At 39.5% G+C, this 101,560-nt stretch overlaps 4 protein-coding genes across 7 annotated transcripts; 3 read left to right on the top strand and 1 right to left on the bottom strand.

Moving 5' to 3' along the window:
- The first annotated feature begins 716 nt into the window (after positions 1–716).
- Positions 717–13,382, top strand: rpgra (retinitis pigmentosa GTPase regulator a). Its single transcript, XM_088083352.1, has 13 exons — positions 717–816; positions 1,101–1,226; positions 1,326–1,418; positions 2,241–2,303; positions 2,402–2,560; positions 2,675–2,824; positions 2,914–3,072; positions 3,852–4,007; positions 4,332–4,456; positions 4,659–4,865; positions 5,762–6,284; positions 6,412–6,497; positions 8,969–13,382. Exons 1-13 carry the CDS (start codon positions 786–788, stop codon positions 12,974–12,976), a joined length of 5,886 nt encoding a protein of 1,961 aa, XP_087939478.1. The 5' UTR covers positions 717–785; the 3' UTR covers positions 12,977–13,382.
- A 3,408-nt stretch (positions 13,383–16,790) lies between these two features.
- Positions 16,791–42,529, top strand: srpx (sushi-repeat containing protein X-linked). The gene is made up of 10 exons (XM_042495265.2): positions 16,791–16,943; positions 27,312–27,368; positions 30,513–30,701; positions 31,516–31,692; positions 34,430–34,556; positions 34,698–34,819; positions 35,412–35,591; positions 37,163–37,296; positions 40,135–40,256; positions 41,847–42,529. The coding sequence occupies exons 1-10, from the start codon at positions 16,883–16,885 to the stop codon at positions 42,028–42,030; spliced, it is 1,353 nt and encodes a 450-aa protein (XP_042351199.1). The 5' UTR covers positions 16,791–16,882; the 3' UTR covers positions 42,031–42,529.
- Positions 42,530–44,127: 1,598 nt separating this feature from the next.
- Positions 44,128–95,865, bottom strand: sytl5 (synaptotagmin-like 5). 4 transcript variants are annotated; one of them, XM_088083355.1, is made up of 18 exons: positions 95,708–95,865; positions 70,853–71,204; positions 70,545–70,760; positions 68,655–68,767; positions 68,432–68,549; positions 66,884–67,027; positions 65,681–65,789; positions 65,460–65,589; positions 63,071–63,171; positions 61,851–61,946; positions 56,675–56,740; positions 53,999–54,177; positions 53,141–53,243; positions 52,888–53,049; positions 52,695–52,803; positions 50,550–50,688; positions 48,936–49,144; positions 44,128–46,642 (listed from the first exon to the last, which is right to left on the bottom strand). In XM_088083355.1, the coding sequence occupies exons 2-18, from the start codon at positions 70,969–70,971 to the stop codon at positions 46,500–46,502; spliced, it is 2,256 nt and encodes a 751-aa protein (XP_087939481.1). In that variant the 5' UTR covers positions 70,972–71,204; positions 95,708–95,865; the 3' UTR covers positions 44,128–46,499. The 4 variants fall into 4 exon arrangements, with proteins under 4 accessions (XP_087939481.1, XP_087939483.1, XP_087939482.1 ...); XM_088083357.1 differs by having other exon boundaries at positions 65,687–65,789; XM_088083356.1 differs by lacking the exon at positions 95,708–95,865 and adding an exon at positions 73,506–73,525.
- A 1,995-nt stretch (positions 95,866–97,860) lies between these two features.
- dynlt3 (dynein light chain Tctex-type 3) lies at positions 97,861–101,303 on the top strand. Its single transcript, XM_042494958.2, has 5 exons — positions 97,861–98,016; positions 99,310–99,351; positions 99,457–99,580; positions 99,705–99,782; positions 100,191–101,303. Exons 1-5 carry the CDS (start codon positions 97,990–97,992, stop codon positions 100,265–100,267), a joined length of 348 nt encoding a protein of 115 aa, XP_042350892.1. The 5' UTR covers positions 97,861–97,989; the 3' UTR covers positions 100,268–101,303.
- The last annotated feature ends 257 nt before the right edge of the window (positions 101,304–101,560 follow it).

Genomic DNA, 101,560 nt, shown 5'->3' with positions numbered 1-101,560 from the left:
AAGATAAAATGTCGATGTTTAACGTTTCAGGTAAAGAGTTGCACCTTAAAAATATATTTACTTACTGTCGCAGATGTCAGCTGTCTATCCGGCATGATGAAATGCGTGTCCGGGGAGAAACTAGCGTTTTAATGTGACATTTCCACAAACTGCCCTAACACTCAGGCACGGTAGTAGGCTTCGTGACTGGTACACATGCTGAATATGAAGATAAAAAATAATAATAAAAATATTATTATTATTATGGGTCGTAATATTTAATTATTTGCGGATGAAAGACAGACCATTTCAGTAAAAAATCTTATTTAGGAGCCCACAAAATTTCTTTGCCATCTGTTTTGGTCTCGCCCTCACTCTTTTATTTTTTTCTTTTTGGCAAGATATCTTTTTTCCCCCCAGTGGCCTAATAGTGAATTTTGAATTTTCCCTTTCTTATGAAAATGTGTTGTTTGGCTTCTTTTTTTCCCCCTTATATTTCTATAACTTGCAAAATCTCATATTCATGAATCTAAACCCAGTGATAAACCTTCCTTTTTATGTTTGAGAATTAACTCAAACAATACATCACATCAATTTTGTATTCTAAAAATAGGAAAGCCACTTAATCATTGAATCTGTGTACTGATTGTATATATATATATATATATATATATATATATATATATATATATATATATATAGCTCGAGTGGCTTGCTCTTGCCCCTCCCTTACGTCTCCTTGACCGGTCAATCAGCACCGAGCCACACGGTGCAGGTGAGGAGGTGTGAGGGGAGCAGCAGGAGAGATGACCGGACAGGACGATGTGGACATACCTGGTGAGAGTACTTTCTGCACATGACATTAACCCCGCACATTTATCAGTATGGATAATATACTTATACCTGCCCATACTGACGGTTTCCAGACACTGTCTGTGTGGTTGACCTGTTGCTATTTCTGTCAGGCTGCTACTTAAATGGCTTGAGATGTGACAGCAGGTTGGGATTTAGCCGGTGTTAAGTTAGAGAAGAGTAAGTTAGTGTTGCCTTAAAGTGCTGTATAGTGTTTGATTTTCCTATTAAAGGCTGTGTTAAAACATGATTCACACATTTGTCCTCAGAAACAGGAGCCATCTTCACATTTGGAAAGAGTGGTTTTGCTAATAATGTGCCTAGTAAATTCTGGTTGAAGAATGACCAGCCAGTACACCTGTCCTGTGGGGGAGAGCACACTGCTGTCATCACAGGTGCAGACAATCTGCGCACATTTTAATAATCAATAATTAATGTAATAAATGTGTTCAAAGATATATGTTTGTATAATTGAATTAATTCTATCCCTACAGAAAATGGCAGGCTGCTCATGTTTGGTAGTAACACTTGGGGCCAATTAGGGCATGGATTTAAACCTACAGCTCGCAAGCCTGCCTCCGTGAAAGGTAAGTTATTTAACACCAACACTAAAAATAATAATTACTTTCTTTATTGATTAATACGCCAAGTATTGACTTGATTAATCATTTAATTATGTGGTCTATAAAGTGTCAGAAAACAGGGAAAAAGCTCAAGCTGGCATCTTCAGATCACGTTTTTCCCAGTGGTGGAAACACAGTACATTTACAAAAGTAATTTTGAGTTACCTCACTTAAGTATTTCAGTTTTCTGCCATTTTCTACTTTTACTCCACAACATTTCAGAGCCAGATATTCCATCCTTAACTCCCGTACATTTATCTAAAAACTTTACTTTGCAGATTCAGATTAATGATTATACAGACAACATAACCCCCAAAAAGGTCCATTGTTAGCAGTTAAAATTAGCTCTACCTTACCAGCTGCAACATTTAAGTGACGTACTCGTCAGTAGTGAAATAAACTTGTTCTGAAATGGGCCATTATAGAACATAATAGAACTTTTACATTTTGCACTTAAATTTAAACCTCATACTTATAGATTTGTACTTTTACATCAGTAAAAAAAAATATTGCAGGACTTTTACTAATAACAGATTATTTCCACACTGTGATATTGCTGATTTTACTTAAATAAAAGAGAATACTTCTTCAGCCCATGGTTTTAACTCAAAATATATACAGCTTTCCAGAGAATAAGTAAATATAGTAGTAGACTATCAAAATAGTTTCTGATGTATCAATCATATCTGTGTCTCAGTTCTAATTTAAATATAAACTGAGGAGGATTGTGTTTTTTGGTATTTTATTATCATCTGTGGTAGCTATAATGGTGTACTTTCCTTTCAGCCTTAAAGTCTGAGAAGGTGAAGCTTGTGGCTTGTGGGAGAGATCACACCATCGTCTGCACATGTAAGATGATGAACAAATTTTAATCAGAACATCATCTAACACAGAACATTTGTGCCCCAAACTGGTTTTATTTAATTTAAGGTTTTGTGTATTTTAAGCGCGGGGTAGTGTGTATGTTGCTGGCAGTAACCAGGTGGGACAGCTCGGTTTGGGTCACTGTGACAACACCACATCCTTTCACCTGCTGCATCCTTTCTGTGACCATGCACCAATCAAAATGCTCTCTGCAGGATGCAACACTTCAGCTGCCTTAACAGGTTCAAACAATGACAAGAAATGTTGTAATTTGTGTCTCCTTGATCATTATCCATTGATTTAATTGATTAAATCAATGTGTGATGTTTGATTTTCAAACCCCTGTTTATTGGCAGAGGATGGGAGGCTGTTCATGTGGGGAGACAACGCCGTGGGTCAGATCGGTTTAGGGGATGAGGGTTTTGCAGCAGAGCCCAGAGAGGTGGATGTTGGAGAAGTCGTGATTTGGGTCTCCTGTGGATACAACCACTCAGCATTTGTCACAGGTACGACACAGTCTGACGAAACACAGCACCAGAGACCGTTTGAGTGTCCATTTGACTTTAGATACCAGTGTTACGTCGACTCTTTTTAGCGGATGGAGATCTCTACACGTTTGGTGAGAGTGCGAATGGAAGGCTTGGTCTCCAGGTGGAGCAGCTGACCAATCACAGAGTCCCACAGCGGGTGCAAGGGATTCTGGGTCGTGTCAGTCAGGTGTGCTGTGGAGGGGAGCACACTGTGGCACTCACAGGTAGGTAAAAAGTGCAGACGCATTTCTTTGTACACCTTTTTTTGTTTTACACACTTGACTGTTTATGTTTTACACTTAGTAAAAACGTACTTCCTATAGCCTGTTAGTCAGTGGTAGAAGTATTCTGGTCATTTACTTACAAAAAAGTATCAATACTGCTCTATGAAAATATATTAAAAATAAAAAGTCCTGCATTTGAAGTTTTTCTCAAATAAAAGTACAATACCAGCAAGATATAATTAGAGTGGAGCACCTTATTTGCTTTAATTTATCATTACGAAGTCAATGATTGTTACACAATGTAATAAATATAGATTAATGAGACCATCTGTGCTTAGGTTCCCAAAAAGCCACGATTTCAATTTGCAATTGTGTCTGCCACTGGGTACGAAATCTTGGGAAAATTAAAGCTTAATTAAATTGTGTAAGGTCAAAGGCTATTTTCAGCCGATTAAATAGCTGTTTGCATGTCTGATGATAAGGTTTAGGCACAAAACTACATGGTTAGGTTTGGAAAACAATGTCATGGTAGGTCAGTTAAAACAACTATTTCTGATTAAAATATGATAATGTTGACCTTTGAATTTGTACGTGTCTACACTAAATAATAATAAAAAATGATTGAGTAAAATGAGGATTGGAACGTTTACACTATAGAAACTACAAAATAATTCAAGCAATTAAATGAATGTATTGGAGTACGAATCACAATATTTACCTCTACTTACTTTCCTAATACTCTTGTTATTTGTTTTATTGTGTCCGTTTTGTTGTGCCAGAGGAGAACGTGTACACGTTTGGCAGAGGTCAGTACGGTCAGCTGGGCCACGGGACATTTCTGTTTGAAGTTGATTTGCCAAAACCACTGGAGCACTTTTGTAACAGCAGCATCAAACACATCGCCTGTGGAGAGAACCACACCGCTGTGATCACAAGTAAGCAACCTCTGCAGCTCGCTTGGGTTATTATGGTGTTTAAAAAAAAATGCACCACCTGTGAACCTTTGTGTGTATTTCTGATTGTCTAAATTAATAATAATAATAATAAACTTTATTAGTATAGCATCTTTCATACAAGAATGCAGCCCAACCTGCTTTACAAGAAAGAAATTACATGCACCAAGTTCTTCACATCAAAAGACATAATAAAACCAGCATGTGAAAAATAAAATTAGATCATCATCAAATGTAATTAAATGTGTGGTAAATAAACACAGCATCTTATACTTTATTTAATGCATCTGTCATCCTTCTCTAAAGACAGCGGGCTTCTCTACATATTTGGTGATGGTCGTCATGGGAAACTGGGTTTGAGAGAGGAGAACTTCATTAACCAGTTCAGCCCGACTCCCTGCTCACGTTTTCTCAAGTACAGTGTTGAATTAGTAAGTAAATGTGATGAAAGCGCTCTGGATGGTGGTCAGTAAATCCCCAAAGTGGATTAAAATTCTCTGTAAATGCATACTACTTCGTATCTGGTATATCTTGCATGTCTGTCCTAAATGAATATACAAAGTGGGTGAAAGGAAACACACACTAATAAACTATATTGGGTCCTTGTGTTTGTGTGTGTTTTCTTTTGTTTAGGTGTCCTGCGGTGGAAACCACATGCTGGTGCTGGCTGCACCCAGACCACCAGAGAGCCAAGAAGAGGTGCCAGAGAAGGATGTCACAATCAAAGAGAACTTTCTGGAGCCAAGCTACACAGAAATCCTCCTGCTGGACACTTTGATTGATCCCAGTCCAACAGTCCCACTCTCGGCCCTCTCTGCACGAGCCCGCCACAGAGAAAAAGTGAGAACCTACACCTTGGCACTTATTTCCCAGACTAAACCAGGTTCTTACAAGATCTCTGAAACTAAAAGTCTTTCATTGCAACCATTAGCAGCTGCACACATGGGCGTTACACACTTATAAACAGTAAGTGGGATTGTTGCGATACTGGATTGTCTCTCTTCAAAGCCAGACTCCATTGACAAAAACAGATATTTTACCTCGCTGAACATATTTGTTTTGTGTTATTGTATGACTTTGGTGAATGCGAAATAACCCTTTAAAACACCAATAGTTCTGATGTTTTTAAACTTGGACCAGTATGACTTCAACTCATCAAGAATTTTGTGCTCTTGGATTCTTCATTCACAGTGGAAGCATTTGAGAAAAAAGTTTTCTTTACTAGTTCAACATATTATGGGTTGAGTAATTGATATACAAAAGGTAATTTTGTGGGGTGAAGTATTCCTTTAACAAACTAAATAATCTTTAATTGTTAAATCCATGTATTCTCTCTGTGCTGCTTATTTGGATTCAGCTTGCTTTAATTTAATTATTTTTAATATTGGGAATTACCGTTACTTACCACTGAAAAAAGTGATATAATAATAAGTAATTGTAGGCCATATTGTCCTGACATACTTTGACCATAAGAATCATGAAATAGGTATTAATTTGCATTCTACATGGTATTAAAAGCTCCTAAAAATGGTTTAATTCAACCCGAAGAACCTTTCACAAAGTCTGATGTCTTAGCTTTAGATAATTGTAATCACTATTTATCTCCAGTAGGGAGCAGTGTTACACCAAGTTGTAGCTCTACTGCAGTGCCGCTGACTGACTTGTTGGGGGAGCTGCATCGATGTGGTTCAAACCCTTTCAAACATATTTGCTGTTTTTCCTCTCTTGTCTTTCAGAGAAGTGCTGTGGAGCTGTTCGGGGAGATGTTTCACAACCTCCCACGCCTGAATTCTGACTTCCTCAACACCTCCTGGCAAACATCCAGAAATATCCCAACCCCTAAAACGCTTTCAAAGGACTTCACCACCTCTTCATCATCCCCGAAACCACAATCAGAAGTAACACTAAGCCCTCCACTCTCCCCCAGATCTCCAGCATTATCCTCTAAGCCATCGAGCCCACGATCTCAGTCATCAAACACCTTTCAGTATAAATCCTCCACCGCTGCTTCCTCTAGGACTCGATCCAAAGAGCTGCCTTCTCCTTTACTCTCACCAAAGTCTATAACTAATCGTAACACCCCAGTATCTCCTAAAAAGACTGCAAAAAAGAAACTGCACAGAGTGACATCTGCTAAAAAGGCCTTAAATGGAGAATCTCCGCTACCACCTAAAGAGCCCTGCAGCCCCACCAGACCCTCTAGTCATATTTCCAGCAAACATGTCAGTGAGGAAGAGCATCCTGCCTCGCCACAAACAGGTATTTTCAGCCTAAGATTTCAGCTAATGCCTAGCTCAGCTTTATCTTTCAAATCCATGAGAGCAAAACTATAGAAACTCTAGAGTACAGCTGTATAATTAACTCAATCATGGTCTGTTTTTTTCAGAGGGAGAAACCATTCAGGGACAAGTTGTTTTAGAAGATGTGGAGGACAATATCTCTGAGAAAGGAGTCGACTTTTTGCCAAATATGGTGAGAGACGTGTGGTTTGACCCCGATAGAGTAGATACAGTTACTATAATGTCCACAGAGTCATTAACACAGAGTCAGTTCAGTTTTGTTTTCCTCTTTAGGCTGCTTGGTTGTGGTCTAGATTATGTGCACTCCAGGGCAGGAAGCAGCAATGTTGCAAACTCACTGACTTTTCCAGGAAATGTGCATAGCTCAGCATACGTGTGTGTGTCTGTGTGTGTCTGTGGAGACGTTTTCCATTTGGCGTGACACTGAGGTTGAAGTATGAAATTGAACTAAGTGTTTGGCCTCTTAATTTTTCACATTTATTTGCTTTTTTCCCCAAGAATGTGTGTAATGAATCTCCTCATAGCAGATTCAGAGATAAGGATGGCTTTTGCCAAAACACATGTTTGTACTCCAGCCTCAGACCCACAAACACACACTCAGATATACACACACACACACACACACACACACACACACACACAGCTCTGGAAAAGTTGGCAGGAATCTCACCACATCTCATCAGTGTTTCCAGAGCCAATGATGAATCAAGCTGTGAAGGAGTCTCCTGCGTCGTTGTGTGTCATAGTGCAACATGTGGTGTACAGTAACCCCTTCCTGTCCTCGCTGTGAAGTTAACACTCTATGGTATGCATCATGATGCCAGTTGGTTAAAAAAAGTTGTTTTATTCTGTTTTGTTTTTTTTGTCCTAAAAGAGATAAAGTAAACATTATTTAAAGACATTTTCAAAAAAGGTATTTTTTGAGGCACTTTTGGTTGCATTACCTTAAAGCAACACTGTACCATGATGGTAAGGAATAAATAAAAGGAGGTAATGTTAAAATCTTAATAAAATTATACACAATGCCGGGGCGTCCGGTGGCTCAGTGGATAAAGCAAGCGCCCCATAAATGAAGGCAGTGTCCTGATGAACAGTTGATCACATGCTTTTCACAGCAAACAGATTAGAGTGATGAGTTGCATTATCTACCGTGTTTAAAATGTTGATTGTAGCAGGTTAGTTTCCATCAGTCTGACAACACCAGCGATGATGATCCGAAAAATATTTAATGGTAACAACAAAAAATCTAAACAAACAAAGCAGTTGATAACTGTGTGTATGCGTCTTCCTGAGCTTACTTACTAATGATACACCTGTGACCTGCGACAGTCATCCAAAGTCACTGAGTCAGGCTTCAAAATAAGAGCAAGGAAAATATCTCCTCTCACCTAACCATGTACATAAACTAAGGCATAGGATTAAAAGCATATTGGGCTCAGTAACCAGATATTAATATAAACAAAAATGACTCGTATAACATGTACTTTGTGCTTACATGAGCTTTACTGTGGGGCAGAGGTGAGTATCTGAAAGGTGCACCACAGTTATTGAACCTGCATTTGAAGTTCTGCTGTGTGACGGTGATTAAATGTCTGTTTTCATGTCACACCCCACTGGCCCCCAGTTAACCACCACCTGTTTATCTCCACTGTAGATGGAGAAATAAGCATTCCTCTCATCTTTTCTCAGTCGTCACCATGGTTTCCTTTACCTCCCACCCACATCTGTATTTAAACTTTACAGACTGGCTGACTAATCAGTCATTACATTCTCGATGTGTCCACCATACACATGCTGCAAAGAAAACCCATTAAGATATTTTCTTAATGGGACAAAAATATATCAAAAATATTTCTATTTGATGATGATAGTGATTTTATTTATATAGCACCTTCAAAAATACAGATTACAAAGTGATTTGGCAAACAATGCAAAGCAGGGGCAAGATAACCCAAAGGCAATGTAACAATAGAAGTCATACAATAAAGCCAATCTAAGGCCAGACAGAAATTACGGCAGAATTAAAGAGAAATCAGACTCAGGAACATACTTGAAAGAAGACAATAGATAGCGAGAAACTTTATTGGTAAACATACCAATAAAAGTAAAAAAAAAAAAGAGAGAAAGAGAAATAAATTAAAATGCAATGTAGCTTCGGGCCAAACCCAGACAATCTTTAATGGTGATCAGTAAAATCTTAAAATCAGTTCTAAAATGCAAACTGATGGAGAGAAGCCAGGATTGAGATGGTGTGATGTTGTCTGTTGAAACCAGATGATGACAGCCAAAATATACTTTATAGTGGCAATATGTTTTTTTTTGTGTGTATTGTTAAATGATTTCTTCGCATAAAAAAAAACTGAAACATCTTCAAATAAGTCCTGATTCTGCTGCAAGCGTTAGTGTGTTACTGAACACCAAAGTACTTCCTCAAACTAGACCTGACAAGTTTTTTGGCAGTAAATCACATGAAACATCAAACGCCAAAACTACACACGCGGCCCTGTTGATTGCAGTTCTGCTGCTGGTCTGCTGGTACAAATCTACTTTTTTATAACACAGCATTATCTGGCATATGGCCTTTTCTGCCAGTTTTATGTTTACATCCCACTAAATCCCTGTTTTCTCTGTGATTTATTATAGGAAAAGAAGAAAGGCCGAGCTCTTAGGAGAACTACAAAAGAGGCAGAGTTGTTTCAGTTCAATGAGAAGGCAGAACATCATTCATTCAAGGCTTCACCCACAGAGCTCCTGGAAGGCTCCTTAAAGAAAGATGTGTCTCCACCAAAGAAGAAAAACACATCCAAAAAAGTCACATCTAAAGGCAAAGAGAACATCATCAAGCAGGATAATAAAATCAAAACTCATGACAAAGAACAAGCTCAAAATAAATCACCAAAACTATCACCGTCGAGCCCAAAAACTCCTCAGTCTGTCCGTAAGACACTGACTGAAGCACAACAAAGACTGACTGAAGTGAAAGGAAAAGTGAGGAAAAATAAAAATGCGAAAGAAAGTAATATAGATCAAAAGGATATGAAAGCCAGCACTTTTGAGAAAAACTTGACGCCAAAAAAATCACCCACTTTGGAAAGGACATCTCCTATTATTACTGTCACTCAAGGAAATGAAACGCCCAGCATATCTGTCCAAAGTGGGAGTTTGTCATCCGTAGAAAAAGATTCAGAAATCCAAAGTGAAGCCGCTGACGTCGAAGAGATGCAACAAGAGACACAGAGAGTCCAACAGACTCCAAAAAGAGAATTACAGAAGGTTGAATCTGTGCTGAAAAAAGGTCACAGTAAAGCACTGTCTGTGAAATCACCACCAGCGAAAACAGAAAGCACACCTGCTCAGGCTGATACAAAGAAATCGCCAAGTGTGAAATCTACACCTGTGAAAGTTCAAGAGGTCAAATCAACACCAGTCAAAAATAAACTGGCAAAAAGTACTCCAGTTAAAAGTAAAAGCAAAGGAAAAGTTGTGGAAAATGAGTTAAAAGCAACTCAAAAAATGAAAGGTAGAAGTACAGGTAAGCAGAAGATACCTGAAGGTGACAGCGCTAAAGTTAAGGACAAAAACAAGGCAAAAACGAAACCAGAGACAGAAGAAGGAGATCAAATCGGAGTTAAAGGAGAAACTGAAGATAACAGAAGGGCCAAACCAAGGAGTAAGCAGACTGAAGCTTCCAGCTCGCTGTCATCACAGCAGGATGCACCCACCGAAGCGCCGTGCACCCCCGTTTCCTCTCAAAGCACTCAGAGAACAGAGGTGGTTTCAGTCAGCCAAGCCAAATCCCCACAAGCTGCCAAACCTGTTGATAAGGATCTGCTTGTTTCTGGAACACACATCGAGGATCCTAAGAGCCCCTCTGAAGAAAAGCCAAAGTGGGGGGAAATCCTCAGCACCGCAGCTACTCTGCTGCCTGCTGTCGGGGTAGCAGGTGCAGCCATGGGGGTCCTCAGTGAGGCTGTGACAAGCGTAGGTGGTTTCCAGTCTGATGGTGACACCGTTACCTCGACGTCATCCAAAGCATCCAGTCGAGGGAGGCAGTTCACAAAGCAGAGCGCGGTTATGCAACCTTCCTTTTCTTCAACTTTGTCACAGGAGACGTCAAATACTCCAGAAGAAAGTACAAAGAAAGAGGTCGAGAAGAGTCACGTTGAAGAAGAGGAAAGTGATGAAACCACTCAGTCACAACAGGTGATGAAGAATAGTGACGGGAGTGAAGAGTTTTTCCACACAGAGGGGAAGAACAGCAGCACAGACGTGGAAACTTCTCAGCATGAAGAAGATGAGAAAATCTGCAAGGATCACAAAGATGAAGAAGAAACACATACTGAAGATGAGGAAAAGAAGGAGGATGAAGAAGAGGAGAGTGGAAGTGCTGTGGAGGACAAAGAAGAAGAAGAGGAGGGAAGTGAAAGCAGCGAGGAGGAAAAGGAGAGTGTTTCTGGAGAGGGTGAGGAAGAGCAAGATAATGAAACAGCAGAGGAGGATGGTGAAGAGGAAACAGGCTCCAGCAGCGAGGAAGAGGATGAAGGGAGCGAGAAGAGTGATATCACAGAGGCTGAAGAGGAGGAGGAGGAAGCAAGCAGTGAGGAAGGAGATGGAGGAGGGAGTGGGTCTGAGGTAAGTGAGACGAAAGAGGAGGAGGGAAGCGAAGAGGAAGAGAATAAAGAGGGAGAAAGTGAGGTGAGTGAGGATGAAAGTGGTGAAGAGTCGGAGAGAAGCAAGAGCGAAGAGTCAGAGGAGGAGGAGGGAGAGAAAAATGATTCTGATGAAGATGACGATGAAGAAGAAAATGAGGTTGATGCAGAAGAAGAGGGCGACACTGAGGAACAGAAAGATTCCTCCTCAAGTGAGGATGAGGAGAAAGACTCCGAACAGGAAGAGAGTGAAGTGGAGGAAGATGAGAAACAAGATGAGAAGACTGATGAAAGTGAGGAGGAGGAAGAGGAAGACAGTGAGGCCAAAGATGAGGAAGATCAGGATGAAAAGAGCAATAAAGAAAATGAGGAGGATGAGGATGAGGAGGAAGAGTCTTTAGAAGAGGGGGAAGCTGAGGATGAGACTGCAGAGGAAGAAGAGGAAGAAAGTAAGGAGGTTACAGAGGACGAAGAAGAAGGTGAGGAGGAGGAAGAAGAAAGTAAGGAGGTTACAGAGGACGAAGAAGAAGAGGATGACGAGAAAGAAGATCAGAATAAGGAGGAGGCTACACAGGAGGAAGAAGAAGGTGAGGAGGAGGAAGAAGAAAGTAAAGAGGTTACAGAGGATGAAGAAGAAGAGGATGAGGAGAATGAAGATCAGGACAAGGAGGAGGCTACACAGGAGGAAGAAGAAGGTGAGGAGGAGGAAGAAGAAAGTAAGGAGGTCACAGAGGATGAAGAAGAAGAGGATGAGGAGAAAGAAGATCAGGATAAGGAGGAGGCTACACAGGAGGAAGAAGAAGGTGAGGAGGAGGAAGAAGAAAGTAAGGAGGTCACAGAGGATGAAGAAGAAGAGGATGAGGAGAAAGAAGATCAGGATAAGGAGGAGGCTACAGAGGAGGAAGAAGAAGGTGAGGAAGAGGAAGAAGAAAATAAGGAGGTTACAGAGGAGGAAGAAGAAGAGGATGAGGAGAAGGAAGATCAGGATAAGGAGGGGGCTACAGAGGAGGAAGAAGAAGGTGAGGAAGAGGAAGAAGAAAGTAAGGAGGTTACAGAGGAGGAAGAAGAGGGTGAGGAGGAGGAAGAGGAAAGTGAGAAAGAGGTTACGGATGAGAAAGAAGAGGGCGAGGAGGGGGAAGAAGAAAGTAAGGAGGTTACAGAGGAGGAAGAGGATGACGAGAAAGAAGACGAGGATAAGGAGGACGAAGACGGAGAGGATGAGGAAGAAGAGATTAAGAAAGAGGTTACAGATGAGGAAGAGGAGGAGGAGGAAGAGGATAAGGAGGTGGTAAGAGAGGAGGAGGAAGAAGGAGGTGAGGAAGAGGTGTCAGAGGAGGAAGGAGAAGAGGAGAGTGAAGGTGAGGAGGAGGAGAAAATTAACAGAAAAGAGAAACTTAATGGGGCTAACAAGAAGGTGATGGTAGAGAAGGATGAAGATGAAGATGATGATGATGATGAGGAGTTGGAGGAGGGGGAGGAAGAGGAAGAGGAGGAAGAGGGAGATGAGGAAGAGGAGAATGAAACAAAGATTAAACCAAAAACAGAGACAAGACAACGTAATCAGAGAGAAGAAACAAATAAGGAACGAAGTGAAGGTAAGAAAGGTGGTGAGGAGGAGGAAGATGAAGACGAGGATGAGGAAGAAGACGAGGAAGAAGAGGAGGAGAGTGAGGAAAAAGGAAAGGCTGCAAATGTCAAATATATGGAGAAATATGCGAAAGGGGAAGTAGAAAAGAAAATTAAAAAAGTGGAGGAAGAGGAGGGAGATGAGGAGGAAGATGAGGAGGAAGAGGAAGAGGAGGAGGAGGAGGAGGAGGAGAAAAAAGTTGTATCATCAAAAACAAAAAACATACAGAAGTTGCCTGCTGACAGGAAAGACAAACAGAAAGAAACGCCCAAACCAGCGCCGAGGACGAAGCCGAGCGCTGCAGGAGAAAAGAAACAAGAAGACCCCCAACAGTTCTGGAACGATGTTCTGCCGCAGTACCTCGACCTGCAGTGACGATCATTTCTAATTCAATCAAACAGAGTTTCACTAAAAAGACTCAGACTCAGCTCCATAATACAGAACAGTAAGACATGCTCACTGTGAGTCACACTAAACTAAAGTGTCTGCTGTCTGTATTTTGTTGTTATTGTCAACAAAATCCCATTAAAAGACCAAAACCAGCAATGCGTCAGTCTATGTCTCAGTACTTTCCGGCATTATTTGCAGATTCAAGCCCATTCATTTCTACTGAAGACAATTATTTTGAAATATGTGTCACAAATAGTTTCATTTTGCACAAACTTGACTCCAGCTACTCACTGGCTCATTAGTGTGTTTTTAAGAGCACTTCACTGATATTGCAACATTGTCCAACTGATTTTTTTTTTTTTTAAAAAAGGATCATAACTGATTCAGCAGAAGCAGACATATTATCTGTTTTATTCCACACACTCTTTTAACCCCCCAAAAAACAAACAAACTGATGTCTACGTCACCCACAATGCAACTCAATCACCGACTGTTCACTTCAAGATTTGGGTGTGTTACCAGCATATACCAGTTTTCCATTTGTGCATTTCATTTATTATTTTTAAGTAAAAGTAAAAGTACAAAGATACCTATCAAAAACAAAAGAAAATAGGCAAAACAGACCAAAGACAAAGTGATTCAATTGGGAAAAGACAATATACTTTTTTAGACTTAAATTGTGAAAGAGACATCTCTAAATCAATGGATACATTTTTCCCTCAAAATTACTTGTTTGACTATTAAAATCTCATCAATTTGGTCCAATAACGTTTAAAATGTCTAGAATATCTGCACAATTAAATCATTTTGTTCAAGGTAGCGGAGCACTTAACAGCAAATTAGCCACGCAGCTTATTTAAGTCTGGAGTGCACATGCTCAATGGGCCCAGCAATGCAGAAGATGCAGGTAATCCCACTTTTTGGCTTCATTAGCCACTAAGAAACTTTCAAAGGAAAGAACAGGGTCCCCACATCAACCCCTGTCTACACTTCTATATTCATCCAGGCTGAGAATCTGGGACACGGTCGTGGTGGCAACTTCTCGATCACAAGGTAGCCACGCCCTAAAGCATTTCCTGCTATTTACTCAAATTGGGACCATAATTTAGGAAATCAAACACCGTGCTGTATTGAAGAAAACTTGAAACTAGCAATTGAGACCATAAACTTATTCGAAAAAAATTTAATTAGGTAATAAATCAAGTAAGAAGTATAGCCATTTTCTTATAGACTAGACAATCAGACTTTTTAGACTTTTTGCAATCAGTGGAGTCGGCCCCTGCTGACCATTAGAAAAAATGCCTGTGTAAGGTACGTCCTCATTGGCCTTATTTTCTAGAAACAGAGGCAACATCCACTTCTTTACTAGTCTTTCACCCCAACCAAAGCTGACTCAGGCTCAGATTTGCAGTAGTGTTTACTGTGCTCTTTGTCCTTTGCCATGCTTTTTCTAAGTCTGTAGATATTGTTGCTTTTTTATGTCAAACTCTCATCACTAAATTGTTCATTTGGTTTTCATGCTCTCATAAATGTATTAATGTTTGTATTACTGAGGGAGTGCCTTGTTTCGGCCCACATACTAGTACATTTTTGTCTGTGGTTAAGATGATTATATGCCTTTGAAACCTCAAAATGAACCGCAGCAGTCAAATGTTCAGATTGTACATTCTGCACCAAAATCAAACCCCGCTGATCTTCACTCCCTTTATGCCGACAGAATCCCTGCTGTAATTACATACTGTACAACTGCACTGTGTTTGAGGAGAAATCAATGCTTTGAAATGCTGAAATCTCTAAAGAAAATCAAAAATATTCTTACAGAGAATAGCGGTTAAGTGTAAGTCTGTAAACAACAGTTAAACACAACAAAAACAAACCTAGAGACGATCAAAAAATCTAAAATCATGGGCTGTAACTCCACATCAAAGAGTCAGTCCAATCCTGCAGAGCCAGGTGTGCAAAGAAGGAGTCAACTAACTTTTTCTTCAGACACTTTTCAGCTGAACCCACATTACATTCATAATTACAGCTCAGGTCAGGAGATCCTCCTCCACCACACGCCTCCCCTTCCTGTTTCCCGTCAACACAAAGAGCACTTCACCACCTTCATGCGTGGACTCGCCCCCCCTCGCACTCTACAAAACCAAACCTCGTACAAATTAAGCACTGATCAGTCTTTCAGCAGCTCTGTACTTTCACCCAACCCTCCTGCTGAGTGTGTTTCTGTATGAAACAGAATAATGATCAGTTATAGACAACTGCCAGGCAAATGTCATGATTACAACATGGTTAGCAGGGAAAATTTCATCAGAAAAAGCGTCGCTAGGAAACAACGTGGACCTGACTTCCTATAAAATGTTCACATCATTAGCAAATGCAGTAAATGTCTGCTAGTGTATGAAAATGAAAAATCTTTCCACTCTGTTACTGCTGCTTTTATGGATTTATGTCTGTATGTGTGAGAGGAGTGGAGATCCCTACTGTATATACCATCACAGTAACTGTGAAGGCCTGCAGGATGCTCCGTATACTGTATCTTTTCATGTTTTTATGTACTATGGGACTTAAAATGTTCTGGAGAAATGTCAAAAATTTGGTCCAACTACTGAAGCACAAGGACTTGCGGCAACAAACTTAAGCCGGGGTTGTAACTTTATCAGACTGAATTATACTGGTGAAGACACATCTGGCGTCAATTCATTAGAACTCAAATAAAGTTTGTTTGCTAAAATCTGTGTGCATCAGTATACTTTGATGTGAAATGTCTGATTTTAGCTGATTTTTTTTTTTAATCCATTTTTCCTCAGTCAAACTCGCTCTCAAAAAAGTAAAGTGGATTGTGAAAATATTTTGATTATAAATCGAACATTCAACAAAGGCAAAATCCTAAACCATTTTCTGTTGTTATACTCACATTGTTTTAGCTGCATTTCTCTTTATGACAAAAACCAACATGCCACATGGTTTTCCTTGGAAGTTCTGGCACCAGTGATAGTTTTTTTCAAAGTTGACATGTTTTTAGGATGATTACGGAGATTTTATATTTGCAGTTTCCAGTTTGTGCAATTTGAGGGTTAATGGACACCAGCCCAGAGAGAGTTTTAGCAAATATGACAAAAAGTTTTGTTTTTGTTTTTTTTTTTTTTTCACAATACAATAATAATAACTTTATTTATATAGCACCTTTAAAAACAGAGTTTACAAAATGCTTTGACAAATAAAGCAAAGCAGAAACGGGATACATAACAGCGATACAACAACAGAGAGCCAAACAGTCGAACTGAACACAAGCGAGAAGAAACTAAAGTAGTTAGGATAAAATTAAAACCAGCAGACAAATAATGCAAGATGCAGGACGCATAATGTCAATATGAATTGATAAAATGAAATGGGGCAAAAACAATAAAAGAAATAAAACCACAAATAAAAGGAAATAAAAGAGATAATTGAATAAAGAAGGTAAAATAGATTTTAAAAAAATAAGTAAAAATCAATAAAAACACAAAATAAAAAGGAAAAAAATGACCTTCTGTAGCTTTAAGTAGCCTAAATGACACTTTTTCCACCACACCACAGTAGGAGCACCTCAAAATTGTACTTATGCAACTAACTGGTATCTGAACTTGACCACTGCAGAGTATAAAAGGAGTTTTGTAAGAATAATTAGGTCGACTTGAATTAGCGGAGTGTCTTGTGGTGATAATCAGGTCCATGTCACAGTTTACCCACAGGAGTTGGCACAGTCTCGTGTATGTGGTGGCCGGCCTGACTGTATTTGGAGAATCCTCCCTTGTTTCTGGAGCAAGAGGCGGGCCTTTGGAAAGCAGGAATGCGCTGGAAGTTTTCCTGTGAGCTCTCCTCTTCACATGTTGAAGAGTCCCGCGTCTCGATATGGACATGTGGCCGCTGGTGCTCCTGTTCGTCCAGCTCTGCCTCTGCTCCGGGTATGAAGGTAAGGAGCCGACAAAGACCCTCATTCACCTCCCGGATATTATTAACCCCTCAGAGCCCAGAAGGATGCAATAATCGAATAGATTATTTGTAGATTAGTGGTGGAAAGTACTGGATGTCACTGATTTGAGGCTGGGTTTAGATGTAATCTTTGTGTCGGGAGAATGATTTATACTGTAATTTTGCGCGTGCATTTGAGGCTCGTGATCCTCAGCGCTGGTTTTCGGTGAACCGCGGTGTGTTTACGTGGAGGAGGGGGTGGACAGCGGGGGGAGTGCAGTGTGCATCTGGGGGACGTTTCTGCACAGAGCTCAGTCTGTGGGGCTAATGAAAGCCCTGCAACTGGAGTGGAAGTGCACCGAGTTTACTTTTTCAGCTTTCTGTTTAATGCCTCTCCAAGAGCGACCTATTCATCAACTCTCTGAGTTTAACTCCTGCAGGACTTTCCCATCTCGAGAGTATTTAACTGTTAACTTTCTGTCCTGATGTTGAGTAAACATGACTCTTTCTCTCTCTCACACACACACACACACACACTTTAGGAGAGCTGCAATGACTAGTCAATAATTGATTACCAGAAAAATAACTATTCTGCTAATCAATACATCATCATTTCCTCAAGAAAACCTCTCAAGTGTTGTCTGGTTGTAGCCTCTCAAATGTGAGAATTTCCTGTTTTTGCTTTTTTTTTTTTTCATATTATTGTAAATTAGGTATCTTCTCAGCTGGTCAGCAATTTTGAGAGGCATTGATATTTGGTAAAATTTAGGTTGTGAAGTCAGGTGACCTAATTTCAATGTCAGGACAAAACATCTAATGACAATGTCAGTTTGTCATATAATGCTCACAACCAATGATTTTACTATTTTGTTGGTTTTCGGTTATGTTGTAAAGTAACCAAAACACTGTTTGCCCAATGAAGATCATGTTACCGAAATGTTGCAATAAAAATAATTATTTTTGCAGGTTAGACAGTATGCGGGAGTTTGTCTGCAAATAACTCAAATCCAACCTCTTCCAAATATCTCATGCTAACATCATCTTGATGTAGAATAATGACATTTAGTTATAAAGTACAGAGAAAAAAAACATCCGCAGAACAGCATAATGTTAACGTCCACACAACATGAAATTCTAATGCTGTTAATAGATTTAAAATATTGTAAACCTGAAACAAAACTTTAGGTAAATGACGCTATGACATCATATGACGTCCAGTGTTAGCTGGGTTTTGGGTGTTGGATAAAACAAGGCATTTGATGACTTCACCGAAATGTGATGGACATTTTTCTATATTTTCTCAACTTTTCTATACAAAATGATTTGATTGGTCAAAAATGAGTGTTGTAGCCCTTCATTGACATAAATCATAACATAAGAAAACAAACAGACTCTCCAGATAGTCGGAGCCAGACAAGAGGACAGCCTGTAGGAGCTGAAATGACTTCAAAGCTCAAGTCTGGATGGAGTATCGTGTGTGTGTGTGTGTGTGTGTGTGTGTGTGTGTGTGTGTGTGTGTGTGTGTGTGTGTGTGTGTGTGTGTGGCTGTGTGCCTGTAGATGGTTTCAGAGTGGATCACCGCTGTATGATCATACAGGCTGAAACATGAACAGAAGCTGCAGAGCAGATTTATCCTGACAGACTAAAAACTGCCTGTCGAACTGACAGAGAGGACTTGAGGTCTGTGCTTGTGTGTTTATGAGGAGTTTATTTTACAGGGGTGTGCTTGTGTTTGTGTTTGTTCCGGTGGTCAGTTAGCCAGTTGAGTTGTTTGATGTGCATGCCTCAAAACTGGGTGTCAGTGTGCCAGAATGAATACTTTCTTACCCTTTGGGCTCTTTTTGTAACAATGGAAATCTTTAAGCTTGGCATGCATTCTGTTACAGTGAAACCCCTCTACTCTACAACAAGTATTTGTGAAAGCTTCGTCACATTTTCCATGATGATTGTCGTGCTGATGTGAGTCTGGGGGAAGATACGTCCTCCACACACAGGGAGTAACTTAGGAAAAAGCCAGCTTGCAACATCAGTGGAGAACAGTCACTCTAACCCTTTGAATCCTGTAGCAACATCACTTTTCTTGTGCTGCTTTCAGAAGCCTTTCAAAAGTATTTCAACCTTTAAACTTGATTTCTTTCAAAAACATGTGGAGATGGCAATGAGTAACAAAAGAAGAAATGACCCTAAAATTAGCAAGAAATAAGTAAAAAGTACAAGAAAATTACCTAAAAATTTGCTAATAAGTAAATATATTTTTTAAAAGGAAGGATTTTGAAAAGGAAATGATTTGAAAAAAGTGCAGCAACATAAGTTTAAATATATAATATGTATTTTTAAATAGAAATATGTAATGATGATAATTAGCAATAAATACAGTTTCACCCTAGCTTTTTTCCCTTGACATTTTGTCCTACTTTTTAAAAAATAATTTTCTAAATCTACTAATTTCTTGCAATTTGTGAAACATTTCTTGCATTTTGCTTTTTCTCCATGTTTTTGACAGAAATCACATCAATTTGCTCATGTTTCAAAGAGCTAATATGTGTTCAGTTGTGTCTCTCCCAGCAACAACAGCAAGGTAAGTCTTGAATAGTCAAAAAGGAAAACTTAGGAAAACGAATCAGGAACTGACTGATAATTAACGAATAGCTACACAATAGTTACTGTTCTACAGTGCACACAACTACACTGAACAAAGAAGAAAAGCTGCAGCTCACTCTAAAATGACCTGAGCAGCTCTTCTTAATTGAATGCATCTGGCTGCAGCTCTCTGCCCATTAAAGTGGCAATCCCAAAGATTTCAGTCCTGCTTGATTTGGCGACACCTGCAGTTACTGCCTGGATTTAATAAATACGGTTTTATATTAGAGGTCACAGAGTTCTGGGGGCAGCAGATCAAACTATTCTTGTTAAAATAAAGAGGTCAGGCAGTAATTGGCCTTTTCCCATCATTCTGTGAGCAACTTTGATCTGTTTTTACTTTGCACACAGCATGAGTATGTGGACAGCAGCGCACACAGAAAGGGGTTAGTTACCTTGCTAAATTAGAGGTCTGCAGCTCTTCATCTAACAGCTCACTGTGGGTGCTGCTGACTGTTTCATTTCTCCCTGCAATATTTCAAACTGTTACCAAATGCTAAAAATGTCCGTTGCATTTCCTATGACTATCTTATTTTTTTTTAAAAAAAAGCCAACTTAGTTAATGTGAAGCTACAGCAAAAGTTTGGTTTGCATTAGTAGTCACTTAATACAGCATTTTTCCGCAAATGTTGCCATTGACATCCAGCTCATAACACTGCAAATTTATAAATAAATATTGCAATACTTTAACCAGTAAGGCATAAGCTCGAATCACCATTGTTTTACCTTATTCGGTTATAGTGATTTAAAATACATGTATTTTAAATAAGAAATCTTCCAGCAGGTGACACAGAACAGACTTAAATTATTTACATTCCCTTAAGCCATTGTTAGTACAAAAATATTTAGCAGTGCAGCTCTGAGAGCAGACAGGTAAATACAATATTAATAAAGCAGCACGCAATGATGAGTTTCTAACTGTGAATCTGAACATTGAAGACTTTCTGAATGAATCATCCCCAATTAACTCTGCTGCTAACAGCTATGATTCAGTTTAGTGTCTCTCAGGTGATGTAACGCTTCATCTGACTGAGCCTTCACTGGAAATACATCAACAATTAAAGAAACAAGCCAGAGACAGCTGAGAGATTTTACACAAAATACATCTACAAATTCATTTTTACTCTCCAGCAGTTGTCTCCAGTATTGGAAAGCTACACCAGTATTTACTCTAGTTATGCTTCTTCTTACAATCGGTTCTTTTCTTTGCTACGTAACGTTGCTCGTTTCCGGGAGCTGCTTGTGATGGAGATAACAGTTGTTTTCTGGGAGCTTCTGCCATCGCTGTTTCTTACACACTAACTAATTCACTGAGACTATAACTTGTACGCTGTATCCATGTCACTGCCAGAATTTCTCAGTTGAAATTTCCGACTTCCGACCTCCAAGCGCTCCAGGTGCACAAACACCAAACTTTAAGGTAAAACATGACAGACAGTGATGAACTGGTGTTCTGTGGCTAGTCTATCGACAAGTGCACCAGCTGCGGGGCCGCCTCTTTATATTTTAATAGTATATTGATATTTAATACTAATATTATAAATAAATACTAACATTAGAAGAATAAATACTAATATTTTGTACATGCAGAAGAGGTTTTACTACATGATAGTAGATTTATCATTTTAATTAAATACATGCAAATATACTCTATCATACTGATATTTAAAATGTGTGCCTCCGTGGCCTCCATGCATGCGGCCATTGTTGTGTGACGTCAGACCGCTGAAGTCTGACTACATGGATTTGCCCCGAGTTCACAAGTTCTAGTAAGAGGTCAGAATATTTTGACTTCAAGCACGCGCTCTAGCCAACTCCACTTCTTCATCCTTTCCTGCAGCACATTAGAGGCTACAGTGACTCACTATCGCCTCTCAGGCCAGGATGTATTATAACAGAAGGGACGGCTCGTCCGTGGCTGCTTAGCAGTGGATATTTCTGCAATACAGTATATAGGCATCTTGGTCAAACATGTTACTTCTTCACACTCTGTTGATAGGGGTAGATCATTTTTTGAAACTAATAGTATGTTCAAATCTTACATATTGCACCTTTAAACATAAGTTACGATTTAAACAGTCACACAAGATGCCAGCAGGTATAAACATGATACATATATTGTGAGCTTTGGGTTCATTCATGTAACTACTTGGCAATTGTTGTATCTTCCTGAAAAGAGTTGATGCAGATAAAAACAGCAGCAGCAGTTTGTTCCTCAGGGTCAGAAACTGCTGATGTGATTAAGAAACCAGCAGCAGACGTGTTGGTATACGGTTTAAATAGGACAGAAATCATTAGCACTCTGAAAGGAATTATATAACGCTGTAATTGTGGTGTGTTGTAACGGAGCGATAAAGAAATGACATCCCATTTTACTTTTCTGCTCTCCTCAGCTCTGTTAGCCTGTAGCTATACTTCAACACTTTCAGGGAATGAGCTCCGTATAATGACAGTTTGTATTACAGGCCTGCAGAGAAAACCTAATTGGAATATCGGGCTCTGTAATTTAAAGCTCATTCACTCCCAGAGGTTTGTCAGAAAGACGAGTTTCTACACTTCCTGCATTATTAACATTTTGACATCTCTCTCGTTAAGAGCTCGTTTGAAGCAGATGAGAATACGATGCTGGCTGCTGATCCCGACTCAGCGTGTTGTCAGGTTTGTTTTGAACGCTGAGGAGTCTCAGATCACATTTTCTTTTCTTGGGTTTGTTTGAATCTGGGATGCCTTTATGAACAAAGTCAAGCCAAGCCCAGCCAATCTAATCAATATGCAGAGCTGCTGTGCAGTTTGCATACCCAGTCTATCCGGGTGTCACTCCCAGTCCATCAAAATATGCTACTTGGGCAGTGTCCCGGGTGTCACTAGAATAACACAGGGGCACCCTTTGGCATCTGTATGGGACGCACCAGCCTTTTCATAAACTTCAATGTAAACCTTCAAATATTACACCTCTTCTTACAGGATGTGATGGACACAAGAAAAAAATCTGATTAATCAGTGTTTTCCAATTAAGATGTTGTTACGTGCTCAGTGCGTCAGTGAACAGACGAAGCAGTCAGGTGACTTTTTAGACACAGGAGGCTGGTGTTTAAAACCAACAAACAACAGTTGTGATGTTTTTGCCGCTTCAAGCCCTTAAAGTTTTTTCAGCGAAACACCACTGCCTTTTCTAGTCGCTTTTGTGCCTGCAAAGCTGTTTTTTTTAAGCGACATCCACACAGTTTTCCTGGCCATAACCAAGTAGGTATGTTGCCTAAACTGCTTTTATACTGCAAGAGTGGTGACTGCTTTGACAACTGTCTGCCTGCAAGAGCGTTCATCCAAAAAGCAAAACGTTTTAAAAGCGGCTGCTACAGATTAAGTCCAGGGCTGCGATGACAGACAGGACTCTGTAGCTACTCTGTAGCTGCATATTGTAGCAAGACAAAAGAAATCACAGAAATGACCAAAGATTTCTACATATTAGGACAATTTAAGAGTCATCTGAAGTTTGGTGCAAATGTTATATTTTTTTTTCTGGTTGTCCTCGTAAGTTGCTGGCGTAACTCGGGGTATTCATACACCAATATTATCAGCCCCTCCATCTTGTCAATTTCCGCCTCTGGGATGCGTGCTATTTGATCAGCCCAAACCAGGCAGCTACCGCCCAAAGTTTAACATGGTGAACTCAACATAACCACTTCATACCCCTACTGCCATGTTCAAAACGCCTTTCCCTCTCCCGCCTTCACCTTTTTGAAATGACTGGAGACAGCAAATTACCACACAGTGGTTTGAAAGCCCCATATCGTCAACCAAAATCTTTTCCTAAGTATAAAAGAGTGTGTTGTTGTTGGCTAAACCTAACCAACGACACACGGCTGGCCCCGGCATCATTACAGTAACACTGGGGCTTCGGCCCAAATGGCAAAATATGACCACTGGAGATGAGATCACATTGTTCGTTCCAATCTGCACCAAACATTGGCAAGAAAGTTAACATCAGCAGCTATAATCAGACAAAGACATTAAGGATATATCAAGGAAAAGAGGAACATAACTTGACTCTCAGAACCATAGATTTTATAAATAATGGACATATCTTCTGTGATGTCACCAAGTGGTCGGCAGACCGCCTTTTTTAAGCCTCAACTTCAGCATTTCAGCCGTCACCATCTTGTTTTTTTTAGAGGCAGAAGTGACCAAATTTGAAAGAGGGGATAAAGCTTTGGAGGAATGAGGGGTGGATCTGACTCACAGACACCCTGTCACTCAAGTGGCCCTGCCCTTAAATATGCAAAACTTTAAGCATTATTAAATTAAAATGGATGAGTTGTCATGAATGTTTGTAACAGCTATAGAGACCAAAATCATTTTTTTGTTCCATGTCTAAGCATGTACATATGTCTCTTTATGCAGAAAAGTTAGGCATTTTAACACAGGGGTCTATTACTCTGTTTTGGAGGCAGCCTCAAGTGACCATTCAAGGAACTGCAGTTTTCGGCATGTCTGCATTGGTTTCACTTCTCAGCCTTGATGCTTGCTGCTTGCCGAGAGAATTCACTAAAAAATACTTTTATTTCCGGGTTTGTGTAATGCCGCCTGCAACAACATGCATGATAGAGTGTCTGTCTCTCGCCCCTGCAGGCTCGTATCATAGAACTTTCCACAGAGATGATTTAACACTAACAAAAGGCTTGCGTTTGTTTAATCAAGCACATTATCTGCTTCAGGAGGTTTACAGAGTTCACACTGCTCTGAGTGTCCTCATATGTCTTCTGTCCTCCTGGTTACTGTGGAGAGGGAAGATGTCCAAGGGAAAACCATTCAAGACGACTAACAATAAACGATGACAAAGTTCAGTCTTAAGCGCCGTCTTGCATGATATTGTTTACATATTTCTTGCTCAGTACTTCAAACAACTGAATATTTCTATGGACAACTAGCCTGGGAAACCCAAGAAATAGGTGTATTTTTTTTAAAAGAAATAATAAATGTATTTAAGAAATCATTGAAAGTTTGAAACATTTGGTGTTCTTTTTTTAAAAAAAATGTATTTCTGTTTGTAAATTGATATCCACTGGAGGCTTATGTGTCACTGTTATGCTCGGTTGTTTCATTTAAAGATATTTCTTATGAAATGTGGGTATTTTTTACTTTCCCTGTTAGAGAAATAATAATTAAATGCTGCTGTGCTTGCGGTATGAACACCATTTAGTATGGATTTTATATCTACTCTGATCTATTTCATATGTGATCTAACCAAAAACACCAAGCTGCCGTGAAGTGTGGCCTGTGGTCGGCTGTCATGCAATGGCTGTGGAAAGCTGCAGTTGCCACTCGAAGCTGCAGCAGTTTGATTTTGCTGTGTAGTACGACGTAAAAAGTACAAAGTAGATTTATTGTCATTTTTCTTAAATGTGGTTGAAGCAAGAAATGAAATTGAAGTTGGCCAAACTAAAAATTGGCGATAGATAAACTTTTTTAAAAAGTTTTTTTTTCAGAATTGAAAACAATAAGACGCCACAGTGATACAGAGGTAAGTCACAGGGGAGAGAGGATAGTTTAACTTCTAGCAGAAAATTGTGACAAAGGAATACCCGCAGCCAATCAAGTCCTGTGTTAACCCATGTTAGCAAAGAATTTTTCCCCACCTGAAACACATGATCACGCCTTTTGGCCACAAAGACTGGGCTGCTTTGGTGTCAACCATGGTTACAGCTAATTATTTTTTTAATAATACAGCATTCTTTGACCAGCTGCTCAAGCAATACAAGAGGAGGACAACTGTTTGTAGTGCAGCCAAACAAGCTCATATTGTTTTAAAAAAGAAGTCAGTCAAGCTCACTATGGCTGCTACTTTTACTCCCTCAAAAACAAAAAAATAATGATCGGTTGACAAAAAAATGCAGGAAATGGCCATCATCTTGTTTTGCATTTAATTTTCAAGCATGGTCGCAGAGCTAACCACAGTGATAAATGCGTAAATTGCATTTCCTGGGGCTGATTCATAATAAAAGCCATGCTGTGTTTCACCAGTTAAATGCTTTTCATGTGAAGCAGAAGCAGCAGGAAATATTCACTTTGCATTCGCAGTAATTCAATATAGTTCTGACAAAGTGTAAAGAGAGTGATGAGCAAACACTAGGATGAGTGCTGCAGGGAAGATTTTTTTTTGCAGGCCAACGGCGAAGAAAGTGCCGCCCTGGTTTCCTCGTCAAAAATCCCACTGGATTTTGGAATACTGCAAAAAATAAGCTCTGTGGTAAACAATAAGTTTATGATACTTTGATACATTTTGTTTAGCAAGATAACTTCACAAATTAACACTGCTTTTATGATTTTTGAAGCGCAAATGCAATTGCACGAAGTAGAAGTTAACGTTGGCCTACAGAACAAGCAATGGCGGACTCTACCACAGAATACATTACATGGCTACTGCAGAAAAAGGCCCATAAATGGAATAATTTAATGAAAATCTCAAAGATTACAACTTTAAAAAATAGTTCCATGAGGTGTATATAAGTAAGTGATAGTTTGTGGTAGCTCTCATGCGCCGTGGTGTAAATTCTTGTATCTCTCACTGATGTTTTTTCTGGTGCATGTAAATCTAACTTCACTTTGACGGACACACACGCACACATGCACACACACACTCACACACACACACACACACGCATGTGCACGCACACATACCTGTAATTCGTTTTAAATGCCTTTCTCTTCCTCCCATCTTTGCTTCATTAAGAAGCAGACACTGAAGTTTTCCCATTAGACAGCTAAATCTGACTCACCCAGTCTGTGGGTTTGCTCTGTACAATCCATGCTGTGTGATCTGACTGCTAAAACCTCAGAGCGTATTGTGTGTGTGTGTGTGTGTGTTGGATGACTTGCGGCATTTGGGTTCAGACAGCTTTTATTAAACTGACAGAAGAGCCATGATGAGGAATGGAGGGAACAGGAGATGTGCTCAAGGTATCAGGTTCAATGACCAACATATGGCTGATATATGGAGCTGGAGGAGGCTTGAACACTCCTCCCTTGTGGATCCTGAACAGAGAACACATTCACACCGGGGTTCATAACATCCCGGGGCCAAGGTTAAACATCCCTTTCCCCTACTTTAACCCCTTCCTCACCCATTTCCTTTTTTCTTGCTCTCTTTACTGCTTTCTGATCCCATCCTTTCGTACTCTTTCCCTTAAATAATCCTCCTTGCTCATCATAATTCCCCTCACATTTCTCTTTTAGCAGCATCACTCAGCTGTGTCCTCCACCAGCTCTGCAGCCACCACTGAGAAATATTTCAGTTACTCTTGAATGCTGCTGTTTCATGGTTGAAATGCATTTTTCTTTGTCTGAGTGATCTGTTCACTGTTTAAAGTTGACTTAAAATGGTAAGTATGATCTGTAGGAGCTGTTTTGGAACAAAAAGTTTCAAAATAGTTTCACACCCTCATTTCTGCCAAACGCAACAGGGGGCCACAGCAAAAAAAGAAAAAAAGGATTGAGCAGAATCCCAAACCAGCTGGAAAAAGAATATCTTTTGTGATTTATTCCTTTTGCATGTGTTTATCCAAAAGATCCCCCCTAGAGTTTGGTTGAGATGGGAAGTTAAGCAATATTTCTAAGCCTGTTCTTGGCGCTCAAGGTCAGCCTAGGACAATGCTTTCAAACATTGCCTAACAGCTTGGATGCAGCTCTTTTCGTCGTATTAGTTGCTTTTCTTCTTTTCTTTCATCCCCAGGGTCAGGACAGTACGCCTACGGAGATGATGAGGACTGGTATTCTCGTAGATATAAAGGTGACTACATGCTCAGTTCAACTCATACATACAGTACATGCATCCCAAAATGTGACTCACATTTCATTTAAGGGAGTGTTTGCCTTAATTGTTTTGCAGATCAAGTTAAGTTCTTCTGGTCTCGTGCCATTTTAAAGTGAAACAGCATGTGAGCATTTTGAGAGTGATTCAGACTATATGAGTGGGGGTATCGTTGCAAGAAGGATATTAATGAAATACTTTGATTTGATTGTTCAAAAGTGGCCGTGGCAATACAATGACCATTGACCAAACATTGACTTTTGCCCGCCATGATTATGCATTCATGACGTCAAGTCAGCAACTGGTGTTATAAAACAACGTTGTCATCAAAGTCAGATGCATCCACGGAAATGTGCAACTATTAGTAAATGATAGCTACTAGGAACAAAATAACAAAATATATTATATTTTACCTTCAACTGTAGACACTGTTTCCATGCTTTCCACTATTTTCTGCTGCCTTGAAATGTCATGCAAACCTCACAACTAGGGTATCATTGAAATTGCCCAATTTCCTACTAGTAGTTACGACTTTGGAGGGCTGTTCATGTGCCTGTAACACATAAATACGGTAAATACGATATTTCCAAGGAGCACATAAAGGCAGTATAAGGCCCTCTCCATATTAGGAACTTTCACATTAGTATTATTCCCTAAACACGTAAACTTGCGTCGTCATCTACCAGACATTTTTGTTGTGCTACAGTGTAGACAAGGGCACCACAGACGGACACTGCTGCCCCAGGGACCGTCATCAGCGAGGGCTGGTGTAGCAGCGAGGCAAAGCTTTGCGTCTGGACAGAGGAGGAGCTACTGCTGTCAGACGTGGAGCTCTCTGCTTCTTGTCAGAACTCCTACTGCTGGTCGACATCAGCAGCGGCGCCAGATTGCGGTCTGTCAGCGGCTGTGTGCGCTGCCGTCTGATAAATAGGCATTAGTATTAAATTGAGACGGTTTCGTGACTGCTACTTCTTGTAGTCGCGTTAAATAGCTGTCTGTGTTTTGGTACAGTTGGTGTTCACACCTGATGTGTACTGTACCAGAGTACACAAACACAAAACCACCTCTTCAAGTTTATCACATGGATCGGTATACTGTGTGCCAGTGCGGTACGCAGTGTTTACACTAATTAAACAAACTGGACTTTGGGGTCATGTGTAGTGGGATCTAGCCCCGGGTCACTAATGTGTAAGCCCCCTTAAAAGGCATCCTAAACAGAGCTGCCACCCACTCTCCTCCCGACAAAGAGGTTTCTTAGCGGCAGGGAGCGAGGCGGAGGGCCTGCGGCGTGTGCTGTGCTGGCCCTCATACCTTGCGTGCATGATTTCGCCAAAGTAAAACAAAATATAACTGGACAATTAACACAGTGACACAAGATTAGAACTAGAAAAATGTATTTTTTTATTTCACTGTGTCTTAAAAGAGGCACAATTCAGCCACAGTTAGCGCAGCCAGTTTTGTGATCTGTTACGTCAAAGTAGCTTCCAGCTTTAAATTCGGGGTCAGTTAGACACGGAACATTATCGTCCCGGCCAAACCAAACTCTCCCCTTGTGTAAAAGCTCAAATATTATTTTCTCTTACTCAGTGGTTGTGGAGACTTTGCCAACACACACACACACACACACACACACACACACACACACACACACACACACACACACACACACACACACACACACACACACACACACACACACACACACACACACAGAGAGAGAGAGAGAGGCAGTGAGCGTGGCTTGCTGTGTAATGAATACTCATTTTTATTCCAACTGGAAATTAGCCTAAACTGTATTCTCTCCAAGTGTGTCCATGTGTGTGTGTGTGTTGGTCCTCTGAGTGTTTGTCCTGAGCCAGCAGGAAATAAACTGCAGATTTTGATTTCTCTGGATTTGAGTGAGAACCTTGTGGCCCCTAAAACTTGGCATTAAACAAGGAATTTTTACACAAGCGTTGTAGAGATGAGCAGAGGTGTCTGCCATGGGAGGAGAAAAGCTGAGAGCAACTGCAATTGTCTCATACATCTTAATTAGGTGAGAATACTGGTTAGCTTAGCTTAGTTTAGCATAAAGACTGAAAATAGGAGAAAGAGCTGGCCAGGCTCTGTCCAAAGGTAACAAAAAATGACCTACCAGCACCTCTAAAATTCATCAAGCGAAGTCTACTTAGTATTTAATATATTGTGTTTCTTTAATCCAGAAAGCTAGACTTATTTCAAGACTGGAAAGATTGCCTTTTCATAAAACTGAGCTGCGTATGTGGTAAAAAGATGCAAATACTTTTAAAGTTGGTTGGAAAAGGGCTGCGGCATTTGCTTTTGCTCAAGAGGTACAAAACCTACAACTACCAGAATGCAATGCGCAGCTCTGGACCAATAATGGCTCCCAGTGTTTGATGAAAATTTGGGAGTTGCTCACCCGAAATGGTGGTAAAAATGATCTCTAAGTACAATTAATCAGTGCACTAAAATATGTTTCTGAAAACATTTCAAACAACAAAAACCAAATACAAAAGAAAACAACAACACCTGTCATCTTTTACTTATATGTTGCACATTTCTTGCCAAGTCACTCAGTGTGTTTTTTCCCATGTTTTTGAAAGAAATCAAACCAATTTTCTGAGCTTTCAGAGGTTTACATGCTTGTGAATGGCATTTGACAGCTGATGTCAATCCTGGTGTTAAAGGGTTAAATCAGTAAGTGTGATAAGTATCAATGAAAAGCTTCACTCCCAATACAGACCTTTATCTGTGCTGAAATGTTCTCACTTGATCACACACACACACACACACACACACTCTTAAACTTAAGTGCTCTCTACACATCATTATCTGTCTTTTCCTCAAGTGAGACTATCTTCTCTGCCTCATGAGACACTGTTGGATTATGGGAAGTCGCAGATAAGGTAATAAGAAATCCTCCGTATCTGTCTGAGCTCAGATGATGGGTGGGTTTTCACATTTTCACTCTTATAAAAGGAGCTCTTTCTAGGCTTTATAGTCTTCAGGTAAGTGCCTATTATTAAATACTGATGCTCTCCCACTCCAAGGCCGAACCATAAAGAACACAGAATTGCCTCGATGCAGCAAAGGAAAGGTCAGCTGTCTTTCCTCCATTTTTAGGGACACCGTGGTGTGCGCCCATTAAGCTGAAACATGGGGACGTGAGCTGTCGTACGCCGAGAGGAGAGCACTACAGGAACGTGATGGGGACTCGCTGTAAAATCCGCTGCAAGCAGGGATACGAGTCGCAGAGCTCAGAGGTGGTGTGTATGGCCAGCAAGCACTGGTCCTCCAACTATGCCTGCAGAGGTAAACCACACACACACACACACACACACACACACACGCTCTCATGCACAAGTTTGCCTCATGGGGATTCCTGATGATAATTCTTACATTTTTGAGCAAGTTCATTCTTGGTCCTGTAAACAGCAGATCCAGGTGCTAACTTTCTCTACAGCTTGGATCTACATCACAGGACGGGAGCTTGTTGTATGGGCATGGATATTCTTCGTCCAAACTGTACATTTTTAATTGACTTAAAATAGGCGCCAACAGATTAACAGCCTGGCAGATTATTGGTTCTGTTCGTGTAAATCAACCTGACTTTTGTCAATTTGTGGCAGAAATCACAGGGGTTCCTGGACCACTAATGACTGTTCACTTTCAGCACGGTCACATCTACAGGGACCCTCTTGTAGCTGGATTAAAGCTATTGTTTCAGGAAAGCTGAAGTTGGTGTTCATAAGCATGTTTTAATGCAGTTTGCGGCTAATGACATAAATGTGACATTATACTCTTTTTGTACTGTCCTTCAGTCTTTGGGGAAGTAAAAAAAAGCATAAATTATTAGAAAGCAGCTCAGGTTAAGGGGTTCCCATAGTCAGTTTAGTGTTGGCCAATTACAAGTGCAATTAAAAACAATGAGTCATGCCCTATTTTCAAATAAGATGATGAGTGGTTGTTTTATGAGTTTCAATAAAAGACCAAGATGGACCAGCATATTGTCTTATTCAGTAAAGGCATCAGCTTAAATTCATTGCATGTACCTGAACCAAATAAAAGTTAATCATCTTTGAATCAAAGAAGGTTTTGAATCAACACTGAGCTCTTTCTCTGACAGAGATCCGTTGTCCCAAACTGGACATGCCCATTAACGGCGGCTACAAGTGTTCGGACGGCTCCTACTTCAACTCTCGCTGTGAGTTCTTCTGCTCGCCTGGATTCAGTCTGAAGGGTCAGAAGACAGCGACCTGCCAGCACAGCAAGTCTTGGAGCGCTACAGTCCCCACCTGTGTCGGTAAGACGGAGTGTGTGTGTTGTTATTTTGTGCATAATTTCATGTCCCGCAGAGGGCTGGAGCTCGCAGACTACTGCGCTGCAAATCACATGTAGCAGGTAATTACTTGCTTAAGGCAAAATGTCAGCAGCAGATTACAGAGTATTCATCATAATGTAAGGTTGTATGATGGAAAAAAACAAGCCTTTAGACATGTACATGTACACAGACACACAAACAGTGATTTGTTTCGCATCACCAAATGATGAATATTTTTCTTGCTTTTTAAGCTGCAGCCTAAAAATGACTCACGAAAAGCTGAACTATGAGACCTGCACCTACTGGAGCTGATCATATATTTGCTGAATACTCTTTCGACCTTGTTAACAGTCACAGGGTTTGTGTTGTGTGCAGACACATTCAGATCTCAGTGCAGCACAGACAGCATCACCTCACCAATGCTGTTTGTGACGAGACACTGAGTCTCCTGCATGAGATGATTCTTTGTTGTTGTTGACAGTTGAAACAACCTTGGTCAGTTCATGTCTAGCTGTCACACAGTGTCTCTAATCATTAAGACTTTTATTGAACGATGAAAAGTCCAGGTATTTTTGTAAGTAATGGTGCCACAGAAATGCAGGATAAGCATGTTGAAGTGAATGCATGGGGCTGCATTTAGAGATATATGGCATCTAAAAAGTTTTGTGCACTCAGTCGAGTGCAGATGTCCGCCATGCAGCCGTCGGAGCTAATCATGGCCACTCAGACAACTCCTATAATCTCAGCAGATGCGGCACAGTATGTTACAGCCCAGAAGCAAATAAAAATACACGTCTATTTTTGATGGAGACACGTCACATTGCACAGAGCAGATCAACTTTTCCTGCAAACTCTCACTTTTTGTGAAATATAGATAACACTCTGTTATGTGAATACATTTCTTTTTTATGACTGAAGCACAGTCAGAAATCTTGGATCCTTGTCATTCATAACTGGACTTTAACTGCATTCATTTTGTCTGTTGGATACAGCACAACAAAACAGGAAATAAGAACCAAAACACAACTAAAACTGACAAAAACATTTAACAAGGCTACAAAGGCTGTTTTCTTAATTATGGTAGAAATACAAAAAAAAAGGAAAAATGACCAAAATAGAAAAACCAAGCGGCAACATCCGAGGCTTAAAATGAAGCCGATGTGGAAGTGCCAGAAACGTGTTCCATTAAAGGTAACTGGAGGCTGAGTAAATCCCCATAGACCTCCAGGTTAAAATGTCCAACTTTACAGCAGAAATAAACATTTACAGCCCGGTACAAGAAGCGGTTTTAGTCTTTATAGTTAATTTCAATATTAATGACAACTGTGCAGGGGTGTATACTTTTTATAACTTACCATTTACATTTTAACAAGGTTGAAAGTTATGCATATTTAAGGGCTGGGACACTTGAGTGACAGGCTGTCTGTGAGGCGTCACTACAGTCTGTGAGTCAGATCCAGCCCTCGCTCCTCCACAGCACCAGCCTCTTGCCCAAATATGGTCACTTCTGACAGGGCAATGGCCAAAATGCCAAACTCGAGGCTCCAAAACAGAATTCTATAAACTAATGGGGGACTTCATGGCAGCTGCGTCCATAATTTTTAGTCTGTGAGCAAAACCTGCAAGTCTGCACACTCCTGGTGTCGTATGACACCAGTTGCGCCTGGTGGAATTCATTCAATCAATCAAATATTATTTATATAGCAACTTTCAAACAAATCAAATGCAATTTAAAGTGCTTTAAAGTTTAATAGCAGAAACAAAAACAAGATCATCATAAGAAATAAGCAAAAGCGGATCTTAAAAACTAGAATGTAAAAAACACAAAATTGTGATACTAAGACCTTATATAAAAGTCAGACTAAAAAGATTAAAAATTTAAGATTATCAATATTTTCAGGAGTATCTGAGGGGCCTTCCTGGTTCATAAACTCAAAGCATCTTTGAGATTTAGTCTGGTGCAAGGCTGTGCAGTTCCTTATAAATTACTAACAGAATTTGAAAATTTATGCAAAAACTAACAGGCAGCCAGTTTAAAGTTATTACAAGAGGAGCAATGTGTGCTCTCCTTCTGGTCATAGCCAGAAGTTATGCTGCAGAATTCTGAATTAGTTGCAGCTGATTGATTGTGTTATTTGGCAGACCAGAAAGGAGTGGCATTGTCCCTCTTGGCTCCCTTACAGATGGCAGTGAAAAATAACAAAAATGGGGATTTATTCATCTTGTTATGTGCCTAACTTCAGTGGATCATAACTAATCGACTATGGAATTAAATCAGCAGATGCTCCATTTCAAAATAAGACCAAACTTTTCTATAGATGTCACTTTTTGAGCCACGACAAAGGACAAAACGTAACTTGTAAAAGACGATAAGGCTTGTTGTTTTTAGCCATGAAAATTTTCGGACAACCTGCTGCCCCTGAGGCTGGTTAATAGAAGTGAGGAGTCAGCGGTGAATGACCATTAATAAAAGCCAATAAAACATGTTTCTTAACAATTGTGAATCACCACAACAAAGGGAGGTCACTGAGTCATAAGTGCACATGAAATACTGGGCTGCTTGGTCAAGTAGACACTGACACAAACACACAGAAAATACAAGAATGGTGTGTTCATCCGCTCCCACGTAAACTGCGGCTGTTAGCATGTCAGATTAACTGTCCCAGCATAACATTAAATGTGGCCTTTTTTTAAGTTTTCTTTTTTTCTTTCTCTCTAGATATTGATCCTCCAAAAATCAAGTGTCCCAATCTGAAGGATAAGTGGGCAGAGCCAGGGAAACTGACAGCGAGGGTGACCTGGGACACACCGGAGGGTGTAGACACTGCAGATGGCATCCTCACAGAGTCAGTCTCATCTCTGTCACACTTTTAAGCTTTTTATCCCGTTATGCTTCGGTGCACTCAGTCAGTTTTAACCCTGCTGGTTATTGCAGTCTGTACGAGGAGATCACAGTCAAAGATTAAAACAGAGCCTCTCTTTTTCAGTGTTGAACTGAAAGGGAAAGCTTCAAAATCAGACTTCCCCGAGGGGCTCCATAAGATGTCCTACACTGTGTATGACCGAGCAGGGAACAAAGGATCCTGTCGCTTCACTGTCAGAGTGCGAGGTGAGTTTATAAAAGCTTTTTTGTGATCTGTGTGTGAAGCTGGATCTGTAGCACTTACTTTTATGGGTTATTGCAAAGAGTGAGGGGAGTGTACTCTGTGATTTGGGACTAGTAATAGGAAAGTAGAGACTGTGTTGAATTTTTATACTTCTAATTCTATCCAGTGGTGGAAGAACAGCTCAGATCTTTTACTAAAGTAAAAGTAGAAATACGTACCTCACTGCAGAGATACACTCTTACAAGTAATGCATTTAAAATATATTAAGTATAAGTGCAAAAGTATTAGCATCAAAATATACTTAAAGCTGCACTGTGGGAGTTGTACATATACGTAGATGAACATCTGTAACATTTAAGCTCTTGCCAAACGAGTTCACACAATACTGATAAAGACTGTCACTGCAAAGGAACACACTGTGTGCCGGAGTTTTGTCGGGTTTCTGTGGTGACTTGACTGCACACTGCATTTCTGTCTACCATGTCTTGAAAAAAAAAATGAATTTTTCTAACCAGAATCTCTCCATTTCTTAGACTTTATAGACGCAAACACACTTTGAAGACTAATGGTCCTCTGTGTTTTATTTCCGCTCAGTGCGCCGCTGCAGCCAACTCTTTCCTCCAGACAACGGTTACATGAAGTGCGACAGTGACAAAGACAACTACGGTGCCACATGTGAGTTCAAGTGCACCGGCGGCTACGAGCTTCAGGGCAGCGCTGCCAGAGTGTGTCAGTATGGACTCACCTGGTCGGGCACAGACACCACCTGCACAGGTACGTACTGCATGCAGACAAACATACACAAACCTTCATGTTTCTGTTTCTTTTTGTGGCACGTGGTTAGTTAATGTATCGTTAGGTTTAGGCACAAAAAACACACAGCTAGGATTAGGAAAACATGTTCCTGAAAAAATATCAGTTCAAAGCATCGCTGGATTCATCCCAAACTCTCATTTAAAAAACAACTTTACAAACACAGCTGCAAAAGTCCAGACCTCTTATTCTATCTCCGTTTTCGTCACTACAAACGCGATAAAAAAAATGAAAAAAAAGCCCACCAACATTCTTTGGTCTTGAACAGTGACCTGCCGCTTGGTAGACGTATTGCCAAGTTGTCACGCCATCGACCAACCCCTTCACCTGCTGATGAGAAACTATATACATGTAATCTGAACTATGTGACTGCAAATGTTACATATCTGTGGTTTGCAGAAACAATGTCAATATTTTATTGTGGCGACTGTGCTACAGGACTGCAGCCTTTGGATTAATAAAGTTTATTACAGCTAAGTTGAAACTTTTCCTCTTTTTCATGTTATTTTTCAGTCAACTTTCTGATAGGGATGCACAATATTGGATTTTTTGCTAATATCCAATATGCCATTATATAACAACTCTCTTGGCCGATAAGCAATAGATAATCGATACATCAACATACTTTTTTTCCCCACCTAATTTTTATTGATAATAAGTCTCTTCTGTAGCAGCATACTCTTGTCATAATGACCCACCAGCAGATGGAGACATGAAATACAATGCTTTTCAGTGTGTGTAATATTCATGTATTGTGCTTAGTAAGAAAAATACTTCAGCTTATGGTTGATTTTTGTACATGTTCAATTGTACAATTTGACATATTGGCATGAAATCAGCATGTTAGTCGATTCTATATTTCACTTCAAAGCCAATAGCAGCCGATACTGTTGACGTGCAAATGTTATCATGCATCCCCTCTCTCTGACACTCCCTGGTAAATGTAACATTGTGGAGACATTTTTCTTACTACAGGATTATTTTAGGACAAGTATTCAGCCACAGAGCATGATGGAAATGCTCTGAGTAAACGGAGAAGTAGCTTGACATGGAGAATAATAACTGAGCTACCTTTGCGTTTAATTGGTGTCAGTCACTCTGGCAACACTTTCAATGTCCCTTAAGGCTCTCATGTATTTTTAATGTGTGCTGACTTGTTATAAACACAACAGTCATCCTGTGTAAAGATTTTCTACCTGTGCTAATCTGGTTCCATGTGAGAAGCTCAGTAGAGCAGGAAATGGGCCCCTGTGCCATCCATCGACTAGAAAAATCAATAGTGGACGCCCTTCTATTGAATGTCTGTATCTGTGAGACATGAAAAAGTAGCGGATGGGAGAGACTGCTGCAACAAACCATCAGTAATTTATACTCAATGTTTCAGGCTCAGTTCACTGTTGAATTCACTTCAATGGTGCACTGCATCTTCTCCGCCTGAGAGAATGAAATAACGCAGCATCTCGCTGCACTTCTCTTGTTCTGTGTGTCATATCTTATCATATCACTTAATTGTACATTCAATGTCATCACAGCCATGAACATAAACGTGGGAGTGCGCACGGCTGCTGCGCTGCTGGACCAGTTCTATGAGAAACGACGGCTCCTCATTATCTCGGCTCCAACGGCTGCCAATCATAATTACCGCTTCCAGATGACTAACTTACAGGTGAGGCACGACTCACAGGGAGGACAGGAGCTGTGTGGGGGGAGACAGAGACGGAGGGGAGACGCGATGGAAGTCAACGCTGCAGTGAATCTGGTTTCGACTGCTTGCAGACAGGTCCAAAAGTGTGTTGGGTTTTCAGGCATCTTTAGCCCCCAAAAATTCTCACTTTGAGCATTTATTGTCACTAAAGCAAGGATACCCAACTTGATCATACATGTTTATAGGATTTTAGGACGTTTCTAGGATGTAAGAAGTATTTAGGATGACTTCAGGACATTTTTTAGGATTTAAAGACGTTTTTCGGATTTTAGGATGTTTCTAGGACTTTGGGACGTTTCTAGAATTTTAGGACGTTTCTTTGATTTTAGGACATTTTGAGGATTTAGGCCATTTGTCAGATTTTAGGACATTTCAGGGATTTTAGGACATTTCTAGAATTTTGGGACATTGGGGTCTTAGCCAGGACCTCTGTCAGAGGGTGCGGGGGACTCCCCACTGGCACTTTTCTTGATAAACAAGCTCTGTTTTGATGCTGTTGTTTGGATAAAAACATGCAAGACTTCAATATGAGTCTAAAGAAAAACTCACATTACCCACCAACATCTCTCACTGCCCCCCCATTCAAAGCAATCTCGAAGCTGGCCTGGAGAGAAATACAGAAATATGGGGACTGGAGGGGTTGTCCAGAAAATGTCAAGGAGATGAATAAATGATACTGACAGAAGCTTTGATAAGGTTTATTCTGGGGCTGCATGTTTCCACAGCTCTTCACAAACCATTAAGTCAGAGCTGTCTCTAAACGCCTGTCCTTTCAGAGTTATGGGTTATCAGCTGAGAGAGGACACCGTTAAAAGTTCGTGAACAACCTGAGTGATCCTGCAATCTGTCAGGTTGTGAGCTGTTTGTGCAGTTCAGATCTGGTAGGATTTGTTGCCATTTGATAATACTAGTAAAAGTAACACAAAAACAAGGATGAAAATAGAATACACAGAATGCATGAGATGGGAAATAAAACCTATTTAGATAATATTAATAAAAGTAAAGCTAAAAATAGTGTATAAAATGCATAAAATTAAGGAAAGTACAACATCAGAAGCTGCAGTGTATAGGCAAAATTCAAAGCTGTTAAGTCAGAGTATCACTTAAGTATCAGGACAGATGCACACTTTAAACTCAACAGCAGCAACAGGTGCATTCGCTGCCAGAGGACGGACGGCGCAGAATTGCGCGGCGCAAATACAATAACACTGAGTAAAGACGCACGCGTAAATACGCACAAACCAACACAACAGCATGACCTGCAGCGCTGCGTAAAGGCGCAGAAATAGGCACAAATAAACAACTGAACAGCATGACCAGTATCACTGCGTGAAGTGCCACAGTTAAACAGCGGCGTGGCCCAAACCATTGCGTTAAGGCACATAGATGCGCAGCAAAAACCACCACAACAGCTTTGTTTAGGTCCTGCACTAGTCCAACCAGCTGACCAGGACAAACAAACACACACACACAACACAGAGAACAACAACAGCAGTGAGCAGCAAACACGAGATAAACATGAAAACAGTCCACTCACCCTCACAGTCAGTGCTGCTCAGCTCCTTGTTGATGCAAAAAAAAACAACAAAAAAACAAAACTGAAGATGCCGTTTTCCGTGGAGTGAAATGTCCTCAACACAGACCTTTCACTCATCCTTGCATTTCAAGTCCTTTTCGAGTTAGATTAGCTTTGCACGGATAAAGCTACTCCTTTGTTGATCGTTTTTCCGAAGCTGAAAATGAGCTAGCAGCTGCAGCTTCTGGGCTAGCTGCTGCAGGTACAGGTTGTTAGCGGCTGCAGCTCTCACGTGATATTTTCTTGGTTTAAAACCATTTTCGTATATCCAGTTTTAATGTAAAATAAAAAAACTGCCACTGATGAGTGTTTTTAGTTCACATGGCTGCTTCCGTATCTACCTGTTTGAAAAGGTGCGCGTCAGCTGGGCGGGCAAAGACGTCACATGGGCGGACCCGATCCGGTCTGGCCTTTGTAAAGGCTGGGCCTGCTCCGGCTCTAGACTGCTTTGAATGGGGGGGGCAGAAAGAGATGCTGGTTGGTAAAATGGGTTATTGTTTAGGACTGTGTGCAGAGCTGACTTACTTTTTTAACCAAAGCTATATGAGTATCTTTTTTAGGGTCTGGGGACGTTTTCGCTACAACTGCCTTCAGCTGAAGGTTCCCGGGTGGATCCTCCCCTGAGATTTTTTTTTTTTAATAAACAAACTCAATTTTGTGCTTTTTAATGCATACAATTTACAGCCCACAGTCAAAAGGTCTATCTCTGTTGGGATCTTTTCAGACACTTGGAATAATAATCTGAGCCTGCCAGTGGCAAAAACAAGCACTTTAAGTGGACATAAATGTGTGTGGCAAGCATGGCCAGAATACTGAATGCAGCCTGTTTTGCTGCTGCTCTTTGTTAATACTGGACCGGTTTAAAAAATGTTGTCCCCAGTAGTCAGTTGGAAACAAAAATTTGGGAAAATATGGTCCAGGCTGAAAAATATTGGGGTTTCGCTGTTGTGCAGAGAAACTTCTCCTTCAATGAATGCAAAAGCCTTCTGCTGTGAAACTCAGTGAAGGTCAAACAATAAAGTAAAGTGGAGCAAGGCTTTATTAATCATCAGGATAATCGTTAGTTTCAGCCTTGGTGTCTACCAACTTGAGTTTCGACAGTTTTATATCCTCTGTGAAATAAACTCTGTTCACTTTTCTTTCTCCTGCATAGAAATCAATAACAAAGTGATAAAAGAGAAACGCCTGTAGATCAGTTTGTGTCTCTGTGTGTTTTCTCTCAGCACGCTCAGTGTGGACTGGACCTGAGGCACGTCACAGTAATTGAGCTGGTTGGGACTTACCCTGCACAGATTGGCCGAATTCGGCACAGGCTGCTCCCTCCAGCACTGTCCCTGCAGCTCAGGTAAGCACACTCACGCACACACACACACACACACAGACATGCACACACACACACACACACTCAGGCAGAATGTCGTTGGCTCGCTATAGCTGCTTACAAGTTGTGGAAAAAGTACTGACAGTCTTACAGTAAGTAAAGTATGTATTATCAGCAAAATCTACTTGAAGGAAAAGTTTAAAGCGCCAAAAAAAAAAAATAATTTGAAAAACGTATCAGCAATGCCTCGCTCCAGAAATTGAAACACTCTACTGAACTACATCCACCAAAAATATATCACCGTGCTGAAAGAAGCTTGGAGAGGCTCGTGCTTATGACAGTGTAAGACGTAAAAATGAATGAAATTCTCCTCTGCTGAGCTGCAATGTTAGTTAGCTCATTGGTGTTAGCTGTGCTAGCAGTAGATGCATTCAATCATTCATTTCTCAACATTGCACTCTAGTGAAATGTGATCCAATCAGCTCCTTTGACTTGTGCTCTGTAATTTAGTCCTTTTTTTGCAGATTCTTACATTAATGGCTACTGCTTTATAATTGTCCATGTTTTTGGGTGGTTCTGGTAATCCAGGGTTTCTGGTAGTGGAGTGATTTAACTGTCCACACATCCTGATGCCAACAAGACCACTACACGGTCGCTGCGTCTGAACACATGCAGGGACTCCGCTCTGCAGCTGCCTCTAAGCGGCGTATGGCAGTGATCCATTGCAGGACCGGGAGTGTCCACTGTCACACAAACACTTACTCTCCATAAAGCACACGCCTTCTCTCGCCAAAGTCCTCTGCTCTGTCAGACTGACATTTAGACAAAGAGCCTCCTGGTTGCATTGTGCTCTCCAGGATTTAGAAGAGTTTCAGGGAATCGAAGGATATTACAGTTCCTGGCGTCCTGCTGGAAAATGATGCAGCAAGGAGGTTGTCCAGTTTGTTTTTTCCAACGCCTGTACAACGACCAGCAGGGTGCTAGTTCAGCCGGTGTCCATCTTTTTCTTGTTTTTACTGATATGTACAATTGGAAACTTTGTCCTGACTAGCTTTCAGATAGCTAGCTAGAGGAGGAGGAGAGTTTATAGACTGGTTAGATGATTTCCTCAACCTGACGAGTCCGTCCAAGTTTTCCTGTGAAAGGGTTTTTCTGGGGGGGAGTTTTTCCTTAGTCGATGTAACGGTATAAAGACAGAGGGATGTTGAATGCACTAAAGCCGTCTGAGGCATATTGTTATTTGTGATAACTGGCTTTATGAATAAAATTGACTTGACATGAGTGACTCTTAGCCACATGCAAACACCAAAAGCCCCACCAACAGTTGCAAATAATACATAAGAGCAAAAATTTAGCATAAATTTAACACAAATTTAGCAGAGCTGACAGATAAGAAATTGGAAATCCTTCTGTCCGGTGCATTCAGACAAATGTAGTGGAGTAAAATGTATAATAGTTGTTTTTGAGATGTAGTGGAGTAGAAGTATAAAGTAGCATAAAATGGAAATAATCAAGTGAACTAAGTCATATTTTGTACTTAAGTACAGTACTCGAGTAAATGTACTCAGTTACTCTCCATCACTACTGCTCACTGAGCTGATGTGCGTTTCCTAGGATACTGCTCCGGATCCCGCAAAGGTCTTTCCAAATGGTGCTGGTCGACAAGCAGGGCATAGACAAGCAGCGCTACCCGTTCCCGATCACAGCGGCTGAATTATTCACCACCATCGACACCTTCCCCCTCCGCAAGGACGAGATGGTGCTCCAGCAGGAAGCGGGCCAGAGCTGTCAATCATAAAACACGGACTCTCAGCCATCTTTGATCCTTTTCATCCTCAGCCACCGCAGACCGATCTTCTGTTTCTAACATGTCACACACTCCTACCTGAACTCATTCAGCCCTGTTTCCAGAGTGTGTCCGTGTGTGTGTGTGTATGTGTGTGTGCTGATCGGAAGCATTATTGAAAGAGGTCACTAAATGGAACGGGTCATACAGTACATAACAATCATATTGATTCCTGTGTCCTGTCTATCTGTATGTTTTTATTATTATTTTATATTTTCAAAAGCAGAAATATGTTTTACTATTTTGTACAAAAAGTCTTTTTACTGTATGAACTGGGAAACTCTTGGCCTGTCTAATATTTATATCTCACATCTTTTAATAATGATGTACACTCTCTGGAATACTGTGTGTGTGTGTTTTATGTGCAGGACAGTGATGCTGCTCTGTTTGTACTCTGTACATCTATGTCTGAATTTACAAGACACTGATTAAATATGTCTTTTCATCGGGGTCTTCAGTGTGTCAGTGTGAGTATAAGAGTACTGCGTGATCGTCTGAGGACAAGAAACTGAAGAAGGAAGAATAAAGGAGGTACTAAAAATTCCCATCCTTATAAAGTTATTTTTTAATACAATTTATTTCTTAAAATGTTATTTTCTTGAAGCAACAAAAATGTCCCAGATTATTTTAACCTTTTTGTAGTTAAAAACAAAACAAAAACATATTTAAAGCATTTCCTAGAGCCCAGTGTCATTGTTCTTTAAAAAAAATCCTTTAAAATAATGTGAAAACAACAGTTGCAATGACATCATTTTATGAGGACTATGTTCATAATTAAGAATTTAACACTTTAAATGTCCTTTTAAATAATGTGGAAAAAGTTTGTTGGACCAATCTGATTTTTACTTGTAATCAACTTAAAAACGTGTGTTCATAGTAATGTCAACAGTACAAAAAACTTTAAAATTCACTTTAAATGATGTGAAAAACTCAGCTTAAAATTTGTGTTCATGTATATGGTAATTAAATACTTAAATACCATAATTATGAGCACAAATTTTTAAGATGATAACCCATACAAGTTCACTTGTTCCAACTTAGTTTTCCACATTAGAAAATGTAATGTACTTTATAACAATATTTATGAACATGTTTTATGTTAATTACTCATAAAAATGAAGTTGGCTGTAGTCAGCAGATAGCTTAGCATTAAAAAAAAAAAAATTCTTTCTTAAAATTCAAAACTTTCATCTGGGAGCAGTAACTTCCATGACATTACCTCTGTTGGTTGTCGTAAAAGTGTATTGATTTTGACTTGAGTTTTATTATGTGTGTTCAGAGTGGTGTCAGTCTTTACATCTTTTTTTCTCATGTGTTATTTCAAAATAAGTGGATTTTTTAAGATGTTGACCTATCTTAGAAGTTTGAAGTCAGTTTGTCTTGTTTCAATATAGACACAGAGATGGAGATAAAGATAAACAACTTTGTTTCACTGGAAGATATTTGTTCTAACACGTCCAAAAAGATAAAAAAGATAATGGTGTGTTTAATCTTGGGATGCACTTAACAAACAGAAAAAGCACTGAAATCTTCAAACATGTAAAAGAGCAAATTCAAGCCACTCATGCATAAAGAAGCAGGGTGTGAAGTTTAGTTTTGATAAAAGTTTCGGTCTCCTGGCTTTCCGGCGAGGAGACAAAGCGGAGAATAAAAGCTGAGCCTGACCTTTTTATGCATTCAGTCACAGGTGTGTCCTGTTTGGATGATTAGAGACAACAGGTGGGAGATAACCAGCCTCATTCAGAGAGTGCGTCCCCAAAATCCACACAGAAAATCATCCACAGGGAATATAAAGTAAAGATAAACATGGTTACTGAAATAATGTTTCGAAACAAGTGTGAAATCTATTTATTTTTTTATTTTTATCTATTTTTCCCTGGGTGTAGTGTTGCATCACACTGTTGGATAAAACATTCAGCTTTTATAGGGCATGTTTGTGTTCAGAGAGTATATATATAGTATATATATATATATATATTCTGCATCACAGAAAGAAAATTGGAAAAATAAATAAATAAAACAATCTCTAATAAAAGGACAAAGCCTCACTCTATGGAAAGATGCGTTTATTTCAAAATATTCCTGTAACACATTTGGGACAAAATAAGTTTGAATACAGTGAGTTTGACGCTTGGGAACCGACACAACAGAGATAGTACATGCTGTACATCAAGAATTTCTTCAGTAATTGGGTATTGCACGAGCCTCTCATCTAAAGTATGTTGTACAGTGAACACCATGTATTATTACTATAATTGTGCAGTGTGAAACTGTTGTGCCCCAGGAGTTCAGAGCAGACGGTTTGCCAAGGACAAGCGCGACGAAATTGGCATTCCACATGAGAAATGGTTGTACAGCGTTTAACTTGAGAATCGTTTTGGTGAATTTAGTGATTCATCACAGGAGGGTGGATAGCAGAGCCCCCGGCGACAGGGACAAGGTGACTGACTCATTATTAGGCTCCCCCTGAGATGAAGGCGGCTCGCCTCAGTGCTGACTCACTCTATAACACACAGCCTCTGTCTCAGGGTTCCTGCACTTTAAATCACACTTGTAAAATCTGTAAAATGACGTTATCATCAGTGCTTTACATAACCTTCTTTTGTTCTTCTACCTCTGTTTTATCTAATACCATGCAGTTTCTACTATCACACTGATACAGTGTTAATTTACAGCGAAGCTAATCTAAATTGTGTAATCTGTCTGGATTTGCTCCTGACAGCCAGAGGTGGAAAGCAACTAACTACAAAATAAGGAAATTTTGAGCATCAAACACTTAATTTCCTGAATTCTGGTGATTTTTTATGCACCAATTTAAGCCTTTTCTGCATCAGTTCATGGTGGAAATGTCCTCTAAATTGCTGTTGAAGGGCACATTCCCTGCTAGCCCAGATAATGCTTACCATGATAACCATAACCATTTAGCCTGTTAGCTTACTAGTATTTTCCAACTACCGCCAAACACAAACTGTCATTAGTTTTGAAGGTTTTTGGTCGTAAACCAAACTATTGAATAAAAATTTAGACCTGATGGTGGCGTTAAAGGAACTGAAGGGGAATTTCATGGCAATCCATCAAACCTTCCATGAATGTTTGTAACAAACGTCATCACAATCTCTCAAATATTTGTTGACATGGCTCAGTTTGGACCAAAGTGGTGATACGACCAAAGTTGCTAGCGTGATTAAAAATGTTCAACATTTGTGGGGCGCCGAGTGACTCGTCTGGAGGAGTGGATGTCCCATGTACAAAGGCTGTGTCTTCGCTGCAGCAGCCGCGGCTTCAGGTCCGACCTCTGACCTTTGCTGCATGTCTTCCCCTCTTTGTTTTTCTTTCACTCTAAGTCACACTCTAAAGTCTGTCCTATAAAGCTGAAAGTACCTAAAAAAAATATCAATATTTGGAGGTTCCAGCTTCTAGAAGATGAGTATTTGTTGCTCTTGCCATTTTATTGTCAATTTTGCATCTTTAGGTTTTACACTGTTGGTCAACAGTCACCACTTTTCAAGCTTTCAAAAAATTAAGTTGCCTAAAGCTCTGACAAAATTCACAGCCATTTTTCACAAATATTATGGCATTTTATAAAGTATTCACCAAGTTATCAACTTAGTTATCTGCTCCCTCAGTTTTCTGAATAAGCTCTAAAATCATTATTTATACTTTCACCCCAGGCAGAAAAACAGCCTGTAGGAGGATTTTACTGTGATAATATTTTTACTTCATAAAGCGATCTAAAAAAAACAACCAATAAATAAAAGATGGTCAGTTCTTTGGAGCGCAGCAGAGAAACAGTCTTCAAAAGTGCTTCTGTTGTTTTTTTAACTTGGTAGTTTTCCTTGGTAATAATAAAAAATCTACTTCTTGAATTGGATAGTAGTACTAGTCACTTTCCACCTCTGTATACAACTTTTTATCAGGGGATGAATCTCTGCACTGTCGTGTACTTAAGGACCAGGATGCAGCTTGGTTGCTCATAAAAGGAATGTCTAAGTCTCTACATTATTGATCAGTGCCTCATGTAATGCCTTACAGATGGTCTCAACTGTAACTACATGCAGATACGACTCTGGTTCATGAATCACAGAGACGAGGACGGACACGTCGGGAGCCACACTGTGTGCTTCTTCGGCTAAGTACAGTAAATTACAGACAACACGTTTTTTTTTTCATATACAGCAGTAAACAGCAGTGCTTAGTCAAGACTAGATGCTTTGGAGGGCAGATGTGGATGAGTGTGTAAGGCATGACTGGCTGAACGGGGCTCTCAGGGGGACAGACGTACGGAGAGAGACAGTCTCTGTTCCTTTATGAGTCCTGGACCCTTTTGTTTTTTTCTTGACCGTTCCACTTCTCCAGTTTTCACCCTTTCTCCTCCCTCTTTTATTCTCTTTTATCCTCTCTCGTCTGTGCCTTGGTTCGGCTCATGTGTTGTACTTGCGCATGCTGGATCGCAGCATCAGAGTACACTCATGAGGGACTTCTGGGTTTTCAATCATGCGTTGCCACAGCCGCTGTTCCTCCCCGTAAGAGTCCATCCAGTCTACCTCGTTCCCGTAGCTTGTGCCTTCAGGGGAAAAGAGACAAACATTTGTTTAACTTTGTTGGAACTACTAGAGACCCCTGAGGACATAAACGCTCTTTCAGCACTTTCCTTTTAATGTTACTTTTCCATGTAATGATGAGCCAACAATACCTGGATGAAACATTTATTTCGGAAGGCCACAAGTATGTGACCAATGTGCCTAGAGAGTAAATAAGAAAGCAATCTAGAGTGGTCCAATTAAGAAGTAAGGTGGGTCGTTGCAAGCCCCAAAGATGAGCGCCAGACTCTAACTTAAATTTTATATAGTGGGCAAAAGTGGAATTACACCATCACATGATGCCTACTGGCCCAGAAAGACTTTTCCCTTTTGACTAACATTGGGAGAGAGATGTTTGCTAATGAGTAAATTTTTTTTTGACCATCAAACCCCCCCCAAAACAACTCATTTTACTATCTAGATTTAAACCACCCAGTTCGATAACATTTGTAAAGTCTAAAAGAGCCGCAAGATTACATTTTTTAGGCTGCCATTCAAGCTTGTGAAGCACTAAATTGGAAGTCAGTTGCTCCGCCGGCAGAAGTTATCCGCTTGGACACACTTGGCCATGCTCGGCTGCCCTAAGTCTATAGTGCACATGCCTTATGAGCCAGTAGATCCAGGTATTTTACTGCATTTTATACCCGGAAAAATAGCTTTTTTTGCTTCATGTGCCAATGAGCAGCTCTCATAGGAATTAAAGGAGCCCCGCCTCCACGGCTGTATCCAGACTTCCTATAATACATCTGTGGCAGGGTCACTTAACACAGGACTCTGGCAGGGCTGCTGGCCCACCTTGTGCCACCACTAATGTTGGGGGAAAAAATGTAGAGAAAAATATAAGATAGTCAAGTCGACCACGGCCAACTTGATGTTGGGACAGCCCATCTGATTCGCAGTTATACAGTCCCAAAACTTTCAAGAGCCTATCGATACTGCAGGGTAGGTGCAGTGGTACTGGTCGTCATCACCAGATTTAATTTTTTTTGTTCGTAGGCATTTCAAAACAAGCTGTTCGACAAATTCAGTTCATTCAAAATTCTGCAGGGAGGGTCCTGACAAAAAAACAGGAAATATGACCACATTACCCCTGTTCTGAAATCCTTACACTGGCTACCTGACACTCAAAGGATTTTTTTTTCAAAATCACGCTGCTTATGTATAAATCACTCTTAGGCTGAGCACCAAAATATATCTCTGACATGCTTGTGACATTTGAACCTTCTAGGACCCTCAGGACATCTCTGTCCTTCGAGTTAGAACAAAACATGATGAAGCAGCATTTGTTATCATGCAGCACAAACCTGGAATAAATTCCTAGATTAGACAAGCCCCAACTCTGACCACTTTTAATTCAAAGCTAAAAACATTTACTTTTTTACACTGCCTACTCCACTCGCTAATGACTGCAAACTTTTAAACTGGATATTAAGTCATTTTTTCAATAATCTTTTTATCTTTGCAGCTCTTGTCTGCAGTTTTGCCATTTTCAATTCTAATAAAAAATGTAAATAATTTAGTGAATAATTTTACATTTCTATCTTTCGTCACTATCCTTTAATATGTTTTATATTTTATTGCTAAAGCACTTTGAATTGCCCTGTTGTATGAATTGCGCCATACAAATAAACCTGCCTTGTCTTGTCTTGTCTTGCATACAACCAGTATGGACCTGCAAGACAGACCCAGAATATGTGTTTCCTTGAATTGCACAAAAATTGAACAACCATCACAATTTTTTTGATGATCTGTACGCTGGAAAACTTCAGGGTTTTGTAGAGCCATTTCAAGGAAAAAAGACCCTCTTAAATGATCACAGTGTGTACAATACAAAAGAAAATGGGCCCCACTTCCTCCCAAATCACACTCCTCACACAAACTATTTTTCTTTTGTATATTTTTCAATCTGCCAACCTCAATAACCCCGCAGAAATGCCAGCTCTCAACTGTGCAACTAAAGATGCTCCAGATAAGTCATTTATGATTCTGGACTTTTGTTTGGTATGTACACATGTCCTTCATATCTCAGATGTTTTCAAGCTTTTTTTCTTTGAGCTTAAATAAAAGCTTTTTTTTTTCTATGGATAAAAACATCACAGCACAAATGATTCCTGTAGATAAACTGCATAAGCTGTAAAGCTCCTGCAAAGCTCGTCGGCCCCCACGAGAACTGTGCACTGTTTCAAAGGTTTTTGAACACCTTATTTAAATTCTGTGCAAGATTTTGACCTTATAATGTCTCTCATATTAACAAAGTTTTCCGTTCCTTTCACACACCTGTGCCAGCTCCGAGCCGGACCCCTCCCAGAAAGACATTGCTGGCCAGGGCTTCTTTGTCCCACACGGTGAGCTCCAGGCAGACGTTGTTGAGGTCTCCTGGCTGCAGGCCGCAGTAGGTGAAGGTGTGGTTCCACTGCGGATTGACGGTGCGTCGTTCCACCGCCGTCTTGTGCTTGGTTGACTTGTTGCTATCAGGTAGTAGGTATCTGTGGGAAAGAAAAAGTGTTACTTTACAATGCTCAAGCTGTCTGCTACAGAAGACATTTTGACACATCGTAGGAAACTCACAGGTGTGTTCAATAACATTAACTGAACCACTCTTAATGTTGTCAATTTCACCTGTGCTCCTCCTGCTGTGACAAGACATATACCTGCTGTGATATAGGTTCATCTAAAGGAGCCAGGGGTGGCAAAACAACAACAAGACAACCACAAAGACAAGCAAACAAATCACAGACATGTAAAACAATCGCAAAGAGAAGCAGAACAAACACAAAGGCGAGTAAAACGATTACAAAGACACATAACAAAAATCAAAGACACATAAAACAATTACAAAGAGACACAAAACGAACGCAAAGAGATACAAAACAAATTACAAAAAGAAAAAACAACCACAATGAGAAACAAAATAATCATAGAGAGGAACAAAGCAATCACAAAAAGACACAAAACAATCATAAAAAACCACAAAACAAATGCAAAGAGAAGCCAAACAAATTACAAAAAAACATATAACAATCACAGGGACATAAAAGACCACAACGAGACAGAAAAGGACCACAGAGATACACTAAATTACTAAGAGAATAAAAACAACCGCAAAGAGAAGCAAAAAGAGCAGTCATAAAGAGACATGAGAATGAGAGGTATGCAAGGTCACAATGACCTTGACTTTGACGAGCAAAATCAAATCAGGTCATCAAAGAGTCTGAGTGAACATTTCTGCCAAATCTCAAGAAGTTCCCTCAAGGTGTTTGTGAGATTTTTGTGTTTATGAGAATGAGACATATGTGAGGTCACAGTGACCTCGACCTTAGACCACTGAAATCTATGATCACTGGGTCATGATAGAGTCCCAGTGAACATTTGTGCCAAATTTGGAGAAATTCTCTCAAGGTTATCTTGAGATATCACATTTAACAGAATGACACAGAGAAGGTCACAGTGACCTTAACCTTTGATCACCAAAATAATAAGTTGATCGTTGAGTCCAACTGAGTTTGTGCTAAATTTGAAGAAATTCTGACAAAGCTTTCTTAAGGTACCGTTGACAAGAACGGGGAGGCAGGATGTACAGATGGGCGTACGTACGACAGACAACCCGAAAACATAACTCCTCCAATTATGGCTAAAAACACATAAAAACGACCACTGAGAGGCCTCACTCGCTCATGATCTGTCTATGCCTGTAAACTATTTAGAGTTACAGGTATCAGCTATTTATTGACTTCATTCATATTTACAAATATATGAAGGTGTTTGTTCACACCAATGTATTACACTGAATAACTTTATGATGTACGGTTTATTGCTGTAAAGAATCGGGGCTCCTTTTTTAAAAACATACATACATAAGTTTCCAATCCACGCCTGAAGAGAGCGACTCACCCTTTCACAAAAGGATCAGAGGTGCCTCCGGACTTCACAGCCGTCAGATTTTTGGCTCCTTTGACCAGCAGCTCAACCATGCCCCCTTTGGGCAGAGTGAAGCTGCTCGTCTTCTTGCTTTTCAGGAACCCTTTCTTCACTGAGGGGGGAGGAAAGCAGATACACACAGAGAATAAACAATCTTTATTTTGAAAGGTTTCGGTTTGTTTATGTAACACTTGAGATACAAAACAAGTTTCTATTAAAGTGCTTTACATAATGAGTAAAACTTGTTTGTCTGCACCACAGACACACGCATGCAGCTCGTATGTACATAAGCAAAGCACAAACACGCCGCACATGTACTCATGATAATAAGCATGTTGGGTTTTTGTTTTGTTGTTTTTAAAGAAAGGAATAACAGACATTCAGGCATCAAAAAATCCCAAATGAAATGAGTTACAATGAATTAGAAAAAAAATTAACCAATAGAAACATAATCAAAGACCAAATTAGAATCTAAAATGAAATCATCTATAACTATATTTGAGAAAAAAAACATAGAGGTCCTTTAAGACAAAACAATGTTTACTTGTGACCAATTATCACATGTTACGAAAACCACGTCAAACAAAACGTCACTTTTAACCTGCTATATCTATAAAAAAAAAATCACAAAAAAAGACTGTCACTCTATAATAAGTTACCCTTTCTGGAGTGTTTATGGGTTGTAACTTCATAAATGATGACTAATTAATGCTTTATCGATAAGTTAGAAGACATTAATAGGCAAATGTTTTGAATCTTGTGTTTGTGAAAAATCTGGTTGGTGTTTAGCATTTCTGTTTTGTAATAATACAGTTACAAATCCATAAAAGCTGGAGTGGGCAGCTTTATTTTTGTGTGTAAATAGCCAAAAATTCCATAATATACTTTGAGCGTATTGCAATCCGACCGGACTCAGAGAGAGCTTAACCTCTGCACCTCCCCGTGGCTCTGTTTTCAAGCTTTAGAGAATCTAGCCTGTGACTGGAGACTTCAGCCAATCACAGGTTATAGTAGGGAGAGAAGGTTATTGACTGTACAGATGCAGATGTGCGTGCACGTAATACATCCATGGTGTACGTCGCTTAAGAAGTGAAAGAAGTTAAGAAGTGAAAGCCTGATTCAATGGTTGATAATCCTGCCAAGAAAGTTGCTATTCCAGCATTTTCAACAACTGCCTATACTGCAAAGCAACCTAAGATAAGACGATGAACTAATCAAAAAGAGAGCTTCAATGAGTCTGACAGTAAACGAAAACTCATCTCAATGTCAGCGAATTGTTTCAGAGATGGAGAGAAAATAACCAGAGCCCAAGTCTCACAGCTACTGCTTTATGTTCATGTTTATCTGGCTAACATTAGTTAAAGCCTCAAATCACAGTGTGTCCTTCTTCTAAATTCGTCTATGGGACACCTTGCTGGGTGGAGAGCATCTCGGGAAAGTGACCCTAGATCAGCAGCTGCAGCAACCTGAATAAAGTCAGCGCAAACCACAGCTCAAGGGAACCAGACTGTCCTAACTTGCAGCTTAGAGGGCATTTAAACAGCTAGTGCAGAAGAAAACCAAAAACAAGACTTCTTTTGTGCAACTTTTCTTCCTGTTAATCATCTCACAACCACAGCCAGAGAGAATAAGTTCATCTTTGACGCGGTAGATCATGCAGCAGGTCTTAATCACAAGGATTGGATTTGATAATGAGCAGGGGGACAGAGCTCAGAGGAAGGAATTCGGACGATGTGGTCTATTTTTACATCTTGACGGCAGCCTGCCAGCAGCACTAATTAGAGACAGAGAATAAAATTCTACAAAATTGTAACATTAAATTGTGCAAAAACATTTTTTGAGGTCAGATGTGGGGAGGAAGTGCTAAACTCTAAGTTGGAAAAATATAAATCTGTTAACAAGCCGCCTTCCTCTGGTGGGTCACTCATTAACACAAACTCAAGCTGTGCAGACAGAGATTGGTCAAACCCTCAAACTTTATTTTAAAATTCTAGCAGAGATCCGAAAGTTTCCAAATGTACCGAATATGTCTGAGTTGATCTCTTGAGGCAGTTATCTGAGCAGTTAGAAAACTATATGTAACGTGAAATATAATGGTGATGACAGTTATGGATGTACCTTGTACTTGGTCCAGAGGCAGTGTGAGGTTCTTCTCTGCAGGTATGTACTTCAACACGACGGTCAGTTCTCCTTTATACTGCATTGTGGTGTCTATGTTGTTCTCCACCTACAGAAACGAAATTCACAATCCTCTCAAACACTTTGTGAGTGTTTGTATAAAAATGTGTGACAACGTGCTTTAAGTTCGTACCCTGGGCTGCAGAGCGTACCAGTCCTCTATCTGAGAATCAAACTCCCAGGAGTCAAAGGTCAGCTCCACCTCTCCCAGGAAGCTGTTATGTCCAAACCGGTCGTGATGCCACACGGAGACCTGCAGTGTTCGAGTCTCGAGCTGCGAGTGGCTGATGACGTACTGCACAACACAAGAAACAACATAAGCATTTAGATGATTTAGATTCAGCAACTTCAGCATTGCAGGCTTATTGAGTTTTTCAGCCACTGACCCTCAGATTCTCGTTGAAAACAGGGTTAATGGTGTTGGCCTTGATGCTTGTCTTCCTCTTGCTTTGTCGTGACATATCCGGCAGAAGGTACGTCTTCACATAACTGCCATAAAAACACAGTGACTCAGCCTGTCCGCTCAATAGGAGGAGGTGGACATCGTTTGTTCTTGTTTATACTAAAAAATATTAGCTTCCCCTGATTTATGCAGTAGATTCTTGTCTGAACAAGTAAATATAACAGTAAACATTTGACTGTAGTGTTTACTGGGAAAAAGATAAATATGAGCTATAAAAGATTAAACAAAACATTGAGAATTCAAATTGCAATAAAGGTATACTCTGATACTTTTGAAAAGTCAACCGTGCTCCAGAAAAAACACGTCGCATTTTTGCTGCGTATTTGCACTCAGTGTTAAAGTACTTATAACAAAAACAACCATCCATCATAACTGACATAATTCGTGTATGAACTCCTCAGTTTTGGGAAATATAACAAGTTTATTGTTGAGTGCAAGTGGAAGTTTGTGCCAAATTTGAAATAATACCTTGAGGATGTTTTTGAGTTATCAGGTTCACAAAAATTGGACAGACAGATGGACAACCTGAAAACATGATGCCTCTGACCAAGGCTGTTGCCAGTGCGGAGACGCAAAGATATATTGACATGCAAATCAATCACACGAATAAAAAAAAAAGAAAAAAAGTAGTGCCCCCATGAAAATGGGCCTTAACTGGAACACCAAGTATTTCAGTACATGTTGAAATACTCCTTCAAAAGAGTGATGGTTACGTACTTAGCTCTGCTAATGTAGTACATAAACTCTCCCTGTGTCTGTGTGTGTGCGTTTGTACTCTTACGTGTCGGTGCGTTGCCTCCTCTCATCTCCTGTCGCCAGGTTGTGACACTCTTTCACCAGGACGTTGAGAGCACCGGTTTTGTAGCTGTAGCTGATGTTCAGCAGAATCTCACCGCTCACCCGGGCGTTGCCATAGTCACCGGTCTCACTGTACATGCTCATCATGCTGTTTATACTACTCTGTTAGGCAAAGACCAGGGATAAGAGGAGGTGGAGATGTGAGAGGGGGAGAAGGTCAAAAGATGAAAAGAGTTGAATAGGTGCAGAAAGAGAACATGAGAGCAACACACGAGGTACAAAACATAAAAGAGAGAAGAGGACAGATAAAGAAAACAACATCTGAAGTGTTACAGAACGCTGATGAAATGCAGCCCTGCACGAACACAAATATATGGCAATTCATGCAATAATAGAGCTAAGGCTCATGCAATAGTTTTAACATCTGCAACCCCAGAACCAGCTTCACATCACAACGTGTAACAGCTACGTCGACCCACAGCACGAAGTGTATTAGTTTCACAATAATGGCTCTAAAATTGTGAGATGCCTACATTTTTTAGACCTATTCTTCAGACACAATAAGTCCTTAAATGCAGAAAAAAGTAACATTTTGGCACTTTCAGTTCCCTCATCTCAATGGGATTTTTTTATGGGTTTTTGGTTAAAAGCCTGAAATAAGGTGTGTGGTTAGAACAAGCTTAGGAGACTTTCATGTTTTGTTCCAAGACATTAAATACGTCAGTAAATACCTCACATGAACTGTGAACTCTTTATGTGTCTTAAAGGAGTCAGTTACTAACAAGTGGCTAAATGTGAGTTTATTTTTCTGTGATTATCCAAAGTCCAATGGAAACATCCCATTGTCTTCTTGTCAAGGAGACCAGAGCTACGCCAACAGAAAAGTGTCACCCCTGCAGCACTCTACAGAGGAGATCCGGTATGTAGAGAGGACAGCTCTTTGTGAAGCCTGCCTAGATGAACTCTTCATGTTTAAATTGTGAACGCCACAAGTTGGTATTTGTATTATGTCCAAAAGTCAGGTATTATGGGGTGCCTAGTAGCTCAGTGGATAGAGCGGCGCCCCATATACAGAGGTTGTATCCTCGCCGCAGCAACCGCGGGTTCAATTCTGGACTCGACCCTTTGCTGCATGTCGCCTCCTCTCTTTCTCCCCCTTACACACTTAAACTGTCCTGCCCATTAAAGGCAATAAAAGCCCAAAAAATAATATTAAAAATAAAAAAAGTCAGGTATTATGTGTTACTGGACCTAGAAAGTATTAATGACAGGATGAAATGTAACTTCATCTGCATAATAAAAGAATCTGTCATAAACCAGAAAACGCTACATTATTTCTTTTATGAATTAACAAGTGAAAGGATGGTTGTTGAGGCTTTTAGAGCCTCTCACAGAATAAGTCACTCTGACATATTTTAGTTGATCCCTTTTGTTTCTGCGAGTGCGTAGGTAGGAAGCGGATAATGGAGAGGATGTGGTTTTTATAATAGGTGGCACTTTTAATCTTATCATCAGTGTTTTGGTTAGATTGCAAAACAAATCCTGCAAGTAGGACTGTAACTAAAGATCATTGCTTAATAACATGGGTGTAGATTTCAGATTCCCCCTCAATATTTAGAACATGTGTATTTGTCCTGGCCAATAAAAACATGAAAGTAGGGCTTTACTTTTAATATAAAAGACAACCATGTATTATTGCTGAAAATGCACAAATGCGTGCATAAAAAATCACCAAAATAGTGACATTTTTTTCAGTAGAGGATCCCTAAATCCCTTGTGTAATTTGTCTCCCCACAATGTTAAATTGAAACAAACACCCTCACTAAATGCTCAAAATGCAAAAATTATTTTCTTGATGAACCTATTAACCATTCGGGCCTTCAAAATGTAAAAAAAAAAAAAAAGGCAGCAAATCCTCACAACTGAAAACTGGGAGATTTAAGTTTGGAGATTTACTTTGACTACTCAGTTGATGACATCATTGTTTTAGCTCTAATTGCAAGTAATTAGAAAAAACCCTCTGTAAAATAACAGAATCGATTTTTAAAAAAACAACAAGGAAATTAAAGTAAAAATGTCATTATTTGTGAGACGAACTAAACCTGTCAATCATGTGGTCTTATTATTACCAGTAACTTCCAGAGAGTTAACTTTACATTGTCTGTCAAACTGCGTATTGACCTGTGAGGCTGTACCTCCTGAGCTTCATAGATTGCCAAATCATAGCGCTTGAAGAGCATATTTTGCCTCCTCGTATTGTGTACCTGAAAAACTCATTTCATGAACAAAAGACTCCAAATCATTACAACCACAGCAGGTAATTAAGTCTGGCACACGTGACTGTTGTAGCTCCGGACAGGATTTAACTGGTTTATTCCGCTGATAATAATATTGCGGTCTGTGTGGAGAGAAAGCCACACTGTGCTTCTTCTACTGGAAAGTCTACCTCACTTATATCCTGCTGGGAGCCAGTGATTAATGACTAAAAGTTTAATGTGAGGAGCTTAATGGGAGCAAATGTAGCCACCACCACATTAAAAAAACAGAAGCACACACTTAATATACCAGTATATTCAGGAGATGTTGTATGTAGTATTTGTGCTGCATAATGTATAGGAGGACATAAACGCATGCACAAACATGCAAAGGGGAGACTTACAGTCTCAGCATCCGAGTCAGGGATATTGAGGTAACCCCACCGTCTCTCTGAGCCAGGAGTGGAAGACTAGCAGCAGATTCATTTATGAGACAGAGAGATGAACAGGGAGGAAGGAAAAATTAGAGAAGAAGAGAGATCTGAGCTCTTTGATGTGTTAGTGATCGAGGCAGACCCCGAGCACAGACCCTCCGGCCCCCGTGGACGAGCTGCAGAAACCCTGTCTACAGCAGCGCAGCCAGAAACCACATTACACACGGTTACCATGGTGATTATCAGATGGAACCACAGAGATTACACCTCATCTGGAACCAACACACACACACACACGCACGCACACGCACGCACACACGTGCATGCACGCACACACAAGCAGGGCAACAGTCAGCATATGGGAGAAGTGTAGTTACTTTATGATGTTTACTATGAAATCGTGTCATAAACATTTACATGTTTAGAATTTTTCAAAATGAGTTCATAGTCGTGCTATTGTTGCAGCTCGAGCGACGATAGAGACTGAAATATCTCAACAATCGTTTGATGGATTACCATGAGGTTTTTACAGACATACATATTCATGTGATTCTCTGACTTTTCATCTAGTGCCACCTGCGGTTTCAAGCACAGACTTTATAAAAGTAAATAGCATCGGTACCAATTTGTTAGGGGACTCCCGTTTTGAAGCCTCAAGTCCCACATATGAGCCGTCCTCATAACTTTGCATAGTGAGTGATTACTGCACACATTCACAGCCCCAATACTAACGCTACTCTCTTCTGTCGACACAGTATTCGCTACAATAATTTGTCATCGTCATGGATGTATTAAGAAAACCTGGATACACTATGGAGGCAGGGCCCTGTTCGTTCTTATGCGAGCTGCTCAGTGGTGCATAAAGCAAAAAAAAGCTCTATTTTTCGCGGTATGAAAGTACCCAAACCTTCCGCATTATCAGGCCTATAGAGCATCTGCACTGTGTCCGGGCGGGTAACTTCGGCCGGCAGAGCGACTGACTTCCAGTTTAGCTTCCTGCTAGGTTGAATGGCAATCAAATAATTTAATCTTGCAGCTCTTCTGGAGTTTCCAAATGATACCAGACTGAAAGGATTTAATCTTGACAATGAAATGAATCGTTTTGCAGAGATTCTGATGCTCACAAAAACGTATCCACTGATATACAGATGTCTCTTTCCCTATATAAGTGAATGGGAAAAAGTCCCTCTAGACCCCAGAGCATCATGTGACAGTGTAACTCCATTTGTGGTATAAAATCTGCTTCAAAGCCTGGCTCTTCCTGAGGGCTTGGTCATTGCACAGCAGCTGTTTCTTCCTGTTTGAACAAAACCACCTCTGCAGTATTAGGCAGGGGAGGCACAATCATTTGTCTTTTGTTTGCATCCATAATCATCAAAAGTGTTTTCAATGCAAATGATTATACTATTCAAAATTACACTATGTTATATAGTTATATCATTGAGGAAGACACGCTCTGGAAGGAGGGAACAGGTCCCCTGTGTCTCCCGCAGGACTTTTGCCCTTGAGCTGGAGGTTGGAGATATGGAGGAGTGAGGGATGGATCCAGCTCATAAACTGTAGTGAGGCCTCGCAGACAGCCTATCACTTTAATGGCCTGGCCCTTAATAATGTGTACGTTTAAGCCTCAGTAAAATGCAGATGGGAGAGTTATAAAAAAGTCAGCCCCACTGCAGTCGCAGGCTGTAAACATGTTTATTTTGGCAGTAAAGTTGGGCATTTTAACATGGGGCACTATCATGGATGTACATAGAGAGCCCCGTTCATTCCTAATACAGTTTCTCAGTGGCAAATGAAGCAAAAAAGTTCAGCTGCTGGGTATGAAATCATCCGGATGATCAGCACTGCTTCTGCACTGTGTGGCCCTATAGGGACTTTCGCCAGCTGATACAAGTACTTCTGATTTAGAGCTCTATTAGCATGAATGGAGATAAAATGATTTCATCGTGCAACTCTTATAGACTTTCCAAACATTATCAAACTGAATGGATCAAATCCCGACACAGAAGCAAGTCACTTCACAGGAATTTTTCAGGCTCAAAAAAAAGTATTCACTGATTTACAGACAACTCTTCCACACGAAGTCTATTGGGAAAAAGTCTTCTTGGCCACAAGGCATCATGTGACGGTTTAATTACACAGTTCGGCCACAACAGAAATTGGCTTCTAAGCCTGGCAGACGTCCTGTGAGCCTGGTGTCAATGAGAATTTACTGTTTTTTGGAGCCAGCCTGAAGTGGTCGTAAGAGGAACTGCAGTTTTTGGCATTGTTTTTTTTTTTTTTTTTTTCCATATTGGCTTTATTCTTCTGCCTTGGAGGCTGCCACTTGGTGAAGTGAAATGTCTGAACAACTATTTGATGGGTTTAATTTGTATAGGGCTGCAACTAATGATTATTTTCATTATTTAAGCTTTAGTTAATCTGCCCATTACTTTCCACTAAAGGTTTTGTCAATAAAAAGTGAAACATGCTCTTTTTCATTTCCCCTATTTTTCCCCTCTACTCAGTTTATTATCATGTTTGGTGAAGAAAAACATGAAATTCTCACACTGAAGAGGCAGAAACAAGTAAATGTTTTGCTTTTTGCTTTAAAAAAATCGATTATCAAGATAGCTACCGATTGATTTTCTGTCAATCTACTTCAATTTGTCTACTACTTGTTGACCAAAAACCTACAAAACTAACAACAGTTTCATTGTGTTGTCCACTTCATTTATATAAGTGATTGTTGACTAAATAACAGTAACACCTTTCTGTATAATGCAATACAATTGCCATAAGGACCATGCAGTTGAATTAACACATTTCTAAAACAGTTCTAACAAAAACTGAACGTTATAACCTTCATGAAGGGAGGATGTTTTGCAGAACTGATAGCTGGATGTACCTAATAAACTGTCAACTGTTGTGCATATTTGTTTCTAATTATGATTCATCAGTAAAACTAAATACATACAATAAAATCAAAGGTTATTATATCTAACCCGAGATGAAAATTGCACTAAATAAGCAGCACTAATATAGCTTCCTACCTCCATGAGGTGAATCGTGTAACAGCAGGATGAGTATATTAGAGCTTGATTCTATGGCAGACTCAGCTATCTGCATAATGTCCCTCATCACCTCCTTTCACTTCCATTCAGGCTGAAAACAGCAGCTCACTGACTGCTGTTAGTCATTTATGAGACAACATGATAAATGTCAGGCAGGCAGGACATCTGTCTCGCCAGTTTACCTACGTATGCAGATCTCAAATTACACACAAATACACACGGAACAAAGAACATGGCATGAGTCAGGGAATAAGCCAATTATTTAGGCCATTTAAATAACTGGATTTTCTGCCAGACAGAGTACTTTATATTCAGCTGTGAGACAATAATGTGTGACCGAGTCAACTGTGCTGAAGGCCGGAGTGTAAACAAGGGAAATCAAGACAAGTAAAGAAGGAAACCAATTAAATATGTGTGACAAAACTCCCAAAAAAAAAAGATAATAAAAACTATCTGCATAGATAGATACTGTACGGTATCAGTAGCCTAACATTTGCAGACCAAATCGCAAATGCAAGTTATTGTGTAACCTCTCAGTTCATTTTAGATTTCCAAGGGCTGCTATCATCGGCTGTAAATTGAAATGCTCCTCTAGTCTCCCCTAGGACGAGCAGTGCCAGAAAAACACAGATTTTTTTTAATGTAAAAATGGCTTTCTGTATTTTTACTAGTTCAAATCAAGCAGATAATACATATTTCTATCCACCCATTTTCATCCGGTCGCAGGGGCAGCAGGCTGTGCAAAGTATACCAGATATCCCTCTCCCCAACAAAACTTTCCAGCTCCTCCTGGGGGGATTCCCAAGGTGTTCCCAGCCCAGAAGAGATAAATAATACCTGCACCATGTTCTGAGTCTGTCCCAGGGCCTGTGACCAGTTGGATGTGCCCAGGAAGCTAATCAGATGCCTGAACCACTTCAACAGGTCCCTTTCGATGCAAAGGAGCAGTAGCTCTACTCCGAGCTCCCTACGGATGTCCGAGCTTCCCACCGTATCTCTACGACTGAGCCCAGACACCCTAAAGAGGAAACTCATTTCAGCTGCTTGTATCCGCGAACTCATTCTTTCAGTCTCTGACCACAGCTCATGATCATAGCTGAGGGATGGACCGGTAAATCCAACGCTTTGCCTTCATGCTCAGCTCCCTCTTCACCACATCAGTTTGGTGCATCACTGTGGACGCTGTGCTAAATCGTCTGTCCATCTCACGCTCCATTATTCCCCCGCTTGGGAACAAGACCCCGAGATACTTGAACTCCTTTGCTTGGAGCAGCAACGTCTTCCCCACCCAGAGGGGGCAATTCACTGTTTACCAGCACAGGACCATGACCTCAGGTTCGGAGTTGCTGACTCTCATCCCGACCCCCTTCAGTATGCACCACCCCAGTGCATACTGAAGGTCACGGTGTAATGAAGCCAACAGAACCACATCATCTGCAAATAGCAGAAATGCAATTCTAAGGTCACAAACTGAATATATATTGTCTCGTGCTAAAAACCTCCCGAGCGTATGGATCTTACATAATCAAATGAGAACACATTAGGGCAGCGGCCTGTCTGTCATGCGCCAAACAGAAGAGACCTCTGCTGATAATTCGGCTCCCATTCTAACTTGGTAGAAGTTTCAGCTGGTTGCAATCTGCAATCCTCACCGCTTGACGGCACTAAATCCCCCTAAATCCTACACATTGTTCTGGTAAAGGTTCAGATCCACTAAGTTCATCTACCCTGTATAATGTGACAAAAACTACATTATCCTCCCATAAAACATGTTTCTATAACAAGTTATTCTCATGCACACATGATGTATTCTTTCTCATTATCATACTATGAGTTAGTTTATGTAAATTCAGCAGGCTTCCTAAGCGTGCAGCAGCAGTCAAAGGTGTCTTGACGCAAGCTTCCTGCAGAGCTCACACGATATTTACACAGTCAACAACAGAACACAGATGCAGCAGAGTCACGCATCAGGTGATGGTGAGTATTTGTGTGTAAGTGCAAAGGTACATGTTTGTACTGTGTGAATATACAGGACTTCCCAGAATTTACTTTTGATATTTTTGTGTTTGCAGTAGCTTGAACATGGGTGTTACCGTTGACTGCGCGTTGCTGAGGCGTCGGCCGGCAGTTTTGCTATGAGCCGACATCAGGGCATCGATGTCTTCCTCCGCATCCTCGTCAGAAAACTCCTGCGGAGGTTGACAGCATTCAGATTTAATCAAAAGGGAGATGGCATCTGGGAAGCAGGCCAAAGCGTCTTTGTACGTTTGCACAGTTTTCCACACAGCAGCTCTGTGTGGGCGGACGCCGCCAGCTTCCACAAATTCAACCAGACAAGTCAGGACAGAGTGTGGTAATTTGTTTACTCATTTTTCACGCAAAAAAAATCACAATGTCATTGGGTTTACAGTAAGAGCATGAATGGATGAGTAAAAATATTGTGTGTGTGTGTGTGTGTGTCTGTGTGTGCTTGTGTTTTGAATGCTAATGAACACTCAGTAAACACAAAGACAAAGCTGCGCTATATTGACCATCAGATCCTCCACCTGTTTTCAGCCTACAGCCGTTTAGATGCTTGTCATGCTCTTTGAAGTGAGCTCTGAAGTGAAATTAACATGCAGCCCCGCATCTGATGCATCACGTTGAGTTCATCAGCCCACAGATCCTGAGCTCAACATGGACGCACGCTATACTACATGTATGTGTTTCTAAAAGGGGACTGAAAAATCAAACAGCTGTGGTCAGGTGGAATTGATTTCCAGTGCTTTTTGTTCAATATAATTTTAAGGATAGGAGATTTAGATTTAGATTATTTGAAATTTATTTAAAGATTTATTTAGATTTATTTAAAAGAAAACATTTCAGGAACCACAAATGAAATGTGTGCTTTTATTCTATTAAAAAAACCCAACAAAAAACAACAACTAGATTTGCTATAAATTCTTGAGGCTGCTGCATTTTATTAAATGAAACATTTTTCAATTTCTTATCTTGCACTGTAACTTTTATTTTTAACTTTCATACCTTTTATACATCATTTGTAGCTTGTTTTTATTTCAGATTCTTTAGCTCTTTAATCATGTTTTTTAAATTGCATTTAAATGTGTTTCTTTTGTGCTACGTCTCAATGCATGTTTTTTTTCTTTTTGTTTTAACCCAGGGAGAATAGCCAGTGCTCATACTGGTACTAATGGAAATCTGAAGAAACAAACAGGTTATTTGCTTTTGTGGTTCTGTGATGAAATTGTTGCAGAAACCAAATATGACACCAATGTGTGGAGATACAGCCGAAGGAGGAAGAAGTGACACTTACTGCTTCATTGAGCCCGGGGACGGAACGGCTCCTTAGACTAAAGGTGTCGTCACTGGGTTCAGAAGCAGGAGCTGACAGGTCCATCTCCGAGCGACTGTGATCTGGTGTAGGGAGGGAGGAGAGGGAGAGACGGGGGAGGAAGAAGAGTGAGAAAAAAAATAGTTTCAAAGATGCCTTTTGAAGGGAGTGAAGGGCCGAAAGGCAAACACAAACACAATTCAAGCAGACAGCAAAAGAGAAGGTAGAAGCTAATGATTATCACCAAGCTGTCCGAACATCATGAACATCTGTATTCAACATAAAAAAGTAATAATGAAAACTTTTGTACCTAATGTGCAAACAATGCAGCTCAAAGTGATTTACTTTGAGACAGCTCACCCAAAAAAACAAAAACAGATATTTTTCCTTTCACCTGTAGTGCTATTAATCATTCTAGACTGTTTTCGTATGAGTTGAGTTATAAATATCATCCATACAGATTTCTGCCTTCTCTTCAATATAATGGAACCAGGTCGCACTAAACTTGTGGTGCTCAAAGCGCAAAAAAAAAAAATACATTTGAAAAACTAATCAGCAACATCTCTTTCCAGAAATCAAGAACCGATTACTCAAGATAATCCACAGACCTTGTTGTGAGCAGAATCATGAAGGAACTACTTTTTCTAACCGAATTACACCCATATCAGCCAACCATATCACTGCGCAAGAGAAGGCGTGCATCTACTGCTCAGCTCACACCACTGAGCTACTGAGGACACCTTTCATGATCACATCTTGCTCTGTCATCAGTCTCTCGTCCATGAGCAGATGCACGCTTCCCTCCGCATGGGATACAGTTACTCAGCGTAATTTGGTAGAAAGAAAATAGTTCCTACAAGACACTGCTCACAACAGGTCTGTGGATTATCTTAACTAACCGGGTCATGATTTCTGGAAAGAGACATCGCTGTTAAGTGGTTTTGTTTTTGGATCTTTGAGCATCACAAGCTGAGTGCCATCTAGTTTCATTATACTGTAGACAAGATAAAAACATCTCTACAGCTGAGACATCTCTGCTTGTGATTGTTGAAAAGACTGTTTGTAAATGGATTTAAACAAATCAAATGTAACTTGTGAAATTTTAGAGCTGGAAGGCATACTTTTGAACTTTGGTGATGACCAGCCTAACAGTCTTATTCAAGCAAATAATCACCACACAGCTCTCGCTCCAAACTTAACACACAGACATGAGACTGATCTTTTCGCTCAGAGAAAAAGTAAGTAGGTGAATATATAAAATGCATATACGGGAAAAACGAGGAAAGTTAAGTTAGATTTTGAAAAAGACAAGTAGTCTTTTAAAAAAGTCTTTTAAAAATGATTGTTATTGCCATTTTAAACTAGTGTAATTGTTTAGAAAGCACTGCTGACACATATGCGATATGTGTCAGAGGCTGATGCTGTTGTGATAAACATCATCCACTTTTGCTTCCGCAATGCCAGCATGGTATCTAAAATCACAAACTGAGTGAGCATGATGCCGCTGTTGGGATACCGTAGTAACCCTATACGAATACAAAAACTGTATCCTCCACAATGTGGAAACTTTTCCTTTGTTTTCACCATAGCAGATTCAATAAAACAAATACAAAAACATGACAACATACAGACTAGGTAAAAGTGGAAATACAAAATGCTATAAGAATTCGTGGCAATACACATTCATTATTAAAAACACTCAGAACATACAAGTGAAGAATATACACAATATGTAGCGCAATCTCTGTGTATAAAGGGCAGAGCATGAAAACCTGAGGAATCCTAAACTGCATCTTTAGAGCACATCAGCAATATAGTCAGGCACAAGTTTCTGAATTAAATTTTAGAAGAGTACGACATTGTTAAAAATCGATCCAAAATTGGAAATAGGATGCTACCATCTTCAGTATAAATAATCCTGAATATATTCACAGTGGAGCTCCACACTCAGCAGCTCTTTTCGAGCTAAGAACACTAATCTGAGCCATTTTACAAATCTTGACACTCTTCTTTGCAGCTGCTACGAGTGGAGATAAAGGGTCTGACACTGAGAGAGACTAAGTGAAGGAGATTATACTGAAAAAGGAGAAGAGTTCAACACATAAAGAAGAGCAGCAGACACTGACGGGGGTGTAATTTAATAGCATGGTTTGTGAAGACATGACATCTGCTCCCAACAGAAGTATTTTGTGCCTTTACTGTACGAGGTAGTGAGCTGGTGAGCAGCTGAGTATTTTTTCACAGCTCTCTAACGTCACCTTTGATATGGTACCGCTGCCTCCGACACATCCTGAAAGTGTGATTCAGATATGTTTGTGCTGTGATACTGTGAGACAAAAAAAAAAAAAAAGACAAAGAGTGGAGGTTGTACCTGATGAAACAGAGGCCCTGGACACAGAAATAGTCGGGGTGCCCGAATTCGTCCTGTGATGGCCGCTAGCTTTCTTCTCAGGTGCACTGTCACTGGAGTGTACACTGGCAACACTCTCTGCTCCGTCAGGCTGCGTGAAAACACAAACCCAACAACTGTTAAAAAAACAATTTAATCTTTATATTTTTCCCCAGTGTGTTTCTGTAAGTGTATTTGCTGACCCTGACCCTCCGGTTGTCGCTGAGAGTGGAGGATCTGTCTGGAGTTGGGGAGCGCAGATTGTTGGGTACCGTGGGCATCCCTGAGGACTCCAGAGCCAACGCACCGCCCCTGAAAACCAAAGAGAAACCTGTCATCAACACATTTTAAACACTGATGAGATTCATTTCATCATCCAACATCAATCAATTCAAGTGTTGCACAGTTGTGTAATACTTGTGGGAAACAGCCTGCCACAGACTCTCTAATGGCATGAATAAGATTTACTTAAATATCAATAGACTGAGCTTTTAATAACTGTCATCGCACCTCACTTGATTTTTCATTAATGTTTAATTCATTTTTAAGTCACTGAGGACCATTATTTTGCAATACAAGCCCTCATTTATTAAAACTTGTCCATCATTATTCTCATTTAAGTCTAACATATAAAAACACCTGTGCTGTAGTTAATGTATTAGCTATGCTGATGTGTATTGTGTATGCGTCTGCTCCATTTATGTTTCTACTTGTTTGTTTGTTAAATCGTCATGTTAAGGAGAGAATTACTGTTTTAATTTGAAGAGATTTTAAATTCTAGAGGGGAGGTTTTTACTGTTTTTATAAAATCTTGTGTGCTAACAAGACAAGACAAGACAAGACAAGACAAGACAAGACAAGACAAGACAAGATAAAATGCTTTGCTTTTATGCTTGAAAATCTTCACTTTACAAACAAAGATAACCCAATTTTAATCTGGATGCCAAAAGGCTCAGACTGAAAGTCTCTAGTATTTACAAGGTTTCATGCTGCAGATACCAACACAAGCTGCAGTACAGAGAGAATGAATATCTATCTAAATAAAACAAACAGCTTCAAAAGCTGTTTATTTATTCATACTTCATGCTGTCAGCTTTTGCATACTCCCTGGATAATATTTTGCACTTTCTCTAAACAAATACTGAGCCCTAAAACAGTTCGGCTCTTTTATTCTTTAAAAGATATATTGTACATATTATTTGTAGCATCTTTCTTTTCAACGTTTTGTCATTTTTTAAAAAACTTTTGTGGTGTTTACTTATTATGTTCATTGTCTAATTTAATTTTGTGTCCCACCTTATTGTTATTTATTCCACAGCAGCAGTTTGTAGAACTGTATTTTGATAACAAAACACAGAAAAACTTTGCATGTAGTGTGTTTTTAGGTAGGTGGTGTGGATGGTCACCTGTTTGAACGTGGACTCGGAGCAGAGTGAACACTTCGTACACTCTGAGCGTCTCCATCTGAAGCAGATCTGGCACTGCCGCTGTCGCCTCCGTTGTCCGGCTTCAGGTTAAGTCGGTTGCCTTTTTTATCCATCTTCATCCTTCTACACACACACACACACACACACACACACACACACATACACACACAAACACACACCAAGGCTGTTATTTACAGTGTGCTAGAGAAATTCAGTCATGTCCATTATGGTAGAGTAATTATACACTATCTCTCTTTGCTTTATCGAGATCATCTTACACTACAGCTCGCTTCCTGCAGAGGATATCTAATTAGTTGTATTGCAATTAAATTTAGATTATTTCCACAAAGTAGCTTGTTTTCTGTCTTGTTATTTTCTATTTGTATTAGTAAGCAGCAGGATATGAGTACAGAAGATTTTAATGAAATCTTATGGTGCTTGCAGGACTGGCAATGCTGTTCTGTTGGTCTGCCATGTTGGTTAAGATTAAATTGCTGTATCTCAACATCTGTTGGATGGATTGGTACCAAATTTGGTGCAGAAATTCATGTTTCCCAGAGGATGAATCCTACAGACTTTGGTGATTTTCAGATTTTTCCTCTTGCACAACCATGAGGTCAACTTTATTATGGTGAGATGTTTTGCCACCCTTGTATGGATTCCTAGATTCTCATTTTCCAGAGATAATTATTTTTAATGATTTTAGTATTCCCTAATTTTACATATAGTGCTAACAACAGTTCAATGTTTTTATTTGTCCAGTTTTGGTTTATGACCAAAAAACTGCAAAACTGCTGACATTCCCATCAAGATTTTCATTGTAAACATGCTAGCTATAGGACCTTCTGCATGGTTGTCTGTAAAATACAGACAAAAATGCTCCACAAAACCTCACAGGAAAAAAACAGAATAAGACTTGTTTACTCTCTTAAATGGTTCCTCTTTTTGAAATTGTTCACAGGATTTAGAAACACATTTTTCAAATATTACATATTCCTGCAAAACAAGACACATGTTAAATAAAAATGTGAATTATTTCTTTTTGTTTGAATAAATCATGTTTGAATTATTCTATTTTTTTAATTGGGTTAGCTAATTTAATTATTTAATTCATGAGCGAGAAAGTCTTCAGCAGCCAACACTTTGATAAAATAATTGCAGCTTCTTGTGATTATGCAGGTTTTTTTGTCTGCATATTTTCTTTGTCTGAATCACTGTGAGTCCTTCAGGAAACATTAGAGCGCAGCCACGATGAGGAGTGATGCTAGCCGGCACAATCCAATTACTGTCGTGTTACTTTGCCAAATGTATTTTAAAATGCATTCAGGTTCTCTGTAAAATCAAATGAACATCCACCTGGTATTTTCTTGTGCCTTTGTACTGAGGCGAGCACTTAACACACAGCAGGTTTCTTTCAAATGTAGTTTGAGATGATTTTATCTGTTCTCTGCTCACTGCTGGTAATCAGATGTGTCTGCATGAACATAAATGGAGCTGTTTGGCTGCTCTTTTATTTCTTCTACTTACCCTTTCTTCTTGGCTCCGTCCATGACGTTGAACATTGCACTTCTTTTGGATCTCGGTGTGTCGGGTATCTCTGACTCAGAAGCCGCTGACAAGTTTTCTATCGACTTTGTGTTTGAGACTGGTGATCAAAAACAAGATCAAGAGTAAAATTAGCGTATATATTGTACACCACTCCACCTTATAATTAAAGTTTGGGCAACAGAAAATGATCGATGAGACTCACTGATCGGGCTACTCATGATTGTGTGTTTGATCATGTCACTGCTCGGCACTCCCTGCTCAAAGCGCTTGGACCGCTCCTCCAGGAACCACTCTCCTGTTACCACCTTCAGCTCCCTGCAAACACACACCGGACACCTATTAATTCAACACCTTAACATACTTTCAGAAAAAATCCACCTAAATTCTTAGTATTCACGACTGAGGATGACACATGTGCAATGCAGTTATGCTTGCATGATGTCAAAAAAGTTCTTGAATCTTGGAAGTTATTTTAAGACAGAAATTGATATGGGTTGATAAGAAGCTGTTATGTTTGTTATTGATAAGAAACTTATTAACAGGACAATCTCAGGATTAAGTTTCAGATTATTTCCATCACAAAAGTAAGAAATTGAACAAAGTTACCCAAATACGGGTTTTCCTTCATCACAAGTAAGGACATTTTTTACAAATTTTACTTGAATGATACCTGTAAAAAGTACATTATTTGTACAGGATAGTAATTTAATTTGAATATTTAGCTCAGTCTGAGTATTGACATCACATTGTTGTCGGTACTTTCCTGCTGTATACAACAATAATTCCTGAAGAAAACAAAAAAATAGTAAATTATTAAACACAACCTGACAAAGGCAGAAAATATAATTTATTTTTTTTTTAAATTCCCACATATTGATTTTACATTGAGTATGCTCAGAGGTCTGAAACCACAGTAGTGAATTTAATTTTCTTAGCTACTACTGCAGGCTACGAAAATAGTCTTCACCTCTGTAAATGAAGTTTTCCTCAGGCCTTTTCTTGAGTAAACTCAAATCAATGTGTTCTACGACTTTTCAGGACCTGCAGATACCCTGGAAGAAGAGACTGGTGCAAACTCTTTTTCAACTTTGCTTGAGTTTCAGTCGGTGATTTTCCGCATGCGAACTTTAGCTGTAAGCTACACGTGTAGGTGGAGAGCATAAACATTTGCATACTATGGGCAAGAGAGTAAGAGTTGAGAAAAGTATTACTTCTTGAAAAACTTCTTGTGGTCACAGATAATTCAGACCTGTGGGGGAGGAGGAGTTTGTATCTCTGTTATATCTGGGATTGATTTTTTTATTTTGTGTGCAGATGATTGAACCCACTGTTAATTGATTTTCACAAACAGGCAAAACTGATGTTTACATGTTATGATTCAGTTTGCTCCAAGCAGTTTATTGGAGCAGAGCTGTTAAGACCTCTTCTTTGTACAGAATGTATAAACAAACAGTATACAAAGTTGGTGCCACAGAAAAAGGTTTTAATTGCTCAAGTGGGGCTTTTAGGAGGCATTGGGTGAATTATTCTTTTAAAGGAAAAATTAAAATAACCTGTGTAATATCGCATTTGTAAAGAAAACTTTGTTTCTCTGCATGCCTCCACGGTAAATGAGGAATCCAAAAACTGAGAAAATTCTTGACATATTTAAGTCATGGGGGTCGGGGTTTAAAAACAGCAAAATTTTATCAAAACATCTGTTTATGATTTCTCAGACAACTGGTGTATTATAATCAGAGTCTCACTTATTCGGTCGTATATTCAGCACTTTCTAAACACAGGCATTTTTTGCTTTTAACGTACCTTCCCAATGCTGCTTGTAAACAGATGTTTTGATATAGTTTTTCTCTTATTAAACATGGAGCCCTGTGACTTCAATTCATCCCCCCAAAAAATTCAGTTTTTGGATTCTTCATGGGAGAAAAATAAACTTTTCTTCCTGAATTGAACATAACATGGGGTGAGTAATTGATACAAGTATTCTTTTAAGCCCTGTAGAGGATGACAGACTGATGGAGACAGATGTGGTGTCATTAACCGTTGGTCTCTACACAGTGAGGTGTTTTGGTCACTGCGAGGCATCTGCACTTACAACATCTTGGCACAAACGTTACACCTCCACTGCCGTGCTTTGGGAGTTGTAACACGGCAGTCGCTGCAGATACGCAGCTGACACTCCTCGCAGAGATCTCCACGGTCGAAGATGAGGCCCAAACTCTTCAGGCAGCGAGCGCACTGTCGCTCCCCCAGCTCCTGGGGCCGACGGGAACCCTTTCGTTTGATCTCCAGCAGCTCATTCTTTAGCTTCCTGTAGGAAAGAAAGAAGAAAACATCAAGGGACATTAAGGAAACTCGGAGTGAGATGAGCTTGACTTCAAACGGTGATGCTAAAATCCTCACCGTATCCTCTTCTCCTCTCGTTTCCTCAATTTCTCATCTTTCTGCAGCACCTTAAGGATCATGTCTCTTTCATGTTCCAGCAGAAAGGAGAGGTTCAGATCCTCCCCGATCTGCTCCATTGGTCCTTCAGTCTACACTCGGCCGATTAAATCAGCCAAGCAAAGCTGTTGCATGGAGGAAGTCAGAAAGTACTACATTATGCTGCAACAAGCTCCTCTTTCTGTAATCTTCTAACGGTTGGGTTGTTGTGCTTTTAGTGCTGGCATAGTCTGAGGTTTGTCCCTCCAGTGTTTCTTCCTCTGATCTTCTGTTTCTCAGGGATTTTGATAAGACGGGACCACTCTCAGGAAGCCTAGACACATACACACACACACACACACACACACACACACACACACACACACACACACACACAAGGGAAAGTCAGTTAAACATGGCTGACCTTAATAACTTGAGAAAAATGATTGTCAATAAAAGTCTGGGTTAAATTGCTTGTCTTTTAGCCAGTGTAGAAAACATTAATTAAAATAAGACAATGATTTACATTATTACAAGAAGAAGCACAAGTAATCGGTGGCCATTTGACAGCTCCGCAGCAGCATAACAACCTCCCAATTAGGCTCCAAGCCTGACATTCACAGCGCAACACCCACATTTCTCAGCTTCTATTAGCAGAGCTCTATCTGTCCCCCAAATTCATGACAAGACTTGTTCTAATTATCTGCACATGCATGCCAGTGCACACAGCCACATAACATTTTACTTGGCCCTACTGAACAAAGAGAATACCATTTTAGCTGTGCATGTGGCGTGGCTCTAGAGATGGAAATGTCTGTTGGTAAATGTCTCAGTTCAGTTCAATTTTAGTGAATTCACAAAAAAGTTAAAAATACAACAACAATTCATGACATATAATGCAGATTTGAAATGGGACACCCTGATAAGCTTGCAAAAGGGGACCCTGACACAAAGTAAATAGTATTTAAAATGTCTAAACATTTTCTAAAACATTTTCTGGATTTTTTCTGATTGTTTTTTTGCTGTATGCTTACTCCAATTTGGGGAAATTTCTAGGGTTTTATGATGTTTCTCGAATTTTAGGACATTTCTTTGCTGAATGTTAGGATATTTCTAGGATTTTAGGACATTTGGGCCTCTGTTGAGGGGTGCGGAGGGATCCACTACTGGCACTTTTTATGATAAACAAGCTCTGTTTTGATGCTATTTATGCACTCTGGCACCTTATTTATACTGAAAGTGCACAACCAATTCCCAGTCTGAAGCACTATCAGGGGCCAGATTTGGCCCACAGGCCGTAAATTGAGGATTACTGCTTGTAGACTGTTGTTGTCCCCAGTGTGCAGACACAAACATCTCGAGCAGTTTGGAGTTCAGTATCTTACTAAAAGATACCATGACATATGGACAGGAGAAGTCAAGGATCGAACCAACAGTACAATTCATGGCTCTATTATGAGCTATGGACGCTTTTCTTATGATAAATGGTCCATAGGGAACAGTGTAAAGCAGTTAGACATGTCACTTCTACTGTGGCTGAGCTGTGGTACCGCAAAGTGTCTCTGACTTCCTCTGGTGCCACTGTTACTCAAAAAAAAAAAAAAAAAAGATTTGATTTGGATGCTACACATTATCACACACAGACAAGATTCTCAATCTAGCTGCAGTGCCTGATCAAGTGAACTGTCATGAATAATCTAATTTGCACAAAAATGGCTTTCAACTATGAAGATCAGAAACTCATATATATATATGAGTTTATATGAAGCACTGAGGAGATGGACAAAATTCTGCCAGAGCTTGTGTGAATGAAATTGGGAAATAAAAATTGAATGGAGTGGAGGGATCTGCATAAGCCCACACCAGCCTCCTTCAGTCCTTATTCATTACCGTCTCTTTCATCCTCATCCTTTCTTCTCTCGCCTCTTCCCTTCACTTTACATGAATTAGCACTAATGAACCGACAGACATCATTTCAGACTCATTTGCAACCAAAGGCGCATCAAGACATCGGTGATTATAGCATTTTAAGCTGAACTGCAGCTGCATTGTAGCCAAAGAAGAGCTTTTCCGCTCACCTTTAAGACGTGAAGTGGGGATTTAATGGAGGAAATAATAAGAATTATAGACACCTTTGCAGTGAAAAGACTCAAGCAGATGAATACAGATATGCCTCACTCAATTATTCACTGACTGCAACTTTTCCTGGAACAAATATTGCAGTTGACACTAGCACGCTCTCTCAGGCACAGTGATGCTCTGAGCTAATGTCAGCATGATAAAATGCTCACAGTGACAACGCTAACATGCTGATGTTTACAATGTCATTATGTTATTTTAGCGTGTGAGCATGCTAACATTTGCAAATTAGCAGTAAACACAGTACAGCTGATGCTGAAGGGAATGACAGTGGTTTTGCAGCCTGGTCTCGCTGCTAGTCCCAAAAGAGTGTCCCGGTGATGACATTTTTATGTTGGCAAACCCAGAAACTAATTTGGTAATGGCTCCTGTGTCAAAAAGCCAATGGGATTTTTCCATTACATTTTGGTTTATTGCAGAAAATAAGGATATTGATATCTGTACAGGTGTTGAATGGATTTTTACCATATAAACTACTTTAAAAACATCCACCCACCTTTCTTTGTCAAGAGACTCAGGACCTGCAAGACCTGGATGAGACAGAGCTACAGTCAACTGATCCACTTCTGCAAACATTCACACAACAATATATATCCTCTACAATAAAAAAAATGTGGGCATAAAAGTGCTCTGCAATGTATGGACTTAACTAAGAACAATGTAAATGTGCATTCAGTTGCCAATTTATTAGGTACACCTAGCTTAAAGTAATGCAGTCTAAAACAACCTGTAATAAATCCTAATGTTACGTTTGTGTTTAAACAGTTTTAGAGGTTTTGACTTTTTAAATATGGTCATTTGGTAGGGGTGGGAAAAAAATGGATTCAACATAGTACCGTAATATTTTATGGAGCGATATTTTGTGGGACAATATAAACATTTGGTAGTCTACTTAATTGATGAAAACAACTGCTTTTTGGTTCACTAAATTTTTTTTTGCAATAAAAGGATTGAAATGAGATAAACGGACTTAATCTTATTAGATAAACTAGATTTTTACTAGACTTACTTTTTACTAGAACTTTCCTTTTGGGAATATAACTCGCAGTTAAAAATAGATAGTAAATCCCAGTATATCACAACATGTTTTCACAATACTTATGCATATTGCAAAACTTTGCATAAAAATGCAATAATTTTGTATCATGATCTTAAGTATGGTGATGATATTGTATTGTAGGGACATTTTGAAGCCACTCGGGATTAAATTAAGACCAATTTTACAAAGCCAAAAACAACAAAAAAAACCAAAATCAACCATAAACAAACATTTTTTACACAAAGTTCCAAACAACAGTAGCCAAAACGTTTATTGTAACATAAAACATTATATTTTTGTCTTGTGAAAAAAGTTAGATCTGGTTAGAATTGGGAAATACTAGGCATTTACTGTTTGTACTTGTTACTTATTTTTAAGAGGAGAGATAAAAATTGATGTTAGCAATTCAGAAAGATGTCAAAAAGAAAAGCGGTTCATAAAATCCTACTTCCAGTGTATTAGCATTTTTAAGACTTTGATTTAAATTTGATTTAAGACATTTTAATACCAATTAAGGCCTTATTTTTAGATCAATGACTTCAATCCTTTGAAAGACTTGCTTTGAAAGGATCAGCAGGAATGTTGGAAGAGGATGTAGTTTGTGGTGTTTTCAAAATTTTGTGTGCCCTCATTTATGTGAATGTGATGGACAAAATATACTGTAACAAACACCCCTCAATATAACACCGCAGCACAAAATCCAACCTAAAAAATGAGCGCAGAGATGAACAAACACTTTTAAAAAACAAATTCAATATATATTATTACCTGTAAGTAAGACTGCTGTATTAGACTGCATTTGTTTTAGCCAACTTTAATAAGCTGGCAGGTTTGTGTTGCATGTCAAGCAGGAAAAATGCAGATTATAACCAAACAGAACATTCTGGCAGCTGAGCAGCTGCGCCACATGACACTCCTGACATCCTGAGGTGACTTGTATTTGGTCAACAGCATCAGTGAAGCGAAACCAATATTTATCTGAGCCTCAACAATATTACAGCCGTGCTGTGAGAGCACAACAGTGTATCAGAGTCTGAAATGCGAGCTGCAGTGGGCGTGTGTCCCCAGCAGCCCTCCCTGTGTACACATTCCTGCTGCCGCTCTCTCTGCCCTGAGCAAACACGAGTCAGGAGACAGTTAAACTTTGGCTTCTAAGCAGAGCACACTCACTTCTCAGCTCTGCACTACTAACGCAGCACCAAGGAAAGCACAGATGACTCACAGTGCAGGGGAGGTTTTCATATTCACCATAATGCATGTCGTTCAAACACGTAATGATTGTTTGTCATCGAGTGTGTGCTCCGCTGGGCGACATCTGGCCACAAAGCCACATTGTGGTTTTTGTGTTTTGTAACTCTGTATGGCCTTTTACCACCAGCCAGTCTGGTGTTTCCTGCAGGTGGCCGGGCTTATTGACAGCAAAATCAATCTGCCAGTTAAAGACCACAGGTGTGCTGGCAGCAGCTGGGCCCCAGTTGGCAGAAAAGCAAAGTAGACATGGATGAGAAATGAACCTAAAAAACATTCATTACTGAACATTAGGGCTGGGCGAAATGCAATTTTTCTCGGTAATATCTCGGCACACAGTATAAATAAACATTTTTCAATCTCCCCAAAAGCACTTAATTAATGCTAGAAATTGGAGACACAATCAATAATTTTTCTTTTTTTCTTTAAAAAAACCCAACTAAATTCCCTCTTTGATGTGGCAATATTATAAGAATGACTATTGGTACTATGAAAAAATATTAACACAATTCCATTTTTAATCAGTAATCATTAGTAATGTAGATATAATGACTAAGTGGGCAAAGTATTAAATCAAGTAGAACTATCTGATAAGTTGAGAAAAGAACATCACTTTACAGTAACCTTTAAAATCAGGAAAAAACACAATTTATTCTATATCACAAAATAACAATATCCAATATCTAAAACGATATATACCCTCATATCTCGATATGATATAATGCCTTTATATCACTCAGCTCCTGAACATTGAGTGGACAGACAGAGGAACAAAAATATCAGGCCAAATATGAGCCTGAAGTCAGAAATCAAGGTCACACGATGTCCTCAAAACACCTTTATCACGTTCATCTCAGTCCTGGACTGTGTGTAATTCGATACTGGACTGTACTGAGAAGGAAAACCTTAATGCAAATAGTTTCAAAGGGTGTAACAGGGTTAGATGACTCATTTTATTTTATGTTCTGACATCGCAAAAGGGTTCCGGTTTGTACTCCAAATTATGTTTGGTTTCGGATGAAGCACTCTGCAAATAACAGCCCTGTGAGGCTTTAAAAAGTCAAAAGTCAGTTGGTATTGTATATTTTCATTCTCGTTTTCAAACCAACAAGTAATCGATCCGTCTGTGCAGCCGAAGCCTGGTATATCTTGTTCCTCCTCTAAAAACTATTAAAAACACATCAGTGAGCCTCACTGATGGCTGGGTGACTTGTTCCTTCATTACAGTCAACATGGGCGATGTAGTTTTTAAATGAGTGAATCCCACAGACACTCTCCAGAGCATCAAGTCTGTGGCTGAAAACAGTCTCCAACAATAGCACTACTTTTTCATATTTGTGTAGGAAAACATCACTCCCCAAAATGTCTATATGGAGGCAGTCTATCACCCTGTGTGATGTTGAATTTGTGAAGAAAAGTTGAAGTACAGATCAAGGCAGTGATAGATCAGCAGCTCTCATGTTCAGCGAGGAAAAATGACTGTTTTTGTCAAAGGAGCCTGGCTTTGAAGAGAGCATAAAAATGTGTCACTTTCAGTTCAGTTTAGTGGCATTTTGCTGTGAGGATTGCAGATTACAACCAGCTGAAACTTGACCTGGTTAGAGTTTTGTCCGTTTTCATTGTTCACAGAAAAAAAAAGACTCATTAAATTCTGATTTCTACGTCTGAGCAGTTTTAAAACTTAAAAATAAAAAGGTTTAAGACATTTCAATACCAATTAAGGCCTTATTTCTTAATTAATTAATTTAATGCCTTATATGGGTTTTTAAGGATCCGCTGGAACCCCGTTATTATCTCAGTAAATATTTTCTTAACGAGTTCATGGGCTCAATTGCTGGTCTCTAGTCACTCGTCTCAAGTCTGCTTCAATATAGCACAATGTTCATTTTGTAAATTATGGTGCGATTTAAATTAAAATACACAATAAAGCCCCCGGTCGGTACCCTTTTCCAGAACAACCCCCAGAAACTCCGAGAAGGCCAGGTACTCTGAACTGCTGTTTGGTGCATAAGCACAAACAGCAGTCGGAAACCTCCTCTAAGCAATTTGCAGTCACATCGAAGCAACGCTCTCATTCACCAGCATCAATACAGTGGCGCTCAGCTGAGGGTTCATGCATATCCCCACACCTGCCCGGCATCCCTCATTTTGGGCAACTGCAGAAATGTGTCTTTTGAGTCTGTAGTACAACGCACAGCCTGCTGCCGAAGTGACCTGGTTCTGCAGAAGCGAATAAAAATGAATGGATGGATAAAGCAGGATACACTTTAGGTCGAAGCTACTTTGTGATTAACAAGTCACTACCACGATGACCTGTCATTTAGGATGGAGGCATTCTTTGCATCTAAAAGCCATGACCTTATTTTTTAGGTCAGTGTGGGTCAGTGTTAGTGTTTTTGAAGAACTCTGACCGTGTGTTTTGAAGCTGTGTTGCCTCACATTGTCATGTTCCCACCAAAAAAGATGCAGATGGACAAACCAAACTGACAGCAAGCCAGCACGTATGTTTTGCGTCTGTGTAGGAGGAAGTACCAGCAGGAGGTGGTCGTCTGTAATCGTGATTCAAAAAGGAAACCGGAAGACTGCCATGACGCTACTTAGCCTGTTAGCACATTAACAACAAGATCTAATGTTGAAAGAAGAAAGTATATTTACCATGCAGCAGTGAACGACAACAGAAAACCGTCAGGAAAGGTTTCTGCTAAAGAGCTCAATGGTTAAAGAAAAACAATTTAAGCTTATAGAAATGTCAAACTTTAAGCTTCAAATAGTACTTCCACAAACCAGCGGATGACATTGCAGTGGCTACATGCACTTCCTTCAGTCTTTGGATATAGTCGATGGATGGAGCCCTAAATACAACTGTGCATTTTCCTCCGACTTCTCAACAACCCTGCAAACCATTTGGCTCATATTTCTCCTCTTGTTCACTCTTCAATCCTGAACTTCAGTATGATCTGAGCTGAAGGGCAGAAGCATCTAATCAGTGCAGGAGCTTTGAATGTATCACACAAACTGTCACTGTGTAAAAATGTTGATATCAAACCTTCCTGTGAGAGAGCAAAAGTGAGATGTACCAGGACATTTTATGGTGTATTTTTACAGAAATGTGGGCCACCCACATACTCTCTTTGAATCGAAAATTCATCATCTTCGACTTCAGCTTTAGCCTCGTTATTTCAGGGAGCGGCACCATGGAGTTTTTTTCTTTTTTTTTTGCCTTAACAATAGTGAATAAATCATACAGTTTCACCGTGTATCAGCAGATTCTCCATCTCCTGGGAGGTTGAGGCTTTTCCAGATAATTTACCTATCTAGCATGTTCACTACCACACAGTGTTGACAGAGGTCTGAAGAGCATCGTGTCCAGATCATTAATAAACCATACAAATTGCCAGTTCCATGTAACAGACAGCTGCACGAGTGTTAGCCCTTGGTCCGTGTAATTTTCTCCAGGTTGAGAGTCTTTAATGCACCGTGGCTCTCCTCTTTAGTTTTAATGTATAACCACTGAAATCCCCCTGTGGCAACGAACAGGATGCTGCACGTTTTCCTCTTGAATCATTAATGTGAGACGGCAGTAGACAGTGATGATGAGTGGCAGAGAGCGTCTCTGGTGACCATTAAACAGCAGGTCACTTCAGTTCAGCCAGACCTCCTGAGCCAACACACACTCCCACAATAGCAGACACGCAGTAAGTGTAGAAAACATCAATTATTCATCAGCAAAGGTCAATAATGACATATCTCACAGTTGCCTACATCTGTGCCTTGACACACACCAGAGAATATAACATATAGTTATACCTCTCTGCTTTGGTATTTTTCTGCTATAACAAGCAGAGGCTGATTTCTGGACTCGAGATAGTTTAATCACCACCCAACATCCATTCATGCTGTGTTACCATAATTACCTGTTTACCACCGACTCATACAATATGCCCATTGCATCAACATTCAGATCACAACTTGAAAGCTCAAACACATCTGACTTGCTGCTTATTATTAGTGCTGGATGCCAAAAGTCTGCCATTCAAGGTAATAAAATGATAAATCAGGTGTTATTCAATGTTTTTCTTGTTGCCTATAAATAAAAAGAAAAAACAAACCAAAACCAACAAGCTGAGTAGGTGAACATTGAGTTAATCAGATATTTTTTTCCTAAAACAGAGATGACACTGAACCGCAGCAGTAAAGTTGCAGGCTGAAAAGCCAAAACAATGAGCTGACAGATGCAAAAACGCAATAATTCTAAATGGGTTCATCATTACAGGTGACACATTACACAGCTATTTGATTGTTCGTTATGATATAAAATGCTGACTGATTTCACAGTTTAGATATTATAATGAGTTACTTTTACATTTCATCTCATGTTTAGTAAACATGGTTGAGTAAACTATATTAAAACTGTACTTTGCCAAACTCCTAGCTACTTCACAATGGAAATTAGGTCAAACTAATCAAAAAGCAGTTTAACCACATCTATCAATCATGGACATACAGCACCTGGTTTATATAGTGTATACTGATTTTTTATTGTTTTATGTTTTTTAATCTAATTTGTATTTTTGTAATATTTTATCCTTTTTTGGCAGATCATTTAATTTTTTTTTAAATTTTTCTTTTGCATTTTTTTTTTGTATTTCTGATGTGTAAATTTCCTCAGTGTGGAATGAATAAGTCTCATCTCATTTCATCCAAATGGATGGAGGAAATAGAGGTACAACGTAACTGACGCTGAATAAAGTGTAGGCGTGTTTGATTTTGGAACTAGGGCAGGTGAATCCGTAACTAAGCAGCCTGAGGATGTGTTTTAAGGAGACAGCAGGGTGTAAATGTTTGGGTGAAATCAGGAAAATGCTTATCTTTTAAGAAAATGTGTAGTATTTGATTGTTTAGTATTTGATGTTGGTTGCAAACCAGAGGACTCAAATAGCAGGTGGTTGTCATTAAATGACAACCATGGCCAATGAGTTGTAGGATTGTGCCATACTGTCTGGTAAAAAAACAACAACATCATGACCGTAAAATAAATAATGATGAATATGTTGTTTGTAATTACCTTTATAAATGACATGACTGACAGTAATTAACTACTGAAAAAGCTACTGAGATCTGAATATAGTTAAACTGCCACCCAGTTACTGCAAAATGTATTTCATTAGTGAATGAATTACACGCTGTCAACTGTTGCAACATCATGAGTAAGCACCAGAACCTGTTTCATTGTATTTTTAACCCTCTGTTGACAGCTAGAGATATTTTTTCAAGTCATGCAAAGATAAAATCATCCATATTAGATGAACCAAAACCGAAAGATGAGCAAAACGCCACCTTATTGCATTTTTTTTTTCTATCTCTAAACATAAATCTTGAGGGAAAAAAGCAACCACTGCTTGCCCACTAGCTTCAGTGAAAGGTGAAATAACCCAAGACAGCAGAACAAACTGGACTTTGAAGCCATGCGGGGTGTTAAATGGCCTCCCTCCTTCATTCAAGGAGTTTCTCCAGGGGGAAATATCATGACAGTGACAGATGTAGTGATGATCAAAGCGCAGCAGCGCTCAGCAGACATAAAACTCAATTGCTTTTCTAAGTAAGAGTACGAGATGAAGCACAAAGCTCTCAAGATAGATCTCTTCACATAAAGCCCTGAGAGTCAGGACAATCAGATTTTCCAGCAGTCGACAACAGGGGACAGACTGAGAACACTCTTGATAAAGTGGAAAGCAAGCGACTTTGTGTATTTTACAACAGACTCTGACAAAGATCCATATGGCCATTGTTGCACCTCAAAATGGGTTCTAGCTTGCACAGCTTATCTCAACTTAAAGGAAATGAAGCAAATAAGATTCACCCCACTCTATCTCAGCTGTGTATCTCTCTGCATTTAATCCACTTCCTGAGATCGGATGTGGGAACTGTGCTCACAGCGAGGTGAAATCAATGGACGGCCCTCGTCTTCACACAGAGAGCTGGAGAAGAGATCTGGCACGGCTGGAGGAGACTGGAGAGGTTTCTGGGAACACCAGGACCGAGGAGGCGGCATGTTTAATGATACATGACGTGTTTGTCCGTGTGGAAAGTATCCCTGCATGTGTGTGTACTTTTCACTGAAGAGGTGACCTTTCTGTATGTCTCTCTCTTTTTCTGTCTCTTGCTTTGTCGCTCTCTGACAAACAAACAGACACACACACACACACACACACACACACACACACACACACACACACGGAAACACACAACACCTCAGGGCAGATAACGTATCCGCACCACTGCAGTGCACTAATAACCCCTTCTCTCAGCCTGGAGACCTGTGAGACACACTGTCCGTGTCACTGCCAATCAAGCCAGGACCTGTCTGCAAACGCTCCTGTTTATCCTCTGGACTCGTGCGTGTCAGTAACGCTGCTGAAACTGAGCGTCCATCACGGTTTGTCAATCAGAATCCAATTTGAAAGCCGTAATTACTTGGCCGACTCAAAGGTAATGAAGCAACTTCAGGCAGCGATAAGAATAACTCACCTCCGTCAAGCCTGACACTCTTCATAATGGTGACTGGCATTCTTTCCTCGACAGATTTGGCCTTTTTTGTCTCTGATTATCAGTCTACAGGGAGAGTGGAGATGTTAAACTGCAGCTATAGGCCTGGACTGAATAGTTAAATAATGTTGACATTCAAATCCTCAACCTACATTTGAATTCTGCACAGCTTTTTTGTGTATTTAAACCTGGTGTTGCTGCCCAGTTGCACACAGACCAAACTGACATTAAAGAGCTCGTGGCAATCATGGCAGACTGTTCTTCGGCCAAAAAGTTGCATTTGAACACAACACAAAAAATACAATCAATGGCTAAATACCACATACATTCTGTACCTGCGTGATCATAACGTACCATAGCAGCAGGGAGCGATAGTCTGTATTCGCCCTTAAAAAAGGGAAACTGGAAGACTGTCAGGATGTATTCAAGACACTAATAAATAAAACAACAAATTGAATGAACAAATAATATTTACTGTGCACTAGCAAACATATAAAGACAAAAACAATTATCATAATAATCATAATAATCATTTCTGTTAGAGAGCTCAATAGAGTGCCCCAGGAATGAGTCCTAAAACCGTGAGATGAATTTGCAAATTTGCACTCCCACCTCCCTCGTCTTGAAGTCAGTGCTCTTTCTGAATGGGTTTTTGGTTAGATGCCTAAAATAATGTCTGGTCAAGCTTAAAAGACTTTAATGTTTTGTTCAACATAACATATGTAGGTAAAATATCCCTCTCGTGTTTCATTTGCCTTAAAAAAGAGACTACAGAATGTTACTACGGGATATTAAGTCATCACCACTGACTTGGTGCGGTTTGTTTATAGCATAATACATTTTTTTTATATCAGGCAAAGTAAAAGACACTTTCTTTGCACATATTGCAGACTGCCTTCCCTGGTGTTGGCTGAGTGTAATACACACACTTTCTAATTAATTCATTTTATCGGAGATCAGTGATACAGATAATTGGCAAAATGCCAAATATCGGCCTTGATAATAAAAATAATCTGTCCATCCTACTAAAACAATCTGGTTTATGCTACAGTAGCAGCAGATATCCCGACTGGGTTAGACTTGGTGGTGTAGCTTTAGACTAACAGCACCATAAATTGCATTTATTCATTAATAAAGAACTTAATTGAACATAAAAAGACTAACTCTTTTAATCTGATGAATCACCTTATACAAAATGAGGATTTTGTTTGAGGCTTTTACAGTTTTTGGTTTTTTTTAGCTGATGACGCCATGAAATACAACAACAGACATTCAAAGCTTCGTTTGAAAACTTCAATAGAAGCTTTTAATTTAAAAAAAAAAACAAAAAAACTAACATTCAGTACAGCTCGAGCTGAGAGAAAGATCCAGCAGAACAGCAGCCAATCCTTTCATCTCTAAACTGGCTGTCTACATTTTTTCAGAGAAGGTCGACTTTGAAACAAACTATTCGTGTTTCTGAAGGCAAAAGTGTTCAGTCTCTTTGAACAGCCTCACTAGAAGCCACAAGATGAAAAGCCGACCGTCACAGAGAGGGGCGAGACACGATAATCGCTCAAATGGGGATAACATCGCACACTTTTTGACAGTCTCTCTCCTGAAAGGCATTCACGGTGTCACACTCATTTGTTGACACAAAAAGTGACAAAAAGTAGATGTGTGGAGAATAACAAAAAGAGATTTGAGTTCAAATCCAGCATACTTTCTCACCCCCACACACCTGCACAATTGCTGCACAGTGGGTCGTCACTGTTGACGGATTCAGCTACAAAAACTGTGAGATGTGAAGTGTCAGTTTGCTTCAACTAAAGTGCTCACCCGATGGTTGAATAGTGTCTGAAACCCCCTCACCCTACATCTTTCCAGAGTTGGAGTTCAAGCAAGAACTGCATCCAGCAATTTTGTAACTTTTCAAAAATGGCATTCAAACATTCATGAAACTTCCTACAGAGACTGGGCTTTGAACTTTTCTCTAAAGTTTTTCATTCTTCACACATCTCACAGGTTTTAACAGATGACATCACATCAACCCAATCCTGACTTCCCTCCATTGGTTCCCTGTTCGTTTTAGAAGTGATATTAACATTTAACTGATCACTTTCAAGGCTCGTCTTGGTCTGGCTTCAAGCTACATAATAGAAATGTTGACCCTTTATGAGCCAGTTAGCAGCCTGAGATCCTCTGGTGGGCTCTTCTGGTTGTTCCAAAGTCGAAAGGTGACAGTGCCTTTGCCATCAGGGCCCCTCGGCTTTGGAAGACCTACCTGAGAAGATAAGGCTCGCAGAATCAGTGACTTCTTTTAAATCACTTCTTAAAACTCATTTTTATAGACTTGCTTTTATGTGATGTTGTCTTTTTATTTCTTTTTTATTATTTCATTATCTTTTCAATTTATATTTTAACTATTTTCTTTCCTTTTATCTGTGGTTTGATTGCTTTTTTTTCTGTTGTTTTTGGTCTATTTCTTTGTACAATTTTATATTGAATCAGACTGTTTGGCTTTCTGTTGTTGTATCGCTGTCTATGTATGCCATTTCTGCTTTGTTTTGTTTGTCAAGGCATTCTGTAAACTCTGGTTTTAAAATCGCTATATAAATGAAGTTAGTATTATTATTATATATCACATCTACTTACATCAGTTTTTGCTTATACATGATCCCTTTTAAAAGACACATAGTCAAAAAGTGTGAGCTATCCCTGTTTTAACGATTATCTCGTCTCCACCCTCTCTTTGATGGCCGTCTTTTTACCTTCCACATAAGCTGTGGCCGTTCAAAAACACTGTACAAATTACTTCGTTTCATACTGGCACCTGCTGCTTCATCTAATTTTGACATGGGAAAAGTGCGGGTGGAGCAAACTGACACTCTGAGAAAATGGCTGAAATGTGTAGAAATCAAAACTGAAATGTTTCCTTTCAGCAGTGGTGGAGAGCACTTTTATTTGAGTGCAGTTCTGTTTTGCACTCCAGTATTACACAAGTACTCAGAATGGTTAAAAAGTTTAGTGTGGGACACTGGACACTTTTCACCATCAATGGTCATCATGTTGCCAACATAAGGGACAGGACCACAGACATACCATGATCTCAATATTTCCTCCTCCACTGCCTTTCAGAGTTGTTTTCATTATGTTACTTTTGGTTTGTGTCTGACCACCACTATTATTTGAAGTAACTCCTGCCCAACCACGACTAACACTTAAAATGCTGCCCTTACAGCCATGGGGCACACATGTCACAGCCACCGTAACATTACAAGTCTCACAGGAGCCGTCACTACTAATGACCTATCAGGCCTGCAGGCCTCCACAGCTCCCTGCAGGACTCAATGGAGCAGAAAATAGGAAAAACAAATGCACAGAGTTACTGCCCCTCAAAACCTTATCAGAGCTTCTCTCAACTGTCCTCTATTCAACTCCCCGCCCTGCTCCTTCCACCTTCACTGAACTCTCAAGCATCAGTCTTATCTGCATGCTGCCTCATTGTCCTCATATTGATGGGTTGTTTGTGTCATTTCACCCGCTAATTAAGAGGAAAGGGCAGCGTGGGCTCAGGAAAAGGCCGTCCTCCTCCAAACAGACCGGCAGGGAGGAAGCACAGAGCCAGAGACGGAAAATGGATGATTTGGTTTGGTCGTGTTGTGTTGTTGGGTGTGACTGGAGGAATAAAAGAGCACCAGGAAAAGAAGAGCAGAATTAAGGGGTGAAAGAGCAAGAAAGTTAAATCAGGTGTTCGTGATGACCTCAGTACGAGTTAAATGCTCTGACCTTGAAATCTTTTTATCCATCTGGAAGTGACAGCACACCTTAAAACCAAACGTGTGAGGAATACAAAAAAAAAGACGTTTCTCCACCTTGTATAGCAGATAAAACAGCAGCAGCACGCCGACCACTGCTGCATTCATTGTCTGTGAAAATTGCTTTATTATCTAAAGCTGTGTTATAAAACATACTCATGGTAAAAAAAAATAACCTGTTATGTTAAAATGGAACAACAAAGATAAAAAAAGGACCATTTCCTGAGCTGAAAGACAAAATCCTGACACAAAACAGAATTTCCAGTTTTTGCAGCCTTTTTATGTAATGCAGAGAATTTTAAGACTAACAAGCACCCCAGAAACAAATAACAATCACTCTAAAATCACTTGGCTAATTTGGGGTTAAGATTGGATTTGAGAGCCTAAATTCATGCTAGCAGCTCTGATTTAGTCTCAGTGGTGTTTTTAGCTGAATGCAAACATGCTCACAATGACTATACCACTGTTTAGCAGGCATAACAGTGTTCACCATCTCACTGCAGCTTGTAGCCTGCTAACATTTGCTTATTAAAGCTGAAGCTGATGGGAACATTGTTACTTTTGCAGATGTTCATAAAGTGCACAGATTCAAATTTAGTTTCAGTTGATGGTCGGATTACCAGCAACACAAAGCAGGCAACTGCCTTGAGGCCCCAGATGATCCGTATACCTGTATTTTGGGACAATATCTAATTTAATTATCTCCACCAGGTGTTAGCCTGGTTAGCCTTACATAGCTGCTCCATTTAAAAACGTACACCTCAGCTGGGCGGTCAGAGACGTCAAAAGGGCGTGCACGACGTGGTCTGAGCCACCCTTCATGTCGGGACTGCCCTGCGGCACAGCTCGACTCAACTGTCTCTGAACTGTTCTTTTTTGGTTTTTTGTTGACAAGACCAAAGTTGCAGATAACACCTGGTACCTTCTTAATCCCACTTTGGTCAAAGTTTGAACCAAGATTAGATTATTAGATTATGAGAAGCTGAAGTTAAAGAACCATCACTAGCGTCACTAGCGTTACATGGTACGTCCTGCACGAACATTTTTAAACAGTCAAGCTACCTCAAAGCCACGCTGAGGTCAATTGGCGGAGTGTGGACGTTCCTCTGTTTGACTCACAATGAGAGGATCCAGCAAGAAAACACACTTGTGAGTTTGTGTCATGTTGAAGATGATGCCACGGCAGTTTCAGGCTGCGTCACTATGACGATCAGCTAAGAATCCACATTGAGGGGGTACTCTCCACAGTGGAAAACGAATTGAAGAACCAAAGGTGAGTTGAGCTGAGCCGAACAAAGCTGGGAAAATGTGTTTTAGTATGTAACTCCTGCCTTGTCTGTGGAGATGATTCATCCTCTCTGCTGTAGTATTTAAATTAATCTAATGACAGGCAGCTGCACCCCTGAGAATATCCTTGCAAAGGATGAACTTGATTATACCAGCAAAGGAAAATCAGACAGTTGTCTTTATAAAAGAAAAAATAAGACCTCTGACACAAATTATCTCTCTTTGTAGCCCTGCACTGCACCAAAAATCTAACCTGCTATTACTCTTTTTCTTCTCTGTCCCCACCTGCAGTTTCCTCAGTGCATCCTCAAAAAAATCGGCCTGTTTCTCAATGTGATAAATGACACGCAGGACAAGAGCTTTCTGTGTGACCAGTGACGGAGGTGCCAAACACAAGCTTCTCCCTCAGTCATCAGCATGAATCTACTCTTCCCATTGCTATGGTGTGAAATTTCTTCTGCCAGAAACAGCAGTGAAACAGTCCAGATTTCAAGCCACAGTCTGCCGTCTACGCCTCAGATCTGGCAATGTTTTGTCTTCTGCTGAAAACTGTGAGACGGTTCAAGAGAAAGCAGTCTGGTTGTTGGATAAACATGCACATATTCAGTGCAGAGTATCTAGAATCTCTCTAAAAAAAAAAAAGATGTAGTGAGCAGATCTGTCAAAGATTACCAGCAGATAAAGCTAAGATTTTAAAAACAAAGGTGCAATGTTTACATGCATCATTCAGGAAAAAATGCCCCCACAGCAAAACCCTTTTGTTTTCCCCCATGTTAAAGATTTCCATGTTGTTACTATGAGCACTTAAAGAACAAGAGATGAGAGGTTTTTAGACCGAGGCTGGATCTCATTAACCCAGTTTCCGTCGTGGCCTCAGTGCTGCTTCTTCACAGAGAGAAAAGAGAGAGACGTTCGGGTTATAAACAGCTCCCTCTTCTTTCACCGACGTGGCTGAATATTTCATAGCACTCATTCCTGTTTAAATGCTGCTTGCCTGCCACATTTTTACTGCACTTTGTCTTCTCGATGCACTACCGGCTAATGGAGAGAAGGGAATCCTTGAGAGTGCTCATGTGTGTACACAGCAGCGTTACCATGAATCAGAAGTGCATGTGTAATTTAAATCTGAGTGGACGCTAATGGATTATGATTTTCTTTTAAGATTAGCCCTGTGTCATTTCAGGTTTATGGCACTGTATGTGGGACCATTAGAGTAACAACAAAGAGACGGATACACAATGAAATTCAGTGTTTGGAGGACAGATAAGTGTCTGGGCTGGCTGAGCCTTTAGGACGGATCGATGAATAAAGATCTTGCAGGAAAGACAGTATTTGACAGGTGGGCTTCTGGTATCTTGTTTTCAACCATTTGTAGCCTGCATTGGCATCTTCAAGTATTTAAACCTTCAAAATCTGTGGAAATTTGTTTGCTTTCTTTTGAAAACGCAGGGGGAAAAAAGGCAATGAGGAACTTGGGAAGAAATGTTTTGCATACTGTGAGAAATTATTAGATTTTGAAAATTATTTTCAAAGAGGCAAAGAAAAATGTCCAAAAACTATGCATTTAATTATCATAGCTATATATTAAAAGTTGTTTTACTGAATTATTATTTTCTTTTTGTCTCAGATGGTTTTTTTTGTTTTTGTTAGGTGTTCCTATAATCTTATATTTTCATCTATTTCCGGTAATGTTCCTGTACTTTTTACTCTTTTTTGTTCAAATTTTTTGGTCAGAAGCCAATTTTCTTAGGTCTCAGAGAGTTAAAAGGATGCACCAAAGATCCACTTATCAATCTTTTTCCCCGCTGACCATAAACCAGACGAGATTATTTGCTGATGTTCATGTTGAGTTTCAGGTGGTGTTGAGTTTTACGTGCGGGCTCTCAGCAACCCACACATTTTAAGAAAAATCCTGGCTGTGAGCCAAAACAACTGAATCTTTAAAATAAACAGCCCACAGGAACCAACATTTGGAGCTTACAACTTTTTGATGGAAAGGGCATCCTGACAATTACTGAATCTTCACGTACTCGTACTGCTCCAGCAACTTGCAATGAGCTGCTTCTTTGGTATCCTTTTCTGATAACACCTCTTCCTAACATATACAAATAGAATTACCACCATGCAGCTGTATGTCTCCATGCACGGGTCAAGTTGCACTTACAGCTCACATCCTTGTCTGTGAAAACATGGTTGCTTCACACACATCTTCAACCTTGCAGCACAGAAGATCTTTACAATCAGCAGTTTCAAGATAAGTTTCACCAATTCAGTATCCGACCGAACGTCTCCCCTTCTGTTCCTGAGTTATAGTGTTAAATAATGTTAAGTGTTTTTTCAGAACATTATGATGTTACAATGAAGTTGATCTTTTATCTTTTTGATATAAAATGTCATAACTTCATAATTTTATGCAATTGTGTGAAATTTTGTCGTAATTAGCATATAAATTCTTGAGTTATGGCCAAAAACATGTTTTGTGAGGTAACAGTGTAATTAATTAAAGAATAATTTGACATTTTTGGAAATAAACTTATATACTTTCTTGGAGTTCAATGGGAAGATCAATACCACACTCTCATCTGCCTGTTAAATATGAGGCTGACACCAGCAGTCGATTCGCTTATTTTAGCATAAAGACTTCAATCATGGGGAAACAGCTAACCTGATTTGGTCCAAAAGGGACAAAATTCACCAACCAGCACATCGTAAGCTCCCTAACTAACACTTTATATCTTCAAGTGTATAAATGACAATTTGCCTTTTGTATGTGCTTTGTGTAGCTTCTTGAATGCAATGAGTACAGACTCAGACAACAACAAACAAATTCAAACTAAAAATGCCCCTCAGCTGTTTTAAAATCACTTTAAACCACAGCCTCAAGTGTCTTATTACTGAACTCTACCAGAGGAAATAAAACGGCCAATTACAGGTGAGCTGTTTTCTGGAACAGTTTGTACAGACTCAGTTAACCCACAGTGAATGCAGACATTTCAATGTGAACTTTGCCCTTTTTTAACATATGTGGGCGAGGCTGACGAGAAATTCTCTTGAAACTAATGATTAATGCTCAAGATTATGTGATTAAAAAGTTAACGACACAGAGAGCCACATTTTAATCCTGCACCTGTGAGTCTCCACCTGTGGTGACATCATAATGAATGTGACCTTTGACCTTAAATTGATAAGAGCGCTAAAGTGTCGTCTGATACCTCAATAGCAGTTAAACATGACTCTACCTCCATGAACTTAACCGTATAATAGCTTTTCGCTGACTGCACTTTATCATCTCTCCATACGACACTGAGTTAATAGACTAGCACTTAGACTTCATTAATCAGCAGTTATAATCCCATAATTTATTTATTATATTTCAACTGTGCAATAGTGACTTAATGATACAATAATTATTCACAATATGGTCTTAATAATTGGTGCAATAATTCAACTGCCGCACAGCTTTTTGCTATTATTCAACTGCGCGATACCCCAAGTATCTTATTTTATTCTCACCAACACTACTCTTGAATGTATATCTAACATAACACACATTGTACATATTCTTATTTCTATTTGAGTATATATTGTGTAGTACATTGTATTTAGTGACATAATGTGGATATTTTTATGTTTCTAAAAATTAACATATTAGTTCTATGCATTGCAATGTAGCGTAATGCACATATTTCTATATTTTTTACATTTACATTTACTTTTTTGCATACATAGTTTATATTCTACATATTTTACATACTGGTGTTAAACACTGTAGCATAATGTACATAATTTTGTCATTATATTTTTACATACTTCTCAGTTTCATACTTCTTGAGACATTATATTACAATATCCTAACATGTCCTATTAATGTAAATCACCTTTTAAATAATTAAATGGTTTTCACAAAATAGTATTAACCAAAGACCTGATTATGACAGCTACTTGCAACTTGCACGTCATTATTGAAAGCTGTGAAGAAAGCTAGTAGGTGGACCTTAAGTTAAGATGATTTTGCCAAACTAATACTCCCATTTTCTAGAATGTCATTTCAAATTAAAAGCCAATTGATTAATTCATTTAAATGGCATGTTACATTTTTAAAGGAAGTAAAATTTCTAAACAACATTCCTTTTAATGTCATATCTTATTCACTTAACAGACTCATTTCAGGTCCAAGTGTTCTGTTTTTAACGTTAATAATAACATTAAACTGAGGCTGTGACTCCCAGTTATGTAATTACACCTCAATCTGTCCAGATATATTTACTGATTAAACACCTTGATATGCACGGCTTGCTAAAAATGAATCTAATTAAGGTCAGTGTTTGATGTAGGCTCTGCTCTGTTGACTGTTCCACACAGCACACCCTCACCAACATACTGGTGCTTGAAAATAATAAAATAATTATGTAATCTTAAATAATAAAAGGTTTGTTTTGAACATGTGTGCATGCACACATTATTCTGATTTACAGGGTTAAGTGTTTCATCATCCCATCACTGCACACCGACCCCCTCAGAGGTTCAATTCAACATCACCGAGTGCCCACAGCGTGTGCCATGTTTCCACACTTTAGAGGTGGAGGGAGGGTGACACGGAGGCTTCACTCCCTGACCAGCAATCTATTACCCCACTGAGTCATTCCTCTCTGCACTGCCTACAAATTACATTTCTGCTTTTTGAGGGGCTTCTTACTGCCCTCACACATCTGCAATGTTGGTGTGATGACGGGCATCCACTGATTGCCTCGCTGCAGCCTTGATTGAACGGGAACGCGATGCATCTCTGAGGCCGCATGGGGCTGTAGGCTGCATACCAAACGGGGTATGCACTAGAGAGCCACGGATAAAGAGAAGCATCAGTGAGTGGGAGGGAGGGAAACCCCGCACAGCGCGGCACAACAGAGATCAGACGTTATTGAATGCAGCAGCACAGATGAGCTTTGTTGCAGCAGCTCAGGTCAACAGCAGTTAATCTGGATATAATTATGCAGATTATAACAGGTTTAAGATGATAATCAATGTGCTGTACGTTCATTGTGCTAATGTTACTTTCTTTTCTATTTAAGTGGACCTATTTTACTTAATGTATCTGACTTTTATTGCTTTTTAATTAGTTTTACTCCTTATACACCTACTTTGCTGTGTGTTTTCTTATATTTTTGTTATTTTTGTGTAATCTTTAGCTTTTCAATGTATGTAATTGTATGTATGTAATATATATTAATAATTAATATAATAATATTCAATAACTGTGCAAATTAAGAAAAGTAATATCTCAACTTTGGGGTGATGTTTTTTACGTGATCACTTTTTTGAAAATAATTTTTAAAAATGTATCGGATTGTCATATCAGCAGAAATCAGAGTGTTTCATTTCATTTTAAGACCAAAATCGGTTGATACCAATGAAATGATGTTATCATGCATCCCTAATTCTGGTTGTAACTCCGTTTTGACCAAATATGCAGTCACACTGTTATGATTTTGTAGGTCAGAGTACATCCGTCTGGCACCATGAGTTGCAGCCTGTCACTATACCATAATAGTGCATATACGTGTAAATGCATGCATGCACGCCCGCACACACACACACACACACACACACATTTCTTCAGTGTCTTGCCAGATCTTGGAGAGGCAGACCTCTAATGCTGTGTGACTGCACTCCCCAGGGCTTCTTTTTTCTGCTCCGCTGGATGAGCTATAGCTGCCTGCGTGGAGAGAAATCAGGGAATCCCTTCCTTCCCTGGCTTCTCTGCTCCTTTATTCACCCATCTATTCCCCCTCCAGCAGCGTTGTGTGTGTGAGCTGTATAAAAGCTCGGTTATCATTAGGGAGCCATTCTCCCCGTGACAATGATGAAACAGCCTCAGCAGATACTGCATCTGCTGCTTACAGGAGCCCAATGAACCAATTTAAGGAAGCGTCACGGTGACAAATTACAGTAATGCAGAATGTCTTACGCAGCAAATGCTTGTTGTTTGTGGGAAAAAGACAACAATGTAAAATATGTCAGGGTGGATGTTTCTTTTTGGGAAAGCTCATACTGTACAATCCTTCAAGAGGCTGCTTGTTTTCATATTACATCTACTTACAGGGATTCATAATGAACCTAATTATGAAGTATGAACTTGTGGGTGTTGTTTTAACTCATTAGCACAGCTTTGTTTTAATTTTCAGTACAGCTGTTTCCAGTCTTAAACACACAGACCTGATGGCTGAGAAAACACTGGTTAAATATTTTCTGTGGCTTCGTGGCCAGCAGCTACCCGGTCTGACAGGTTTAATAGCCACTTTGATGGGTTGAACTGGCCTTTCCTACTACATCGGCTGCTTTAACTGGCCAAGAAAATGTAACACTTGCTGCCAAATAACCCGATAAAAAGCACAAATCCATGATGTTGGATTAGTACATGAATCTGCTTTAGCCTTAAATCAATCCAAGCTTCAGATTATAACCAAATATTACATGTAATTTGGTGCAAAAACAGTCTAATTTTGATAACAGAATCATTTAAAGCCAGCAGAAAGACATTTGGGGAAATGAGCTTATTGGTTCTCAAGAGCTGGAGAAGCTAGATGCTGGACAGATCTGAGAGTGGAGTTGATTTTTTCATCTAACTTCGGAAACAAGACAAATAAGCCCAAAATGTCGAACTTTTTCTTTAGGTCATTTATAAAGCCAAAAAACATGCCTCCCAAATGTGAAGGATACCAAGTGTAAATACCAACAAAAAAAAATTAGTCTGGTGTTCAGATAAAATGTGCAATTTAAATGTAATTTTCCACAAGTTTTGGACATAAGATATTAACAATGAATGGATTTAGAGTTAAAATGATTCACTGATCAATCCAAATGTTATTTAATAATTAGAAAATAATTGTTTAATCATTACCATTTTCTCTTGTTCCTCTAATAATTTTGCATCTATGCAATAACCTATTGCTTTTGTTTGTTTTATTTGATACTTAACAGAACATATTTCTGTTTTTGACAGCTGATCCAGAAACCATTTGCTTGTTTAGCCTTGTGGCAGTCTTTCTTCTCTGATTGGTGACATTTTATAGACTAAATAGATAGATTAACCAAAAAAAACCCATTGCCATTGAGTCATTAATAATGAGTTGCAATCAGTGGCTGCTGTCCTACATTGATTGAGCAATAAAAACCTCAGCAGCCCTTCCACACTAATGTAATTTATAGATCCAGTGGTTATGTCTCATTTCAACTTAAGGGAAATATAACTACAATCTGTGGTGTGAACAACTCCAAAAATTTTAAACAGTGTACAGCGGTGCCAGACTGTGGCGAGAATCCAAAAACAAGCAGGTCACAGGCACTCAAAAATAATTCAACTTATTCAATGTGGGCAGAAATGAACAGAAACTGACATGTTTCACCTACAATGCCAATTTAGTGCCTTTTCTGCAACAATTTACAGTGCAAATTTGTGCAATTTTCTCAAAATAAAAGTCCTCTGCTACTTTCATGTTTATATAGGAACAGACAACTGCACATGCTCAAAATATTAACGCGCACATGTCCCCTCTGTCCCCCATAAATCTACGCCTATGTTTAAATCCTGCATGCATATTGGCTTGATTTGTTTATAAAACACTGGAGGACAACAAGCAAATAAACAAGAAATGGCCCAAAAAGATTTACAAGAAAATTACTGGAAAATAAGTTTAAAACAACAAACAAACAAACAAACAAATTACCCCAAGAAAGTGATAACATGTTTTTGGATTTCTGGATTTTCTTCTGTCGACATTTTCCAACTAATTTTCAGTTTTTTTGCAGTTTGCAGGACATTTCTTGCCATGTTGCTCATTATGTTTTGTCCCATGTTTTTGTAAGAATTCAAACCAAATTTTCACAGGTTTGGGAGGTTAAAATGACTGTAATAAGTCTCTAAATGTAGCACAAGACAACTGATGTCAATCCAGGTGTTAAAGGTTTATAAAATGCAACATCCTACAACCGTTTCTGCTGTCATATCCTTACTATTCTCCCCTCCATACGCTAATTAAGAGAATATCAACATGCCACATGGCTTTTCTTGCATGTTGTGGGACCAGTGGCTTTTTGACTCTCGACTCCCCATTTAAATTTTCTCTGATACACTGAAAACAAATGTTTTAATGTAGAGGACAATAGTAGCAACAGCTCAAGAAAATTTTCAGTGACAGAGCCCAAGATTAAAAAAATATTACTTGTCCCATTTTACCTGATATCCCACATTACCTGACTTCACCCTTTCATAAAACAATATCACGAATTAACCTCAAGTAACTCCTTTAAAAAAACACCTTCAGGTGAAGTCAATCCAGGTGATCAAACCACTACTGCTGCCTTCGATATCGTAACACGATGGGTTTCAAATCTCAGTGAACAGCTCAATTAAAGCAACATATTCTCAGCAGAAAGATTCAACTGCAGGTTAAAATACCGTCGCAAACAGCGGAGCCAACAAGAAACAAGAAAAGGAGCTTTTTTGCTGCATTGCACCTGCCCAAAACGCGCTCAACTTTACCGGAGGAAGTGGGGCTGTCTGGTCCCGCTCATGTGTGACTAATCCTCGCAGGTCGTGATGGTGGACAGACAGGCAGCCCCCCAAACCCAAAAAACACTAACACAAAAAATAAATTAAAAAAGCCCCAAAACATCATCATGTGGGGACAAGCAGTGGCTGTCTGTGCCATATGCCAGAGGAAACACGGTGGCGTCTGGAGCCCCGGTGTGCTGCCGGTGACCTGCAGAGCGGTGGTGTCTTACCTGGTGGCTGCGGACACGGCGGCGAGGAGGAGCCGGCAGGGGAGCACGGCGGGCGGAAAGAGTCCGACCCGGAGTCAGGGGACCGACCGTGAGCGTGTCGGTGCGTCTCAGCACCGTCTGAAGGCAGATCTGCTCAGCCAGGGTGTTCCCGACAGGAGGGGGCGTGGTGTGTGTGTGTGTGTGTGTGTGTGTGTGTGTGTGTGTGTGTGTGTGTGTGTGTGTGTGTGTGTGTGTGTGTGTGTGTGTGTGTGTGCGTGTGTGTGTGCGCGCGCTCCTGAGGCATGCAATCCTCACAAATAGGCTTATTTCTGACAATGCGTCAGTTGTTTCAGCAAACCTAAACTCCTGTTGTTTTGGGGAAATGGATTTAATGACCCAAAAAACTGGATCATTATTTCATACGCTGGGCTCTAAATAGGTTCAGGGAAACTCCTCACTGTCTCAGGTGGTAGGCCTACATTATATATTACGGATTTCCCTGCTGAGATCATCTGGGAATCTGTATTTCTGTGGTAATTGTCAGAGCTCTGCTGCAAAGTGACATTGAAGCTATTTAACCCTTTGAAATCTGAGCAAATTGGCTTGTTTCTTTGAAAAACACAGGAGGAAGTTACATGTTATGAGTTACAAGAAAAATACCCCAAAAAAGGAAAAGAAAGAAAGAAAGATTACAAAAAACAAAAACACAAACACAGACAAAAGGTAACAAAAATGGTAATAAATAAATAAGCAAAAACACAAATAAATAAATAAACACATAATTTCTTGAACACCCTAATTACACACTCTATGAGCAAATGTATTTAATTAATAATAAACAATAATGATAATAATAAATTATTGTTATTAATATTAAAATAATAATAGGAAAGTTTTCTGGACATTTTTTCTTTTATTATTGCCTTCTAATTTCTCACCAGTTTCCCTCTCTCTCATTTTGAGATCATTTTCTTTTCTTTTCCATTTTTTTTTTTGCAATTTGTGGGATGTCTCTTGCCAAGTTGCTCATTATGTTTTTAGCCATATTTTGAAAATAAATCAAACCAATTTGCTCCACGTTCAGAGGTTTAAATAAATGTGAAAAGTGTCTGACCAAGTAAACTAATGCTGTTCAAGGTTCATTTTGGACAAATAGGACTGTGACAAGAGCTGGAGATATGGGGATCATTTTACAAATAAAAAGATCTTGTTCCAAATCCATTATAACAGTATCCATTAAAATTCATATTAAAAAAAACACGTTTTTGGATATTTCAAGTGTGAAATAGACTACAGCTTTCCAACACTTTTGCATGGAAGCCAAATTCAGTTTTCAGCTTACTTCAAATAAAAGCCTAGTTCCAACTAAACGCCCTGTCCTTTTTACCAGCCAGGTGTGGCAACAAATTTTGACAAATAAAGGCCTATCTCAATTAGAGGCCCAGTCTGGTTGCCATGCAGCTCATTTTTATAGAAGTTCTTTGGATGTCTAAAACCAGGTTGTTGGCTGGAGATAATGTTAGTCAGCTGTTTAGATCGCACATACAAATACCAGTATATTATGTTCAAACTTTCGTCAATATGGACTTACTACTCACAATGCTAGCTTGGTAAGATTAATTCAATCATTCCATTAATTTTACTGACTCCATGAGCACCAGAGAAGTCAGTATTATTAAACAAGAGAGACACACAAAAAAAGAAGACTAATTTTTTAAAGCTAAGAAAAAATGTCCAGTGAACTATATTCATAATTATCAATTATTTATTTAAAATTAATTATTTTTACAGAATTATTATATTTTTTAAGCATTGTTTCCAGGTAGCAAAAATAGCCTGCAAAAACAGCAGGCTATTAATTGAAGTTTTGTGGTACATTATCCAATATCTATCTATAAAAAAAATAAATAAATAAAAAAAACAGAAGAGAAAGACCAAATGAACTGAATAAATTAACTAATTTAGAGAAGGAATTTCCTTATTCAAGCTATTGACAATATACTTCTGAATCATCAGTCTGAGCTCAGCCCATAACTGGATGACAAATATTCACAGTATTTTCACATGAATGAGACGCCCTCTAATGTTGATGATGGCTGTAAATGTAAACTGTAGTGACTGATTTCAGCCACAGTGAGGCGACATAATAAAAACAGTGACCGTATTCAGGAGCAGAAATGTCTTTTGTGATCTCGTTTATTCTGAGCAGCAGGAAGTAAACAGGAACAATAACCGAGCCGGCCAAAATCGGTGATAATCGGTGATAATAAAGATAACACACCTCTGCATCAAAGTCGGTAACGATGGAGGAATATAACTCCGTAGACGAGGTGAAGATTTTGATTTTTACTTAATTTACCCGCAGAAAGCCTCGTTGTTGACAACAAAGACGCCTTGGTAACGTTAGCCTAGTCATCTAGCTTTTGTCAGTTAGCCGAGGCTAACGGTTTTTCCACCGGGGTGCGGTCCCTGATACTTTACTCACAAGATCATATTTAGCACTAGGCCTACATTATAGTATCAACAGGGTATTAATATCAGCAACAATAAGTTACAGTAACTGATATAACGGTAGAGAAATAGCACATAAAACGTTGCATATAGAGTAAGAAACAATATATTCACTCTACTTTTGTTTCTAAAAAAAATGCTACTTAATTTATGTCGTGATTTCTGTTTTATTTGTTACCCCTCTTTCTATCTGTTTCCCCCCTTATTTTATACTCTGACATGCGCTCAGATTTATCTTATGTTGTGCCTTTTTTCCGTTATCTGTTCACTGATTTACTATTACATGTTATCTTACATTATGCTGTTTATCAGTTGGAAAACGCACTAGAAAAAAAATGGAATTAACAAATATTTAGTCAACATCGTTCATTATAATCAGTCAAATTCACAACACTATTCTTTTTAAAAAGAAATGTCAAGAATTGATATATTTTGTATATGCGGTATATTTTGTGCCAAATTACTTTATTGTGACGCACTTAATCAGCAGAGACATATAAAAAAAAATAATCTGTATTTATTTACTAATAATAATTATGTTTCAAAAATAACAATTTATATATAGCTAATGTGTAGTATAAAAACTAATATGATATACAACTATTATAAAGACTATTAGTTTGTATACCATAGTATAAAACTCATATTAAGTTATTTGACCTTGTAGAGGGATGTGCTGTAGCCTGCAGATGCTTTTGTTGTTGTTGTTGTTGTTTTTAAATACCACTTAGCATTTGGTTCACTCTGTGGCCTTGTGGGAGAATAAATGCCTTGCTGGAAAGAGCTGCTTGGAGTAGTTATTTGATTAAATATTCTTAAGTATTAGTTAATGCACCTTTAGCTTTAATGCTTTGAGCTTTAATCTTTATTTTTGTGATACTGGAATAGTTTCTTCTTCTGCGCCTCATATCAGACCTGTGGATGTAAACTGTGACAACATTAAACTTTTTAAATGACAGCCTGCTTAAATCTGCACAGATTGCCTGATACATAGAATAATTCAGCCTAAAAGTTTGTTTCTTCAAGCAACAGCCAGAAATAAAACAACATAGGCGCCACCAACTAACCGTGTTTTTCCTTCTTTTAATTTTTTTTTTTTTATATGTCTGCAGGTTGTGTTTAACGCTGATGAGGTCAATATCTCAGTTAAAGAGGTACCTTTTTCCTCCTGGAAACGTAAAACATTTTATTGTAAATCTACTCTTTGATGTAAAGACAGTGTGAATGACTCATTTTCTCTCTGTTTTGTTCTGTCTCAGTGTATCGAAGGTGTTATTGGTGGAACAGATTACAACCAGAGTAAAGTGAACCAGTGGACGGCCAGTATAGTGGAGCACTCTCTGACTCACCTGGTGAAACAAGGACGACCATTCAAATACATAGGTGAACCTGCTGCCTGTCATGTACAAGAACATGAGAGCTGAGGACGTGCTGTTGACATGTGGAGCTTTTTATGTGACTCATAAACGTGTGACTGAGTAAAGCTTGTCTCTCTGATGTTTCGCAGTAAACTGTGCGATTATGCAAAAGACCGGCGCTGGTCTCCACACAGCCAACTCCTGCTACTGGGACACTGCCACTGATGGTGAGAAGTGATTCATATGTAGAGCTGGTGTCATTTTTTAATTTGCTGGATAAAAATGCCAACATGATACCTGAGTTCCAGTACAGATACCATAACAACGATTAGCAACATGTTACTTGAGGGAAAATAATAATAATGAGAGAGAAACATAAATTCTTACTCGGGGTTCTCAGAGTTTTTAGTTCACAAAATGTTTCAGGGGGCTGCTATTGGTCCACGATCCTCACTTTGAGTGTCAAATATTGCCAGGACTGCGTAAGGTATTTTCTGTTAGTTATAAATTATGGTGGATTTATGGTTCCAGCTCTAATTGTTGGCTTTGAGTAGATTTATTGAAGAAATTCTAGAAAAAAAACCCTTATAAATAACATCATGCAGTCATTTCTCCTGTTTGTTTGTGTTTTTCAGGAAGCTGCACGGTGAGGTGGGAGAATCGCACCATGTACTGTGTGGTCAGTGTGTTTGCCGTTGCCGTGGCGCTGTGAGCTGCTCTCTCCAAACACCATCGTGTCTGATGTCTTGAAATCGCCCCATGACCAAGAAGCCGTGAAGATCCTCTCAAGATTCATCTCTGTATGAGCAACAAGCTTATTTCTCCCCGAACAACAGAACGTCAGGATGACCGTTTGTGAGCTGCGTTAGTGTGAGAAAATGCGGCATTGTCAGGACCAAGATCAGAATTTAACCCTGAAGCACTAGTTTGTTAAGAAGTTACACCTCAAACATCCGTGTTGTTTGGTCAGTAGATGTTTAGACGTGAACACTAAGTATTTCTGTATGTCCCAAATGGTGTAATCTGTGCATAATGTTAAACTTGATTCATTTTTAGCCATGCTAGCAGCAGGACTCGGGGTGGCAGAGTAATGGTCCACTACTTTGTCCCAGACTGAAACATGTCAATAATGGTTAATTGGATTTCCATGAAATTTGCTACACACATTCAAGCCTCCATCAGGATAATTTGTAGTAAGTTTGGGGATCTGATACTTTGGTTTATCATCAAATTCTTGCAGAACTAATATCTGCACTCTTTGTTTAGAGCAAATTTTCAAATGTTAGCATGCTAACATGCAAAGAAAAAGGCAGTGAGCATGGTTATCATACCTGCAAAGCAGCAGCGTGTTAACATAGACATTAGCATTTAGCTCAAAGCACTGCAGTGTTGAAGTTCAGCCACACAGAGCTGCTGGCATGGCTGTAGACTTTCAGGCTCGTCTTTATTTTTCTTCTACAGTACATTCCCAAATAAAACAGTTGTTGTAGTTTTGTATTTAAGAAGTCTGACTGTTTTAGTATGTACCTGATTACTTGTATAAAGTGTATTTACTAGTTGGCATTAATGTTTTGATGACTGGTCTGTAACTGTGCAGAGATGAGAGTTTTTCCAGGATGACTGAGTTTAATGAGCCGAACGACTAATGCACTTTTTTTTTTTTTAAGACTTTTTCTGTAAAATTTCTGTAATTTTCTTTAAAACTGAGTTCATAAAGTCTGTTTAATAAATTAAATTATTGAAAGGTCTACAGTGCCATCATTAAACGTATTAGTAAGTTACAGTTTTTGCATCAGAGTGGGTGATCTCTAGAATCTAAATTTGATTTGTATGCAAGTTTTATTTATAGATAACTAAAACTGAACAAAAACTACATGTGAAATTAAAACATTTTAATTTACTGAAAAAAAAAAAAGACTTGGGCGACTAACTGAAACGATATTGTGAACTTCCAAAGCTAACTAAAATAAAATTAAAAATATACAGGAAATGTCTTTAGTTGTGG

This window comes from Plectropomus leopardus, chromosome 10 (genome assembly GCF_026936395.1).
Source record: "Plectropomus leopardus strain MGB_pleo_1.0 chromosome 10, ASM2693639v1, whole genome shotgun sequence".
Lineage (NCBI taxonomy): Eukaryota > Metazoa > Chordata > Actinopteri > Perciformes > Serranidae > Plectropomus > Plectropomus leopardus.
This window is presented reverse-complemented; position numbering and strand designations above follow the sequence as displayed.

Bases quoted from the DNA above. Each gene is read 5' to 3' on its own strand.
- rpgra (XM_088083352.1), top strand. From the start codon at position 786: ATGACCGGACAGGACGATGTGGACATACCTG. The intron at 4,008-4,331 runs GTAAGCAACCTC...CCTTCTCTAAAG, and splicing joins CCACACCGCTGTGATCACAA to ACAGCGGGCTTCTCTACATA. The intron at 4,866-5,761 runs GTGAGAACCTAC...CTTGTCTTTCAG, and splicing joins GAGCCCGCCACAGAGAAAAA to AGAAGTGCTGTGGAGCTGTT.
- srpx (XM_042495265.2), top strand. From the start codon at position 16,883: ATGGACATGTGGCCGCTGGTGCTCCTGTTCGTCCAGCTCTGCCTCTGC. The intron at 16,944-27,311 runs GTAAGGAGCCGA...TTTCATCCCCAG, and splicing joins CCTCTGCTCCGGGTATGAAG to GGTCAGGACAGTACGCCTAC. The intron at 27,369-30,512 runs GTGACTACATGC...CTCCATTTTTAG, and splicing joins GTATTCTCGTAGATATAAAG to GGACACCGTGGTGTGCGCCC.
- sytl5 (XM_088083355.1), bottom strand. From the start codon at position 70,971: ATGGAGCAGATCGGGGAGGATCTGAACCTCTCCTTTCTGCTGGAACAT. The intron at 63,172-65,459 runs GTACAACCTCCA...TCCCTACACCAG, and splicing joins CAGGGCCTCTGTTTCATCAG to ATCACAGTCGCTCGGAGATG. The intron at 46,643-48,935 runs GTGTGTGAAAGG...TTTCCCCTGAAG, and splicing joins CCGGCTCGGAGCTGGCACAG to GCACAAGCTACGGGAACGAG.
- dynlt3 (XM_042494958.2), top strand. From the start codon at position 97,990: ATGGAGGAATATAACTCCGTAGACGAG. The intron at 99,352-99,456 runs GTACCTTTTTCC...GTTCTGTCTCAG, and splicing joins TCAATATCTCAGTTAAAGAG to TGTATCGAAGGTGTTATTGG. The intron at 99,581-99,704 runs GTGAACCTGCTG...GATGTTTCGCAG, and splicing joins ACGACCATTCAAATACATAG to TAAACTGTGCGATTATGCAA.